The sequence below is a fragment of the Protomyctophum bolini genome (assembly GCF_963924005.1).
Source record: "Protomyctophum bolini genome assembly, chromosome: 12".
Lineage (NCBI taxonomy): Eukaryota > Metazoa > Chordata > Actinopteri > Myctophiformes > Myctophidae > Protomyctophum > Protomyctophum bolini.
This window is the reverse complement of record NC_137873.1, coordinates 32,508,990-32,636,752: the sequence shown is the minus strand read 5'-3', so window position 1 is coordinate 32,636,752 and position 127,763 is coordinate 32,508,990. Positions and strand designations below refer to the sequence as shown.

General features: G+C 40.7%; 1 protein-coding gene across 4 annotated transcripts; it reads right to left on the bottom strand.

Moving 5' to 3' along the window:
* Positions 1–55,925: 55,925 nt before the first annotated feature.
* On the bottom strand, positions 55,926–126,847 carry col15a1b (collagen, type XV, alpha 1b). 4 transcript variants are annotated; one of them, XM_080777457.1, is made up of 45 exons: positions 126,703–126,847; positions 126,537–126,610; positions 100,391–100,578; positions 99,453–99,662; positions 98,171–98,323; positions 93,335–93,409; positions 92,245–92,337; positions 90,047–90,158; positions 88,386–88,426; positions 88,052–88,252; positions 87,598–87,624; positions 86,802–86,864; positions 86,201–86,278; positions 85,299–85,361; positions 84,892–85,032; positions 83,702–84,040; positions 81,945–81,998; positions 80,828–80,863; positions 78,851–78,979; positions 78,582–78,641; positions 78,316–78,351; positions 77,999–78,040; positions 77,706–77,768; positions 77,009–77,044; positions 75,765–75,848; positions 75,134–75,199; positions 74,070–74,105; positions 73,079–73,141; positions 72,903–72,992; positions 72,318–72,353; positions 71,958–72,011; positions 71,751–71,807; positions 71,517–71,576; positions 71,272–71,316; positions 67,856–67,940; positions 67,136–67,161; positions 66,604–66,702; positions 64,153–64,297; positions 63,965–64,029; positions 63,027–63,158; positions 62,775–62,882; positions 62,037–62,114; positions 61,135–61,332; positions 60,217–60,332; positions 55,926–59,096 (listed from the first exon to the last, which is right to left on the bottom strand). In XM_080777457.1, exons 1-45 carry the CDS (start codon positions 126,711–126,713, stop codon positions 58,874–58,876), a joined length of 4,191 nt encoding a protein of 1,396 aa, XP_080633583.1. In that variant the 5' UTR covers positions 126,714–126,847; the 3' UTR covers positions 55,926–58,873. The 4 variants fall into 4 exon arrangements, with proteins under 4 accessions (XP_080633583.1, XP_080633584.1, XP_080633585.1 ...); XM_080777458.1 differs by having other exon boundaries at positions 88,386–88,423; XM_080777459.1 differs by lacking the exon at positions 71,272–71,316.
* Between the last annotated feature and the right edge of the window lie 916 nt (positions 126,848–127,763).

The following is a 127,763-nucleotide window of genomic DNA, read 5'->3' as shown; positions in this document are numbered from 1 at the left end:
AAATTTCTTTCTAGAAGGCTCTGCAGCGACGCTTCCAGGAACTGGGAGAGGAGGGGGGCCTGTGAGGAAGAGAAAGCTGCTTGTTTTCAGCTCCAGGGACAGGGCTGATGTTAAAGCACTTAAACCCTATATACTTAGTTGACCAGGGTCCCCAAGGGCAGGACTCGCTCTGCTCCTTTTTGCCTCGACACCAACTCTCTTCTGAAAATAGCTGATCTACAAGTTCACAACACATCGCCAACTGCTATTTTCGCAGAATAGTTTGCCCCGGAATAGGCTATGGGGATCATGTGGTTGTTAAAGTAGTCGACTCTGTGTTGTTTCAATTTGACCTATAATGTAAAATTCATCAAAGTAATTGTTATTAAAGTAGACCACCAGATCTAAAATAGCCAAACTCATTGTTGCCAGATAGAAAAAACACACAAAACGTCATGGACGGATGGCATTTTTAAAACACTGCAGAGGGACTGCTGACTAGTGTTTTTGAGCAACCAAATGCATTTTAATATGAACAACTGGCTCTTTTGTGCCATACAGAGAAGAGAGCATCTTACATCTTGCCTCTCATAGCAGCAAGAATGCTGACTCAAGGTTATATTTTGCATCATTACATGTTAGGAATGTAGCACAACCTTCGGTCAGAAATGCAAAGGGCTGCTTGCAAGGGCATGATAGTTTTCATTTAGTGTATCACAGTCACAGTCATGTCTGTTTTTTTGATTGATTGAATACTTTATAAAGGTAGTACATTCAAAAGGATAACACAAGGAACAAGACTTCCATTTCCATTGTGGATTATGTTTTCCACACTAATTAAAACATGCATACATGCACAGATAAAGAAACCATTTCAAACTTTCAAAAGAATGGGATAATGTGACTTGCAAGGATTGCAAAGGTTTTGACCTCAGTCCTGACTGTATATCACACAAAGGAACTATGAACCAAGGGCTCAGGTGCTAAATGGGTTTGTGCCAAGGTTGCTTGGAGCGAAGAGGCATGCATCGTAACTCTGTCAGAATTCACAGGCTTGTGTTGCAGAGGCATCCATTGGCACAGGACTTCAGTGTGCTGCTAAAGTCAAGCAGTCAGAAAGTCAGCAGCCAGCCAGTCACCTAGAAAGACATGTGTGTCTTTAAATCACTTTTAAACCGTATATACTGGACTTTGTTGACCGGTGTCCCCCAGGGGTCTGTACTTGGCCCGCTCCTTTTTTCCTCGACAGAGATAAAATCTCTTCACCAACTTGTGAGCGGCTACTGTATTTTTCCTGCCTGTTTTAACATGCCCAGAACAGGGATGGTGTACTGTAGACCAGGGATACTCAAATAGATTTACCTGTGGGCCACATTATAAAAATGGCAAGGGGCCAGGGGCCAGTAGATAAAATTACGACATTAATGATACTTGATAACTTCTCTCTTTCAATTGCTTTATTTTCGCAAAATGTATCAAAGTACAATGTGCATGCAATATGTAAATAAATAAATGTGTTACATTTTCTTGCATAAACACAGAGCTGTTTCCATAACTGCACAAATTATTGCACATAACATGAGTAGCTGTTATAATAACATAATAACATAACATGAGTAGCTCTTTGCCTGCCTGCCTGCCTGTCTGTCTGTCTGTCTGTCCATGAGTAGTTATTTGTCTGTCTGTCAATGAGTAGCTGTCTTACTGTCTGCCTGTCTATGAGTAGCTGTCTGCCTGCCTGTCTATGAGTAGCTGTCTGTCTGCCTGCCTGTCCAATTGTCCATGAGTAGCTGTCTGTCTGCCTGTCTGAGTAGCTGTTTGCCTGCCTGCCTAATTGTCCATGAGTAGCTGTCTGTCTGCCTGTCTATGAGTAGCTGTCTGCCTGCCTGCCTAATTGTCCATGAGTAGCTGTCTGTCTGCCTGTCTATGAGTAGCTGTCTGCCTTCCTGCCTGTCCAATTGTCCATGAGTAGCTGTCTGTCTGTCTATGAGTAGCTGTCTGCCTTCCTGCCTGTCCAATTGTCCATGAGTAGCTGTCTGCCTGCCTGTCCAATTCTCCATGAGTAGCTGTCTGTCTGCCTGTCTATGAGTAGCTGTCTGACTGCCTGCCTGTCCAATTCTCCATGAGTAGCTGTCTGTCTGTCTGCCTGTCTATGAGTAGCTGTCTGCCTGCCTGCCAGCCAGCAAGTTGGTTAACAGAAAAAAAATTGTTATGGCTGAGTAAAATAAAATACAATAAACACAATTTGCCTGAAAATAGATTACCCAGCTATGACCTTTTTCATGAAAAAAATGAGTAGTGATATGGCTGACTGAGTAAAATAAAACAATCTACCTGAAAATAGATAGCTATAAGTGAAGAGCAATTTCCGCAATTACCATTTCCGCAATTTCCTCAATTTCCATTTCCGCAATTTCCTCAATTTCCATTTCCACCATTTCCGCAATTACGGAAATTGCGGAAATTGCTGAAATTGCGGAAATTGCGGATTTTTTTTCTTCGTTTTTTCATTTTTTTCAAATCCTCAAAAATGATGAAAAACGGCGCGCTATAGTATGCCGTACGATATGGGCTATAGCCCACGGTCCAAAATGATGAGAAACGAGGCTAACTTTTTTTTCCAAAATTTCAAAAAACATGGGCTATAACCCATCGTTTTTGTCATTTCGTAATTTTTTTCAAATCTTCAAAAATGATGAAAAACTGCGCGCTATAGTATGCCGTACGATATGGGCTATAGCCCACGGTCCAAAATGATGAGAAACGAGGCTAACTTTTTTTTTCAAAATTTCAAAAAACATGGGCTGTAACCCATCGTTTTTGTCATTTCGTAATTTTTTTCAAATCCTCAAAAATGATGAAAAACGGCGCGCTATAGTATGCCGTACGATATGGGCAATAGCCCACGGTCCAAAATGATGAGAAACGAGGCTAACTTTTTTTTTCACAATTTCAAAAAACATGGGCTATAACCCATCGTTTTTGTCATTTCGTCATTTTTTTCAAATCTTCAAAAATGATGAAAAACTGCGCGCTATAGTATGCCGTACGATATGGGCTATAGCCCACGGTCCAAAATGATGAGAAACGAGGCTAACTTTTTTTTTCAAAATTTCAAAAAACATGGGCTATAACCCATCGTTTTTGTCATTTCGTCATTTTTTTCAAATCCTCAAAAATGATGAAAAACGGCGCGCTATAGTATGCCGTACGATATGGGCTATAGCCCATGGTCCAAAATGATGAGAAACGAGGATAACTTTTTTTTTCAAAATTTCTAAAAACATGGGCTATAACCCATCGTTTTTGTCATTTCGTCATTTTTTTCAAATCTTCAAAAATGATGAAAAACTGCGCGCTATAGTATGCCGTACGATATGGGCTATAGCCCACGGTCCAAAATGATGAGAAACGAGGCTAACTTTTTTTTTCAAAATTTCAAAAAACATGGGCTATAACCCATCGTTTTTGTAATTTCGTAATTTTTTTCAAATCCTCAAAAATGATGAAAAACGGCGCGCTATAGTATGCCGTACGATATGGGCAATAGCCCACGGTCCAAAATGATGAGAAACGAGGCTAACTTTTTTTTTCACAATTTCAAAAAACATGGGCTATAACCCATCGTTTTTGTCATTTCGTCATTTTTTTCAAATCTTCAAAAATGATGAAAAACTGCGCGCTATAGTATGCCGTACGATATGGGCTATAGCCCACGGTCCAAAATGATGAGAAACGAGGCTAACTTTTTTTTTCAAAATTTCAAAAAACATGGGCTATAACCCATCGTTTTTGTCATTTCGTCATTTTTTTCAAATCCTCAAAAATGATGAAAAACGGCGCGCTATAGTATGCCGTACGATATGGGCTATAGCCCATGGTCCAAAATGATGAGAAACGAGGATAACTTTTTTTTTCAAAATTTCTAAAAACATGGGCTATAACCCATCGTTTTTGTCATTTCGTCATTTTTTTCAAATCTTCAAAAATGATGAAAAACTGCGCGCTATAGTATGCCGTACGATATGGGCTATAGCCCACGGTCCAAAATGATGAGAAACGAGGCTAACTTTTTTTTTCAAAATTTCAAAAAACATGGGCTATAACCCATCGTTTTTGTCATTTCGTCATTTTTTTCAAATCCTCAAAAATGATGAAAAACGGCGCGCTATAGTATGCCGTACGATATGGGCTATAGCCTATGGTCCAAAATGATGAGAAACGAGGCTAACTTTTTTTTTCAAAATTTCAAAAAACATGGGCTATAACCCATCGTTTTTGTCATTTCGTCATTTTTTTCAAATCTTCAAAAATGATGAAAATCTGCGCGCTATAGTATGCCGTACGATATGGGCTATAGCCCACGGTCCAAAATGATGAGAAAAGAGGCTAACTTTTTTTTTCAAAATTTCAAAAAACATGGGCTATAACCCATCGTTTTTGTCATTTCGTCATTTTTTTCAAATCCTCAAAAATGATGAAAAACGGCGCGCTATAGTATGCCGTACGATATGGGCTATAGCCCATGGTCCAAAATGATGAGAAACGAGGCTAACTTTTTTTTTCAAAATTTCAAAAAACATGGGCTATAACCCATCGTTTTTTTCATTTTTTAATTTTTTTCAAATCCTCAAAAATGATGAAAAACGGCGCGCTATAGTATGCCGTACGATATGGGCTATAGCCCACGGTCCAAAATGATGAGAAACGAGGCTAACTTTTATTTTCACAATTTCAAAAAACATGGGCTATAACCCATCGTTTTTGTCATTTCGTCATTTTTTTCAAATCTTCAAAAATGATGAAAAACTGCGCGCTATAGTATGCCGTACGATATGGGCTATAGCCCACGGTCCAAAATGATGAGAAACGAGGCTAACTTTTTTTTTCACAATTTCAAAAAACATGGGCTATAACCCATCGTTTTTGTCATTTCGTCATTTTTTTCAAATCCTCAAAAATGATGAAAAACGGCGCGCTATAGTATGCCGTACGATATGGGCTATAGCCCACGGTCCAAAATGATGAGAAACGAGGCTAACTTTTTTTTCCAAAATTTCAAAAAACATGGGCTATAACCCATCGTTTTTGTCATTTCGTCATTTTTTTCAAATCCTCAAAAATGATGAAAAACGGCGCGCTATAGTATGCCGTACGATATGGGCTATAGCCCATGGTCCAAAATGATGAGAAACGAGGCTAACTCTTTTTTTCAAAATTTCAAAAAACATGGGCTATAACCCATCGTTTTTGTCATTTCGTCATTTTTTTCAAATCTTCAAAAATGATGAAAAACTGCGCGCTATAGTATGCCGTACGATATGGGCTATAGCCCACGGTCCAAAATGATGAGAAACGAGGCTAACTTTTTTTTTCAAAATTTCAAAAAACATGGGCTATAACCCATCGTTTTTGTCATTTCGTCATTTTTTTCAAATCCTCAAAAATGATGAAAAACGGCGCGCTATAGTATGCCGTACGATATGGGCTATAGCCCATGGTCCAAAATGATGAGAAATGAGGATAACTTTTTTTTTCAAAATTTCTAAAAACATGGGCTATAACCCATCGTTTTTGTCATTTCGTCATTTTTTTCAAATCTTCAAAAATGATGAAAAACTGCACGCTATAGTATGCCGTACGATATGGGCTATAGCCCACGGTCCAAAATGATGAGAAACGAGGCTAACTTTTTTTTTCAAAATTTCAAAAAACATGGGCTATAACCCATCGTTTTTGTCATTTCGTCATTTTTTTCAAATCCTCAAAAATGATGAAAAACGGCGCGCTATAGTATGCCGTACGATATGGGCTATAGCCCATGGTCCAAAATGATGAGAAACGAGGCTAACTTTTTTTTTCTAAATTTCAAAAAACATGGGCTATAACCCATCGTTTTTTTAATTTTTTAATTTTTTTCAAATCCTCAAAAATGATGAAAAACGGCGCGCTATAGTATGCCGTACGATATGGGCTATAGCCCACGGTCCAAAATGATGAGAAACGAGGCTAACTTTTTTTTTTAAATTTTCAAAAAACATGGGCTATAACCCATCGTTTTTGTCATTTCGTCATTTTTTTCAAATCTTCAAAAATGATGAAAAACTGCGCGCTATAGTATGCCGTACGATATGGGCTATAGCCCACGGTCCAAAATGATGAGAAACGAGGCTAACTTTTTTTTTCAAAATTTCAAAAAACATGGGCTATAACCCATCGTTTTTGTCATTTCGTCATTTTTTTCAAATCCTCAAAAATGATGAAAAACGGCGCGCTATAGTATGCCGTACGATATGGGCTATAGCCCATGGTCCAAAATGATGAGAAACGAGGCTAACTTTTTTTTCCAAAATTTCAAAAAACATGGGCTATAACCCATCGTTTTTGTCATTTCGTCATTTTTTTCAAATCTTCAAAAATGATGAAAAACTGCGCGCTATAGTATGCCGTACGATATGGGCTATAGCCCACGGTCCAAAATGATGAGAAACGAGGCTAACTTTTTTTTTCAAAATTTCAAAAAACATGGGCTATAACCCATCGTTTTTGTCATTTCGTCATTTTTTTCAAATCCTCAAAAATGATGAAAAACGGCGCGCTATAGTATGCCGTACGATATGGGCTATAGCCCACGGTCCAAAATGATGAGAAACGAGGCTAACTTTTTTTTTTCAAAATTTCAAAAAACATGGGCTATAACCCATCGTTTTTGTCATTTCGTCATTTTTTTCAAATCCTCAAAAATGATGAAAAACGGCGCGCTATAGTATGCCGTACGATATGGGCTATAGCCCATGGTCCAAAATGATGAGAAACGAGGCTAACTTTTTTTTTGAAAATTTCAAAAAACATGGGCTATAACCCATCGTTTTTTTCATTTTTTCATTTTTTTCAAATCCTCAAAAATGATGAAAAACGGCGCGCTATAGTATGCCGTACGATATGGGCTATAGCCCACGGTCCAAAATGATGAGAAACGAGGCTAACTTTTTTTTCAAAATTTCAAAAAACATGGGCTATAACCCATCGTTTTTGTCATTTCGTCATTTTTTTCAAATCCTCAAAAATGATGAAAAACGGCGCGCTATAGTATGCCGTACAATATGGGCTATAGCCCATGGTCCAAAATGATGAGAAACGAGGCTAACTTTTTTTTTCAAAATTTCAAAAAACATGGGCTATAACCCATCGTTTTTTTTCATTTTTTCATTTTTTTCAAATCCTCAAAAATGATGAAAAACGGCGCGCTATAGTATGCCGTACGATATGGGCTATAGCCCACGGTCCAAAATGATGAGAAACGAGGCTAACTTTTTTTTTCAAACTTTCAAAAAACATGGGCTATAACCCATCGTTTTTGTCATTTTTTTCAAATCTTCAAAAATGATGAAAAACTGCGCGCTATAGTATGCCGTACGATATGGGCTATAGCCCACGGTCCAAAATGATGAGAAACGAGGCTAACTTTTTTTTTCAAAATTTCAAAAAACATGGGCTATAACCCATCGTTTTTGTCATTTCGTCATTTTTTCAAATCCTCAAAAATGATGAAAAAACGGCGCGCTATAGTATGCCGTACGATATGGGCTATAGCCCACGGTCCAAAATGATGAGAAACGAGGCTAACTTTTTTTTCAAAATTTCAAAAAACATGGGCTATAACCCATCGTTTTTGTCATTTCGTCATTTTTTTCAAATCCTCAAAAATGATGAAAAACGGCGCGCTATAGTATGCCGTACGATATGGGCTATAGCCCACGGTCCAAAATGATGAGAAACGAGGCTAACTTTTTTTTTCAAAATTTCAAAAAACATGGGCTATAACCCATCGTTTTTGTCATTTCGTCATTTTTTTCAAATCCTCAAAAATGATGAAAAACGGCGCGCTATAGTATGCCGTACGATATGGGCTATAGCCCATGGTCCAAAATGATGAGAAACGAGGCTAACTTTTTTTTCCAAAATTTCAAAAAACATGGGCTATAACCCATCGTTTTTGTCATTTCGTCATTTTTTTCAAATCTTCAAAAGTGATGAAAAACTGTGCGCTATAATATGCCGTACGATATGGGCTATAGCCCACGGTCCAAAATGATGAGAAACGAGGCTAACTTTTTTTTTCAAAATTTCAAAAAACATGGGCTATAACCCATCGTTTTTGTCATTTTGTCATTTTTTTCAAATCTTCAAAAATTATGAAAAACTGCGCGCTATAGTATGCCGTACGATATGGGCTATAGCCCACGGTCCAAAATGATGAGAAACGAGGCTAACTTTTTTTTTCAAAATTTCAAAAAACATGGGCTATAACCCATCGTTTTTGTCATTTCGTCATTTTTTTCAAATCCTCAAAAATGATGAAAAACGGCGCGCTATAGTATGCCGTACGATATGGGCTATAGCCCACGGTCCAAAATGATGAGAAACGAGGCTAACTTTTTTTTCAAAATTTCAAAAAACATGGGCTATAACCCATCGTTTTTGTCATTTCGTCATTTTTTTCAAATCCTCAAAAATGATGAAAAACGGCGCGCTATAGTATGCCGTACGATATGGGCTATAGCCCACGGTCCAAAATGATGAGAAACGAGGCTAACTTTTTTTTCCAAAATTTCAAAAAACATGGGCTATAACCCATCGTTTTTGTCATTTCGTCATTTTTTTCAAATCCTCAAAAATGATGAAAAACGGCGCGCTATAGTATGCCGTACGATATGGGCTATAGCCCATGGTCCAAAATGATGAGAAACGAGGCTAACTTTTTTTTCCAAAATTTCAAAAAACATGGGCTATAACCCATCGTTTTTGTCATTTCGTCATTTTTTTCAAATCTTCAAAAATGATGAAAAACTGTGCGCTATAATATGCCGTACGATATGGGCTATAGCCCACGGTCCAAAATGATGAGAAACGAGGCTAACTTTTTTTTTCAAAATTTCAAAAAACATGGGCTATAACCCATCGTTTTTGTCATTTCGTCATTTTTTTCAAATCCTCAAAAATGATGAAAAACGGCACGCTATAGTATGCCGTACGATATGGGCTATAGCCCATGGTCCAAAATGATGAGAAACGAGGCTAACTTTTTTTTTCAAAATTTATAAAAACATGGGCTATAACCCATCGTTTTTGTCATTTCGTCATTTTTTTCAAATCCTCAAAAATGATGAAAAACGGCGCGCTATAGTATGCCGTACGATATGGGCTATAGCCCATGTAATGGTCCAAAATGATGAGAAACGAGGCTAACTTTTTTTTTCAAAATTTAAAAAAACATGGGCTATAACCCATCGTTTTTGTCATTTCGTCATTTTTTTCAAATCCTCAAAAATGATGAAAAACGGCGCGCTATAGTATGCCGTACGATATGGGCTATAGCCCATGGTCCAAAATGATGAGAAACGAGGCTAACTTTTTTTTTCAAAATTTCAAAAAACATGGGCTATAACCCATCGTTTTTTTTCATTTTTTCATTTTTTTCAAATCCTCAAAAATGATGAAAAACGGCGCGCTATAGTATGCCGTACGATATGGGCTATAGCCCACGGTCCAAAATGATGAGAAACGAGGCTAACTTTTTTTTTCAAACTTTCAAAAAACATGGGCTATAACCCATCGTTTTTGTCATTTTGTCATTTTTTTCAAATCTTCAAAAATGATGAAAAACTGTGCGCTATAGTATGCCGTACGATATGGGCTATAGCCCACGGTCCAAAATGATGAGAAACGAGGCTAACTTTTTTTTTCAAAATTTCAAAAAACATGGGCTATAACCCATCGTTTTTGTCATTTCGTCATTTTTTTCAAATCCTCAAAAATGATGAAAAACGGCGCGCTATAGTATGCCGTACGATATGGGCTATAGCCCATGGTCCAAAATGATGAGAAACGAGGCTAACTTTTTTTTTCAAAATTTCAAAAAACATGGGCTATAACCCATCGTTTTTGTCATTTCGTCATTTTTTTCAAATCTTCAAAAATGATGAAAAACTGCGCGCTATAGTATGCCGTACGATATGGGCTATAGCCCACGGTCCAAAATGATGAGAAACGAGGCTAACTTTTTTTTTCAAAATTTCAAAAAACATGGGCTATAACCCATCGTTTTTGTCATTTCGTCATTTTTTTCAAATCCTCAAAAATGATGAAAAACGGCGCGCTATAGTATGCCGTACGATATGGGCTATAGCCCATGGTCCAAAATGATGAGAAACGAGGCTAACTTTTTTTTTCAAAATTTCAAAAAACATGGGCTATAACCCATCGTTTTTTTTCATTTTTTCATTTTTTTCAAATCCTCAAAAATGATGAAAAACGGCGCGCTATAGTATGCCGTACGATATGGGCTATAGCCCACGGTCCAAAATGATGAGAAACGAGGCTAACTTTTTTTTTCAAACTTTCAAAAAACATGGGCTATAACCCATCGTTTTTGTCATTTTGTCATTTTTTTCAAATCTTCAAAAATGATGAAAAACTGTGCGCTATAGTATGCCGTACGATATGGGCTATAGCCCACGGTCCAAAATGATGAGAAACGAGGCTAACTTTTTTTTTCAAAATTTCAAAAAACATGGGCTATAACCCATCGTTTTTGTCATTTCGTCATTTTTTTCAAATCCTCAAAAATGATGAAAAACGGCGCGCTATAGTATGCCGTACGATATGGGCTATAGCCCATGGTCCAAAATGATGAGAAACGAGGCTAACTTTTTTTTTCAAAATTTCAAAAAACATGGGCTATAACCCATCGTTTTTGTCATTTCGTCATTTTTTTCAAATCTTCAAAAATGATGAAAAACTGCGCGCTATAGTATGCCGTACGATATGGGCTATAGCCCACGGTCCAAAATGATGAGAAACGAGGCTAACTTTTTTTTTCAAAATTTCAAAAAACATGGGCTATAACCCATCGTTTTTGTCATTTCGTCATTTTTTTCAAATCCTCAAAAATGATGAAAAACGGCGCGCTATAGTATGCCGTACGATATGGGCTATAGCCCACGGTCCAAAATGATGAGAAACGAGGCTAACTTTTTTTTTTCAAAATTTCAAAAAACATGGGCTATAACCCATCGTTTTTGTCATTTCGTCATTTTTTTCAAATCCTCAAAAATGATGAAAAACGGCGCGCTATAGTATGCCGTACGATATGGGCTATAGCCCATGGTCCAAAATGATGAGAAACGAGGCTAACTTTTTTTTTCAAAATTTCAAAAAACATGGGCTATAACCCATCGTTTTTTTCATTTTTTCATTTTTTTCAAATCCTCAAAAATGATGAAAAACGGCGCGCTATAGTATGCCGTACGATATGGGCTATAGCCCACGGTCCAAAATGATGAGAAACGAGGCTAACTTTTTTTTTCAAACTTTCAAAAAACATGGGCTATAACCCATCGTTTTTGTCATTTTGTCATTTTTTTCAAATCTTCAAAAATGATGAAAAACTGCGCGCTATAGTATGCCGTACGATATGGGCTATAGCCCACGGTCCAAAATGATGAGAAACGAGGCTAACTTTTTTTTTCAAAATTTCAAAAAACATGGGCTATAACCCATCGTTTTTGTCATTTCGTCATTTTTTTCAAATCCTCAAAAATGATGAAAAACGGCGCGCTATAGTATGCCGTATGATATGGGCTATAGCCCACGGTCCAAAATGATGAGAAACGAGGCTAACTTTTTTTTCAAAATTTCAAAAAACATGGGCTATAACCAATCGTTTTTGTCATTTCGTCATTTTTTTCAAATCCTCAAAAATGATGAAAAACGGCGCGCTATAGTATGCCGTACGATATGGGCTATAGCCCATGGTCCAAAATGATGAGAAACGAGGCTAACTTTTTTTTTCAAAATTTCAAAAAACATGGGCTATAACCCATCGTTTTTTTTCATTTTTCATTTTTTTCAAATCCTCAAAAATGATGAAAAACGGCGCGCTATAGTATGCCGTACGATATGGGCTATAGCCCACGGTCCAAAATGATGAGAAACGAGGCTAACTTTTTTTTTCAAACTTTCAAAAAACATGGGCTATAACCCATCGTTTTTGTCATTTCGTCATTTTTTTCAAATCTTCAAAAATGATGAAAAACTGCGCGCTATAGTATGCCGTACGATATGGGCTATAGCCCACGGTCCAAAATGATGAGAAACGAGGCTAACTTTTTTTTTCAAAATTTCAAAAAACATGGGCTATAACCCATCGTTTTTGTCATTTCGTCATTTTTTCAAATCCTCAAAAATGATGAAAAAACGGCGCGCTATAGTATGCCGTACGATATGGGCTATAGCCCACGGTCCAAAATGATGAGAAACGAGGCTAACTTTTTTTTCAAAATTTCAAAAAACATGGGCTATAACCCATCGTTTTTGTCATTTCGTCATTTTTTTCAAATCCTCAAAAATGATGAAAAACGGCGCGCTATAGTATGCCGTACGATATGGGCTATAGCCCACGGTCCAAAATGATGAGAAACGAGGCTAACTTTTTTTTTCAAAATTTCAAAAAACATGGGCTATAACCCATCGTTTTTGTCATTTCGTCATTTTTTTCAAATCCTCAAAAATGATGAAAAACGGCGCGCTATAGTATGCCGTACGATATGGGCTATAGCCCATGGTCCAAAATGATGAGAAACGAGGCTAACTTTTTTTTCCAAAATTTCAAAAAACATGGGCTATAACCCATCGTTTTTGTCATTTTGTCATTTTTTTCAAATCTTCAAAAATGATGAAAAACTGCGCGCTATAGTATGCCGTACGATATGGGCTATAGCCCACGGTCCAAAATGATGAGAAACGAGGCTAACTTTTTTTTTCAAAATTTCAAAAAACATGGGCTATAAGCCATCGTTTTTGTCATTTCGTCATTTTTTTCAAATCCTCAAAAATGATGAAAAACGGCGCGCTATAGTATGCCGTACGATATGGGCTATAGCCCACGGTCCAAAATGATGAGAAACGAGGCTAACTTTATTTTCAAAATTTCAAAAAACATGGGCTATAACCCATCGTTTTTGTCATTTCGTCATTTTTTTCAAATCCTCAAAAATGATGAAAAACGGCGCGCTATAGTATGCCGTACGATATGGGCTATAGCCCACGGTCCAAAATGATGAGAAACGAGGCTAACTTTTTTTTTCAAAATTTCAAAAAACATGGGCTATAACCCATCGTTTTTGTCATTTCGTCATTTTTTTCAAATCCTCAAAAATGATGAAAAACGGCGCGCTATAGTATGCCGTACGATATGGGCTATAGCCCATGGTCCAAAATGATGAGAAACGAGGCTAACTTTTTTTTTCAAAATTTAAAAAAACATGGGCTATAACCCATCGTTTTTTTCATTTTTTCATTTTTTTCAAATCCTCAAAAATGATGAAAAACGGCGCGCTATAGTATGCCGTACGATATGGGCTATACCCCACGGTCCAAAATGATGAGAAACGAGGCTAACTTTTTTTTTCACAATTTCAAAAAACATGGGCTATAACCCATCGTTTTTGTCATTTCGTCATTTTTTTCAAATCCTCAAAAATGATGAAAAACGGCGCGCTATAGTATGCCGTACGATATGGGCTATAGCCCATGGTCCAAAATGATGAGAAACGAGGATAACTTTTTTTTTCAAAATTTCAAAAAACATGGGCTATAACCCATCGTTTTTGTCATTTCGTCATTTTTTTCAAATCTTCAAAAATGATGGAAAACTGCGCGCTATAGTATGCCGTACGATATGGGCTATAGCCCACAGTCCAAAATGATGAGAAACGAGGCTAACTTTTTTTTTCAAAATTTCAAAAAACATGGGCTATAACCCATCGTTTTTGTCATTTCGTCATTTTTTTCAAATCCTCAAAAATGATGAAAAACGGCGCGCTATAGTATGCCGTACGATATGGGCTATAGCCCATGGTCCAAAATGATGAGAAACGAGGCTAACTTTTTTTTTCAAAATTTCAAAAAACATGGGCTATAACCCATCGTTTTTTTCATTTTTTCATTTTTTTCAAATCCTCAAAAATGATGAAAAACGGCGCGCTATAGTATGCCGTACGATATGGGCTATAGCCCACGGTCCAAAATGATGAGAAACGAGGCTAACTTTTATTTTCACAATTTCAAAAAACATGGGCTATAACCCATCGTTTTTGTCATTTCGTCATTTTTTTCAAATCCTCAAAAATGATGAAAAACGGCGCGCTATAGTATGCCGTACGATATGGGCTATAGCCCATGGTCCAAAATGATGAGAAACGAGGATAACTTTTTTTTTCAAAATTTCAAAAAACATGGGCTATAACCCATCGTTTTTGTCATTTCGTCATTTTTTTCAAATCTTCAAAAATGATGAAAAACTGCGCGCTATAGTATGCCGTACGATATGGGCTATAGCCCACGGTCCAAAATGATGAGAAACGAGGCTAACTTTTTTTTTCAAAATTTCAAAAAACATGGGCTATAACCCATCGTTTTTGCCATTTCGTCATTTTTTTCAAATCCTCAAAAATGATGAAAAACGGCACGCTATAGTATGGCGTACGATATGGGCTATAGCCCATGGTCCAAAATGATGAGAAACGAGGCTAACTTTTTTTTTCAAAATTTCAAAAAACATGGGCTATAACCCATCGTTTTTTTCATTTTTTCATTTTTTTCAAATCCTCAAAAATGATGAAAAACGGCGCGCTATAGTATGCCGTACGATATGGGCTATAGCCCACGGTCCAAAATGATGAGAAACGAGGCTAACGTTTTTTTTCAAATTTTCAAAAAACATGGGCTATAACCCATCGTTTTTGTCATTTTTTCATTTTTTTCAAATCCTCAAAAATGATGAAAAACGGCGCGCTATAGTATGCCGTACGATATGGGCTATAGCCCACGGTCCAAAATGATGAGAAACGAGGCTAACGTTTTTTTTCAAATTTTCAAAAAACATGGGCTATAACCCATCGTTTTTGTCATTTCGTCATTTTTTTCAAATCTTCAAAAATGATGAAAAACTGCGCGCTATAGTATGCCGTACGATATGGGCTATAGCCCACGGTCCAAAATGATGAGAAACGAGGCTAACTTTTTTTTTCAAAATTTCAAAAAACATGGGCTATAACCCATCGTTTTTGTCATTTCGTCATTTTTTTCAAATCCTCAAAAATGATGAAAAACGGCGCGCTATAGTATGCCGTACGATATGGGCTATAGCCCATGGTCCAAAATGATGAGAAACGAGGCTAACTTTTTTTTTCAAAATTTCAAAAAACATGGGCTATAACCCATCGTTTTTGTCATTTCGTCATTTTTTTCAAATCTTCAAAAATGATGAAAAACTGCGCGCTATAGTATGCCGTACGATATGGGCTATAGCCCACGGTCCAAAATGATGAGAAACGAGGCTAACTTTTTTTTTCAAAATTTCAAAAAACATGGGCTATAACCCATCGTTTTTGTCATTTCGTCATTTTTTTCAAATCCTCAAAAATGATGAAAAACGGCGCGCTATAGTATGCCGTACGATATGGGCTATAGCCCACGGTCCAAAATGATGAGAAACGAGGCTAACTTTTTTTTTCAAAATTTCAAAAAACATGGGCTATAACCCATCGTTTTTTTCATTTTTTCATTTTTTTCAAATCCTCAAAAATGATGAAAAACGGCGCGCTATAGTATGCCGTACGATATGGGCTATAGCCCACGGTCCAAAATGATGAGAAACGAGGCTAACTTTTTTTTTCAAACTTTCAAAAAACATGGGCTATAACCCATCGTTTTTGTCATTTTGTCATTTTTTTCAAATCTTCAAAAATTATGAAAAACTGCGCGCTATAGTATGCCGTACGATATGGGCTATAGCCCACGGTCCAAAATGATGAGAAACGAGGCTAACTTTTTTTTCCAAAATTTCAAAAAACATGGGCTATAACCCATCGTTTTTGTCATTTCGTCATTTTTTTTAAATCCTCAAAAATGATGAAAAACGGCGCGCTATAGTATGCCGTACGATATGGGCTATAGCTCACGGTCCAAAATGATGAGAAACGAGGCTAACTTTTTATTTCAAAATTTCAAAAAACATGGGCTATAACCCATCGTTTTTTCATTTTTTTATTTTTTTCAAATCCTCAAAAATGATGAAAAACGGCGCGCTATAGTATGCCGTACGATATGGGCTATAGCCCACGGTCCAAAATGATGAGAAACGAGGCTAACTTTTTTTTTCAAACTTTCAAAAAACATGGGCTATAACCCATCGTTTTTGTCATTTTGTCATTTTTTTCAAATCTTCAAAAATGATGAAAAACTGCGCGCTATATTATGCCGTACGATATGGGCTATAGCCCACGGTCCAAAATGATGAGAAACGAGGCTAACTTTTTTTTTCAAAATTTCAAAAAACATGGGCTATAACCCATCGTTTTTGTCATTTCTTCATTTTTTTCAAATCCTCAAAAATGATGAAAAACGGCGCGCTATAGTATGCCGTACGATATGGGCTATAGCCCACGGTCCAAAATGATGAGAAACGAGGCTAACTTTTTTTTCAAAATTTCAAAAAACATGGGCTATAACCCATCGTTTTTGTCATTTTGTCATTTTTTTCAAATCCTCAAAAATGATGAAAAACGGCGCGCTATAGTATGCCGTACGATATGGGCTATAGCCCATGGTCCAAAATGATGAGAAACGAGGCTAACTTTTTTTTTCAAAATTTCAAAAAACATGGGCTAAAACCCATCGTTTTTTTCATTTTTTCATTTTTTTCAAATCCTCAAAAATGATGAAAAACGGCGCGCTATAGTATGCTGTACGATATGGGCTATAGCCCACGGTCCAAAATGATGAGAAACGAGGCTAACTTTTTTTTTCAAAATTTCAAAAAACATGGGCTATAACCCATCGTTTTTGTCATTTCGTCATTTTTTTCAAATCTTCAAAAATGATGAAAAACTGCGCGCTATAGTATGCCGTACGATATGGGCTATAGCCCACGGTCCAAAATGATGAGAAACGAGGCTAACTTTTTTTTTCAAAATTTCAAAAAACATGGGCTATAACCCATCGTTTTTGTCATTTCGTCATTTTTTTCAAATCCTCAAAAATGATGAAAAACGGCGCGCTATAGTATGCCGTACGATATGGGCTATAGCCCATGGTCCAAAATGATGAGAAACGAGGCTAACTTTTTTTTTCAAAATTTCAAAAAACATGGGCTATAACCCATCGTTTTTGTCATTTCGTCATTTTTTTCAAATCCTCAAAAATGATGAAAAACGGCGCGCTATAGTATGCCGTACGATATGGGCTATAGCCCATGTAATGGTCCAAAATGATGAGAAACGAGGATAACTTTTTTTTTCAAAATTTCAAAAAACATGGGCTATAACCCATCGTTTTTGTCATTTCGTCATTTTTTTCAAATCCTCAAAAATGGCACGCTATAGTATGCCGTACGATATGGGCTATAGCCCATGGTCCAAAATGATGAGAAACGAGGCTAACTTTTTTTTTCAAAATTTCAAAAAACATGGGCTATAACCCATCGTTTTTTTCATTTTTTCATTTTTTTCAAATCCTCAAAAATGATGAAAAACGGCGCGCTATAGTATGCCGTACGATATGGGCTATAGCCCACGGTCCAAAATGATGAGAAACGAGGCTAACTTTTTTTTTCAAAATTTCAAAAAACATGGGCTATAACCCATCGTTTTTGTCATTTCGTCATTTTTTTTAAATCCTCAAAAATGATGAAAAACGGCGCGCTATAGTATGCCGTACGATATGGGCTATAGCCCATGGTCCAAAATGATGAGAAACGAGGCTAACTTTTTTTTTCAAAATTTCAAAAAACATGGGCTATAACCCATCGTTTTTGTCATTTCGTCATTTTTTTCAAATCCTCAAAAATGATGAAAAACAGCGCGCTATAGTATGCCGTACGATATGGGCTATAGCCCATGGTCCAAAATGATGAGAAACGAGGCTAACTTTTTTTTCAAAATTTCAAAAAACATGGGCTATAACCCATCATTTTTTTCATTTTTTCATTTTTTTCAAATCCTCAAAAATGATGAAAAACGGCGCGCTATAGTATGCCGTACGATATGGGCTATAGCCCACGGTCCAAAATGATGAGAAACGAGGCTAACTTTTTTTTTCAAACTTTCAAAAAACATGGGCTATAACCCATCGTTTTTGTCATTTCGTCATTTTTTTCAAATCTTCAAAAATGATGAAAAACTGCGCGCTATAGTATGCCGTACGATATGGGCTATAGCCCACGGTCCAAAATGATGAGAAACGAGGCTAACTTTTTTTTTCAAAATTTCAAAAAACATGGGCTATAACCCATCGTTTTTGTCATTTCGTCATTTTTTTCAAATCCTCAAAAATGATGAAAAACGGCGCGCTATAGTATGCCGTACGATATGGGCTATAGCCCACGGTCCAAAATGATGAGAAACGAGGCTAACTTTTTTTTCAAAATTTCAAAAAACATGGGCTATAACCCATCGTTTTTGTCATTTCGTCATTTTTTTCAAATCCTCAAAAATGATGAAAAACGGCGCGCTATAGTATGCCGTACGATATGGGCTATAGCCCATGGTCCAAAATGATGAGAAACGAGGCTAACTTTTTTTTTCAAAATTTCAAAAAACATGGGCTATAACCCATCGTTTTTTTCATTTTTTCATTTTTTTCAAATCCTCAAAAATGATGAAAAACGGCGCGCTATAGTATGTCGTACGATATGCGCTATAGCCCACGGTCCAAAATGATGAGAAACGAGGCTAACTTTTTTTTTCAAAATTTCAAAAAACATGGGCTATAACCCATCGTTTTTGTCATTTCGTCATTTTTTTCAAATCTTCAAAAATGATGAAAAACTGCGCGCTATAGTATGCCGTACGATATGGGCTATAGCCCACGGTCCAAAATGATGAGAAACGAGGCTAACTTTTTTTTTCACAATTTCAAAAAACATGGGCTATAACCCATCGTTTTTGTCATTTCGTCATTTTTTTCAAATCCTCAAAAATGATGAAAACGGCGCGCTATAGTATGCCGTACGATATGGGCTATAGCCCATGGTCCAAAATGATGAGAAACGAGGCTAACTTTTTTTTTCAAAATTTCAAAAAACATGGGCTAAAACCCATCGTTTTTTTCATTTTTTCATTTTTTTCAAATCCTCAAAAATGATGAAAAACGGCGCGCTATAGTATGCCGTACGATATGGGCTATAGCCCACGGTCCAAAATGATGAGAAACGAGGCTAACTTTTTTTTTCAAAATTTCAAAAAACATGGGCTATAACCCATCGTTTTTCTCATTTCGTCATTTTTTTCAAATCTTCAAAAATGATGAAAAACTGCGCGCTATAGTATGCCGTACGATATGGGCTATAGCCCACGGTCCAAAATGATGAGAAACGAGGCTAACTTTTTTTTTCAAAACATGGGCTATAACCCATCGTTTTTGTCATTTCGTCATTTTTTTCAAATCCTCAAAAATGATGAAAAACGGCGCGCTATAGTATGCCGTACGATATGGGCTATAGCCCATGGTCCAAAATGATGAGAAACGAGGCTAACTTTTTTTTTCAAAATTTCAAAAAACATGGGCTATAACCCATCGTTTTTGTCATTTCGTCATTTTTTTCAAATCTTCAATAATGATGAAAAACTGCGCGCTATAGTATGCCGTACGATATGGGCTATAGCCCACGGTCCAAAATGATGAGAAACGAGGCTAACTTTTTTTTTCAAAATTTCAAAAAACATGGGCTATAACCCATCGTTTTTGTCATTTCGTCATTTTTTTCAAATCCTCAAAAATGATGAAAAACGGCGTGCTATAGTATGCCGTACGATATGGGCTATAGCCCATGTAATGGTCCAAAATGATGAGAAACGAGGATAACTTTTTTTTTCAAAATTTCAAAAAACATGGGCTATAACCCATCGTTTTTGTCATTTTGTCATTTTTTTCAAATCCTCAAAAATGATGAAAAACGGCACGCTATAGTATGCCGTACGATATGGGCTATAGCCCATGGTTCAAAATGATGAGAAACGAGGCTAACTTTTTTTTTCAAAATTTCAAAAAACATGGGCTATAACCCATCGTTTTTTAAATTTTTTCTTTTTTTTCAAATCCTCAAAAATGATGAAAAACGGCGCGCTATAGTATGCCGTACGATATGGGCTATAGCCCACGGTCCAAAATGATGAGAAACGAGGCTAACTTTTTTTTTCAAAATTTCAAAAAACATGGGCTCTAACCCATCGTTTTTGTCATTTTGTCATTTTTTTCAAATCCTCAAAAATGATGAAAAACGGCGCGCTATAGTATGCCGTACGATATGGGCTATAGCCCATGGTCCAAAATGATGAGAAACGAGGCTAACTTTTTTTTTCAAAATTTCAAAAAACATGGGCTATAACCCATCGTTTTTGTCATTTCGTCATTTTTTTCAAATCCTCAAAAATGATGAAAAACGGCACGCTATAGTATGCCGTACGATATGGGCTATAGCCCACGGTCCAAAATGATGAGAAACGAGGCTAACTTTTTTTTCAAAATTTCAAAAAACATGGGCTATAACCCATCGTTTTTGTCATTTCGTCATTTTTTTCAAATCCTCAAAAATGATGAAAAACGGCGCGCTATAGTATGCCGTACGATATGGGCTATAGCCCACGGTCCAAAATGATGAGAAACGAGGCTAACTTTTTTTTTCAAAATTTCAAAAAACATGGGCTATAACCCATCGTTTTTGTCATTTCGTCATTTTTTTCAAATCCTCAAAAATGATGAAAAACGGCGCGCTATAGTTTGCCGTACTATATGGGCTATAGCCCACGGTCCAAAATGATGAGAAACGAGGCTAACTTTTTTTTCAAAATTTCAAAAAACATGGGCTATAACCCATCGTTTTTGTCATTTCGTCATTTTTTTCAAATCCTCAAAAATGATGAAAAACGGCGCGCTATAGTATGCCGTACGATATGGGCTATAGCCCACGGTCCAAAATGATGAGAAACGAGGCTAACTTTTTTTTTCAAAATTTCCAAAAACATGGGCTATAACCCATCGTTTTTGTCATTTCGTCATTTTTTTCAAATCCTCAAAAATGATGAAAAACGGCGCGCTATAGTATGCCGTACGATATGGGCTATAGCCCATGGTCCAAAATGATGAGAAACGAGGCTAACTTTTTTTTCCAAAATTTCAAAAAACATGGGCTATAACCCATCGTTTTTGTCATTTCGTCATTTTTTTCAAATCTTCAAAAATGATGAAAAACTGTGCGCTATAATATGCCGTACGATATGGGCTATAGCCCATGGTCCAAAATGATGAGAAACGAGGCTAACTTTTTTTTTCAAAATTTCAAAAAACATGGGCTATAACCCATCGTTTTTTTCATTTTTTCATTTTTTTCAAATCCTCAAAAATGATGAAAAACGGCGCGCTATAGTATGCCGTACGATATGGGCTATACCCCACGGCCCAAAATGATGAGAAACGAGGCTAACTTTTTTTTTCACAATTTCAAAAAACATGGGCTATAACCCATCGTTTTTGTCATTTCGTCATTTTTTTCAAATCCTCAAAAATGATGAAAAACGGCGCGCTATAGTATGCCGTACGATATGGGCTATAGCCCATGGTCCAAAATGATGAGAAACGAGGATAACTTTTTTTTTCAAAATTTCAAAAAACATGGGCTATAACCCATCGTTTTTGTCATTTCGTCATTTTTTTCAAATCTTCAAAAATGATGAAAAACTGCGCGCTATAGTATGCCGTACGATATGGGCTATAGCCCATGGTCCAAAATGATGAGAAACGAGGCTAACTTTTTTTTTCAAAATTTCAAAAAACATGGGCTATAACCCATCGTTTTTTCATTTTTTCATTTTTTTCAAATCCTCAAAAATGATGAAAAACGGCGCGCTATAGTATGCCGTACGATATGGGCTATAGCCCACGGTCCAAAATGATGAGAAACGAGGCTAACTTTTTTTTTCAAACTTTCAAAAAACATGGGCTATAACCCATCGTTTTTGTCATTTTGTCATTTTTTTCAAATCTTCAAAAATGATGAAAAACTGCGCGCTATAGTATGCCGTACGATATGGGATATAGCCCACGGTCCAAAATGATGAGAAACGAGGCTAACTTTTTTTTTCAAAATTTCAAAAAACATGGGCTATAACCCATCGTTTTTGTCATTTCGTCATTTTTTTCAAATCCTCAAAAATGATGAAAAACGGCGCGCTATAGTATGCCGTACGATATGGGCTATAGCCCACGGTCCAAAATGATGAGAAACGAGGCTAACTTTTTTTTCAAAATTTCAAAAAACATGGGCTATAACCCATCGTTTTTGTCATTTCGTCATTTTTTTCAAATCCTCAAAAATGATGAAAAACGGCGCGCTATAGTATGCCGTACGATATGGGCTATAGCCCACGGTCCAAAATGATGAGAAACGAGGCTAACTTTTTTTTTCAAAATTTCAAAAAACATGGGCTATAACCCATCGTTTTTGTCATTTCGTCATTTTTTTCAAATCCTCAAAAATGATGAAAAACGGCGCGCTATAGTATGCCGTACGATATGGGCTATAGCCCATGGTCCAAAATGATGAGAAACGAGGCTAACTTTTTTTTCCAAAATTTCAAAAAACATGGGCTATAACCCATCGTTTTTGTCATTTCGTCATTTTTTTCAAATCTTCAAAAATGATGAAAAACTGTGCGCTATAATATGCCGTACGATATGGGCTATAGCCCACGGTCCAAAATGATGAGAAACGAGGCTAACTTTTTTTTTCAAAATTTCAAAAAACATGGGCTATAACCCATCGTTTTTGTCATTTCGTCATTTTTTTCAAATCCTCAAAAATGATGAAAAACGGCGCGCTATAGTATGCCGTACGATATGGGCTATAGCCCATGGTCCAAAATGATGAGAAACGAGGCTAACTTTTTTTTTCAAAATTTAAAAAAACATGGGCTATAACCCATCGTTTTTTTCATTTTTTCATTTTTTTCAAATCCTCAAAAATGATGAAAAACGGCGCGCTATAGTATGCCGTACGATATGGGCTATACCCCACGGTCCAAAATGATGAGAAACGAGGCTAACTTTTTTTTTCACAATTTCAAAAAACATGGGCTATAACCCATCGTTTTTGTCATTTCGTCATTTTTTTCAAATCCTCAAAAATGATGAAAAACGGCGCGCTATAGTATGCCGTACGATATGGGCTATAGCCCATGGTCCAAAATGATGAGAAACGAGGATAACTTTTTTTTTCAAAATTTCAAAAAACATGGGCTATAACCCATCGTTTTTGTCATTTCGTCATTTTTTTCAAATCTTCAAAAATGATGGAAAACTGCGCGCTATAGTATGCCGTACGATATGGGCTATAGCCCACAGTCCAAAATGATGAGAAACGAGGCTAACTTTTTTTTTCAAAATTTCAAAAAACATGGGCTATAACCCATCGTTTTTGTCATTTCGTCATTTTTTTCAAATCCTCAAAAATGATGAAAAACGGCGCGCTATAGTATGCCGTACGATATGGGCTATAGCCCATGGTCCAAAATGATGAGAAACGAGGCTAACTTTTTTTTTCAAAATTTCAAAAAACATGGGCTATAACCCATCGTTTTTTTCATTTTTTCATTTTTTTCAAATCCTCAAAAATGATGAAAAACGGCGCGCTATAGTATGCCGTACGATATGGGCTATAGCCCACGGTCCAAAATGATGAGAAACGAGGCTAACTTTTATTTTCACAATTTCAAAAAACATGGGCTATAACCCATCGTTTTTGTCATTTCGTCATTTTTTTCAAATCCTCAAAAATGATGAAAAACGGCGCGCTATAGTATGCCGTACGATATGGGCTATAGCCCATGGTCCAAAATGATGAGAAACGAGGATAACTTTTTTTTTCAAAATTTCAAAAAACATGGGCTATAACCCATCGTTTTTGTCATTTCGTCATTTTTTTCAAATCTTCAAAAATGATGAAAAACTGCGCGCTATAGTATGCCGTACAATATGGGCTATAGCCCACGGTCCAAAATGATGAGAAACGAGGCTAACTTTTTTTTTCAAAATTTCAAAAAACATGGGCTATAACCCATCGTTTTTGCCATTTCGTCATTTTTTTCAAATCCTCAAAAATGATGAAAAACGGCACGCTATAGTATGGCGTACGATATGGGCTATAGCCCATGGTCCAAAATGATGAGAAACGAGGCTAACTTTTTTTTTCAAAATTTCAAAAAACATGGGCTATAACCCATCGTTTTTTTCATTTTTTCATTTTTTTCAAATCCTCAAAAATGATGAAAAACGGCGCGCTATAGTATGCCGTACGATATGGGCTATAGCCCACGGTCCAAAATGATGAGAAACGAGGCTAACGTTTTTTTTCAAATTTTCAAAAAACATGGGCTATAACCCATCGTTTTTGTCATTTTTTCATTTTTTTCAAATCCTCAAAAATGATGAAAAACGGCGCGCTATAGTATGCCGTACGATATGGGCTATAGCCCACGGTCCAAAATGATGAGAAACGAGGCTAACGTTTTTTTTCAAATTTTCAAAAAACATGGGCTATAACCCATCGTTTTTGTCATTTCGTCATTTTTTTCAAATCTTCAAAAATGATGAAAAACTGCGCGCTATAGTATGCCGTACGATATGGGCTATAGCCCACGGTCCAAAATGATGAGAAACGAGGCTAACTTTTTTTTTCAAAATTTCAAAAAACATGGGCTATAACCCATCGTTTTTGTCATTTCGTCATTTTTTTCAAATCCTCAAAAATGATGAAAAACGGCGCGCTATAGTATGCCGTACGATATGGGCTATAGCCCATGGTCCAAAATGATGAGAAACGAGGCTAACTTTTTTTTTCAAAATTTCAAAAAACATGGGCTATAACCCATCGTTTTTGTCATTTCGTCTTTTTTTTCAAATCTTCAAAAATGATGAAAAACTGCGCGCTATAGTATGCCGTACGATATGGGCTATAGCCCACGGTCCAAAATGATGAGAAACGAGGCTAACTTTTTTTTTCAAAATTTCAAAAAACATGGGCTATAACCCATCGTTTTTGTCATTTCGTCATTTTTTTCAAATCCTCAAAAATGATGAAAAACGGCGCGCTATAGTATGCCGTACGATATGGGCTATAGCCCATGTAATGGTCCAAAATGATGAGAAACGAGGATAACTTTTTTTTTCAAAATTTCAAAAAACATGGGCTATAACCCATCGTTTTTGTCATTTCGTCATTTTTTTCAAATCCTCAAAAATGGCACGCTATAGTATGCCGTACGATATGGGCTATAGCCCATGGTCCAAAATGATGAGAAACGAGGCTAACTTTTTTTTTCAAAATTTCAAAAAACATGGGCTATAACCCATCGTTTTTTTCATTTTTTCATTTTTTTCAAATCCTCAAAAATGATGAAAAACGGCGCGCTATAGTATGCCGTACGATATGGGCTATAGCCCACGGTCCAAAATGATGAGAAACGAGGCTAACTTTTTTTTTCAAAATTTCAAAAAACATGGGCTATAACCCATCGTTTTTGTCATTTCGTCATTTTTTTTAAATCCTCAAAAATGATGAAAAACGGCGCGCTATAGTATGCCGTACGATATGGGCTATAGCCCATGGTCCAAAATGATGAGAAACGAGGCTAACTTTTTTTTTCAAAATTTCAAAAAACATGGGCTATAACCCATCGTTTTTGTCATTTCGTCATTTTTTTCAAATCCTCAAAAATGATGAAAAACAGCGCGCTATAGTATGCCGTACGATATGGGCTATAGCCCATGGTCCAAAATGATGAGAAACGAGGCTAACTTTTTTTTCAAAATTTCAAAAAACATGGGCTATAACCCATCATTTTTTTCATTTTTTCATTTTTTTCAAATCCTCAAAAATGATGAAAAACGGCGCGCTATAGTATGCCGTACGATATGGGCTATAGCCCACGGTCCAAAATGATGAGAAACGAGGCTAACTTTTTTTTTCAAACTTTCAAAAAACATGGGCTATAACCCATCGTTTTTGTCATTTCGTCATTTTTTTCAAATCTTCAAAAATGATGAAAAACTGCGCGCTATAGTATGCCGTACGATATGGGCTATAGCCCACGGTCCAAAATGATGAGAAACGAGGCTAACTTTTTTTTTCAAAATTTCAAAAAACATGGGCTATAACCCATCGTTTTTGTCATTTCGTCATTTTTTTCAAATCCTCAAAAATGATGAAAAACGGCGCGCTATAGTATGCCGTACGATATGGGCTATAGCCCACGGTCCAAAATGATGAGAAACGAGGCTAACTTTTTTTTCAAAATTTCAAAAAACATGGGCTATAACCCATCGTTTTTGTCATTTCGTCATTTTTTTCAAATCCTCAAAAATGATGAAAAACGGCGCGCTATAGTATGCCGTACGATATGGGCTATAGCCCATGGTCCAAAATGATGAGAAACGAGGCTAACTTTTTTTTTCAAAATTTCAAAAAACATGGGCTATAACCCATCGTTTTTTTCATTTTTTCATTTTTTTCAAATCCTCAAAAATGATGAAAAACGGCGCGCTATAGTATGTCGTACGATATGCGCTATAGCCCACGGTCCAAAATGATGAGAAACGAGGCTAACTTTTTTTTTCAAAATTTCAAAAAACATGGGCTATAACCCATCGTTTTTGTCATTTCGTCATTTTTTTCAAATCTTCAAAAATGATGAAAAACTGCGCGCTATAGTATGCCGTACGATATGGGCTATAGCCCACGGTCCAAAATGATGAGAAACGAGGCTAACTTTTTTTTTCACAATTTCAAAAAACATGGGCTATAACCCATCGTTTTTGTCATTTCGTCATTTTTTTCAAATCCTCAAAAATGATGAAAACGGCGCGCTATAGTATGCCGTACGATATGGGCTATAGCCCATGGTCCAAAATGATGAGAAACGAGGCTAACTTTTTTTTTCAAAATTTCAAAAAACATGGGCTAAAACCCATCGTTTTTTTCATTTTTTCATTTTTTTCAAATCCTCAAAAATGATGAAAAACGGCGCGCTATAGTATGCCGTACGATATGGGCTATAGCCCACGGTCCAAAATGATGAGAAACGAGGCTAACTTTTTTTTTCAAAATTTCAAAAAACATGGGCTATAACCCATCGTTTTTCTCATTTCGTCATTTTTTTCAAATCTTCAAAAATGATGAAAAACTGCGCGCTATAGTATGCCGTACGATATGGGCTATAGCCCACGGTCCAAAATGATGAGAAACGAGGCTAACTTTTTTTTTCAAAACATGGGCTATAACCCATCGTTTTTGTCATTTCGTCATTTTTTTCAAATCCTCAAAAATGATGAAAAACGGCGCGCTATAGTATGCCGTACGATATGGGCTATAGCCCATGGTCCAAAATGATGAGAAACGAGGCTAACTTTTTTTTTCAAAATTTCAAAAAACATGGGCTATAACCCATCGTTTTTGTCATTTCGTCATTTTTTTCAAATCTTCAATAATGATGAAAAACTGCGCGCTATAGTATGCCGTACGATATGGGCTATAGCCCACGGTCCAAAATGATGAGAAACGAGGCTAACTTTTTTTTTCAAAATTTCAAAAAACATGGGCTATAACCCATCGTTTTTGTCATTTCGTCATTTTTTTCAAATCCTCAAAAATGATGAAAAACGGCGTGCTATAGTATGCCGTACGATATGGGCTATAGCCCATGTAATGGTCCAAAATGATGAGAAACGAGGATAACTTTTTTTTTCAAAATTTCAAAAAACATGGGCTATAACCCATCGTTTTTGTCATTTTGTCATTTTTTTCAAATCCTCAAAAATGATGAAAAACGGCACGCTATAGTATGCCGTACGATATGGGCTATAGCCCATGGTTCAAAATGATGAGAAACGAGGCTAACTTTTTTTTTCAAAATTTCAAAAAACATGGGCTATAACCCATCGTTTTTTAAATTTTTTCTTTTTTTTCAAATCCTCAAAAATGATGAAAAACGGCGCGCTATAGTATGCCGTACGATATGGGCTATAGCCCACGGTCCAAAATGATGAGAAACGAGGCTAACTTTTTTTTTCAAAATTTCAAAAAACATGGGCTCTAACCCATCGTTTTTGTCATTTTGTCATTTTTTTCAAATCCTCAAAAATGATGAAAAACGGCGCGCTATAGTATGCCGTACGATATGGGCTATAGCCCATGGTCCAAAATGATGAGAAACGAGGCTAACTTTTTTTTTCAAAAATTCAAAAAACATGGGCTATAACCCATCGTTTTTGTCATTTTGTCATTTTTTTCAAATCTTCAAAAATGATGAAAAACTGCGCGCTATAGTATGCCGTACGATATGGGCTATAGCCCACGGTCCAAAATGATGAGAAACGAGGCTAACTTTTTTTTTCAAAATTTCAAAAAACATGGGCTATAACCCATCGTTTTTGTCATTTCGTCATTTTTTTCAAATCCTCAAAAATGATGAAAAACGGCGCGCTATAGTATGCCGTACGATATGGGCTATAGCCCACGGTCCAAAATGATGAGAAACGAGGCTAACTTTTTTTTTCAAAATTTCAAAAAACATGGGCTATAACCCATCGTTTTTGTCATTTCGTCATTTTTTTCAAATCCTCAAAAATGATGAAAAACAGCGCGCTATAGTATGCCGTACGATATGGGCTATAGCCCATGGTCCAAAATGATGAGAAACGAGGCTAACTTTTTTTTCAAAATTTCAAAAAACATGGGCTATAACCCATCATTTTTTTCATTTTTTCATTTTTTTCAAATCCTCAAAAATGATGAAAAACGGCGCGCTATAGTATGCCGTACGATATGGGCTATAGCCCACGGTCCAAAATGATGAGAAACGAGGCTAACTTTTTTTTTCAAAATTTCAAAAAACATGGGCTATAACCCATCGTTTTTGTCATTTCGTCATTTTTTTCAAATCTTCAATAATGATGAAAAACTGCGCGCTATAGTATGCCGTACGATATGGGCTATAGCCCACGGTCCAAAATGATGAGAAACGAGGCTAACTTTTTTTTTCAAAATTTCAAAAAACATGGGCTATAACCCATCGTTTTTGTCATTTCGTCATTTTTTTCAAATCCTCAAAAATGATGAAAAACGGCGTGCTATAGTATGCCGTACGATATGGGCTATAGCCCATGTAATGGTCCAAAATGATGAGAAACGAGGATAACTTTTTTTTTTCAAAATTTCAAAAAACATGGGCTATAACCCATCGTTTTTGTCATTTCGTCTTTTTTTTCAAATCCTCAAAAATGATGAAAAACGGCACGCTATAGTATGCCGTACGATATGGGCTATAGCCCATGGTCCAAAATGATGAGAAACGAGGCTAACTTTTTTTTTCAAAATTTCAAAAAACATGGGCTATAACCCATCGTTTTTTTCATTTTTTCTTTTTTTTCAAATCCTCAAAAATGATGAAAAACGGCGCGCTATAGTATGCCGTACGATATGGGCTATAGCCCACGGTCCAAAATGATGAGAAACGAGGCTAACTTTTTTTTTCAAAATTTCAAAAAACATGGGCTATAACCCATCGTTTTTGTCATTTCGTCATTTTTTTCAAATCCTCAAAAATGATGAAAAACGGCGCGCTATAGTATGCCGTACGATATGGGCTATAGCCCATGGTCCAAAATGATGAGAAACGAGGCTAACTTTTTTTTTCAAAAATTCAAAAAACATGGGCTATAACCCATCGTTTTTGTCATTTTGTCATTTTTTTCAAATCTTCAAAAATGATGAAAAACTGCGCGCTATAGTATGCCGTACGATATGGGCTATAGCCCACGGTCCAAAATGATGAGAAACGAGGCTAACTTTTTTTTTCAAAATTTCAAAAAACATGGGCTATAACCCATCGTTTTTGTCATTTCGTCATTTTTTTCAAATCCTCAAAAATGATGAAAAACGGCGCGCTATAGTATGCCGTACGATATGGGCTATAGCCCACGGTCCAAAATGATGAGAAACGAGGCTAACTTTTTTTTTCAAAATTTCAAAAAACATGGGCTATAACCCATCGTTTTTGTCATTTCGTCATTTTTTTCAAATCCTCAAAAATGATGAAAAACAGTGCGCTATAGTATGCCGTACGATATGGGCTATAGCCCATGGTCCAAAATGATGAGAAACGAGGCTAACTTTTTTTTCAAAATTTCAAAAAACATGGGCTATAACCCATCATTTTTTTCATTTTTTCATTTTTTTCAAATCCTCAAAAATGATGAAAAACGGCGCGCTATAGTATGCCGTACGATATGGGCTATAGCCCACGGTCCAAAATGATGAGAAACGAGGCTAACTTTTTTTTTCAAAATTTCAAAAAACATGGGCTATAACCCATCGTTTTTGTCATTTCGTCATTTTTTTCAAATCTTCAAAAATGATGAAAAACTGCGCGCTATAGTATGCCGTACGATATGGGCTATAGCCCACGGTCCAAAATGATGAGAAACGAGGCTAACTTTTTTTTTCACAATTTCAAAAAACATGGGCTATAACCCATCGTTTTTGTCATTTCGTCATTTTTTTCAAATCCTCAAAAATGATGAAAAACGGCGCGCTATAGTATGCCGTACGATATGGGCTATAGCCCATGGTCCAAAATGATGAGAAACGAGGATAACTTCTTTTTTCAAAATTTCAAAAAACATGGGCTATAACCCATCGTTTTTGTCATTTCGTCATTTTTTTCAAATCCTCAAAAATGATGAAAAACGGCGCGCTATAGTATGCCGTACGATATGGGCTATAGCACACGGTCCAAAATGATGAGAAACGAGGCTAACTTTTTTTTTCACAATTTCAAAAAACATGGGCTATAACCCATCGTTTTTGTCATTTCGTCATTTTTTTCAAATCCTCAAAAATGATGAAAAACGGCGCGCTATAGTATGCCGTACGATATGGGCTATAGCCCATGGTCCAAAATGATGAGAAACGAGGATAACTTTTTTTTTCAAAATTTCAAAAAACATGGGCTATAACCCATCGTTTTTGTCATTTCGTCATTTTTTTCAAATCTTCAAAAATGATGAAAAACTGCGCGCTATAGTATGCCGTACGATATGGGCTATAGCCCACGGTCCAAAATGATGAGAAACGAGGCTAACTTTTTTTTTCAAAATTTCAAAAAACATGGGCTATAACCCATCGTTTTTGTCATTTCGTCATTTTTTTCAAATCCTCAAAAATGATGAAAAACGGCGCGCTATAGTATGCCGTACGATATGGGCTATAGCCCACGGTCCAAAATGATGAGAAACGAGGCTAACTTTTTTTTTCAAAATTTCTAAAAACATGGGCTATAACCCATCGTTTTTGTCATTTCGTCATTTTTTTCAAATCTTCAAAAATGATGAAAAACTGCGCGCTATAGTATGCCGTACGATATGGGCTATAGCCCACGGTCCAAAATGATGAGAAACGAGGCTAACTTTTTTTTTTTTAATTTCAAAAAACATGGGCTATAACCCATCGTTTTTGTCATTTCGTCATTTTTTTCAAATCCTCAAAAATAATGAAAAACGGCGCGCTATAGTATGCCGTACGATATGGGCTATAGCCCATGGTCCAAAATGATGAGAAACGAGGCTAACTTTTTTTTTCAAAATTTCAAAAAACATGGGCTATAACCCATCGTTTTTTTCATTTTTTCATTTTTTTCAAATCCTCAAAAATGATGAAAAACGGCGCGCTATAGTATGCCGTACGATATGGGCTATAGCCCACGGTCCAAAATGATGAGAAACGAGGCTAACTTTTTTTTTCAAATTTTCAAAAAACATGGGCTATAACCCATCGTTTTTGTCATTTCGTCATTTTTTTCAAATCTTCAAAAATGATGAAAAACTGCGCGCTATAGTATGCCGTACGATATGGGCTATAGCCCACGGTCCAAAATGATGATAAACGAGGCTAACTTTTTTTTTCAAAATTTCAAAAAACATGGGCTATAACCCATCGTTTTTGTCATTTCGTCATTTTTTTCAAATCCTCAAAAATGATGAAAAACGGCGCGCTATAGTATGCCGTACGATATGGGCTATACCCCACGGTCCAAAATGATGAGAAACGAGGCTAACTTTTTTTTTCAAATTTTCAAAAAACATGGGCTATAACCCATCGTTTTTGTCATTTCGTCATTTTTTTCAAATCTTCAAAAATGATGAAAAACTGCGCGCTATAGTATGCCGTACGATATGGGCTATAGCCCACGGTCCAAAATGATGAGAAACGAGGCTAACTTTTTTTTTCAAAATTTCAAAAAACATGGGCTATAACCCATCGTTTTTGTCATTTCGTCATTTTTTTCAAATCCTCAAAAATGATGAAAAACGGCGCGCTATAGTATGCCGTACGATATGGGCTATAGCCCACGGTCCAAAATGATGAGAAACGAGGCTAACTTTTTTTTTCAAAATTTCTAAAAACATGGGCTATAACCCATCGTTTTTGTCATTTCGTCATTTTTTTCAAATCTTCAAAAATGATGAAAAACTGCGCGCTATAGTATGCCGTACGATATGGGCTATAGCCCACGGTCCAAAATGATGAGAAACGAGGCTAACTTTTTTTTTCAAAATTTCAAAAAACATGGGCTATAACCCATCGTTTTTGTCATTTCGTCATTTTTTTCAAATCCTCAAAAATGATGAAAAACGGCGCGCTATAGTATGCCGTATGATATGGGCTATAGCCCATGGTCCAAAATGATGAGAAACGAGGCTAACTTTTTTTTTCTAAATTTCAAAAAACATGGGCTATAAGTAACCCATCGTTTTTGTCATTTCGTCATTTTTTTCAAATCTTCAAAAATGATGAAAAACTGCGCGCTATAGTATGCCGTACGATATGGGCTATAGCCCACGGTCCAAAATGATGAGAAACGAGGCTAACTTTTTTTTTCACAATTTCAAAAAACATGGGCTATAACCCATCGTTTTTGTCATTTCGTCATTTTTTTCAAATCCTCAAAAATGATGAAAAACGGCGCGCTATAGTATGCCGTACGATATGGGCTATAGCCCACGGTCCAAAATGATGAGAAACGAGGCTAACTTTTTTTTTCAAAATTTCAAAAAACATGGGCTATAACCCATCGTTTTTGTCATTTCGTCATTTTTTTCAAATCCTCAAAAATGATGAAAAACGGCGCGCTATAGTATGCCGTACGATATGGGCTATAGCCCATGGTCCAAAATGATGAGAAACGAGGATAACTTTTTTTTTCAAAATTTCAAAAAACATGGGCTATAACCCATCGTTTTTGTCATTTCGTCATTTTTTTCAAATCTTCAAAAATGATGAAAAACTGCGCGCTATAGTATGCCGTACGATATGGGCTATAGCCCACGGTCCAAAATGATGAGAAACAAGGCTAACTTTTTTTTTTTTAATTTAAAAAAACATGGGCTATAACCCATCGTTTTTGTCATTTCGTCATTTTTTTCAAATCCTCAAAAATAATGAAAAACGGCGCGCTATAGTATGCCGTACGATATGGGCTATAGCCCATGGTCCAAAATGATGAGAAACGAGGCTAACTTTTTTTTTCAAAATTTCAAAAAACATGGGCTATAACCCATCGTTTTTTTCATTTTTTCATTTTTTTCAAATCCTCAAAAATGATGAAAAACGGCGCGCTATAGTATGCCGTACGATATGGGCTATAGCCCACGGTCCAAAATGATGAGAAACGAGGCTAACTTTTTTTTTCAAATTTTCAAAAAACATGGGCTATAACCCATCGTTTTTGTCATTTCGTCATTTTTTTCAAATCTTCAAAAATGATGAAAAACTGCGCGCTATAGTATGCCGTACGATATGGGCTATAGCCCACGGTCCAAAATGATGATAAACGAGGCTAACTTTTTTTTTCAAAATTTCAAAAAACATGGGCTATAACCCATCGTTTTTGTCATTTCGTCATTTTTTTCAAATCCTCAAAAATGATGAAAAACGGCGCGCTATAGTATGCCGTACGATATGGGCTATAGCCCATGGTCCAAAATGATGAGAAACGAGGCTAACTTTTTTTTTCAAAATTAAAAAAAACATGGGCTATAACCCATCGTTTTTGTCATTTCGTCATTTTTTTCAAATCTTCAAAAATGATGAAAAACTGCGCGCTATAGTATGCCGTACGATATGGGCTATAGCCCACGGTCCAAAATGATGAGAAACAAGGCTAACTTTTTTTTTTTTAATTTCAAAAAACATGGGCTATAACCCATCGTTTTTGTCATTTTGTCATTTTTTTCAAATCCTCAAAAATAATGAAAAACGGCGCGCTATAGTATGCCGTACGATATGGGCTATAGCCCATGGTCCAAAATGATGAGAAACGAGGCTAACTTTTTTTTTCAAAATTTCAAAAAACATGGGCTATAACCCATCGTTTTTTTCATTTTTTCATTTTTTTCAAATCCTCAAAAATGATGAAAAACGGCGCGCTATAGTATGCCGTACGATATGGGCTATAGCCCACGGTCCAAAATGATGAGAAACGAGGCTAACTTTTTTTTTCAAATTTTCAAAAAACATGGGCTATAACCCATCGTTTTTGTCATTTCGTCATTTTTTTCAAATCTTCAAAAATGATGAAAAACTGCGCGCTATAGTATGCCGTACGATATGGGCTATAGCCCACGGTCCAAAATGATGATAAACGAGGCTAACTTTTTTTTTCAAAATTTCAAAAAACATGGGCTATAACCCATCGTTTTTGTCATTTCGTCATTTTTTTCAAATCCTCAAAAATGATGAAAAACGGCGCGCTATAGTATGCCGTACGATATGGGCTATAGCCCATGGTCCAAAATGATGAGAAACGAGGCTAACTTTTTTTTTCAAAATTAAAAAAAACATGGGCTATAACCCATCGTTTTTGTCATTTCGTCATTTTTTTCAAATCTTCAAAAATGATGAAAAACTGCGCGCTATAGTATGCCGTACGATATGGGCTATAGCCCACGGTCCAAAATGATGAGAAACGAGGCTAACTTTTTTTTCACAATTTCAAAAAACATGGGCTATAACCCATCGTTTTTGTCATTTCGTCATTTTTTTCAAATCCTCAAAAATGATGAAAAACGGCGCGCTATAGTATGCCGTACGATATGGGCTATAGCCCATGGTCCAAAATGATGAGAAACGAGGATAACTTTTTTTTTCAAAATTTCAAAAAACATGGGCTATAACCCATCGTTTTTGTCATTTCGTCATTTTTTTCAAATCTTCAAAAATGATGAAAAACTGCGCGCTATAGTATGCCGTACGATATGGGCTATAGCCCACGGTCCAAAGTGATGAGAAACGAGGCTAACTTTTTTTTTCAAAATTTCAAAAAACATGGGCTATAACCCATCGTTTTTGTCATTTCGTCATTTTTTTCAAATCCTCAAAAATGATGAAAAACGGCGCGCTATAGTATGCCGTACGATATGGGCTATAGCCCATGGTCCAAAATGATGAGAAACGAGGCTAACTTTTTTTTTCAAAATTTCAAAAAACATGGGCTATAACCCATCGTTTTTTTTTCATTTTTTCATTTTTTTCAAATCCTCAAAAATGATGAAAAACGGCGCGCTATAGTATGCCGTACGATATGGGCTATAGCCCACGGTCCAAAATGATGAGAAACGAGGCTAACTTTTTTTTTCACAATTTCAAAAAACATGGACCCATCGTTTTTGTCATTTCGTCATTTTTTTCAAATCTTCAAAAATGATGAAAAACTGCGCGCTATAGTATGCCGTACGATATGGGCAATAGCCCACGGTCCAAAATGATGAGAAACGAGGCTAACTTTTATTTTCACAATTTCAAAAAACATGGGCTATAACCCATCGTTTTTGTCATTTCGTCATTTTTTTCAAATCCTCAAAAATGATGAAAAACTGCGCGCTATAGTATGCCGTACGATATGGGCTATAGCCCACGGTCCAAAATGATGATAAACGAGGCTAACTTTTTTTTTCAAAATTTCAAAAAACATGGGCTATAACCCATCGTTTTTGTCATTTCGTCATTTTTTTCAAATCCTCAAAAATGATGAAAAACGGCGCGCTATAGTATGCCGTACGATATGGGCTATAGCCCATGGTCCAAAATGATGAGAAACGAGGCTAACTTTTTTTTTCAAAATTAAAAAAAACATGGGCTATAACCCATCGTTTTTGTCATTTCGTCATTTTTTTCAAATCTTCAAAAATGATGAAAAACTGCGCGCTATAGTATGCCGTACGATATGGGCTATAGCCCACGGTCCAAAATGATGAGAAACGAGGCTAACTTTTTTTTCACAATTTCAAAAAACATGGGCTATAACCCATCGTTTTTGTCATTTCGTCATTTTTTTCAAATCCTCAAAAATGATGAAAAACGGCGCGCTATAGTATGCCGTACGATATGGGCTATAGCCCATGGTCCAAAATGATGAGAAACGAGGATAACTTTTTTTTTCAAAATTTCAAAAAACATGGGCTATAACCCATCGTTTTTGTCATTTCGTCATTTTTTTCAAATCTTCAAAAATGATGAAAAACTGCGCGCTATAGTATGCCGTACGATATGGGCTATAGCCCACGGTCCAAAATGATGAGAAACGAGGCTAACTTTTTTTTTCAAAATTTCAAAAAACATGGGCTATAACCCATCGTTTTTGTCATTTCGTCATTTTTTTCAAATCCTCAAAAATGATGAAAAACGGCGCGCTATAGTATGCCGTACGATATGGGCTATAGCCCATGGTCCAAAATGATGAGAAACGAGGCTAACTTTTTTTTTCAAAATTTCAAAAAACATGGGCTATAACCCATCGTTTTTTTTCATTTTTTCATTTTTTTCAAATCCTCAAAAATGATGAAAAACGGCGCGCTATAGTATGCCGTACGATATGGGCTATAGCCCACGGTCCAAAATGATGAGAAACGAGGCTAACTTTTTTTTCACAATTTCAAAAAACATGGGCTATAACCCATCGTTTTTGTCATTTCGTCATTTTTTTCAAATCCTCAAAAATGATGAAAAACGGCGCGCTATAGTATGCCGTACGATATGGGCTATAGCCCATGGTCCAAAATGATGAGAAACGAGGATAACTTTTTTTTTCAAAATTTCAAAAAACATGGGCTATAACCCATCGTTTTTGTCATTTCGTCATTTTTTTCAAATCTTCAAAAATGATGAAAAACTGCGCGCTATAGTATGCCGTACGATATGGGCTATAGCCCACGGTCCAAAATGATGAGAAACGAGGCTAACTTTTTTTTTCAAAATTTCAAAAAACATGGGCTATAACCCATCGTTTTTGTCATTTCGTCATTTTTTTCAAATCCTCAAAAATGATGAAAAACGGCGCGCTATAGTATGCCGTACGATATGGGCTATAGCCCATGGTCCAAAATGATGAGAAACGAGGCTAACTTTTTTTTTCAAAATTTCAAAAAACATGGGCTATAACCCATCGTTTTTTTTCATTTTTTCATTTTTTTCAAATCCTCAAAAATGATGAAAAACGGCGCGCTATAGTATGCCGTACGATATGGGCTATAGCCCACGGTCCAAAATGATGAGAAACGAGGCTAACTTTTTTTTTCACAATTTCAAAAAACATGGACCCATCGTTTTTGTCATTTCGTCATTTTTTTCAAATCTTCAAAAATGATGAAAAACTGCGCGCTATAGTATGCCGTACGATATGGGCAATAGCCCACGGTCCAAAATGATGAGAAACGAGGCTAACTTTTTTTTTCACAATTTCAAAAAACATGGGCTATAACCCATCGTTTTTGTCATTTCGTCATTTTTTTCAAATCCTCAAAAATGATGAAAAACGGCGCGCTATAGTATGCCGTACGATATGGGCTATAGCCCATGGTCCAAAATGATGAGAAACGAGGATAACTTTTTTTTTCAAAATTTCAAAAAACATGGGCTATAACCCATCGTTTTTGTCATTTCGTCATTTTTTTCAAATCTTCAAAAATGATGAAAAACTGCGCGCTATAGTATGCCGTACGATATGGGCTATAGCCCACGGTCCAAAATGATGAGAAACGAGGCTAACTTTTTTTTTCAAAATTTCAAAAAACATGGGCTATAACCCATCGTTTTTGTCATTTCGTCATTTTTTTCAAATCCTCAAAAATGATGAAAAACGGCGCGCTATAGTATGCCGTACGATATGGGCTATAGCCCATGGTCCAAAATGTTGAGAAACGAGGCTAACTTTTTTTTTCAAAATTTCAAAAAACATGGGCTATAACCCATCGTTTTTGTCATTTCGTCATTTTTTTCAAATCTTCAAAAATGATGAAAAACTGCGCGCTATAGTATGCCGTACGATATGGGCTATAGCCCACGGTCCAAAATGATGAGAAACGAGGCTAACTTTTTTTTTCAAAATTTCAAAAAACATGGGCTATAACCCATCGTTTTTGTCATTTCGTCATTTTTTTCAAATCCTCAAAAATGATGAAAAACGGCGCGCTATAGTATGCCGTACGATATGGGCAATAGCCCACGGTCCAAAATGATGAGAAACGAGGCTAACTTTTTTTTTCACAATTTCAAAAAACATGGGCTATAACCCATCGTTTTTGTCATTTCGTCATTTTTTTCAAATCCTCAAAAATGATGAAAAACGGCGCGCTATAGTATGCCGTACGATATGGGCTATAGCCCATGGTCCAAAATGATGAGAAACGAGGCTAACTTTTTTTTTCAAAATTTCAAAAAACATGGGCTATAACCCATCGTTTTTGTCATTTCGTCATTTTTTTCATATCCTCAAAAATGATGAAAAATTGCGCGCTATAGTATGCCGTACGATATGGGCTATAGCCCACGGTCCAAAATGATGAGAAACGAGGCTAACTTTTTTTTTCAAAATTTCTAAAAACATGAGCTATAACCCATCGTTTTTGTCATTTCGTCATTTTTTTCAAATCCTCAAAAATGATGAAAAACGGCGCGCTATAGTATGCCGTACGATATGGGCTATAGCCCATGGTCCAAAATGATGAGAAACGAGGATAACTTTTTTTTTCAAAATTTCAAAAAACATGGGCTATAACCCATCGTTTTTGTCATTTCGTCATTTTTTTCAAATCTTCAAAAATGATGAAAAACTGCGCGCTATAGTATGCCGTACGATATGGGCTATAGCCCACGGTCCAAAATGATGAGAAACGAGGCTAACTTTTTTTTTCAAAATTTCAAAAAACATGGGCTATAACCCATCGTTTTTGTCATTTCGTCATTTTTTTCAAATCCTCAAAAATGATGAAAAACGGTGCGCTATAGTATGCCGTACGATATGGGCTATAGCCCATGGTCCAAAATGTTGAGAAACGAGGCTAACTTTTTTTTTCAAAATTTCAAAAAACATGGGCTATAACCCATCGTTTTTGTCATTTCGTCATTTTTTTCAAATCTTCAAAAATGATGAAAAACTGCGCGCTATAGTATGCCGTACGATATGGGCTATAGCCCACGGTCCAAAATGATGAGAAACGAGGCTAACTTTTTTTTTCAAAATTTCAAAAAACATGGGCTATAACCCATCGTTTTTGTCATTTCGTCATTTTTTTCAAATCCTCAAAAATGATGAAAAACGGCGCGCTATAGTATGCCGTACGATATGGGCTATAGCCCATGGTCCAAAATGATGAGAAACGAGGCTAACTTTTTTTTTCAAAATTTCAAAAAACATGGGCTATAACCCATCGTTTTTGTCATTTCGTCATTTTTTTCAAATCCTCAAAAATGATGAAAAACGGCGCGCTATAGTATGCCGTACGATATGGGCTATAGCCCATGGTCCAAAATGATGAGAAACGAGGATAACTTTTTTTTTCAAAATTTCAAAAAACATGGGCTATAACCCATCGTTTTTGTCATTTTGTCATTTTTTTCAAATCTTCAAAAATGATGAAAAACTGCGCGCTATAGTATGCCGTACGATATGGGCTATAGCCCATGGTCCAAAATGATGAGAAACGAGGCTAACTTTTTTTTTCAAAATTTCAAAAAACATGGGCTATAACCCATCGTTTTTGTCATTTCGTCATTTTTTTCATATCCTCAAAAATGATGAAAAATTGCGCGCTATAGTATGCCGTACGATATGGGCTATAGCCCACGGTCCAAAATGATGAGAAACGAGGCTAACTTTTTTTTTCAAAATTTCTAAAAACATGGGCTATAACCCATCGTTTTTGTCATTTCGTCATTTTTTTCAAATCCTCAAAAATGATGAAAAACGGCGCGCTATAGTATGCCGTACGATATGGGCTATAGCCCATGGTCCAAAATGATGAGAAACGAGGCTAACTTTTTTTTTCAAATTTTCAAAAAACATGGGCTATAACCCATCGTTTTTTTTCATTTTTTCATTTTTTTCAAATCCTCAAAAATGATGAAAAACGGCGCGCTATAGTATGCCGTACGATATGGGCTATAGCCCACGGTCCAAAATGATGAGAAACGAGGCTAACTTTTTTTTCACAATTTCAAAAAACATGGGCTATAACCCATCGTTTTTGTCATTTCGTCATTTTTTTCAAATCCTCAAAAATGATGAAAAACGGCGCGCTATAGTATGCCGTACGATATGGGCTATAGCCCATGGTCCAAAATGATGAGAAACGAGGATAACTTTTTTTTTCAAAATTTCAAAAAACATGGGCTATAACCCATCGTTTTTGTCATTTCGTCATTTTTTTCAAATCTTCAAAAATGATGAAAAACTGCGCGCTATAGTATGCCGTACGATATGGGCTATAGCCCACGGTCCAAAATGATGAGAAACGAGGCTAACTTTTTTTTTCAAAATTTCAAAAAACATGGGCTATAACCCATCGTTTTTGTCATTTCGTCATTTTTTTCAAATCCTCAAAAATGATGAAAAACGGCGCGCTATAGTATGCCGTACGATATGGGCTATAGCCCATGGTCCAAAATGATGAGAAACGAGGCTAACTTTTTTTTTCAAAATTTCAAAAAACATGGGCTATATCCCATCGTTTTTTTTCATTTTTTCATTTTTTTCAAATCCTCAAAAATGATGAAAAACGGCGCGCTATAGTATGCCGTACGATATGGGCTATAGCCCACGGTCCAAAATGATGAGAAACGAGGCTAACTTTTTTTTTCACAATTTCAAAAAACATGGACCCATCGTTTTTGTCATTTCGTCATTTTTTTCAAATCTTCAAAAATGATGAAAAACTGCGCGCTATAGTATGCCGTACGATATGGGCAATAGCCCACGGTCCAAAATGATGAGAAACGAGGCTAACTTTTTTTTTCACAATTTCAAAAAACATGGGCTATAACCCATCGTTTTTGTCATTTCGTCATTTTTTTCAAATCCTCAAAAATGATGAAAAACGGCGCGCTATAGTATGCCGTACGATATGGGCTATAGCCCATGGTCCAAAATGATGAGAAACGAGGATAACTTTTTTTTTCAAAATTTCAAAAAACATGGGCTATAACCCATCGTTTTTGTCATTTCGTCATTTTTTTCAAATCTTCAAAAATGATGAAAAACTGCGCGCTATAGTATGCCGTACGATATGGGCTATAGCCCACGGTCCAAAATGATGAGAAACGAGGCTAACTTTTTTTTTCAAAATTTCAAAAAACATGGGCTATAACCCATCGTTTTTGTCATTTCGTAATTTTTTTCAAATCCTCAAAAATGATGAAAAACGGCGCGCTATAGTATGCCGTACGATATGGGCTATAGCCCACGGTCCAAAATGATGAGAAACGAGGCTAACTTTTTTTTTCAAAATTTCAAAAAACATGGGCTATAACCCATCGTTTTTGTCATTTCGTCATTTTTTTCAAATCCTCAAAAATGATGAAAAACGGCGCGCTATAGTATGCCGTACGATATGGGCTATAGCCCATGGTCCAAAATGTTGAGAAACGAGGCTAACTTTTTTTTTCAAAATTTCAAAAAACATGGGCTATAACCCATCGTTTTTGTCATTTCGTCATTTTTTTCAAATCTTCAAAAATGATGAAAAACTGCGCGCTATAGTATGCCGTACGATATGGGCTATAGCCCACGGTCCAAAATGATGAGAAACGAGGCTAACTTTTTTTTTCAAAATTTCAAAAAACATGGGCTATAACCCATCGTTTTTGTCATTTCGTCATTTTTTTCAAATCCTCAAAAATGATGAAAAACGGCGCGCTATAGTATGCCGTACGATATGGGCAATAGCCCACGGTCCAAAATGATGAGAAACGAGGCTAACTTTTTTTTTCACAATTTCAAAAAACATGGGCTATAACCCATCGTTTTTGTCATTTCGTCATTTTTTTCAAATCCTCAAAAATGATGAAAAACGGCGCGCTATAGTATGCCGTACGATATGGGCTATAGCCCATGGTCCAAAATGATGAGAAACGAGGATAACTTTTTTTTTCAAAATTTCAAAAAACATGGGCTATAACCCATCGTTTTTGTCATTTTGTCATTTTTTTCAAATCTTCAAAAATGATGAAAAACTGCGCGCTATAGTATGCCGTACGATATGGGCTATAGCCCATGGTCCAAAATGATGAGAAACGAGGCTAACTTTTTTTTTCAAAATTTCAAAAAACATGGGCTATAACCCATCGTTTTTGTCATTTCGTCATTTTTTTCATATCCTCAAAAATGATGAAAAATTGCGCGCTATAGTATGCCGTACGATATGGGCTATAGCCCACGGTCCAAAATGATGAGAAACGAGGCTAACTTTTTTTTTCAAAATTTCTAAAAACATGGGCTATAACCCATCGTTTTTGTCATTTCGTCATTTTTTTTCAAATCCTCAAAAATGATGAAAAACGGCGCGCTATAGTATGCCGTACGATATGGGCTATAGCCCATGGTCCAAAATGATGAGAAACGAGGCTAACTTTTTTTTTCAAATTTTCAAAAAACATGGGCTATAACCCATCGTTTTTTTTCATTTTTTCATTTTTTTCAAATCCTCAAAAATGATGAAAAACGGCGCGCTATAGTATGCCGTACGATATGGGCTATAGCCCACGGTCCAAAATGATGAGAAACGAGGCTAACTTTTTTTTCACAATTTCAAAAAACATGGGCTATAACCCATCGTTTTTGTCATTTCGTCATTTTTTTCAAATCCTCAAAAATGATGAAAAACGGCGCGCTATAGTATGCCGTACGATATGGGCTATAGCCCATGGTCCAAAATGATGAGAAACGAGGATAACTTTTTTTTTCAAAATTTCAAAAAACATGGGCTATAACCCATCGTTTTTGTCATTTCGTCATTTTTTTCAAATCTTCAAAAATGATGAAAAACTGCGCGCTATAGTATGCCGTACGATATGGGCTATAGCCCACGGTCCAAAATGATGAGAAACGAGGCTAACTTTTTTTTTCAAAATTTCAAAAAACATGGGCTATAACCCATCGTTTTTGTCATTTCGTCATTTTTTTCAAATCCTCAAAAATGATGAAAAACGGCGCGCTATAGTATGCCGTACGATATGGGCTATAGCCCATGGTCCAAAATGATGAGAAACGAGGCTAACTTTTTTTTTCAAAATTTCAAAAAACATGGTATAACCCATCGTTTTTTTCCATTTTTTCATTTTTTTCAAATCCTCAAAAATGATGAAAAACGGCGCGCTATAGTATGCCGTACGATATGGGCTATAGCCCACGGTCCAAAATGATGAGAAACGAGGCTAACTTTTTTTTTCACAATTTCAAAAAACATGGACCCATCGTTTTTGTCATTTCGTCATTTTTTTCAAATCTTCAAAAATGATGAAAAACTGCGCGCTATAGTATGCCGTACGATATGGGCAATAGCCCACGGTCCAAAATGATGAGAAACGAGGCTAACTTTTTTTTTCACAATTTCAAAAAACATGGGCTATAACCCATCGTTTTTGTCATTTCGTCATTTTTTTCAAATCCTCAAAAATGATGAAAAACGGCGCGCTATAGTATGCCGTACGATATGGGCTATAGCCCATGGTCCAAAATGATGAGAAACGAGGCTAACTTTTTTTTTCAAAATTTCAAAAAACATGGTATAACCCATCAATTTTTTTCATTTTTTCATTTTTTTTCAAATCCTCAAAAATGATGAAAAACGGCGCGCTATAGTATGCCGTACGATATGGGCTATAGCCCACATCGTTTTTGTCATTTCGTCATTTTTTTCAAATCTTCAAAAATGATGAAAAACTGCGCGCTATAGTATGCCGTACGATATGGGCAATAGCCCACGGTCCAAAATGATGAGAAACGAGGCTAACTTTTTTTTTCACAATTTCAAAAAACATGGGCTATAACCCATCGTTTTTGTCATTTCGTCATTTTTTTCAAATCCTCAAAAATGATGAAAAACGGCGCGCTATAGTATGCCGTACGATATGGGCTATAGCCCATGGTCCAAAATGATGAGAAACGAGGATAACTTTTTTTTTCAAAATTTCAAAAAACATGGGCTATAACCCATCGTTTTTGTCATTTCGTCATTTTTTTCAAATCTTCAAAAATGATGAAAAACTGCGCGCTATAGTATGCCGTACGATATGGGCTATAGCCCACGGTCCAAAATGATGAGAAACGAGGCTAACTTTTATTTTCAAAATTTCAAAAAACATGGGCTACAACCCATCGTTTTTGTCATTTTGTCATTTTTTTCAAATCCTCAAAAATGATGAAAAACGGCGCGCTATAGTATGCCGTACGATATGGGCTATAGCCCATGGTCCAAAATGTTGAGAAACGAGGCTAACTTTTTTTTTCAAAATTTCAAAAAACATGGGCTATAACCCATCGTTTTTGTCATTTCGTCATTTTTTTCAAATCTTCAAAAATGATGAAAAACTGCGCGCTATAGTATGCCGTACGATATGGGCTATAGCCCACGGTCCAAAATGATGAGAAACGAGGCTAACTTTTTTTTTCAAAATTTCAAAAAACATGGGCTATAACCCATCGTTTTTGTCATTTCGTCATTTTTTTCAAATCCTCAAAAATGATGAAAAACGGCGCGCTATAGTATGCCGTACGATATGGGCAATAGCCCACGGTCCAAAATGATGAGAAACGAGGCTAACTTTTTTTTTCACAATTTCAAAAAACATGGGCTATAACCCATCGTTTTTGTCATTTCGTCATTTTTTTCAAATCCTCAAAAATGATGAAAAACGGCGCGCTATAGTATGCCGTACGATATGGGCTATAGCCCATGGTCCAAAATGATGAGAAACGAGGATAACTTTTTTTTTCAAAATTTCAAAAAACATGGGCTATAACCCATCGTTTTTGTCATTTCGTCATTTTTTTCAAATCTTCAAAAATGATGAAAAACTGCGCGCTATAGTATGCCGTACGATATGGGCTATAGCCCACGGTCCAAAATGATGAGAAACGAGGCTAACTTTTTTTTTCAAAATTTCAAAAAACATGGGCTATAACCCATCGTTTTTGTCATTTCGTCATTTTTTTCATATCCTCAAAAATGATGAAAAACGGCGCGCTATAGTATGCCGTACGATATGGGCTATAGCCCATGGTCCAAAATGATGAGAAACGAGGCTAACTTTTTTTTTCAAAATTTCTAAAAACATGGGCTATAACCCATCGTTTTTGTCATTTCGTCATTTTTTTCAAATCTTCAAAAATGATGAAAAACTGCGCGCTATAGTATGCCGTACGATATGGGCTATAGCCCACGGTCCAAAATGATGAGAAACGAGGCTAACTTTTTTTTTCAAAATTTCAAAAAACATGGGCTATAACCCATCGTTTTTGTCATTTCGTCATTTTTTTCAAATCCTCAAAAATGATGAAAAACGGCGCGCTATAGTATGCCGTACGATATGGGCTATAGCCCACGGTCCAAAATGATGAGAAACGAGGCTAACTTTTTTTTTCAAATTTTCAAAAAACATGGGCTATAACCCATCGTTTTTGTCATTTCGTCATTTTTTTCAAATCTTCAAAAATGATGAAAATCTGCGCGCTATAGTATGCCGTACGATAGCCCACGGTCCAAAATGATGAGAAACGAGGCTCGATTGACTCAAAGTAAGAAAAATAATACACACTTTATTTACACTATACAATAATAATAAAATGAATATAGGCTATTATAAAGACACTATTTACAATGATAATTGATCGAGTGGGAATTTTGGGAAAACAGCACTTCCAGATGCTCCATGTCCAGCTCCAACCCAGGTCTGCTGACTGCACAGCTCTCACCTCCTAGTTCTGGAAGGAAGGGAAAACATGTCAGCTAAAAACAAAGGACTCCACAATTGTACTTTGAAGTGCAATACTTATCGACCTACTGTAATCTTTCTATTAATTTACCAATCTGTGTGTGTGTGTGTGTGTGTGTGTGTGTGTGTGTGTGTGTGTGTGTGTGTGTGTGTGTGTGTGTGTGTGTGTGTGTGTGTGTGTGAATGAGTGTGTGAATGAGTGCGTGCGTGCGCGCACAGGCTCTAAGCCAGGGGTCTTCTAGGCAATGATACAGAAAGTAGGCAAAAGCCATACAATGGAAGAATGAGACATGGTACATGTCCTTTAATGCCAGGAACACAGGAAGACGATGGCTGCTCTAACAGAATGACACAATGTAACTTAAGTACTATTACTTGCCCTGCTCTGGAACGCTCTGGGGGCGTTGTTCCTCTGGAGTGCTCTGGGGGCGTCCATGGGCGCTTCAATCAGGATGGCAAAATGTGGTTTCCTCATGGGCTCTGGAACCTTCTGTGGGAGAAAATTGAATAGTTTGTAACTTGAACTTGGAACAAATTTTCAGAAACTGAACTGCTAGAAAATCCTTGTTCTGTTCTACAGGTGCATTTTTTATGTCTTTGCTTACAGTTTTGTTGAAAGTGAAGTATGGCCAGCAAGGTGCTAAACAAGGTCTCCGGACTGACTAAGTTTCTAGCTCGAACAGCAAGATACATGGATAGGGAGACAAAATTAGTGGTGGCCAACTCCCTTATCCTGTGCCACTTTGATTTTGCGTGTACATCGTGGTTCGAGGGCTTGATTAAGTCTTTGAAAACAAAGCTACAGTCAGCTCAAAATAGACTGATCAGGGTTATACTAGGGATGGAACCCAGAACCCATATAGGAAGGAACCAGTTCAGAGAGCTGAACTGGCTCCCAGTAGAATCAAAGGTTACAATGGCTAGACTAAACATGGTCCATAAAATTAAATATGGAGAGGTCCCAGAAGTTTTAAGAACATGTTTCAGGCAGGTAAAGGAGGCACACAAACATTTCACCAGAGCCAGTATTGCAGATGTGGTGCTCCCTGCTTTTAAAAGTAAAGTGGGCAAAGGCTCATTCATTTATATAGGAGCCACACAGTGGAATAGCCTGGAATCCAGTGTTAAACTGACCTCCAATTTGAGGACATAAAACTAAGACTAAAAAATGGCTACTGGAAAAGGTTCCCCTATAAGGGGTCATCTTAGAGGGATGGATAGGGATGTACTTGTTGTGTTGTGTATGTAATGTATATGTACTGTTATGTATTTGTGATGTATTTTAAAGTATTGTTCAGTGTGAGAGGACCCCAGTGGAAATAAGTCTTTGGACTTTACTGTGTAATCCTTGAATCGCTGATTATAATGTTGTATTATGATTGCTTTTCTAAATAAATCAAATCAAATCAAATCAAATCAAAGGCCGAATGTTTAACAAAAATGAGCATGAACGAGAGGCTGTGTCAGCGTAACTAAAACTAACATTGTTCAACCCCCTAGGCCAGTGGTTCCCAAAGTGGGGTCCGGGGACCCCCAGGGGTACCTGAGGGAGTTCCAGGGGGGACCCATCTATTTTGTTCATGTTCATAAAGTGCTAAAGTGTTTAAAGCAGTGGTTCCCAAACTTTTTCATGTCAAGGACCCCCAAATTGACACTACTTAGCCCGTGGACCCCCATTTGAAAAGATATGCCAGGGACCCCCATAAGAGAAGACGTACACATTTAGACGTCTACATTTAGACGTCTACATTTAGACGTCTGTATACATTTAGACCAGTGGTTCCCAAAGTGGGGTCCGGGGACCCCCAGGGGTACCTGAGGGAGTTCCAGGGGGGACCCATCTATTTTGTTCATGTTCATAAAGTGCTAAAGTGTTTAAAGCAGTGGTTCCCAAACTTACATTTAGACGTCTACATTTAGACGTCTGTATACATTTAGACCAGTGGTTCCCAAAGTATGATGTCCGGGGACCCCCAGGGGTACCTGAGGGAGTTCCAGGGGGGACCCATCTATTTTGTTCATGTTCATAAAGTGCTAAAGTGTTTAAAGCAGTGGTTCCCAAACTTACATTTAGACGTCTACATTTAGACGTCTACATTTAGACGTCTACATTTAGACAGTGTCCCCCTGAGTGCCTTCCCAGTGCCTCCCCAGTGCCTCCCCAGTGTCTCCCCAGTGCCTCCCCAGTGTGCCCCCCGAGTGCCTTCCCAGTGCCTCCCCAGTGTGCCCCTGAGTGCCTCCCCAGTGTCTCCCCAGTGCCTCCTCAGTGCCTGCCCAGTGTCCCCCAGTGTCCCCCCAGTGTCTCCAATAGCAATACAAGAGCAATAATACAAATTAATCTTAATGTATTAATCTTATTAATTAATGAATCAAATTAATTAATTAATTAATCAAAATTGCGGCCTGTGCCCAGCACCATGCCAAAGCTTTTTCCTGCAGGAAACACTGCTTGTGGTTGTAAATATATTGTTATCCGTGTTGCGAGGATGAGAGGGTACCTGGAAAAATATCTACCCCAAAAGGGGTACCTGGTCCAAAAAAGTTTGGGAACCCCTGCCCTAGGCTATGCATCACAAGAAAGGTGTCAGGACAAAATCACTTAAACAAATGACTAAAATGATTGATATATATGGAAACAGATTATATTAAAAGCTTTGGACAAGAGTCAAATGTATGGTGGAGGTATAGTGATCATTATACATTCATATAAAAAGGTAAAGCTTAACATAAACCAGGCTAATATACAAGAGGAAAATCGCTAGCATTATTAGCATTCGTTAGCTTCCATTTCCAACTAACGTAGACATTTTCATAACAGTAAAATGCAAAAGACCGATAACATTAGCAAGACAGGATCATCGCAAAGCCATAAATACCATTACTTTATAATGTACCGGTCGAAATTAAATATTGTAGCCGTAGATCAGAAGAGGTCCATAGAAACTCAATGGAGAATTAAATATTATCCCCTACAAAGTCTAAACCGGAAGAGTAACTGACGTCACGTGAATATGGTCTATATACTGGTATCTTGGTGTCAGTGTCGTGGTGTCAGTATCCTGGTGTCAGTATCATGGTCATGATGATAATACGGTCACTCTGGCTGGCCTGCACTCTCACACACCTAAACCTTTTGGCTGCCTGCTCCAAACACCACTCTGCTTATATATCAACTTATTCTTAGAGATTCTCGCAGTTAATTTAATATTTGGCAAGAATCAATCTATGAATTGAATAATTATTGCATCAGTTAAAAAGAGGCATTTTCATGTATTAAATTTGTATTAAATACATTTCTCAGACCAGAATTTTGTATTTGTATTGTAATAAAAAACATTACCCATCGTATTTGTCATTTAGTTTTATTTTCTCCCATTTATAGAGCAGAGTAAGACATTACTTGAACAGAATAGTATAGGAGTCTTAAGGCCTATTCATACAGGTGATGTGGTGACCACCGAAAACTGGCGTATGAATAGACCTTTACTAGCCTACTCTGACACACAGTATACAGTACGTGTATCAGAGCCATTGAGTCACCCATCTTTGGTTGTCTATATTCTTTAAATAATCTTAGTTACAGGCCTAGGACACTTAATCCACACTATTTAGCTGCACAGGGAAAGTCCTTTCATTGGAAATGAATAAATAGCCAGAGAAGTTATTCGTGTAACGCTACTGTAACAACATACTTCTGTGTTGCCAGTTTTAGCGATAAAACCCTTTTTGATTGTGTGTGTTGGTCTGTTAAATACAGAAATGTAAAACGGAGTTAGCAATTATGAGGGTTTTTGAAGTTGGTTTGAAATAAATTCTAAGCGGCCATGAGAGAATCATCATGTTTGTGTGTGTGTGTGTGTGTGTGTGTGTGTGTGTGTGTGTGTGTGTGTGTGTGTGTGTGTGTGTGTGTGTGTGTGTGTGTGTGTGTGTGTGTGTGTGTGTGTGTGTGTGTGTGTGTGCGCGCGCGCGTGTGTGCGTGTGCGTGTGTGTGTGTGTGTGTGTGTGTGTGTGTGTGTGTGTGTGTGTGTGTGTGTGTGTGTGTGCGTGTGTATGCATGTGTGCGTGCGCGTGTATGTGTGTGTGTGTATGTGCACATGTGTGTGTGTGCTCGTACGTGTCCATTAAAGTGCACTTGTGCGTGTGTGGAGCATGTATGTAGGTGAGGCAGTTTCTAAAAGTGACTCATACAATCATTCCCATGCCTTCTTCTAGACGGTCCCTGAGGTGGTTTCCTCCTGGGTGGACACACACCGTGCATGTGGGCCAACAATCACTGCGGACAGGAAGAGAAGTAGAGCGCGTGTGTATGTGTGTGAGTGTGTGGTTGGCCTTCCTCCTCTCATCCCTGCACCACTCATATAGATTTAGACATTCTTATTATTTTAACATAGTTAGCAGCTGTGTTTTGGTGGTGAAACATGCTAATCATCTGCCCATAGCTGGGTTTTTTTTATGATGGTCATGAAGTATTTATAACTATGAACTGTTTCAATCCACGTTCTCATGGCACAGAGCTTGAAGGGTTCTCTCAAAGTCCCCAATTTGTATTTTATCCTTGGTCTTTTTGCAATAATCAAGTTGCATTACTCTGCTTATTTTTGTATTAATAGCCGTTCTTCCATTTATTGCTGTGTTCTATTCATTGACCATGCTGCAGTCACTAACTGGCCAAAAGGTTTCTTACTAGACTATGCAATAGATGCTTCTCCAGTTCCCATTGACAATGAATGGATAACTTACGTCATATGTGGACGAGCAAATAGGCTATTTTTTGACCTATACAGAGATTAAATTCCCATTGACAATAAATTGAGAATGTACTTCATATGTTACGTCATGATGCACCCCTCACTTCTCACGGTTGTGATTTCTGAGTGGTGCAACCACTCCTAGTGTCAGCGGGGGCTTCACTCCCTGAGTGGTGTAGGCCAGACGGGCGGCATGCACTCTCCAGTTTGAGAAGTGACATTTGTGACAGGCCTTCCCTTGGTTCTGTTACCCCAGGATATGAACAGTTAATGACCTATCCTTGAGGGGCCTGTTCTGTCCATGTGAGTGCGGAGCGCTCTCGCTGGACAAGGACAGCTCAGCCTCCTGTCCTCTTCAGTATCGAAGGGAGGGGTGGAAGGTTTGTAGACCTACCGGTACGCAAACTGAGAGACGTTCTTTGGTGAGAAGGCCGGGTTTGCTTTAATGGTGACCTTGGTTGACTTGTCGTCGAACGTCGTCGTCGTCTAGCTACCTACCTCTGTCTGTCTGTCTGTCTGTCTGTCTGTCTGTCTGTCTGTCTGTCTGTCTGGTGTAATATAGGCTGTATCTGTTCTTTTTGGTTTCTTGAATCAAAAAAACGTTTATAATTTAATCATGCATAATTCAATTTAATATAAAACGTTGAAAAATTGCGAAATTGCGGGAAATTGCGGAAAAAACGATTCTCATAATTTTGGACCATGGGCTATAGCCTATATCGTACGGCATACTATAGCGCGCCATTTTTCATCATTTTTGATGATTTGACAAAAATGAAAAAATGGAAAAAACGATGGGTTATAGCCCATGTTTTTTGAAATTTTGAAAAAAAAAGTTAGCCTCGTTTCTCATCATTTTGGACCATGGGCTATAGCCTATATCGTACGGCATACTATAGCGCGCCATTTTTCATCATTTTTGATGATTTGACAAAAATGAAAAAATGGAAAAAACGATGGGTTATAGCCCATGTTTTTTGAAATTTTGAAAAAAAAGTTATCCTCGTTTCTCATCATTTTGGACCATGGGCTATAGCCTATAGCCTATATCGTACGGCATACTATAGTGCGCCGTTTTTCATCATTTTTGATGATTTGACAAAAATGAAAAAATGAAAAAAACAATGGGTTATAGCCCATGTTTTTTGAAAATATCCTCGTTTCTCATCATTTTGGACCATGGGCTATAGCCTATATTGTACGGCATACTATAGCGCGCCGTTTTTCATCATTTTTGATGATTTGACAAAAATGAAAAAAAAAACGATGGGTTATATTGAAGCGTGCACCTACACACGCACAGGCGCACATGCGTATGAACACCTGGACCTGTAAATGAACAACACAAAAACTAAGGCACTGGTGTCGGACTTCTGGTTTACCGGAACGGGGTTCAACTCCCTGCAGTGCCCTGCTCAATGTGTTGTATTTACCGGAAAGGATGGGAAACATTAGCAAATTGCGGAGTGTTTAAAAAAAACGATGGGTTATAGCCCATGTTTTTTCATTTTTTTGAAAAATTGCGGAAATTGCGGAATTTTGAATTTTTTAAAAAAATTGCGAAATTGCGGAAAATTGCGGAAAAACGATTTTTTATAATAAATCTTTTTTTCCGCAATTTTCCGCAATTGTTATCCGTAAAGTTATCCATTTCTCTTCTACATTTGGGGGCTTCACTCACACCACAGCCGGATGGCGACAGCTGACCAGAGAGAGCACTGACAATTGAAATTTCGCTACAGTTATCTAGATGTTTGAATGTTTATGAACCACAATGGAAACAAGCCTCCGACAGTGACCGAAACAGTGTGTCCACGCCGGCGAGCCGTCTATAGTGATAACTGGTGACGCACCAACAGCCAATAGAATCAGGTTTTCCCCATGCAAGGCCCTGCAGTGTCAATATCCAGTCAAGTGGAGGCACCATAGCTTCATAGGGCCACTTTGAGGGCACACACACACACACACACACACACACACACACCACCAAATTGTGGTTTTGGCATCACTCTCGCTCCTCCTGTTTTGTTGGTTACCCACACACAGACCTCCAGTGCCAACCAAGTGTGGCAAAGGGTCAGGATTTCCCACAGTCCCTCTCTCTCTTTCTGTCTCGTTCTCTCTCACACATCAAGATTTTTTTTCTCACACGTATGGTTCTTAACACCCCCTTCTTTCACTGTTTGTGCCTCCCCAAAAAACCCCATGGAAATGTTCTGCCTCTCCCAAGAATAGTTTGTCTGACGCCCCGGCATTTTCCTCTGGTGCCCCCCTGACGCTTTGGGTTGGCCAAGTACACATTGATGGCAAGACTATTTTCATCTTGATATTTATGAAATTCATTAGTTCCATTTTCTTCTTTGCTGTGCAGATGCAGCATAATATTCAGTTTGCTTAGGTGTGTGTGTGTGTGTGTGTGTGTGTGTGTGTGTGTGTGTGTGTGTGTGTGTGTGTGTGTGTGTGTGTGTGTGTGTGTGTGTGTGTGTGTGTGTGTGTGCGTGTATAAGAGAGAGAAGAAGTAGAGACAGAGAGAGGGAGAGGAGAGAGAGATTAATTAAATACATAATAGTGACCCAGCAAGCACAGTCAGGACCTGGACAAATTAGTGACGTCTCTATTGCAAATGACTGTGTGTATAACATTCAGTCCAGCGTACATATAGTCAAAAAGCGATTGTTACAATATGTTGTACACACTATGTGTAGTGTATCACAGTGCAGTGGTTTTCAAGATCTTTCAAGATTTTGAAAATAGATCCACAATCTAAAAACACGTCACATAGTGAGCTATATATTTTCTGATGTTTACCTGATGTTTTAAATAGGGTTAAATTGATGTTGATGCTAACTGTAGTGCATGTATATCTCTGCTGTCTGGACTGGAAGAAACTCCAAAATGTTCATTTTTCAGAAAAAAAACAAACTTCCAGCTGATGTGGAGTTAGGAGGTTTTTGTCGAAGCGCTTTTTAATACTTTGCATTGGTTCAATATTATTTTAATCAACACACAGACGGGTGTTCAATAGCACTGATTTATTTAATAATATACATTAAAAAAAGATGGCTAAATGGGTGGACTCATCCTCCTAACTCCAATGGAGTTAGGAGGTTTTCGCAGAGGCACTTTTTAATACTTTCATTGGTTCAATATTTTTAAACCAACACACAGACGTAAAGGGTGTTATAGCATTGATTTATGCTAAAACAAATAAAATACAAATGAAAAACGGAGTTAGCTGGTTTCTTCCAGGCCCAACGATTATTCATTAATTTAGCAGCTAGGGGACCCCATGGAACTCCTTCGAGCCAGTGCCATAATGTATGCCTTATGCGAACTTTGTCTGTATGACATTTGACTGAAAACAGTGGATAAATAATTGATTTACATGAATTGTCACACTGCATTTTTATATAGTAATAAAAGTCATTAAATCCTCATTGAGCATGTCTCTTTTACGATTTTATTGTGTACACAATAGCTGTACTCTTGTTTTTGCCTAAAGTGTTAATGCATTTGGGTTTTAAAGCAGGCCTTCCTGTATTGACAGATTTTAAAGTAAATTGACCCCAACCTGGTAAACCATTAATATCCATGCACTCATAATGCATCTTGCTGTCTGACAGAACAGTAAAAGCCCTTGAAATATGTGATGACACAAGAGGTCGCCCAAACCCCCCCCAGTATGTTTGTCCACCTACCTGCATGGATTTGGAGCGGGGGAGTTGGTAAACAGGTAGAAATGCTACAAATAGAAACTAGCCACTTAAGAATATAGTCTTGAGGGAGAGCTGGTTTTGCTCGGACCTACGTCAGCACTGACCTTTTTGCTGTTTGCTAAAGGGATTTGATTTCAGCTCTCTACCTCTCTCTCTCTTTCACTTTTTTTCAACAGTCACACTTAAGCCATGTGAGGCGTATAAAATAGTAGTTTTGTTCAGGAAGGAGAAACTGGTGGTGGCTCAATCATGGACCAGGTAACGTTGCACCGATGCCAAGCTGTGGGAGAACGTTACAGAACAGAACACATACTTCATTACAGATCTTTTTTTCTTTTTGTCTTCTCCAAAGAGAGTGGAGTTTTGCATATCTCACTTTCTCAGTCATGCACACGAAGCAGTGCAGAGGAGAAAGTAGGGGTGCAATGGCATGTTTATGATTTATGTATGATCGGATTATTGCTATAATCTCTATTATGTTCAGTAAATACTGATAATTGACCGTGTGCTTATGGGAAAAGTTTAGTGTGGAGGGACTCAAATTGAGGACTTCACTACAGTATCTGCAATGCAGGGTGGCATCACTGGCATGTGGGTGCAACTTCATGGAGTGTCTTCATGGGGACCCGCAGTAGCCTAAGATTTAGACTCTCGTATATGTATTTAATCGATATAATACATCTATAAAATACATCTACGAGAGTCTAAATCTTAGGTACCCAGAACGTGTACATTATTTGTGTCCTCCACGCCTTCAAGTATAAATGTAATGTTCCTGTTGACCTCCAGTGTATGAAGACCTGACATATAGTACATCACTGCCCTCTGGTGGACTATCCATTCTATGACAACAGGCTATGTGGATTGGTTCCTTTCTTGATGTTCAATATGGATTATTTAAAAATGACAATATGAATGTGTTATGTGTGAGATTGTGGATGATCAATTCACATGCTCACACACCGGGTAGGATTAATTAGCTGTCATGTCAGGATCATGACATTTAGGTCTACAAACATGAAAATAAACATGCAGAGGAGACGATACTTTAAAAAAAAAAGATATTTATTCGCTGAGCATCAGTCAATGAGTACAAACAAAAACGTTTTTTTTCTCAGGTCTACCGAATTTTCTTTTTGTAAAAAAAAAAAAAGAAAAGAAAAAAGAATTAGAAATAACAGAATCAGACACAATAAAAAAACTAGCAGTTCTTTGAGGTTAAAAATACAAATATTTTAAACACATATGTGCCTCGTAAACAGATTGAGGCCTATCATTTTCACATAGGCAGAATAATACTGTCACTACATCTCAATCATCGCTTGGTGAAAGAACAACTTTAATCATTTAGTGAGTGCCATACAAAAAACCTACCTCTACAGAGTAAAAAAGGGCTTGGACAACACCTATATACATTTTCATGGTAATGGTGAAATGTGAACTTCCTGATTATGTGTTGTTAAGAAAGATAAAACAAAATACAACAAAAAACAACAACTAACTTTAATACTACTGCTCGAAATACAGATTTTGTTGTTGAGACCAAATTCTAATCCTGGATGCTATTTTAGGAAGCAGTATCACAATTATAACCCTATAATGGTGAAAACACTAGTCTGTATTTAGATTATTATTTGGAATCTGTCAAATTACAATATTTTATATATTTGGTTATTGAGTGCCAATCAGTCCTTCTGAAACTATTTCACAATTTGAGCTGGATGAATTGATTTGACCATTTACAATTTGGTTACATGAATGCTCTTGAAGAGTTTAAATATGACTGAAAAATATATGCCTTTGAGCTTTGCAAACATGGCAAAGTAAAAGAAAGAAAATAAAGAAAGTTTTCTCAAATCCCATTTTGTGCTGTCATATTGCTGAATGCCATCAGTTATTGTACCCCGAAGAAAACGTACCTTCAAACATAGAAGGTAGAACAATAGATGGGTTCATACCAGTGAGTTAAAAACGTGCCCATTCAATGCTCAGCACCTGAACCCAAAAATGAGCACCATACTGCCACATGTGGAGGATAAAGGAGGCCTACCTGGTTGAACCTGCCAGTAGCATACAGTAAGCATATGCTGTGACACCGACAAACTGCTACAGTGTCCGTACAATCCTAACCAACAGATGTCGCTTCTCGTACTCTCCTGTAATGTCTACAGGAGAGAGAGAGAGAGAGAGTAGTGTGAGAGTAATGATAATGGTTAGTACTATCATAACCTTTCAGTCATGTCATGTCATGTTATGTAAAGCATTGGACACTAAAATAATAATGAGAGAACCACTGGTATAGAAACATAGGTTTTTCAGAAAACTGTCATGATTTGTAGAATGGGTTAATCAAAAATCTATTTCACAAGGTGTTCAGGTGGTGTATAGGGGTAAAGTATACTCACACACACAAAAAAATAAAAAGGAATTACAAAATTGTTTTAAATCAAGTTAATATATTTTATATATCTACTTGTTATTTTGTTTCTACACCACTAAGATGGGAGGGGGGGGCTGCGCTTTCCTCAAATCCAATCATCTTGAGGAAAAGAAATAGCAAATGGCAGCACATATCACACAGCATGCACTCTGCAATGCTGTGTGTGTGTGTGTGGTGTTACGTTGCATGTCGGATTAACCCACATATCTTTCTACCATAACAATCTAAAATGAATTCAGGTGTGATTGGACTGTGATGCCATGAGGTAATTTACAAATATTTACATCTTCCTTCAAGGCACATACACGTTGGAGCACTGGAACGAGGCCTGGAATGATGACACCAGTTATGATGGGAAGCAGTGATGGGAAAGTAACAGCTACTCAAAACAAGTAACAATTACTCAAGTTTACAGTACAAGTACAAGTACAATGTTGAGGAATACTTTTACATTGCTGGAGTATTTCCAAATACCAATACTTTGAAGATTTGGATTATTATTACAAAACACACATTACCCACTTAAGTAGAAATACCCTGAAAAAAGCCCAGAATTCAAAATTGGGCTGAAGTGGGTAATATATGTTTTGTAATATTAACAAACAAAGTAACTAAAGTTTTCAAATAATTGTAGAGGAGTAAAAGTACAATATTTTCTTCTGGGATGTACTGGAGCAGAAGTAAAAGTACTGAACATTGGAAATACTCCAATAAACAAAAACAACGAAATACCTCAAACTTGTACTTACCGGTAAGTACAGTAATTGACCGTGTGCATGTACTTTACACCACTGCAACTGTAAATAGCTACTGTTACAGTACACAGTACTAGGTCCATGGTAACAATACTGTCATGGTAACAAAGTGGATATTAAAACAAAGATCCTAAATGTGATACACGTTTAGCCCTGGCTGTTCGTTTTGTTCTTCAAAAAAAAAAAGAACAGATCAAATAATTATCTTTGCCAAGGATTTTCTGATGATGGGGACTTTTTTGAAGTTTGTTGCAGTTTAGTCCACGGAGATTGTCGAGAACTGATATCACAATGCATGTTTCCATTCCCCCAGCAGACTGTATAGACTAGAGTGACTGATTTTGAATTGTAAGGTCTTGTGTGATTGTTATACTATTAGGTGCTTAGTGAAAGGCATAAATAAATCTAATTGTGATTTGGATTCTTTACCCCATCGACTGGGGTCGCATTTGTTCGGAAGTGGAGGTTCACTGAGCACGTGAGTGTGAGTGAGTGAGTGAGTGAGTGAGTGAGTGAGTGTGTGTGTGTGTGTGTGTGTGTGTGTGTGTGTGTATGTGTATCAGCGTGTATCAGCGTGCACGCGCACGTGTGCACGGTGCTAAACTACTGTACTCGTGAACACTACAGTACTATCTTAGACCGTTAATTTGTGTTTCATACTATACGACGTGCTGCACACCTACTGGAATGTAGGTGCCTGCATGTGCGTGCGTGCGTGCGTGCGTGCGTGCGTGCGCGCGCCGTGTGCGCTCGCGCATTGCCTACAAAAAAAATGTGCTCTCTCTCCCCTCTCTCTCCCCTCCTCAGTTCCTGCCGTGGTGCGTGTTGTCCACGTAGGTGTTCTCTATGCACAGCACCGTGTAGTGGTCGGAGCAGGAGCGGGCGTGCTGGCCGAGCAGCCGGCCCGTCTGCAGCATGGAGGCCTGGCCCGTCACCGCCAGGTCGGCCGCCCGCCACGCCTCGCAGTAGTTAGTGGTCACGCGGATGCCCGCCGTGCTGGAGCCGTGCCAGATCAGCTTCTCTGGCCTAGCGGGGGGAGAGAGAGAGAGAGAGAGAGAGAGAGAAAGAGAGAGAGAATTTACAATTTAGGCATTTAGCAGACGCTCTTAATCCTCTTAAGCTCTTAAATTGCACCACTCAGTTCACACGGGTGTGATTTATTTCCTCTCATCTGACTTATGTATCAACGGCATCATCAGTCTGCTTTGGCATTTGCTGCTTTGAGATAAATACGTGACTTCACTATTGACTCACGGCGTTCATTTTCATCTTTCTCTTTGGCGATTTTAGCTTTTCAATACGTTTTTATCAATACGTGCAGTTTGAAGATCATCTAGAATGTGTGCCGAAGCGTATGTCAATGACAGGCCAGCCCCGAGGAAGGTGGCCAGATATGGTCAAAGAGATGGAGTATTTAATAGAGCATGTCTATACCATTCCAGATGACACTGACCCACTGACCCCGGCACGCAGCAGGCTGGTTACGTCCTGCATGGGTTCCCAAACCCCAAACTACCGTAATGCTGCCATTGACTACCCAACGTACTCCCGGTGGTACAACAGCAGCATGGAGGTAAAGCAAATGCTACAATGATGAACTGACACATCTATGGATGTTATGTTACACAAGGACAGTGTAAATGTACAGTAAATAGGTGTTACTTGTTTAAAATGTCTTGTTTTAGAACCTCTTTAAACCCACTGAAGTAAACTCATACTGTAGGTTTGTGTTAATATGTTTTTCAGGCTCTGAAGTGTCAAAGTAGAAATGTGTGGTGAAAACCTGGTGGTGAAAAAACGCTACTTCCGTGCTCGGACGGACCCAGCCAGGAAGCTAGGGACACACATTGCTGGGCAATGGAGTGGTTGCACCACTCATACTGTGTAGATTGTTCAAACTGTTAAATTCCACACAGCACGGTGCACACAGATAAGTGCGCACACACACACACACACACACACACAGTCTCACACGCGCGCACACACACACACACACACACACACACACACACACACACACACACACACACACACACACACACACACACACACACACACACACACACACACACACACACACACACACACACACACACACACACACACACACACACACACACACACACACACACACACACACACTTACCAGGCCGAGTCAGTCATGATGTTACGTCCATCAAAGGAGTAGATGGGCGTGACTGGGTTGAACACGCCTCCATTCCCAGAGAAGATGGACATCCAGCTCGGGAACAACACCTCGCCCTGAGAGGAGAGGACAGCAACGTCAGTGCGTTTTAAGCAGGGGGTCATCACCATGCTGCCTCGTGGTGGACATTTTTGTCAAAATAGATTATTTTTGCCACGGACATACAAACCGAAACAAAACAATATTACCAGAAACACATAAAGAGCTAGGCCAGGTCTGTAACTATTCAAAACATTTTTTTAATAGTTAAAATGGCCAGTCTACAAGCTCACAGTGTGTCAATGTAGATTGCCGTTGAACTATTCAAAAATGCTTTTCAAAATAGTAAAAACAAAAAAAGGCAAAGCAGTTTAGGGATAAGGGGTTTAGCGGTGACGAAAATGGAGCACTGAGTGCTTAAATGGAACCAGAGAGTTCCTCAGAGTTTTGGGGGTCCTTGCAAATAAAACATTTGAGAACTACTAGTACTACTATAGTTGGACACCGATGTGTCATACAAATAGTGTCGTAAATCTGAAGGAAATCTGGAGACTGACATTCAGTAATTGGGTCTCATGATCAAAATAAGAACATTATAATGGTGTGTAAAACAGAAAATCTAATATTTGCCACATACAAGACCGAGTCTTTGTCTTTGACACATTTGTCCGTGTACAGACATGTTGATGGCCTCTGGTTTTAAGACAGTCATACGATTTATCAGGACGTGCATAGATGACGTTCCAACGAAGTCCGTTTGAATATTTCAAAACGAAAAACGTGCATCACTGTGTAGACGGCCGACCTTGATGCAGACACATTCCGTGTGTGCGTGCGTGCATTTTGTGTGTGTGCCTCCTCCTCCTCCTCAGGCCTCACCCTGAGATTCACCACAGGCATATGGTGACGGTCGGCCTTCCGCACGATGGTGGCCAGGTCCTGGAGGTGCGAGGACAGGAAGGCTCGGTAGGTGGCCGTCAGACCCATGTTGCGCGCCTGCTGGTAGCACTGGAAGTCTGCCCCCCGGATGCCACGCATGTCACCTCTCAGCGGGGCGTTCAGCGCCACCAGATGGAGCTAGAGGAGGAGGAGGAGGGACGGACAGACAGAGGGTGAGCCACAGACGCACAGAGGGCAGATAGAAGCAGTGGTTCCCAAACGTAATAACCCGTGATTCGTGAGTCGTGACCCAGAAACAGAACATAGCTGTTCCCCCCGGGGACCCAAACTAGTGAAATTAGGTGATCTACAAGTTCACAATGTGTCGCTCCGCGAGCTTGTAGATCGGCTATTTTCACTACTCCTAGAATTTTTCTTTTATTACTTTGTTACGTTGTCCACCGGCCAATAAGGGACCACCATTCTTGATGACGTAACTAAGGTACGTAACTAAGGTACAAGGTATGTGTGTATGTATGTATGTATGTATGTATGTCGGGGTAAGAATGGTGGTCCTTTATTGGCTGTTGATGGTGACATAACTAAGGTACGTTGGTATAAGGTCAATAACGGGTCTAAAGGACAGCCGTTGTAATAGACATTAGTTAGTAGCAGTACTTGCGTGCTCTGTTTGCACACAACTACTTGTGTGCAAGGCGCAAGTTGGCACCTCGACAGAGTGCATTTCTAGTGTGTCTATGTGTGTGTGTGTGTGTGTGTGTGTGTGTGTGTGTGTGTGTGTGTGTGTGTGTGTGTGTGTGTGTGTGTGTGTGCGCATGTGCGTGTGTGTACTGTGTGTGTGTGTGTGTGTGTGTGTGTGTGTGTGTGTTGTTTCTACCCACCCCAGGTACAGAGTTGAAGGCCTCTGGCAGCTTATAGCTGGGTTGGTATCCTCTACTGCTACTCCGCTCCTGTAGCTCCTACACACACAGCAAATATGCAAAAGAAAAAACTAAATACCTTTCACACTGAAAGTAAAATCTTACAGAAATACAGCTGCTTCCATAAACAAACAAATGCCTGTTTTAGGCTTCCTGTCTTTTTCTATTTATTTTGATAGGAGAGCAGAAACTGAGGGGGAGAGAGAGGGGGTGGTGAGGACATCGAACTCAGGTCTCCATAGCCGGAATCGAACAGAAGGGTGCACTGCTGACATGTTGCGGTCGACCAGCATGCCCCAGGAAATGTTATTTCAGATTTTTATAAATATAAATAAATACATAAATATCTTCCGCACGCTGCCAGTAAGCCATGGAAGTACCTCCATGCATTTCTTTTCACATACAGAACATTTTTGTTTACATATTTTATAATAGAAGTCAATGGCAATCAGACTGAAACCTTGTCCTAAACATCATAGACAAGTCATATAATTGGTCACGGACTATGAAGGTCAATTTCCACATGAAGCCATGACCCTTAACTTGTTGGGTTTTTAAGCCAGAGTTGTGTATGCGTGTCGGCGTGAATGTATGGGGGTCGGCGTGAATGTATGTGTGTGTGTGTGTGTGTGTGTGTGTGTGTGTGTGTGTGTGTGTGTGTGTGAGAGAGAGAGAGAGGTAGAGAGAGCATGCATGTACCTGGCTGTGGATTCTGAAAGGTCTGCCACTTTGTCCTGGTCTGCTGAGCGCCTGAGACACTGCTTCCGAGGAGGGTCCTTCCGATGGCAACGGGACCAACTCTCCTAACTGGGGACAGACAGGACACAGTGAACACACGAGCATGCACGCGCTGCACGCACACGCACCCGCATACACATACACACACACACACACACACACACACACACACACACACACACACACACGCCCACACACGCAGGTCGTACATACCTGGACCTTCTGCCAGCCGTTGCGCGTTCTGAGGTACAGCTCTCCTCCCCGGTCGGCCACATAGGCCATGGTGCCTTCAGCCGCCCGGTGGCTCTCTCTGGCCAGGGCATGCACCGTCTTATAGGTCGTCACCTGAAATCACAACGCACGTACGTTTTTAGTTCAACATTTTTAACTAATATATTTGCTTCTGGGGGTCCCTGCACAACATTATTCTCCGATGGGGGTCGGCAGCCAATTACATATAATCTTTGGAGTACTTGACATGAAATAGTTTGAATGAGCACCACTGACATAGAAACATTAGGTTTCTCAGAAAACTGTCATGATTTAGAAGACGTAGAATCTGGTCTCAGGTCTTAATGGGTTTAAGCTTAATTTATTCTTAATTGTCGGTGTCGCAGACCAAAAACAGTATCTCTATAAACACGGCCCGGGCGGCTGGCGTTGCTGTCTGGGCACCTTGGCTGCTAACCCAGTCTGGCAGTGTGCCGCGGGTTCCACTCCCAATCCCGACGGCCTTTACTGCGTGTCACCCCCCCCCCCATCTCTCTCTTCATGTCAGCCTACCGCACTTTCATCTATCAATCAAAAAAAAGGGCGAAATCCAAAAAGAAAATCTTATAAAAACAAAAACACACACACAGTGCAGTGCCGCCTTGCCAGTCCACTGCACTGTTAATTTGTTCAGCAGATTTTGATTTAGTCTTAGTCTTTTGAATAACACATCATTTAGTCTTAGTCCTATTTTGTCTTCTGAAATTGTTTAGTCTTAGTCTAGTCTTAGTCGACTAAATATCAAAACCTTAGGTCGTTCATTCGTAGTCTTTATGCAATGTAAATTTAGCAAGAAAATATTTCTCAGTCTTTTGAATAATATAAATAGTTTAGTCTTACTCTTAGTGTCTTCTATTCAGAGATCTTTAAAAGTGACTTACTGGGTTAGCGTATCCTGGGGTTCCTTGTGGTCCGGGGGGCCCAGGGGGGCCGGGGATGTTGACGGCTAGAAGTTGTCAGCAAATTCAATACATTGAGTTTTGTTTTCACGGCAGATAAATAAATGCACAGCAAAATATGATTGTGTTTTGTGCATTGTGGGGCCTAGAAGGGCAAGAAAAAGACATACATGCTCCATAAACAGGAGGGGGTCCGGGGGCACCAGCCGGACCAGGCGGGCCGCGGGCACCAGGTCTTCCAAACCCAGGAGACCCAGGCTGGCCAGGTTCACCAGCAGGACCCAGGGGTCCCATGATAGACTCGCCCTTAGGACCCTGCAGAAAAACAATTATGCATTATTCATGAGAAACAGAGTATTTCAAAATAATAGTGCTCGCCCTTGAAATCCACATTGAGACTATTGTGACCCACCTTGACTAAGTCATTGGATTTTTGTTTTCATGACATAGAATCATAGCATTGCAGAGAAACAGCAGGCCTGAAAGGTTCACTTCTGTGGACTCTAACATTACACCTAGCTACATGTTTAAGCATTTATTTCATATTTAAAACAAAAATACATCGCATTGATGCACCTGGGACGTATCCTCAGTGATGTATCCCAAGGTCATCTGGGTTTCGGGTCTCCCAACATCATACCCCTCACTCAGGTGACCCAGCCGGGGTGATCAAGTCCCGACTTACGTCCCAGTAGCTACCCTCGATCAGTCCCATTAGGGAAAAACCAGGGCCACACAATCCGTTCCTCCTGAACTACTCTGCCGGGACTGGGAGGTACCATTCTGGCGCGTGGAAGGACTAGGCTCTGTGGGTTGACTCCTGTCCAGGCCCCTCCTACGTCTCACCAGGTCCACTCCTGCTCTCACCAGGTCCAGCCCCTGTGCGTTGCACCAGACTCCCAGCACCAGGCATTTAATTCAAGAATGGTGGATTCTCGAGCCGCAACGGTTCCGCAGGCTCCACCTTGCCCTTGGTAGTGCCGCAGGCTCCGCTTGAGGCTTGAATGGCCCTCCTAAAGGTGGGTTTGTTGGGCTTCTTCCTCACGGAAGACACAGGCTGGGGCGCCAACCCATACTGCTCCCGGGTGCCGTCTACATTCCGGCTGTCTCTCCAGTGGTCACGTGTCATTTCATTTATTTCAGACATGCTCTACTCTAGTATGTGAAGAGTCTGCCTATGCTCATTTTGGATTAAAAATAAATACAAATAAATGCTTCTCCTCTGGTGAAAAAACGTAGGCTGCACAATGGCAGTCCCTCAGTCAAATCACATGTTTTCAATATTGAGCCACATGTTTTGTTGTTTTTACTAACAGTAAGCTGGCTTTCAGAATGACACTGCAGATTACACCCGTTTGGTTGGTTTAGGTCCTGACAGTGGTAACCAACCTTTTCAAGCCCAAGAGCCCATTTTATTCCCAATTGTAAGCCAAGATCTACCACTAAAACGTGTTAGAAAAAACACTTGTTTTTTTGCTATTTCTGACAGGCTCAATGCATGTGCACACATCCACACAAAGACTAAAGCTTAAATTACTTACTAATCCAATAATCTCCATTTAAATATCTGAAGTTAATGCAAACACATCCTGCATTTTATCGGACAGCAGTTCAATGACAGTAGGCTCAGTAAAGAGGAAAGGGTTTGATACAAAAGCAGCTACTTGACTCATGCGTTGTACTTCAACAAGTTTTCATATTTATCATATTTTTTGCTCTATGTGTGCATGTGTACAGAATTCAAACTGTAGCATTGATTATTGTCACGGACAGAAGTCATTCTTTCCCTTTGCATATGCCCTGGAGTGCACTCGCCTATTAGTTTGCATTGCAGACTGGTATATTCAGTATATTTTTCTCATTTATATTTTTGTTGTTGCTACGCACAGTGCGCAGCAGTTGAGGAGAACGCAACTATGCATTCCTTTAAGCAACACAACTTCTGCAGCTGCATCCATATGTTTAGAATTTGCATCAATGATCAAATCCCAATAATAAAAAATATTATAACAACGAACAACGAAAACTGAAGGAGCAGCGGCGCTATCTATCTATCTGTGTCTGCAGCCTGTCACGAGCCCCGTAATGAACGCACGTTGTTCCGTATTTTAATGTCGGGTCGGAGAATAAATACAGTATGAATGACGGCGGGATTTATTTGACAACTCTGTCCTGCTTTCTTCACGAGAAGAGAAGAGCGCTCACAGCTGCTAATATGGTAGCAGCCCTGTGGCTGACCTGTCAGTTCTCTTTAGGCTTGTGTAGTGTAGTATGTGAACCTGGGTCTGGGAAGCTCAGAGCTGCAGCCATTGGCTCATGATACGAGCACACGACCAATGGGACAGGTCATTCAGTGTTGCTAAGACACCCTTGGACGATGGGGTCTATTCTCAAACTCAGAGCCACAGCGCTCTGCTCAAAATTAATTTGCATGTGACGAGCGGCACTGACATTATTCCAATGGGTCTAACACTTCGCGATCGACTGGAAACGTTCCCGCGATCGACAGGTAGATCGCGAACTCCTGGTTGGTTACCCCTGGTTTAGGAGCTGTTCACCCTCACAGGGGGGGGAGGTGTGCACTTCAACCACTCAGACGACTCAATAATAAAGAAACTCACCACGGGTCCTGACCTCCCAGGCACGCCTGGAGGACCGGGCAGGCCTTCGTCCCCCTTGTCACCCTTCTCACCTTGGTAGCCATCCTCGCCTTTGTCTCCCTGAGGAAGGCACACATGCTCAGTCAGTCAGTCAGTCAGTCAGTCAGTCAGTCAGTCAGACAGACAGACAGACAGACAGACAGACAGACAGACAGACAGACAGACAGACAGACAGACAGACAGACAGACAGACAGACAGACAGACAGACAGACAGACAGACAGACAGACAGACAGACAGACAGACAGACAGACAGACAGACAGACAGACAGACAGACAGACAGACAGACAGACAGACAGACAGACAGACAGACAGACAGACAGACAGACAGACAGACAGACAGACAGACAGACAGACAGACAGACAGACAGACAGACAGACAGACAGACAGACAGACAGGTAGGTGTGTCTATAGATGGGATTTAAAAGTGTGAATGGAAGGGGAAGAGATAATAGAATGATTCAAAAGCAGTATTAAGACAGTAGGACTCACCATAGTTCCATCAGGAAACATGGGTTCTGAGAAGATGACAAATTAAGAAGACAATGAACCACACAGAGCTGTCATTTGTCAACACAAAGTTTAATTTACTGTTACTGCTTCATAGGAAGTAGGGTTGTCCCGATCCGAGATCACGTGATCGGAAATCAGGGATCGGATCAGAATCGGATCGGGAGCAAAGAAATGTGATCGGGACATCCCTAGTATCAATATCCATATCATGATATTTGACTGGATATTGTCTGTGATTTGGGATATTGTATACTATTGTGATATGGCATAACTGTTCTATAAAAATATAAATATCCGATCGAGAACAATGTGTTTCGGCAGATACTCAAAATCAAATGATCGGAAATCGGATCGGCAGCGAAGAAACGTGAACCGGACATCCCTAGTAGGAAAGTTAGGCGTTTCTTTCACTTGACCCATTTTTGGGCGGGAACCCCTTTTGGTGTTAGCATTATGTTATGCTTTAGCTATTGAAAAATAGCAGATCTACAAGCTCGTATTTTTGAAAAATCGAAGAACGACTGACACAGAAACATAGCTTTTTCAGAAAACTGTCAGGATGTAGAAGACATTTGTAGAATCTGATCTCAGGTCAGAATGGGTTACATTTGAGTGCCTATTTCTAAGGCATCTCCAAGACACGGTATCTGTGATGGGCTGCTGTGAGGTAAAGCCACTTTCATTTTCACGTTGCTATACCTGGTGTGCCGGGCTCTCCAGGTGTTCCCATGTCTCCTTTGTCTCCCTTTACTCCAGATGATAAGCCTCTGCCAACCGCAGACTCCTACACGCATGCACACACACACACACACACACACACACACACACACACACACACACACACACACACACACACACACACACACACACACACACACACACACACACACACACACACATTACATGTCATTAAAGGGACAGACTGTTAAGAAACACTGAATACTGTACACACACACACACAATGTAAACACAATGTAAAATGACAGTGAACAACACAGAACCGGACAGGCATTAAGGGATGTCGATTGGTTAAGTTAAAACATCGCCACCAGCAGTGAAAACACCTGTTAAAAGAGAGGACACAAGCTGGGGGACAGCAGCACATTAAGGTTTTCCCTCCACCATTCCACATCCCTTGGAGACTGCAGGAAAAACGCTTCCGGATTGCAGTAGGCGGTCTCATACATTAGCCCAGTGGTTTTCAACCAGTGGTCCAGGGACCAGCAGTGGTCCTTGAAGGGGTTCAAGGTGGTCCCCCAGCTAAATGATGGAGCCTTATTATAGATCTTTAACTCTTGAGAGCGTAAAACGAAACCAAACGGAACCATTTAACTAAATTAACAAATTAACAAATTAATAAACAAATTAACATTAACAAAATGATTGTTAAACATCTGCATTACTTAATTTACAAGACGTCTACACAATTAGAGAATGTATAATAATTGCGTTTGCATGTTATCTCTCCTATCCACATCAATAGACCATTGAATTGTGGACAAAATCCTAAACTTTTGGGTCTGCAAAGCTACATCTCATCAAATGGTGGTCTGTGGCTCAAATGGGCCTTGATATGAAAAGGGTTGAAAACCACTGCATTCGTCTATATTTCCACAGCAAGCAGACCCCCCAAGAACAACCACCGAGGATGAGAGGGTGATAAGTCGTATCCATTATGAGTCCTAGGGCTGATCTGGCAGTCGGTTATTAAATACTTGTCATGCTCATACCAGTATGTGCAGTGAAAGTACTCATTTTACCGCATTGATCAAATTATATCTTTCCATTTGTCTTTGTGTCTAAATAAGGTGTATGTGATAAATTAACCAACCGAATATTGAATTCCCAGGTGATAATCTATCTTGAGACTTGAGACAACTTGGCACTATAATAAATGTAATTCAGTCCCCTAATATGCCAACCTCTACTCTGGTTAATACAATAACTGTTTTACTGTTACTAGGGATTATTTAAGGCACCGTCAAGTATTCCACTTTGAGAACCGGCCTAGATTGTGGCTCTTTACCTTATTATCAAGTCCATGTTCAGACACATTTATGGCATCAACCTTCACCACACTGTTCAGTTGGTGGTCCTTAATTGGTACTATAGGAACACCAGTGTCTACCAACTACTGTATATTGAACTTTACAACAGCTGGAATCGCTTTCTATTTAACTCTCCATTCAAGTCTCTGAGGGTTGATTGGCATTTAGCCAGATACTGGTAGTCACCACCACCACCACCACCACCACCACTACCACAAGAAACACTTCGGTGTGTGTCAAGGAAGCTTCTATAGTGCAAGTAATTTATCTACAATAAAATCACGAGTGTTAGTGTACAAATGGACCCACTCTCAGAGATAAACTAATACTCAGAGATGTTGCTTTGTGGATCCAACCCAAGGACACCAGGACTTTATTAAAGTGGTTTATCTTCCTTAATTCTTTGAAGAAGCTTAACTCAGTCGTCCTTTTTAAAGTCTCTTATTTATTTGGGCATTCCTGATTAGGCCACCTGTTCTCTCGTTGTTGCCAACATATCCACTTGACCCGTGTGTCTTTCTTCGACCATTTCGTTGTTTTCGCTCACGTTTTCTTGTATATTTTTCACTGATTGACTCCTTGATTGTCTCCTCTCATTCATTACAAAAATATATTTTGCAATAAAAACATTTATCTCGAGTTTAGAGAGGTTTATTGTATTTACCGGAGAGAGCTGAAATCTCAAGCAGCCATATGCTTAGCCACTCCTACCGGAAGTCAGGAAGTGGATTATCTTCTAAATCGAAGCAATAAAATAAAATAAAATAAACGTTTAACTACATGAACCCTAGCACCCCTATTCTGGCGGCAGACATTCGGCCATAATAGCAGATCTACATGCATTACACAGTGACACGTTGTGAGCTTGTAGATGGGCTAGCTATTGCAAAGACATTTGGGACCCTATTTTCGTCAGTGCTAAACCCCTTATCCCTATTTCTTTTTACTATTTTGAAAAACACATTATTACATATTCAACTAGCTGATCTACATCAACATGTTGATGTAGATCAACACGTGAGCTTGTTGATCTGCTATTTGAACTGGACAGACTCGGTCCACAGTCAACAAAGTATATAGGCTTTAAGCGGTTAAAATAAGACGTTTGCCAGATCCTATACCAATTGGTAAGAAGGTTGAATTGAACCCAGCTCTGGTCACAGAGTCTGAATATCAACAGTGTTCACACTCTCCTCGGCTCTCTTTGAGATGCGCAGGGGAGGAGGCGAGCAGAGAAGAAGCACTTTCACATTCAGCCTAAAATCATAGCTGAATAAGACCTCGTCCAAAAGACTGATACTGGAGAGAGGGAGAGAGCACCATGGGATTAGAACAGCGCGCACACGGTTAACGGGTGGGAGCTGGGAGGGAGGCGAAGGGACTTTTCCTACCTGATATCACACAGGAAGTGGTTCGCTCCGCCCTACTACTAGTTGGAAGAAGTAGGGGCCCCGCGGGGAGGGGCATTCTTACATTCTAATACAGCCTGAAAACCCTTTTCTGACAGCCAACTTGATAGCGTGCTTCACTAAGCATTAGACTCCCAATCTACACCTCCTGTGTTCAAATCCAACTGCTGACACTATTTTTCCAACAACCCACGATTTCTTTTTAGGCCGATAAAGTATAGTTTTAGACCACGACGGAGGGCAGCCGTCTCTAGTGAACTTGAGCCACGAGACAGCCGACTCAGCCCTGTTCGAGTTGGGACAGAATAGTAAATAATTACCCCCCCCCCCCCGCAAGGCAATGCCAACCGAGCAATATTTCCCACCACGGAGCAAAGCCGGGCAGTGCTGCATGTCCTGCAATGTGACACATGACTAGAGGCACAGAAGAAGGCGTCGCCAATATTGTGTGTGATATCGGATAGGAAAAGTCACTTTGCGGGAGGGAGAGAGGGAGGTACTGTAAGAGGAGGTAAGTGGGAGGAGGAGGTGCTTGTTGTAGCACAGACAAGAGAGTCGCCATGCCACCAAAACCCATACACCAATTAACAGACGGTACAGACCGACCAGATGGCCAGGTTCAGACCGAAACGGACCAATCAGGTTTAGTCACACTTACTCTTCCCATTTTGCAGTGAGGCCGGGGGCGGACCGGGAACACTGTCTTTGAGATTCAGAGGAGAACACACCCACGTCAGACTGTACACGATCGACATCAACTGTATTTCACATTTAACATGATCTGTTTCACATCGCGAGACAATGCTAAATTAATTCACATCCGAGAAGCAAGTCCTGGAAAAGGTTTGCTTGTCCAGACCAACACAGTGACACAGTCTTCCATTTGTCACAACTCATACTTACTCCGTTGAGACCGATAACTTTTCCTGGAAGTCCAGGTTGGCCAGGTTGACCGGGAGGTCCCTGGAGAGGAGAATACAAAGGTTAGTGAAGAAACAGCTAAATTCTCTCTGGTATTATTATTTCTTATTATTACCTCCTGCCTGATAGTTTCCCAATTATTTCTAAAGGTCCACTGAAAGCAGTGACGCTCTCAGTGTATCAGGGACCTTAATGAATGAAATACTAGTCTCTTACCGGTGGACCAGTGGTGTCTCCCTTTTCTCCCCTTCTCCCAGGCATACCAGGCCGGCCCTATAGAGACAGAGACATGACACAGGGAAAGAGACATGACACAGGAACAGAGAGAGAGAAGGAGAAGAGAAGAGAAGAGAAGAGAGCGAGGGTTGACACATGGTCACACAATAAAGTGACCCTATCTCAAATCCAAGTATCTTTACTCACCGCTCGACCTGGGAAGCCATATTCTCCTTTAGATCCAGTTGGGCCCATTGGTCCCTGAAACAAGTAATCACACACACACACACACACACACACACACACACACACACACACACACACACACACACACACACACACACACACACACACACACACACACACACACACACACACACACACACACACACACACACACACACACACACACACACACACACACACACACACACACACACACACACACACACACACACACACACACACACACACACACACACACACACACATATATTTCGTTATACAAATTCTATGCAAACATTTCTTTCATCAATTCATATAGTCTTTCATTTAAAAATAACTCACCATAAGTCCTGAAGATCCAGGAAAACCACGGTCACCCTGTGGATGCACACACAAACTAAATTGAGCTAAATGAAGAACATAATGGGATAGGAAGGGGTTAATGGCATAATGAGCTAGCTATAGGATAAGGACAGTGTTTCACAAACTGCCACATATTTTGAACCACCAATCCGTTTATATTTTTTTACTGAAATAAGAGATAATCACGAAAGGGTTTTGTTGCACCGCCCATGACCAGATATGGGCATAGTGGTCGGATCTGTGGCTCTGATCACCATATGCCTATTGGTGTTTGTCTGACTCATAGTGACATGCCTATAGGGGCCTATCAGGCCACCTCACTGAGTCATAGTGAGGTGGCCGCAGTCAGCCCGCCCCCAGTATGGGTCCTGAGGAGACACCGGATTTATCTTTTGGGTCTCAAGCCGTGTGGAAACCCCTGCGCTGGGTTGATCAAATTCAAGTGTGAAAGGCAAAAGGCTAGAGAGACAAGCACAGGAAAAAGGAAGGCAGTCAACAGCAGGCTGTAAACCGTTCCACCAAAGTCAACATTTCCAAAAAGATTTGTTTTCCATTAACAGACACCTTGGGGCCTTTGGGTCCGTGGGGGCCTCTCAACCCTGTTAGGATAGATCCATCAGCAGCAATGGTCACTCCTGGCTCTCCCTTTGCTCCCTGTGAATGAAGTTATTTACAATTGAGAGCATTATAGCCGTCTGGTCTGTTTTCATGAATCTGCTCAAACAGAAAACATTTCTTACCTTGTGTCCTAGTGGCCCCTGAATACCTGCAGGGCCATAGTCTCCTTTTGGTCCTCGAGGGCCCTGGGGGGACAATTAAAAACAGGACTGAAGAGAATGGCAGGAGACAATAAATATTCCTTTTTTTGGGTCAGTGGACAAGAATGACAAATATGAAAAAATATCACTTGTACCAGTCAGTAGAGGACATACCGTTGGTGCCTTGGGGGTCAATATTTCCGAGTTATATATTGTACATACTGTAGTGTAGTGTACACAGTATTAAATAAGTGTATTATAAGCCCACAAGAACTGGGCTGCTGAGGATGGTCACTTAACCAATTTTATAGTCTCCATTTGGTTGAAAACATTGACATATTTACTGTATTTCCATTGTGTACTGCATTACATTTCAGACATAATGATTGCATATCGTTGCTGTCGTGAGGAAACCACCTATCTCCAGGTTTTAGATTCAGTGCTATTGAACACACTTTATGTCTGTGTGTTGGTTAAAAAATATATTGAACCAATGAAAAGTAGTAAAAGGCGCTTCGGACAAAACCTCTTAACTCCATTGGACCCTCAAACTATCTGCTAAAGCAACTAACTCCACCACCTCTCCCACTCTCATGCAAGTAATTGACAATATATAAAGTCACAACACCAACATTGAAGAGGCAGTATTGCTTTGTTTTCATTTAATTTAAGGTTTTCTTAATTTCCTAAAAGAAAAAATATATATATTTTTCATTTTCTGAAAAAGTTACATTTTGGAGTTGGTGGTTTCTTGGTGGTTTCTTGGTGGTTTCTTCCCGACAGCAGAGATGTCCAATATAATTATCGATTGAATTGCACCATATACTGTATTGAATCACATGATTTCCACTGAATCGTATTATTCATAGTGAACCATGTGATTAATATTGAATCAAATCATTCATATTGAATAACGTGATTCAATGTCATACACATGCTAGGCATGAGGATGTGTAATAAAAAGGGTTCTTACAGGGAATCCTGCTCTGCCAGGCAAGCCTTCAGGGCCCTGCAACACGCACAGTCGCACGCACACACACGCACACACACACACACACACACACACACACACACACACACACACACACACACACACACACACACACACACACACACACACACACACACACACACACACACACACACACACACACACACACACACACACACAAAAACACAGCAAAGCTGAGTTAAAGGTGAAGCTTGCAAATACAGCATTATCAAACAGCCACATCGCAGCCAGAGTTATATGGAAATGCAGTTATAGGAACTACTGTTATGTATGGAGGATACACTGGATAAAAGGGGCACTTAAAACCCCCACATCCATAACCTATGGTATACAGTATGTTAAGCCCAACACACACCGGCTCCGTCCGACGCGGCGCGACTGGAAAATATAACTGGTTCTATCGGCGCGTCAGGCGAGGCGCAAGCGAGCGGGGGACACCGCCGGTGTGCGATAGGTTAATTGAAAATAACGGAGGCGGCTGTTTTGACGCGCGGCGTTCGCAGACGGTGTGGGAGGCCCTTCACTCAGTCCTCAGCCAAACATTTTCATCAGTGCAGTGGTTCCCTGCAACTTATTTAGCCGTGACCCAAACGAGAAATTATTGTATATTGATTACGTATATTGATTACGCCCACACGCTCGTGCATGGAAATTATTTTTTTAGAATCCATTTATCTCTAATCCTTTTTCCAGGCTGAATAACAAGCGGCACATAATTACAGCGTTCGTGATCGCGGTTACAAAAATGGGTGTTTTTTGGGAGAATTCAATAACATTTGCGGGACACGTTACATAAGCAAAGTCTTCACTTCCGGTCGTCTGTTTCCGAGCGAACAGCTTTCAAAATAAAGACGGTCTACCATTCACTTTACACAGCGGGCGTGTGAGGGAACGTTTCCAGCCACTAGATGGCACTGTTGACGGCGAGTGAGTTAAAACCCTAATGCGGAATTGAGCGCAGAAATCGCTCCTCTTCTAAATCGTGGGGTCATGTTGGGAGTGTGTTCTGTGTTACTGCTGCTCACCAGTAGCCCTGGCGGTCCTCTGATCTCAGTGAAGTTGAAGACGCCCTCTGTGTCGTTCAGCAGCAGCTGGAGACAGAACATGTGACAGCCACATCATGTTAATGTAGCCAATAATAGAGCCACTCACAGCACGCCAGGTTAGCGTGCTGTGAGTGACTGCAGATTTGTAGTCTTTTGAGTAAAATTCCACTTAGTTTTAGTCATCTGAAATGCTTTAGTGTTTTTTAGTGCTTTAGTGTAGTCCAGTTTTAGTCGACTAAATATCGTAAGATTTTAGTTGGCTAAATGTCGCCAAATTTTACACTTGGTTGCATGCTGAAAATAGCCAATTGACAAGCAAAGATCTTGTACAGTAGATCGGTTATTTTCAGAGCACATACAATGACTTGTCTTTTAGTTCTAGTGGATCTCTTCTCCACTAGTCCCTCCCTAACATTTTAGTCATGTTGATGATATCGGGAAATAGTCATAGTTTTAGTCATCATAGTCAGTTTTTATTTAGTTTAGATTTAGTTTTCGTTAGTGACAAAAACAAATTAGTCATAGTTTCAGTCGACGAAATCAACACATGTGTGTGTGCGTGCGTGTATGTGTGTGTGTGTATGCACAACGTCCATGCTCGTGCACATACATCCTGCAGGTTGATGGCAGGTCCAGGTGGTCCGGGGGGCCCAGGTGCTCCTGGGATATTGAGTCCATCGGTGCCACACTCGCCCTGTGGAGCACAAACACTTCCTTATGCTGTATACCAATCATGACCACACTAGCCATGGTTCACATGATACTCGTACTTCACGAGCATCATGGCTTAACTTCAGCCTGTTATTTGGGACCTTTACATTTACAGAGCAAAGCGTGTACATAAACGTTCAGATTTCAAATATATAGTGCTCATCCCGGGGCCACCACGGATGTTAGAAATGTCCTGGATCGGCTATTAGCACCCGTGCATTCCGCATTGTTTAATAAAAATATTTTTTATCCGAGCCATTTTTCGCCATTATGCTTTCAATTACGAGCCCCTATCGGTTGGGAGGTGTGTTGCACTCTGATATGATACACTCGGTGTGTTCGATATATGCACACTGACCGCACTGCCAATACAAACTAATAGGCGAGTTTGAGGAAAAATAGCCGGCGGGGTCGGACTAAAGTTTTTTATTAAACAACGCGGTTGCTCATAGCCGTAGCAGGACATTTCGAACACCTGTGGCACCTTGGGTGATCACTTTATATTTTAAATCTGAACATTTACACATTATGTAGTGTAGTAAATGCAGCAGTCCCAAAAACAGGCTGAAGTTGCAACTTGACTGTCCTGATTAGACAGACATGAGGGTATTGAGGGCACTGTCTTAAATATCAATCACATTGATATTTGCTTAAGCCTGACTTCTACCCTGAGCCATCCAAAACTATTATGATCACACAGATCTCCTGGTAAAATCTAAATTCAATGAATGGGATTTGACGCTGGAGAAAGCAACCGGTAACAAATCTACACGCACTTGCTTTGTAAACCACTCATGATACCATCCCACGTCAAGGTAAATATTTGAATTGGTCTGTTACCTTTTTTTATTTCCAATTTGTTCCCATACAGTTTTAGTCCATTCATTGAATTTAGATGTCACTAGACATCTAACCGCTTTTATTTCAAATGCCTGCTTATTTTGTATGTTTTCAGTTTGTTTTCTTTTAAACCTGTACAGCACTTTGGTTGACCTGGCCATGATAAATGTGCTATATAAATATAGTTGAGTTGAGTGAAGAGTAGACAGACATTATGAGTAGGCTGAGTGTCTGGCTAGTGGCTACACAAGACCACATTACAACTGTTCCTCTGAAACAATACTGACTTATCAATTACTGTACCTTAGGTCCTGAACTTCCTTTGTCTCCCTTGAGTCCCTATGAGGAGAGAGAGAGAGAGAGAGAGAGAGTAAGCTATATCTACAGTATCAGCCATTGATCAGCAGCCACAGCAGCCATCTAATGTCTACTGTAACACTGGTGTCAATTAAGTCCACGGTGCTTTTTTATTTGTATTAAAATCCCCGATTTTAGATCGCCTCTGTGTTTGAAAAATAACAAATCATCCCGGCAGTTTCAATCATATATATATGAAGAATCAAATGCTAATGTTACTGCTGCCAAATTAGTTAAACTTTCGCTAGAAACAGACTGTATCAAATATGACTTACTGACTGTCGTACACGATACAGATACAGAGACACCTCCCCGGCAATATTGCAGAGATTTTTTTCTTTTCTTTTACCCCAATGCTTATATGAGATGATTTTAAGATGACCCCATGTTATTCTCCATAGAGAAAGACCTTCGCGAACCCGTTGGAACCAGGGGCCTGTTACGGAAAAGTTACCACACTACGGTGGAAGTGGCGGCACTCCAAAATGCAAGAGGAAATTAATAATTATATACAATATAATACAATATTAGTGCCGCCAATTCCACCCGTGCACATGCCGACCTTTCAGCTTGATATACTTTGTTGCCTGCAACTACAGTAAGTATAAATCTGGGTTAAACGTTGATACAATATACTACTAACCCTCGCCCCTGGTAGTCCAGCCAGGCCTGGCAGTCCCTCTGGCCCAGACTCTCCTCTCTCACCCTGGAAGTACAGAACACAACCATGGCATCTGTACATAACTGCAGGAGTCCAAAAGCAAAAGCAGCATGTTGAAAGATTTAAAATAGATAGATAGAATGGATGACAGAGAGAGAGAGAGAGAGAGAGAGAGAGAGAGAGATTGATTATGTGAGAAATCTTTGGGTGACTATCTAGTTATTCTAGTACATCTTGTATAGAATTTGAACGTGAGAAGTTGCCAGTCAGCCTACCTTGACAGACAACCCTGGAGCTCCCATAAGCCCGTCGTCACCCTGCAGGAGACATGAGTGACAATCCACCCACCCAACCAATCAGCAACAATGCAATGCATGAGTGACAATCCACCCAACCAATCAGCAACAATGCAATGCATGAGTGACAATCCACCCAACCAATCAGCAACAATGCAATGCATGAGTGACAATCCACCCAACCAATCAGCAACAATGCAATGCATGAGTGACAATCCACCCAACCAATCAGCAACAATGCAAGACAATGCACATACAATGCGTACATGACATCCAGTATGCATGAGGTTTTTTACCTTAGGTCCTCGTGGGCCGGACAGACCAGGGGGTCCCTGGGGAAAAAATAAGCAAACAACCAAGAAGATAGCATGTTGAGCAGATACGTCAAATAAAACCACAACTTATATACAGTAGGTACATGCATGTGCATTGTGCAGACATTGTGCACGCACGCACGCGCACGCACGCACACGCACACGCGCACACACACACACACACACACACACACACACACACACACACGCACACACACACACACACACACACACACACACACACTGACCTGTGGGCCTCTGACTCCAGACCCAATTAGCATATCACTCTTCCCAGATCCTTCCAAGTCCTGAAAGTGCGCACACACACACACACACACACACACACACACACACACACTAGCAATCAAATAATTGTAGTGGAGTAAAAGTATATTTGCCTCTGAGATGTATAATGGAGTCTAAGTAAAAAGTACAAACAATTGGAAATATTCAGATTATTCCGATTAAGTACAGCACCAGAGTAAATGTACTTAGTTACTTTTACACCACTGATTACCTCTACAAAGAATCTGGTTCCTGGAGGTCCCGGGGGCCCTGGTGTTCCCGGGGTCCCGTTGGGGCCCCTCTTCCCTGTGGGTCCTTTGGCGCCTGGGGTCCCGGCCACGCCTTCGGGTCCACATTCACCCTGGAGACACAACCAAGGACCAGTGGTGGAAAAAGGTACAAGTGACAATACTGCAACACTAGGTTACAAGTAAAAAATAATAATAAGTCCAGAATTCAAAATGTGCTTGAGTAAAAGTACAAAAGCATTGGCATGAAAATGTACTTAACCCATTCTGACCTGAGATCAGATTAAAAAAATGTCTGTTTGAAAATGACAGTTTTCTGAAAAAGCTATGTTTCTATGTCAGTCGTTATTAGATTTTTCAAAAATAGCAGACCTACAAGCTCGTAGCGCGCCTCTCGGTGGCGCGCTATGAGCTTGTAGATCTGCTATTTTTCAATAGCTAAAGCATAACATAATGCTAACACCAAAATGGGTCCCCGCCTAAAATGGGTTAAAGTATTTTCGAATGGCCGAAATGTATATAGTGTTTACTGTTTTGTAATAATTAATCAAAGTAACTAGTAACTAGAGTTTTCAAATAAATATAGTGTAGTAAAAGTACAATATTTGCCTCTGAGATGTAGTGGAGTAGAAGTAAAAGTATTGGAAATTGGAAATACTTGAGTAAAGTACAAATACCTCAAAATTGCACTTAAGTACAGTGCTTGAGTAAATACTTAGTTACTAACATGTATAACTCTCCGGAGTAATCCTTTATTTTAGTCCGTATTGTAGAACCGGTGATTTAATAAACAAAAATAATTCAAAATAACAAACGTGATCAGCCAGGGTTCTAATTCTGTATGAACGGTCTGTAGTAAACAACTAACATAACATAACTCTTCCTCTGATTAGAGCAACCACTTCCCTCTACATCAGAACAGAAAGTAAACACAAGTAATCCCATAATACTTAGCCTGATTATCAGACTGTAGCTTTGACTTGAAGCTGACATTCTGACATTTTGTCTCCTGTCTGAGCGATTTCAAGGGGGAGGGGATTAGAATTTCCCTCAACCAATAGCCATTGTTGTTGTTTTCCCCCTCCTTCCTCATGTGTGTTGCGCTGTGTGATGACGCTGTGTGATGACGCTGGCCTCAGCGCTGATTGGTTGTTCGTTAGACCCACCCCCACCACCGATTGTCATTGGATAAAAAAAAATTGTACCGAAGAAATTATTGCGAACGCAGTGATCATGTCTGTCTGTCTGTCTGTGTGTGTGTGTGTGTGTGTGTCTGTCTGTCTGTCTGTCTGTCTGTCTGTCTGTCCCGCTATACGTCCAAATATGGAGTGAGTTGCATCAATACGTCCAAATATGGAGTGTGTTGTATCAATTACAAACAAATCACTCAGCTCCATATATGGGCACAAAAGGGGCCAGGTCCACATATACAGTAACAGCGGGACAGACACACAGACACACAGACAGACAGACAGACAGACAGACAGACAGACAGACAGACAGACAGACAGACAGACAGACAGACAGACAGACAGACAGACAGACAGACATGATCTGCAGGGTCTCAGCTGCGTTCGCTTCCCGCGTTTGCGCGTCTTACTGGTAGGTTCACAGTGCAACACCAGACCAAGAGATGCAGTCCACTCAGAGAGTGGGCGGGTCTTTGGGCTGGATCCAGGCTACATAATACTCCTCGCCGGCGCGCTCAGCCCGCCAAACCCAGTTAAAGGAACAATCCCCCTGTATATACCATAGGGTTACACACGGAGAGTATTCATGTTGACAAAAATACTGTTTTCAGGAGGCCAATGCTTGTCTTGCCTTTGTTAAGTCATTTAAATGGAACGAAGAGATGTAGCAGAAACTCAATAAACCCTACACCCTGATCAATCAATCAATAAACCCCACACGCTGATCAATCAATCAATCAATTAAACCCCACACCCTGATCAATGAGTTACCTTTTGTCCAGTTGGTCCATGTAGGCCGGATTCACCCTAAGAAAAAGATGGACGGTATAGAAAGAAAGAAAGAAAGAAAGAAATAAAGGGTATTTGTTTGGAGTTGTTAACAATGGTCATGGATAATACATACAGCTCCTGTTACATATCTGGACACTATTTTTCCCGGGGCATATTGGTTAACACCCTGAGCAGCATGAACGGAGGGAGGTCTCCGTCCTATGAAATAGTTACACTCAGCGCTCAAGACAGAGATTAATCACAGGACGGAACATTAATGCTATCCTGTCGCTAGTCGCGTTAGAAGTAAATCATACCTCCCGTTGTTGTCGATCGCCTCACGAGTGTTTTGGCTACATCTAGCTACATTCAAGATGGCGCCCGTGCACCTTGAAATGCACACCGTAGCTGCAAATCGCTGGGCGCCCTGATTCAATGGTCCTAAATACCCCCGGGCGTTCGGGGTGTAGGACATTTTGATTGCATTTGGTATGTAACTACTTAATTTAAGACCAGAAGTATGGTGAGAAGACAATTAATCTGTGATGGTGACAGATGACCATCCAACATTCTTATACATAACACATGTGGATGTGATAGACAGCATCTGTTCTAGGGGTCATGAAAAACTGAGAAAAGGTTTGTCACGAAACCAAGGCAAGGAAGAACTGAGTAACTTTGTATGGCAGGTCGCAGTCAACTTAGAAATATGACTTTCCCATAATAATGCAACATGCCTGCGTTCATGGCACCACAACACTTAATACGTTGGCTGATGTATAAATCAACGGCCCGGTTGCTAGGCAATGCCTTGCTCACCATTCACTTCCTTGTTTAAGGCTTAAGTCTAAAAACCCTTTTTTCTCTGAATCTACACTGCATCCATGCAGTGGATCAAAGCGTGGATGTTCCGGGATAATTTCTGACTTTATGCACCATCACGGGTTACAATATTAACGCTTCTGAAGAGAAATAACTTCATCAGCGCGATAAAATGTAGAAATGGACATAATAAAAGCTGACTGGCACTCTAGCGGCATGATTCTGAAGGATTCAGTGGCACCAGAAGTGTTTTAATGCACAGGCCAGACATTTTCCAGTTCTTCAATGGTTTTACCTTCACTCCTACAGCTCCTGGGAGACCTGGAACTCCATCTCTTCCTGCTGCTCCCTGGATAGACAGACGGACACATTGACAGAGAGACAGATACACACAGACAAAAACATAGAAGTAATGAGTAAGTAATGGTATGTCCGTTCGCAGGTTAGGCCTATGTCCCTTCAGCCATTCCAGTAGGGACAACAATGATAAACGCCATTCCAACAAGGACAGCCAGCATGGTTTAACTTGACTGCACCAGAGCAAAAGGACGGTCAGGTTTCTTCACTGTACAGTTAGTAGAAGATTACGTGAGTTGTACGTGAGTATGTGAGACGTTCAATAGATGAGAAAGTCCCATGGCACAGTGGGGTAGTGACTGCATATTTTTGACTGCTTGAAAAGCTCATCAAATGTTTGACTTTTTGTTTAATTTTTTAATCCGACAATTTTGCAACCCATTTTTTCACCCGGTGTCAATTATCTAATGTAATCCTGGGCGCTACTCTCCTCCCTCTACTAACCTGGCGAGAGCTACGGACTGACACAACGGACACATGCTTCCTTCTATGCATGTGGAGTCCAAGCTGCTTCTATTCACCTGACAGGGAGGAGTTTCCCTGGTTGGACATAGCACGTGGAAGGAACACGTTATTCCAACCAGTTCCTTTCCCCCATCACACGTCTCGGCTGGACAGGGGGAGGCAATGATTGACTTCTTGAATACGGTTACAAGTTACAAAAGTAAAAAATCTTACGGGATATTATTAACTATTAAATTGGAAAGCAAAGTGATCACAAGCTTTTTACAATATTGCAAACTAATTTGAGTGTTTCACATTTGATTTTCTTTTCAACAAATTCTCAGTCACATCAATATGCGTTATATGCCTTGAAACACTGTCTCTAAGAGCCCTTGGAATATGGTCAAAGAATACAAAGAGAATACAACAGACTATAGTGTAAAAGGCAGATTCTCTCCATGAACCATGTTGGATGAAGGAAGCAAAAAATGGCTCAGAACAGTCAATTCCATTTCAGCTCAAAATTCACTGTAATTCCTTCATTGAAATGAAATTGAATTGACCTAAGTTCTTGGTTGAAAACAGATCAGATGCCTTGTTACTTGTTAGCAAAAGTCGGCTGCTACGAGTTTGCAGAAGGGCAAAGAAATGGCACACACGTATGCACGCACGCAGTCGCACACGCACACACTCACACTCACGCACACGCACATGCACACGCACACGCACGCACGCACACTGCATTGGATTGAATTGAACCTGCAGCCATTGAAACCAATCAGCCGTTAGTGAAGACAATATGGTTGGAGATCATATACAGTCAGTCTGTCAGCTTGAATACTTAAACAGTGAGCTAATAGTTGGGTGTCATTTGATGTGCCATGCTACTAGTACGTATAGGTACAACGGTTCTGGTTAATAACTCAAATGAGTGCATTTAATTTCTTATGGTTTACTAGACAAGAATGAGAAAGAAGTTAATTTGTGCATCCCCATTTTGGGCATGTCAAAACCTTTAACAAAATAGCAAACAGCCGATTCACAAGCTTGCAACACCTCCTATTCTTCCTATCGTATTGTGAGCTTGCAAATCAGCTATTTTAGCTACATTTTAAAAGGGGCTTAAGTGGTTACAAATACATTTGCTTTGCTAAAGTGTTAGCTCACTCACTGTGCCAATACTTAAGCTTGTTGACTGTATTTCTGCCTTTTAGCGCCTGCTGGTTCACAGAGGAAACCAGAGCAGTATACCTCGCCTGAACCCCATCCGGAACCAGATTCAAACCCGGAACCATCAGAACCAGAACCAGAGCCAGAGCCAGAGCCAGAACTAGAACCAGAACCAAAACTAGAACCAGAACCAGAACCAGAACCAGAACTAGAACCAGAACTAGAACCAGAACCAGAACTAGAACCAGAACCAGAACCAGAACCAGAACCAGAACCAGAACCAGAACCAGAACTAGAACCAGAGCCAGAGCCAGAACTGAAATCAGTACCGAATCCAGAGCCGAGCTCTGAGACAGCCTTAAAGGTGACCTCTGAGCTGGAATCTGAACCATCAGTACCACTAAACCAATCATCTAAAATCTGGAACAGAAATGCAGTACGAGAGAGAGAGAGAGAGAGAGAGAGAGAGAGAGAGAGAGAGAGAGAGAGAGAGAGAGAGAGAGAGAGAGAGAGAGAGAGAGAGATGGATGGATGGATGGATGGGAGTGATGGAGTAGAGAGAAATAGAGAGAGAGAGAGAGAGAGAGAGAGGGGGGAGTATAGATTAAGAAAAAGAGAGGATAAAAGATGAAAAAGAAAGAAAAAGAAGAGAAGAAGAAAGGCGACATGAAAGAATGACAAGTGTAAAAGAAGAGAGATAGTGGACGTGAAAAAAATGACCAAGCAAAGAGAGACAGAGTGGAGACAAGACAGACAGACAGACAGACAGTTAATGACAAAACTACACAAAAACAGGACAAACTCAATGTTGCTGAAACTCAGTGAAAAACAAGAAAACAGTAAAACACTTTCAATTCAAATTAGAAACAAAATATTAGGAACAGAGATGGAAATGTGGGAGAGAAAAGAGACAGACACAACAGACTAGTAATCCTTATCGAAGCCTAAACAGGACATGGATAGTTTGGATACATGTTAATTTGCATTGACACTACCTCAGTCCAGTGTAAAATAAGGACAGGTCCAGTTTTCCAATAGTGTATGTTAGCACTAAAACCAACCAGGCTTTTGTTTGGTTTGATGGCGAGGGGGGAAAGAATATAGAGTATAGACCCTGGTGGACTTCCAAGTGTTCCTTGTAAGGGAAGTTTAAGTGGTTTTAATTAAAGGCTCTTGTTGAAAAGACAAAACCATCCCTCTGGTGCCTTAAAAAGTTATTGAGTTTTAATAGTTGAAATGTTGTTCTAACATTATTTTCCGACGTAACTTACAGGTATCCCAGGCTTGCCTGGGGGCCCGTTCAGGCCGTCTTTTCCACCGGCACCGGGCGGTCCGCCATGGCCAGAAGACAGGCCATCTCCTGAGCCCAAAGGTCCAGGGGGCCCCGGGGGCCCGGGGGGGCCGGGAGGACCCTAGTTACGAGAAATAAAGAGTTGTTGTCAGTGTTGATTTCGTCAACTAAAACTATGACGAAAAATGTTCGTCGACTATACCCTTTTCGACTGACGAAACTATCTAAAAATCTAAATTTGCTGCAAAAATCAACACTGGTTGTTAACTTGTTGTTGCTGTTGCACATCGCTGGGCTTTAGACAAGAAGTGTATGCATGGTTGTCTTTGCATTGTCTGTAGCTAGAACACACTGCCATCTAGTGGTTAGAACAGGACCATTCCGTACCCGGAGCAGTTCTGTGTCACTGTCCAAGTCTTCAAACCCAGAGCCCAGGGCATCGGCTCCATACTGAAAAACACACACACAAGTTTAGGCATTTAGCAGACGATTTACAGTAAGCAAGGATAACACGAGGTAATACATGGGGGGGGGTCCAAGTCAAGACCGAGTGTTGGAGGGGGTCGAGACTCGAGACCGACGGGAGGCGAGACCGAGTCGAGACTGTGAGAGCAGGCAGGAGAGTCAGCTATACTCTTTAAGCGCCAGACAGCTCTCTTATAATGTTAATGTGAATGAGCTCCTCATAATTTGGGTATACCGGTAATACATTTCTGCATTGTAGTGCATTGTGACTCGAGTGGACTCGGTGCAGAGAAGAGTCCCGAGTCCCGAGTCTGAGATCGAGTCAAGTCCAAGTCAAATTATGTGCGAGACCGAGACGAGACAGAGTAAATGAAAATGTGTACTCGAGATTGGACTCGAGACGAGTCAGTGACTTGAGTCCTATAACACTAGGTAATCAGATGTATAGAAATAGTCATCTAGGATCATAAGTAGACTAATATCATCAGTCTAACAGTAGAATATACAAAGAAGATCAATAATCTGTACATTGAAACTATACACACTGACTAGGCTATAGTATAGAGCGTCGCAGTCCCGCCCCCGACAAAAAATTGTTGTCATGATCCCAGTTGGCTTTGACCGAGGCTTACAGGTCTTTAAATAAATACTTTATGAAACGTCTGTGGGAAAAAACTAATTGGAAATTGTCGCCCGGGGCACTCGTTGTCAAGAAAGGGGGCGGGACTGCGACGCTCTATAGGATGTATAGCAGAGAGATGAAATAACTTTGCAGATATTGTGATGTTTTTGGGGGTATTGTCTTGTCTCTGAATTCTACTCACAGGTACACTGCGGGATCTTGGGGGTCCAGGGGGGCCGGGCAGGCCTGGGGGCCCAGGTGAGCCAACTCCTTGGTCTCCCTGAATGACAGGATGCAGGTGGGAGGTTGTTGTTGTTTAGTAGGGAAACAGAAGAGGAAAAAGAGTACAATTAGAAAGTGAATGGAACTACAGTATAGACTCAGGGTATGCGCATGCATAAAGTGAATGGCAAAGTGAGAGGAAAAGTGAGTTTAGCATTGTTTAACGTTGTTTAATGCAATCATATAGGACTTTTCTGTTTAGATGTATGGGCTGTCAAAGCCAGAAAGTATTTTTTTTAACACTCAGTAGGCGTTCCTGCATAATGTCCGGGTTTGATGATGATGTCACGCGCACACCCTCTATAGTAAGCAGATGAATACCCTGCTGAGAGACGACTCTAATGGGCTATAAGCACACAGAATAACCCTTCTTACTTCCGGAGAATTGGCCCATAGTCATCAAAATGTATTAAGACAACCGCTATATGAAGATCTCAGAAGGACGGGCAGGCAGAGTCGCAAAGGTAACACAAGCAAGGTGGAATAGAAAGTGAGTAAAAGTTTATTTAATATTACAGTACCTTCTCCCCTTTGGCCCCAGCCTCTCCAGCCAGACCTGGAAACCCGCGCGGTCCTTTGTCTCCCTAGATGAGAACAACACACAATTAGCCCTCCGCTAAACCCCACCACAAAAAGCGACTGTCCAATGCTAATCCAAATAGTTTAGCAACCGTTGCGAAGGCTGGCAACCTTTCGTCACCTCATAGCTGTGACTGTCAGTGTTTTTTACATGGCTGTGTTGTTGAACACATACACGACTTAACGTCAAGTAAGTTACACGACTGAGCCACCCCCAGGTGATGGCGATAATACTAATCAATCACCGTAGTTCCGTATTTCTAGTTTATTGAAATAATGTCATGCACATTTGTCCAGTGCATAGCCTACTGCAGGCCTGGTTGACTAGATTTTGAAACTCTTGCCACTGAAATGATCGATTATTATTGATGGAGAAATCCCATCGTTTAATGTGCATCTCAATGGGTAAGAAGGAAAGCTTGCCATGTCTCCTCTAATAGTAACCGTTGCTAACACGGGTTGGAGAAGGACTTAGCTAAGGGGCTAATTCAGAGCATCTGATGTGAAGCATCATGAACAGTGAAGAAATTACCGGTAAATCATTTTTCTGTGTGTGCGGTACCCAGTAGAACGGTGTGACAGCGGGTTGCAGAGGGAAGGGGGAGACTAAAACTATGACGAAAAATGCCCGTCGACTACCGTTTTTCACTGACGAAAACTATATAAAAACAAAACAAGAGCCAAGCTAGGACAGTCACAAGGACAGGACATGGATTGCAAAACGGGTTAAGAACATACCGGGACTCCTGCGTCACCCTTGGTTCCCTAAAGGAGAGAGAGGAACGAGAGAAAGAGCCAATGTTAATGTTTTTTTTTTTTATATAATATTTGTTTTATTTGGAAAGTGCAGTATAATAGTACATATAGCATTTCTACAAACGATATAAGAGCAGTTCCCAAGATTTTCTTCTTTTCTTTTTTTTCCCACCCCTCTTCCCTCCCTCATCCCCCCTCCATGTGGCAACATCTCCAATGTCTCTGTATAGTATAGTCCAATGTTAATGTTAATAGCAGATAGATAGACCCCTGGGGGACCCCGGTTAACAAAGTATACAGTATATATATACACACTTACACAGGGTTTAATAGCACTCTCTAGTCTACAATGACACGGAAGGTGTCAACTTAACCTATGTTATGCGGAAAAAGAGAGAATGTTGATTCTCTCTTTTTAGACAGTAGTAATAATTACCAGTTGTCCGTCTTTCCCTGGCTGTCCAGTAGGTCCAGGTTGTCCTTCTGGTCCTTGTGTCCCCCGGGGGCCCGGCTGCACCTGGGGCTCATCCAACGTCCCGTGTCCAGAAGGAGAAGAAGAGGTACCCGATGGGCCAGGGGGACCCGGGGGTCCTTGGTCCCCTCTTGCGCCTTTTGGGCCCCTATAGATTCTTTGACCCTGGAGAACCGAGTGGAAACAGAATATGATATTAACTTTTTTATCCCTCCGGAACACGCACGTGCACATACTGTACACGCGCACGTACACAACACGCACGCACGCACAACAATATGTTGACCTTTGAACTTACATCTCCTCTCTCGCCTGGTTCCTCCGTTTGGTGTGAACCTGCTGTGCACAGGATATGATGTCATTAACAACAGCCAGAAATTGAAGCCTTATACTACATAATAAGATTAGAGCACTCGCCTTTCGCACCACAAGATTCTGGGTTCGATCATGCGCACCGTCAACTCAGCGTATGGCGGCTTTTGGTGCTGGTGACCACCGCTATCCCCGAAAACTTCCAACATGACGTCACTGAGCTGCGGTGAAGAGAAAACCACCGCTCTCCCCAGAGTCCTTCTCTCTGTTTTTACCAAGGACCGGAACGGTGCTCACCCAGACTCGCTCGGCGCCATGCACCGACTACTACATGACCCAAGGGACTAGTATCCGAAACCATGTACTTTTAGAGACAATCGGGGAACCTTTCCATTTTGTATAAGTCTGTCAATATTATAACCGTATTTTCACATATCGAACTTTTCTTCCCTAAAATAACACCCAAGATATTCATTATGAAATCTAACAATTTCATTGCGTTATAAACCCCCAGCAGAAATACAGAACACATTAACTGTGATTGAGAGAGGACAAATAATGTGGTGGAGTTTGCATGTGTTCCCTGTGTTTATGTGGGTTTCCTCCTGGTACTGTGGTTTCCTCCTACACACATGCAGTCTAGTAACATACTAGACTGCATGTGCTCCTAACCAAGGTACTGGCATTACAACTGGAATGGGCTCCATGCACACACACGGAACTTGGCCCCGTTCCCTACTTCCTTCACAGGTGTTACCGCTGACACTAATGGAGGCTCTGTTCCGTTCTGGTCAAACTGCTATTGCTGTGCACATCGGCTCACTGGAAAGCGTACAAATGGAAACCAAATGGACCATTGGGTCCATTTGGTTCCATTTGTACACTCTCAGAGTTATGGGTGTCCTTGAAATTAAGAGGCTTAATTAGTATCATCGGTAACACCTGTGAAGGAAGTAGTAAGAGTAATTCTGTGTGCATCTAGCCAATAGGTCCCCGATGGTCACTGTACTGGTGCTGTACACTAATATATTACTTAGGATGGCTCCAGTGTAGATGATACATTTCAGGAAACCACCTAAGTCCTTTTTTGAGGTTTTGATTTATTTGCTTTTGCATAAATAAGTGCTATAGAGCGTCGCAGTCCCTCCCCCTTTCAGAAAAACGAGTGGCCCAGGAAATGAAAACCCACTTTTTTTGTTGTTTTTCTTCTTTGTAATTATTTGTTTGGCCCGAAAAATTGTGTGTGTTGTCATGATTTGTCACGACAAGAGTTGGCTTTGTACGGCACTTAAAAGGTCTTTAAATAAATTAAATAAGAAGGAGAATGCATTGGGTTTTCATTTCCTGGGCCACTCTCTTTTCTGAAAGGGGGAGGGACTGCGACGCTCTATAAAGCACCCTTTACGTGTGTGTATTGGTTAGTAGTAAAAAGCGCTTCAGAAAGAAACTCTTAACTCCAGTGGACCCTCAAACTGTCTGCTAAAGTAACTAACTCCACCACCTCTCCCCCTCTCATGCAAGTAATTGACAGTATATAAAGTCACAACACCAACTTTGATGAGGCAGTATTGCTATGTTTCCACAATATATATGTAAGTACATACGTAAATATATAATATTCTTTTTTAGTTGTAATGTCCCACATACCTGTAAGCAGCAGCTCTTCATTGGCCACTGTTGGGGTCAGGTGACCAGAATACTCATCTATCTCCACCTCTGGCGCCTCGGTGGGAGGGGCTAACACTGGAACACTGTCCTCCTGACAGACAGACAGACAGACAGACAGACAGACATCATATAAAAGGAAAGAGATACTGTATTTAGACTGATTGAAAAAGAGATATGAAAGTTGCCCATTTTTAGCCCTCACTGTTGCTGTGTGTCTGGTGTTGTACTCCTACAATTATGTGAAAACTTTAGTTACTAGTTACTTTGTAGATTTTGATTATTATTACAAAACATACACTAACCCCTTCAGCGCTACATTTCGGCCATTTGAAAATAGCCGATCTACAAGCATGCAATGCGCTGCGATGCGATACGCATTGTGAGCTTTGTAGATCTGCTATTTTCAAAGGATTTGCATACAATTTGTTATCTTGAAACGGGACATTCTGCAAAATGAGTCTATTGGCACTTTAAAGTACATTTGGATGCCAATACTTTTGTAAGTACATTCTGAATTCGGGACTTTTAATTGTAGCGGAGTATATTGCAGTATTGATACTTAAGTAAACAATGTGAGTACTTTTTCCACCACTGAAGCTTGGCAACTGTGTACATGGCTGTCTGTCCGCCATGCAAGGCTTCAGTTACTAACTAACACTGTGTTTACATTATGGCGGCTGCATTTCCTTCTGAAGCTTCAAAGTCAGCGTTCATTATGGGATGTTTGGGGTCAGGCTGACTTCCTGGTTGTGGGAGGATAAAACAGACAAACGGAACACCGAACGCACGCATGCACGCACGGACGCACGCAGCTGTTGTATACGTTTCCTGCTGATTAGGAGTACCGTAGGTGAACACGCGATTCATAATTTTAAAGAAAAGTCACTAGACGTCTCAGTTTGGTGTGTCAGGAAGGATGCATGTGTGACATCAATCACGTCCATTCATCTGTTCTGTTGATCTATCAATCACCTGTCCATTCAGAAATAAATACATCCCTCCCATATGCATCCCACAATACACACTCACTCACCCACCCCCCTGTCGCAAACGCACTCACACCCGTCACGAGCGACATGTGTGAGTACGTGTGGGGCATATTTGATCATCCGTCGACGTTAGATGGGACCGCCTGCGATGTCACATGTTGGTGTGTGTGTGTGTGTGTGTGTGTGTGTGTGTGTGTGTGTGTGTGACCCTTCCCCCACCCCTAACCGTTAACCGTAACCATTCACCCTCTATGCCTAACCTTAACTTCGTCCCAAACTTTAACCTCTGTGTCTATTAACCTTTTTTCTTTTTCATATTTTTTTCCCCACGATTTTTGTAACCCAATATTTTTCACCCGGTGTCAATTGTCTATGTAATCCCACCCCGCTTCGAATGCTATCAGCCTATAAATCAAGAATATGTCGCTGATCAGAAGCTTGGAATAGAGCCAATATGTGATAATAATCAGACATACTAGGAAACGCGTAAGTGAAACTACTGACACGTTAGGGAGTGCTTGCTTTTTGTGACCATGACCAACCATGACCGTGACCATGGCGCCGTCTCTGGTGGCCTTGAGCCGAGCATTGCGACGGGCACCAGGGCCGACTCAGCGCTGTTCGAGTTGCGTACCGAATACCGATAGGCACAGAATAGTAAATATTAGTTCCCCCTACTTTCCATCCATGCCCCCGTCTACACTGTCCTGGGAGCGCTCCAAGTGAACACAGCTGAGCACCATCGCTGAAAACAATGTCAGTATGGCCAATATGGCCATATTCCAACGTCTTGATAACGGATGTTAGCGTGAATTTAATGCAGTGATAACATATGAATCCGTTGGAAATCCTGCGCGCTACACTCCCTCTGCCAACCTGGGGAGAGGAACGGACTGACCTCATGAGGAGTCCAAGCCACTTCTTTTCGCCTGACACACGCCTAACATGTTTTTTACTGGTGTTTTAAGTGTTTAGGGGTGAGAACGGTGTGACGACCAGGAGGACCATTGTAAAACGACAGGGAATCCCGTCGTGTCAAAGGTTGACGAGTGGTCAGATGTTGGCCCAATCCGGCACTATGGTGCAGAGAGAGAATGTGTGGCCATCACTTCTCCCACTCATCTCCATCCATCCATCCATCCCATCCATCCATCCAGCCAACATCAGTCTTTCATCCATCCATCTTACCCAGGGTCTGTTGTGCTTTCTGTCTTTCTTCATCATCTCTTCTTCCGTCTCCCTGTCGTCCAGATCACCGTCTCCGCTGACATCACCCGAGGCCTTTAGCAAACATTGCATCACAAATTCATTTCAAGGCAAAAACTAGATCTAGCAGGAAACATGTACTGTACATATATGGACGCAAAAGGCTTTGTTTATAATGACAGAAAAGCCTTTAGAAAAGAAACAAAGCCCTGAAACATGACTGTCATGATCATGACAGTCACGCTTCCACTTCAGACTGTTTTTTTTTTTTGGACCGCTACATTTACAGAGCAAACATGTACAACACACAATGTAAACGTACATACTGTACATGTAAACGTTCAGATTTCAAATGTAAAGTGCTCACCACGGGTGTTAGGACGTTATAATTGTCCTGGGTCAGCTATTAGCACCCGTGCGTTCCACGTTGTTCCGCATTGACGCTCGTGTACGAGCGTCATGTGAAACACGGCTAGAAACAAACTAGTGATTTAACAGGCACCAAATGTCATGATGATGATGATGATTATGGTGCTTCCTGTCATAACTTAAGCACCTGAAAGGTCAACCGCCAGTATACTGTACGCTGGCCACATGAGGAGTGATGACACTTAACATGTTTCCATCACATTCATCATGAGACTCAATTCTGATTAATTGAATACACAGGACCACATTGGAAACAAGCCCTTCTTTGTGTTGTGCTTTTAGCATCATTGCATAATTGTACCACTGTACGTTTTTTTGCAAACTGTTAGTTTGCCACCAACTCCAGCCAAGGTTGACTGTGCAATACACCCCCATGACCACTAGAGGGAACTGTTGATTCATACCATCATCACCAAACACAATCTGTCCATAAATGGTAAATGGTGCATTTATATAGCGCCTTTATCCAAGGCGCTTTACATAGATTGTGCATTACATTCACACATTCACTCATTCACACACACATTCACACACCGACGGCAGCGGAAACCATGCAAGGCACCAACCAGCACATCGGGACGCACACGTGTGTGTGTGTGTGTGTGTGTGTGTGTGTGTGTGTGTGCGCGTGCGAAAGACTCACATAGGGGTCATCCTCCTCACACTGCTCCTCAGCTGCTCTTGGATCGTCTTTTATCACCAGCTGCTGGATCGAACCCTGATATGAGAGAGAGAGAGAGAGAGAGAGAGAGAGAGAGAGAGAGAGAGAGAGCAAATACTGTCAAATATATGTATTCATATTATTCCATAATGAAGTCAATAACACAACATTAAAGTGACTTGCTCTTGAATGGAGCTGGATACAAAAAAAAAGAAACATGAGAAAGGGTCGGTATCTCCTTTTTCAAAGTGTTAGCTTAGCCATTAATGGTACTGAGAGCTGGAGAGAAGCCTGATGCACATCAACGATGGCTATGGCTTAGGAGGTAGAGCAGGTTGTCCAATGATCCGTGGGTCGGCAGTTCGAATCCCAGCTTCCCCTGTCTACATGTTGAAGTGTCCTTCTCCTGTCCTTTCCCCTGTCTACATGTTGAAGTGTCCTTCTCCTGTCCTTTCCCCTGTCTACATGTTGAAGTGTCCTTCTCCTGTCTACATGTTGAAGTGTCCTTCTCCTGTCCTTTCCCCTGTCTACATGTTGAAGTGTCCTTTCTCCTGTCTACATGTTGAAGTGTCCTTCTCCTGTCCTTTCTCCTGTCTACATATTGAAGTGTCCTTCTCCTGTCTACATGTTGAAGTGTCCTTCTCCTGTCCTTTCTCCTGTCTACATATTGAAGTGTCCTTTCTCCTGTCTACATGTTGAAGTGTCCTTCTCCTGTCCTTTCTCCTGTATACATATTGAAGTGTCCTTCTCCTGTCCTTTCTCCTGTCTACATATTGAAGTGTCCTTCTCCTGTCTACATGTTGAAGTGTCCTTGGGCGCTTTGAGTAGGCAACTACTTTATGGAGGTTAAACTCACTTTGCCACACACTTTGCCATGACTCACATTATGCATGCGCATACCCTCTATAGAGTCTACACTTTTACAAGCCTCATCCCTTCTTCGGACACTATTAAGCCCGATTATACTTCATCGTACCTCGTTGTCACATGCTGAACACAGCATGTGTTCAGAGAATCCTGCGTCTGGACAGACGCAGGGATCTCTTCTCCATGGTCACAGCTGGACGCAAATTGTGATTGGCCGGAATGAGATGATGTATGATGATAAGAGCGCCCCTCGGTTTGGAAAAATACAATGTAAATGTAAATGCCTCTCATTTGTGGTTCAATTTGAGTGTAAGCCAATCAGAAGGCGGAATAGAAGTGACATCACACATTGTGTTGTGTTGTGTTGTGTATGGGTGCGTGTGTTTTGCCCCTACAGTTTAGACCTGAGGCTGTGTAAATGTTCTCATTTCTTCCATCCCAGCAAAATACAAAAGTATTTCAAATACAGCCCATCTCTCACTTGACACTTCACTCTTTCCATGGGGCCTTATGTTATTTTATTCATTGCTGTTGGCAGTTCCCACCTGACGTTGTGTGGTAGTCCAGACTGTTCCAGACCGTACTGATTAACAGCTAGCTTACATAACGTCTTCAGACTAGGACTTAAATCTAAGATGTACAGGTCATCAGGTTTGCTGTCTGCTCCAAAGAGAATGATACGGTCTCCCACCACCATGCAGCAGCACATCCTAAATGTGGCAGTCGGGCCTTCCCCCTTGGGCTCAACATTCGTACAGGAGTTGAATTCTGGGTTGAATTTCCAAATGTCGCCGACACCAGATATGTACAGCTCTCCATTGTAGAAAATAGTTGAATTACCATAGTGTATTTTAAGAAGCTGTGCTGAAGGAATTATCAGCCAGTGGTTGTTCTCTGTGTCGAACACTCTGATGTTGCATCGTGCTTCCGCCAACTATAAACATCTTTGTCCCGATGATGGTGGAAGAGTGCCTTGTTGAACTAGGCGGTGGTGTGCCACTGGTGTTAATTAAAGTCCAGACCATTGTGACTGTGTCCATCTTGTAGATATCAGAGGTTAATCTGTATCTTAACTTTGGTGGGAACTGCCCCCCGTGGATGTACACGACCTTCCCCAGGACACATGCTGAGTGGTCGCGCCCCGCCGCTGGAACAGTACCAGAAACCCTGGGCTTGAACCATCTGTGGGTGTCGACATCAAAGGCATAAAGTATGTTGCAGCATGTACTTGTTTCGACAGAACCTCCCCAGATGTAGACGGTATATTCTATCAGCACAGCTGTGTACCTCTGGCGTCTGGAGGGACGTTCTCCTTTCGGGGACAATTTTGTCCAGCGCAAAGACACCGTGTTGAAGACGAGGACCTCAGTGTCCTCACTGTCGCTGTCCTCTCCTCCAAAGGAGTACACCTCGTGCTCCACTGTGACAGCAGCTTGGTATGGTCCCCATTTTGGACCTCCGCTCCAACGAAACACCGTCCAATGAAACATCTCACACGCACGTTCAATCAATGTTTCTTAATAATCATGCAAGGATGCTTGTTGCTAAATTGCATTTTAAAGGACATGGTTGCGATGACATTGTGCGATGATGTAAGTGGTTATGTGTTTCTTTTACATTTGTTCATCAGCACTATGACGTCACTATCATGATGTCATCTCCATATTTGGACATAGGCCTCATTCACATAGCTGTTTGTACATTTCATAGTGTAGAGTTTAGTGTATATGTCCTTACATACACTGTGTATATAAGTCTGACGTGCGATTCATGAACACTCTACTGCAGATTCGTGAAAACTTCTTAAGTTCTTATACAGTAGCCGACACCAAATCTCTTCACCGAAAATAGCTGCTGTGACGCGTTGTGAGAAAGTAGATCTGCTATTTTCAGATAGTCTTCCCTCCAGAATAGGGTTGCTAAGGTTCAAGTGATTAATTAAAAAATAAAGTAATTATAAAAAATGTAATAAAAATTGTATATATCAGCACATTATTCACTAATTTAGACTTTGTTGTGTGGCAGTGTCTTTTTTGTTGTTGAAAATATGCCTTTTTCTTTTTTTTTTACTATAGGCCTATGTCTATGTCAACATTTTAATGATTATTTTTCTTTTTTTTTGTATTCAGACAGTCAGCAATGTGTAAAACGCTCCCCCTCAGTGACACATCTAGGGGCCACATTCTGAATTCAAAGATGTTCCTAGAAGCTTTGTCATTGGTTAAAAAAACCCGGTCAAAATGAGAAATGACAAAGCTTCTAGGAAAATCTTTGAATGCAGATTGTGGCCCGTCACTTGGGAGCGTTTAACCCATTGCTGGTCATTAAAAAGGTAATTCAAATGTTTGACATATTGTTGCTTATAGCGGCTTTAAGTGAATTGGTTGTTTTGGGGCATAAAGCTAAACCTAAACCTTCACTGAGTTACACACTTCCTTTGTGTCATAAATATTTTGCCGCTAAGGTGACATCCTGGCAAAAACATTTTCTCTCATGTCTCTTGTTGTCTGTATATATATCTATATATATATATCTTTATATACTGTACATTTGTATATATTTTTACAGCTAGTGACAGTACACTCCATCAATGCAATGTTAGCTGTCGAAAATGCTCATAAACAAACCTCAAGGTAAGGGTTTTTGGAAGCGTCTTTCACTGGAAGAAGTAGAAGCCTCTTTTGACCGATGGATTTCTTAAACATTTTTGGTAGGCATTTCAACACCTGTGGTATTTCAACCACATGTGTTCTTGGGTGCGTTTCCGGCATGCACAGCTTCACAAATAATTCTTATGAAAGAGCTTGCTGATACTAGGTACGCAGCCGCAACATGCTCAGTGTTAATTTAACCCATTTAGACCTGAGGACGCATCTGTGTCGCCTTATAGCTTTTAACCACTTTTAACCACCAATCATTATTGGTTGGTGTTACTTTAGCTATTGAAAAATAGCAGATCTACAAGCTCTACAAGCAGATCTTCTATTTTTGAAAAAACGTGAAAACGTGCGCAAATCTTTGAATATATATTCGTCCACAGTGAACAGTGAATATTTGCTTCTGGGGGTCACTGGAACAACATATTTTTATATATTTTCTACATAGTTCCAACTTCCAACACTATTATTGGTCCGACAGTCATTAGATCGACAACCTACCTCAAACCCTAACCTAACCATAACCGCAAGCACGGGAGCAGCGCATGCTCGAGTGCTAGTCCGACCGCTGTTCCCGCATGTCGGACTAATGCTCTGTCGGAATTACATATCCTTTTTGGTTGTACTTGACATGAAACAGTTTGAGAACCACTGCTATAGAAACATAGGTTTTTCAGGAAGCCGTCATGATTTAGAAGACATTTTTAGAACGAGGTCCTCCTCGGGTCTTAATGCATTAACTCTTTGACAGTGTGGAAATAGACCTGTGCGTGGGTACAGTCTTCCGGAAACAGAGAAGTATACACACTGCTGGGAAGCAGTTTCCAGAGGAGACAGCCCACCTTTCAGCTCTTTATCATGGTAATGAGACTGTGTTGGTTCTGAGGTCAAAACACGCACACACGCACGCACACACGCACACACACACGCACGCAAGGCAGATGTGTGGACAAAATATGCACTGTGTCAGGGTCTAAATGCTGAAGACACACAACATCTGTTGCTTTTCTTTTGGAATTCTCACCCTCAGCAGAAAACACATCCTCCTCCAGTCCTCCACCAGGCGCCCACCTGCATGTGCATGCGCGTGTGCACACACACACACACACACACACACACACACACACACACACACACACACACACACACACACACACACACACACACACACACACACACACACACACACACACACACACACACACACACACACACACACACACACACACACACACGCACACACACACACACACACACACACACACACACACACACACACACTTTCTTTACTTACCAAAAACCTGTGGAGTCCCGTGCTTCCGCCGTTGGCGACGAAGATGCCAGAGTTGTGCGAGAAGCTGAGCTTCTCGGTCGTGCGCTGAAACGTGGTCCTCTCGGCCTCGCCACAGTCCATGTAGAGACGCACCTCGTCATACTCCACGGCCACCTGGCGGGAACGCGTTGGTTCGTTACAAAAAAACACTGCCGTGGGTCTCACAGTTCTTTTGATGTCAATGACCCCCAAGTCAACATTATGTGGCCACATTTCAAGATAATGTCCACAGTGTGCATGTGTGTAAAAATCAAAATCAAGGTACTTTATTTAGTTCGTTTACTTTATTTAGAAAAGTTAAAATAAGCAAACAAGTTGACTCCAAAAGAGTCTTCATCAGGACAAGTATAAGCATAATTGCCCTGATGAAGAGTAAGACCTGATTTTTATCCACCCTCTCCTCATTTTTTAACCATTCTTGAGTGCTCAGATCGCCCCCTTTTTCTTTAATATTCCAGTCCCACTGATCTTTGAAGCACCAATCTACTTTACTTCTAAACTTGTTGCACCTCCATCGAGCACCTGGCTGATTTATTGATGATTTATCTTCTGTTTGTTTTTTCAGATCTACTGTAGTGGCGACCCACTTTGTGAACCACTGCACTACACTAGGCACCGTCTGCTATATATACTTAACATCTACTGTCCTCCAACCCACCTATCAAACTGTACAAAGTGATGCTACCTGGCAGCCCACAGCGTATGTCCGACCAGTGAACCATGAAACAAAACCTTACGTTTCAGTTGAATGCAAAAACACAATATAATTAATGTCTTGCCTGAGACCACCAACAAGCCTTGCCTCAAAATACAGACACACACACGCGCGCTAGTGTTGTTGTCATTTTTGTCACCCGGAATGTTTTAGTCGACTAAATACCCTAAGATTTTAGTCAACTAAAATGTATTTGATGGCGTCGAAATGGCAGATTTTACACTTGCTGAAAATAGCCGATCTATAAGCTCACAGATCGGCTATTTTCAGCGTGCAACCAAGCATAAAAAAAGACTTGTGTTTTAGTTCTACTGGATCTAACATTTCCCTAACATTTTAGTCTATAGTTTTTATTTGTTTGATGAAATTGGCAATATACTGTATTTAGTCGTAGATTTAATCAGCATGGCTTCGTTTTTATTCTGTTTTCCTCTGTGACAAAAGGTAGTCGACGAACATGTTTCGTCGACAAGCTAGCGTGCGCACACCACACACACACACACGCGCGCGCGCACACATCCTGCTTACTGTGAAGCGCGTCCACTGGTCAGTCATGTCCGGGACGGTGAAGGCAGCGGCCTTGTGGCTGTGTGAGCTCTGCTGGCGGTCTGTGTAGTAGAGCAGGATGCTCTGCAGACCCCCCTGGACGGGCGTCAGAGCCAAGCCCAGCTCCACCACCTTCTGACGGGCATCCGTGATGGCAAAGAGCACCCCTCCTCTCGGGGTGCTGGGACGAACCTATATGGGCAGAGACACAAACAGGCAAGTTCAAGTTCATTGAAACACTTTGTGCGATTGTAGATGTGCTATTTTTCGGAGTGCAACCAAAAATATAAAATGACTTCTCTTTTAGTTCTCTTGTCCACTAGTCCCTCCCCAACATTTTAGTCTAGTTTTTAACTTTGTTGTCACGTTATATCTGCTATTTTTGACTGATAGACTATCATTACTAAGGATGGAGCTCGATAACCGATACCCGAAAAAATCTGATAACAAACTTATTGAGTAATGAGTACCCGTTATCAATAAGCTTTGGGCTCATCGAGCCTGTTATCGAGCATAGTGGCCCATGACGCCATGTCTAAACAATCAAGACAAGAGGCGATCAAGATATTAATGTAATCATCCATGGTGGCACAAACATGTCGGTCTAAAGGTGCATTGATACCTGCCAACCAGCGCTGCACGGGTAAGCAAAATTACGCTTTTAAAGTAACGGTACGCTTATTAACCAGTTAACAGTTTCTTGAATATTATTTTATTGGTAAAAAAAGGTCAATTGCCTTCCGTCTAGTAAAAGATACTGGTTCAGTATTTATTTTCCCCCGTCATTCCACAAAATAATAGAAAATGCTCGATAGTGGGCTCAAACCTGGCTCCAAAAGCTTGATGGATAAGGTGCTCGTCATTACAACATTATCTAATATCTCTCTCACCTAATACTATCTCATCTCGTTCTATCTTACCGTGACGATGATGGCAAAGTCTCGATAGAAGGGGTCCGGCACGAAGGTCCTGGTGAGGCGGCCGATGTTCGTTTCGGGTCCAAAGCTGTAGGCCGGGAAGCCCTCGTAGCCGGGGGTGAAGGAGACGGAGGGGGGGAGGGGCACGCCGATCAGCTCCGTGAGGTCCAAATGACCACCTGAAGCCCGTTCTGTGGACACACACACGCAGTGTTCATTTTGTTGACCAAGACTAAGACTATAAATACTAAGTCGACTAAGTTTTACGTCTCCACAGCACCAAAGCATTATGGTCATTGTAGTAATCCAGCAATCAAGTCAAACCCTATAGTCAAACGCACAGACTACATAGAGCGTCGCAGTCATGCACGACACCAGGCCCAGGAAATAATTCCCAATGCAGACATTTCAAAAAGTATTTATTTATGGGCCTTTTAGGCGTGGTACGAAGCCAACTCGAGTCGTGACAAATCATGATAACAAACACAATATTTTGGACCAAACAAACAATTACAAATAAGAAAAACAGTGTTGTAACCTGCTGTATTTTTCTTCTTTCGAATTCTTTGTTTGGCCCAAAACATTGTGTTTATTGTCATGTTTTGTCACGACAAGAGTTGGCTCTGTCCACGGCGTAAACATCTTTAAATAAATACTTTTTGAAAAGTCTATGAGGAAAATGAACGGGGAATTATTTTCCGGGTCTCTCGAGGGGTCTGGACTGCGACGCTTTATAGGGTGCACATTTCTAATTGTGCTACTTTGATCTACTACAAGTACTATTAACATTGAGTGACTGGAGTTTCTTCCAGCAGTGAAATGTCCCTTTAACATTCAGACAGTGGCAGGATGCACTGACAGACAGGCTCCATTCGTACACACCGAAGAGTCCAAATAACACTTGGGGATGTTGCTGTGTAGTATACCATTATGTTACAGATGGGAACCTCAATGGTGAATTTAATTTGACTTGATTTAAGCCAGACTGGCTACGCCCCGTTGCCCCTGGCCTCGAACAGACATAATCCTCAATGAACAAGACACTGCTCTGCAATTAGTGTGGGTGATTAGGATGAGTGTGTCTGTGTGTGTGTGTGTGTGTGTGTGTGTGTGTGTCTTACAGTGTGTGTGTGTGTGTGTGTGTGTGTGTGTGTGTGTGTGTGTGTGTGTGTGTGTGTGTGTGTGTGTTCGTGACGTGTGTACATGGACACACATACGGCGGTGTGTGTGTGTGTGTGCGTGCGTTCGTGCGTGCGTGTTGGGGGGGGTTTAGGGGTGTAAAGATGGCTCCACATTCACTCCGTTCCCCCCACCATGGAGCCTGTCTCCCGTAGCGACACACTCTCACCTCGACATTCCTCCTAGGCTTACCGCTAGGATGTATGTCTCAACGCAAAGACACACACACACACACACACACACACACACACACACACACACACACACACACACACACACACACACACACACACACACACACACACACACACACACACACACACACACACACACACACACACACACACACACACACACACACACGAACACAAAGACATTGCTGTATGCATTCATATACTGGCCAGTGGAAGCACAGATGCCACAGCAATAAATAACATCACACACATCAATTACTACTGTCAAGACTTCAAATCAATACCACCATGATTTAAAACCTTGGTCTCGATTACGATTAATGAGCGATTTCTTTTTCTTTTTTTAATAGCCGACCTACAAGCTCACAATATGTCACGAAGCCTCATGATGTCACGCATTGCGAGCTTGTAGATCTGCCTGTCTTCATTAATGTTGCATGCCCAAATATTTTAGCCTGTGACCCAAAAGAGAAATTTGCCTCCAAATGACCCAAACTAGTGAAAATAGCAGATCTACAGGCTCCCAAAGCGACGCGATCGGCTACTTTCAATACTACTTAGACGTTTCTTTTCTAATGTATGGAATTTCTTCGATTTTTCTTTTGTTTCTTCATGAAATCACTGAAAACAAATAATCATTCAATCTGTTTTTAATTCATGAACATTTTAGCTTTTATGAAAATGTTTTGAAATTTGAAACCGTAAATGTAAGAAACTAAAAATAAAAACGACACACAAATGGGTTCCGAGTCCCGACCCACTGTTTGAGAACCAGTGGGATAAAGGACTATACTTGGCTGTTGTGAATGATTATAACCATGCATAACAACTTATAACAAATACACTTTATAACTAAACTAACTGAGTTAAGTTATAATGTGTTGTTCCACTGAGCTTATAATGCATTATGATCAGAGTTTATAATGTCATGAACGTTGTTATAAGTTGCCATACATGACACACACACACACACACACACACACACACACACACACACTCAAAAATGTGGGGGTCTCTAATTCAACAGCCTGACCAACTGGAAACATAACAGATTAAAGACTTGCATGTGTGTGTGTGTGTGTGTGTGTGTGTGTGTGTGTGTGTGTGTGTGTGTGTGTGTGTGTGTGTGTGTGGGCGTGCGACTGTGCACGTGATTCTGTTATGTGTGTATCGTCTGCCTTTTCATACATCACGGATGGAGTTCTGCGTCCAAACATTTGAGGCTGTGAGCACAGCTGGCGAGGTGGATATTCAACACGTACCGCACAGAACGCACACAGCGCGCACAACGCACGCACACACACAATGGACGCACTCAACGCAGCGCACACAATGCGCACACTCAATGCACACAACGCACGCACGCAACGCACACAATGCAGGCACTGAACGCACGCAACGCAATGCAATGCAATGCAATGCATGCACGCACGGACGCACGCACGGACGCACGCACTCAACACACACTTGCAACGCACACAATGAACGCACTCAGCGCATGCACGGAACTCACATAATGCATGCACTCAACGCAACAACTTCACTGCTCTGGGAACGCTTGACTTACATGTTTACATGTGTAAACATGTACCTATTGTTGGTAACCTAAGTTGCTTATTTTTTTCGAAAGCACCTGAAGGCACACAGAGAACTGAGTGAACTGAGTGTTGCAAGCAACTCCCCTCTCTCCCCCCTCCTCTCCTCTCTCTCTCTCATTAGCAGGCAACAGTGCAGCACTAATACCTCTCTCTCTGTTTCTGGCACAACAGCGCCCCTACTGGTCATACTGGTGGTCATGAACACATACATAGGCACATACATAGGTGAACACATAGGTGAACATGGACATTGCTGTTCCTTGGAGTGGTTGCACCACTCAAAAACTGTGTGAGACCAAGGAGACAATTGATCATTACATGCACGCACGCACATGCACACGCACACACACACACACACACACACACACACACACACACACACACAACTTATTTTACAGAGTTTACTGTCTCTATTGGTTTGTCTATTTGATTGATTGATAAATTGATTGATTGATTGATTGATTGATTGATTGACTGATTGGTTTGTCTATTTGATGTCCAGCCAGTGCCGTATCCAGGGAATAATCAGCAGGGGGGCATTCATATTTCCAAGGGGGGCACTTGATTTTTCAAGTTCACATCCATATATAGCAATTAAGCTCTCACATTGGCCTATACAATAAAACAACACAAAAGGCTTGGAGAAGGGCTACAAGTATAGGTTCCAATTATTCACCAAAACAAATAATATAGCCTAATTATTGTAGCCAACAGAACAAACAAACAAACATAGCCTATATACTGTCATGTGGAAACACGATCGCATCGCACCAACAACACAATGAACACAATGAGCATCTCCACGGCGGGAGGAAAGTAGAAAAAAAGACTATAGCCTATGCACCAACCATTAATCACCAACAAATAGTTGAGCATTTAGGCTTATAGTGTCTTTTATATGTGGCCATCTCCACGGTAGGGGAATATGAGTAAAAGTTTATGCACCAACCAAAAACAACAAGTCTATATAGTGTATTTATGTCGGGAGGCAAAGGGGGGGGGGGGGGGATCTGCGCGTCTGCAGATTGCACGTTTGCCATTATGAAGGCTACTTGGGTATTTGTCCCGTTTTACCTGATTCAGTGACGGTGTGCCAGAACCAAGAACCTCTGGTGGAGAAGCATGCGGTGGTGGTGGAGGTCCGAAAGTTGAGCTGCTGCTGTGGAAGTTGCTACAGCAGCCCTCTGCCTCACTGGAATAATGCTATCCGACACTCGCGAACCCCATCCGACGACCGAATTTCGTTGTGCATTTAGTAGTGCTCGGTGCTCGAACGACTCCCCGCAATATTAACAACAACAGGCGACATGGTGTTGGTTTCAGTATCGTCATCAGTCTGCCTTTCTGAAGGTGCTGGTGGGTTTATAGAGTTTGGTGTTTTGGCTTTGAGCCAGTTCCTAATATCCATGATTCAATTTTACCGGTTTGGGTTTGTTTTCACTGTGACTGAAGCATGGACTGAAGTCACACAGGTAATGACGTAGCTTTTGGTGCGCTGCATCAAAACGAATCCGACTAGGTGCACCGACTATAGGTGCCAGTGTACTTGTTATTATTGCATTTTTATTACTATGAATTAATTAGAAAATGTAAATTTATTATAAACACAAAGAACATGAAAATAACACATTATATATATTTTAAACCTGTAAAACATTAAAAATAATGGTGGGGTAGGGTTCTGGACTGGGGGGGCACAAAGTCTATCTGGGGGGGCAGCGCCCCCTAGTGCCCCCCCGTAGAAACGGCACTGTGTCCAGCTTGAGCAATGTAAATAGATGAATAACTAGATAAAGTGCCCCTCGGGGCACAGGTCTCCACCAGGCCAGGTCAGTTGTGGCCTCCTGGTGGCGCTATAATATGCCAAGAGCTGAACTGGCTCCCAGTAGAATCAAAGGTTACAATGGCTAGACTTAACATGGTCCATAAAATTAAATACGGAGAGGTCCCAGAAGTTTTAAGAACATGTTTCAGGCAGGTAAACGAGGTACACAACCATTTCACCAGAGCCAGTATTGCAGATGTGGTGCTCCCTGCTTTTAAAAGTAAAGTGGGCAAAGGCTCATTCATTTATATAGGAGCCACACAGTGGAATAGCCTGGAATCCAGTGTTAAACTGACCTACAATTTGAGGACATTTAAACAGAAGACTAAAAAATGGCTACTGGAAAAGGTTCCCCTATAAAGGGTCATCTTAGAGGGATGGATAGGGATGTAATTGTTGTGTTGTGTATGTAATGTATATGTACTGTTATGTATTTGTGATGTATTTTAAAGTATTGTTCAGTGTGAGAGGACCCCAGTGGAAATAAGTCTTTGGACTTTACTGTGTAATCCTTGAATCGCTGATTATAATGTTGTATTATGATTGCTTTTCTAAATAAATCAAAATCAAAATCAAAAAAGGGTGCCATTTCTTCTTACGCAATTAGGCATTTTGTTCCAAAAATGTGTTTTGCAAAAATCCACCTGTTGGTGGCGCTATAATAGGCCAATGTGAAAAGGGTGGGATATATTCCTCAGCCTAGTAGGAAAGTCCGTGAAAGATTTCATGTAAATTGCACGCTGCTTTCATAATTTGAGGCTTTTTGTTCAAAACGGGCCAATTCTGCAAACTTTGAAAGCCAATGTTAGCCAATTAGGATGGAATATGAAATATTCTGTCTTGAACACATGGCAATAGAGATACTGTGTAACGATTTGCGGTATTTTTGGACAGAATCTGGAGGAGTAATATAAAAAAATATAAGTTTTACAAAAGTCGGCCTCCTGGTGGCGCTAAAAGGCCGTTCTGGAAAATTTGGGGCAGAGGTTCATCGTTGGCATCCAGGGAGTGTGTGTGCAAAATGTGGCATTGACCGGGTTTAACGGTGCCGGAGATTAGCTGGTAACAGACGGACGGACTGCTAGCGCCCCTGAAAAATGTGTTTACATCATTTATTTAGATGTCCATCAGTAGGACTTTCATGTATTTTTTCAATTACAGTCAAACAGCTAATCAACAAAATAATTCGGGCAGCCAGTCAATCAGCTAAAACTATTTCTTTATACTTTTATTATCAATTCATATTGTAGTCAGCTAACCAAGTTAAATGTTTGGTAAATCAACCAAGCACAAGCCAGTTAGTCATCCAGCCAGTCAAATAATCCCTCATTCATTTTGGTCAATTGTAAAGGATTTATTCTCTATACTCCAAGCCCCTCCCCTTGGACATAATCCCAGTCATGGTGGCTACAAAGAACCTTGATCAGCTTGCGGTGACTTCTAAACCATTATACTACACTAATACTATCAACCCTGTTGCAAAGCTTTTTAAACCACCTCAACCCTGCAAAAGCCTCGTCTTGCTATACGCTCACATACTCTCTGGAGTTCTCAAAGAAGAACAGCGCAGCAAGGTATATAATATGGCTGTGTGGCACACATCAGTGCATGACCCCAAAGTTGCAGAGCTACAGTATTTCTTGACCAAGACAAGCAATAATATATGCTGCAAATGATACCTGGAGGATGACAATGCATATTTGAGCCATGATCACTGAACTTCAGGAGCTTGAGCGACTGGGAGGACCAATAACCAATATGGAATGACCCCCCCCCCCCCAAGAAAAAAGACCCCACATTATGTAAATATAATGTTAGGACGGGAAATGCAACCCACTCTGAACTAAATATAATGTCAGGGACCAGTTTGGAACGGGACACTGAGAACGGAAAGTATATTCTTGCATCCTCCCATGATTGAAAAAATACTCCTCTCCCCCTCCTCTCTCCTCTCCCTCTCCTCTCTCCTCTCTCCTCTCTCCTTCCTCTCTAACAGTGGTTCCCAAACTTTTCAGCCTGTGACCCAAGAGAGAGATTAGATGTTTGCCCGGGACCCAAACTAGTGAAAATATCAGATCTACAAGCTCACAAACTCTAAGGACCCATAAAAATTGGTCCGCGACCCAACCTTGGGGTCCCGACCCACTGTTTTGGGGGGGGGGGGGTGAAACTCACCATTCTTCCAGCGTTTCAGAGGTTTGTTCCTGGCCTTGCCGTGGTCCTGCAGGGAGGTCGTTGCAGGGCCGGCATAATAACCCCCAGGGGGGAGAGGCTCTGACCCGGCATGAGGCTCTGGCTGGAGGGTGCTCTGACCCGGGTAGGGTGCATCGAGGCTGGGGGTGGTGGTGGTGGTAGTAGTAGGGGCCGCCGGAACAGAGCCGGCACCGGCACTCGTCCGAGTGCCATTCCGAGTACCGTTGTTTCCACCGGCCTCCTCCTCCTCCTCCTCTGCCGCCACTGTCCCCTCCGCCACTGTCCCCGCGAGGGGACCCGGGGAGGAGGAGGTGAAGAAGGGGGAGGTGGAGGAGGAGGACGACGGAGGAGCAATGGAGGTGGTCCGGGGTTTGGGACCCCCCAGGATGGTCCACCACCACTGGGCCACGGCCCCGGGGGAAAGCAACAAGAGGAGGAGGACGAGGAGGGACGTGCGAAAGGCCTCCATCCTCCTGTCTTCTGACGCGGATGTGTGTGTGTGTGTGTGTGTGTGTGCGTATGTACTAACTGTATGTACACACACGCTCACGCATACACACAGAGACTGACACGCTATGTACTAACCACCGTGGCAGACACGCGCAAATATCCACACGCAAAATTCGACACACGTACAGTATAGAAGAATATTCCACCTCTGTTCAGTGCACAGTCTGCACACAGCTCACAGGCATGAGATGCACGCGCATGCGTGCACATATGCACACAAATACACACAAATGCTCTTACACACATACACACACACACACACACACACACGTGCAAAAGTCCCACAGAGTGCCGTAAGAGGATATTCCAGTAATCCAAGGATTCCAATATAGAAGAGAAAATAAGTGAACCACAAACCCCTTCCTCTCTCTCTCTCTCTCTGTGTCTCTGTGTGATTGTCCTGACAGCAACCCTAAATATCAATATGTGCTTTTGTTCTGTCCTCTTGCACTTGTCCTGTTATTCTCCTCTCCTTGTCATCTCTCTCTCCCCTTGTTTGTAACTCCCTCATGTGTCTCTCTCTCTCTCTCCCCTTGTTTGTAACTCCCTCATGTCTCTCTCTCTCTCTGTCGTCACCCCAGCCTACACTATGTAATTATTGACTTGCCCTCCTCCAGCATTCTACAACACAGCAGACTTGACTTGAGTCTCTCTTGAGTCTCTCTCTCTCTCTCTCTCTCTCTCTCTCTCTCTCTCTCTCTCTCCCCCAACCTTGCTCAGACAGGCAGATTAGAGAGTTCTCTCCTCCCTCTCTTCTGTGATGGGCCGCGAGTCATTGTGGCCAATTGAGTCCCCCTCAGCCCCTCTCTGCAGCTCCCAAAAGCCGACAAGTGGGCAACGAGTGGCCCCTCAGCTCTCAAGCCCACCAACACACACTATAGTTCATGCACAGACATACTGTGCTGAGGCCCTCCTCAGTCAGCCAGGCAGTGTGAAAACCAACCCCATGCATGTACAGCAATGGTTTTCAACCCTTTTCGTATCCATTATTTCTTCTGCAATTGAGCCACGGACCACCATTTGATGACATTTGACCTCTCAGACGCAAAACTTGCTGTATTGTGGTACCATTAATTAGGAGAGATAACGGGCAAATGTTGAGCAAAATACTAATCTTTCTATATTTCTGGAATTGTGTAGAATGTTTAACAATAATGTAAAATTAAACCAAATGGACCCGTTAAAGATCTCCAACTCTCCAACTCCAACTCTCCCTCATTTAGCTGGGGACCACCTTGAACCCCCTCAAGGACCACTGGTGGTCCCCGGACTACCGGTTGAAAGCCACTTATGTACAGTATACAGTCTCGTTTGGCTGCTTTAAATCTGTTTCACAGGTTTTGCCGTGTCATTTTCTCCCTCGTGTCATGTATCATTCTCCATTATGTATAATCTTGTGGCATTTTTCTTTCAAGAAACACCACAAAACCAGCCTAAAAAAGACAAAACCGGCTATCACCTCTGTTCCAAATGCAGCCTCCATTCTGAAGCTCATACTATCTATACTTGAACTAAGAAAAGCAGTGGTGGAAAGTAACTAAGTACATTTACTTAAGTACTGTACTGAAGTACAATTTTGAGTATTTCCAATTTCCTTTATTCATTCTACTCCACTACATTTCAGATCCAAATATTGTACTTTTACCCCACTACATTTATGTGAAAATTTTAGTTTTTTATTATTGTTGCAAAACATACTTCAGCCCTATATATATTTTGCCCATTTGAAAATAGCAGAACTACACACTCACAATGCGTTGCATGGGACATTCTGCATTGTGAGTACTTTTTACTTTGGTAAATTTCCTCAAGTACATTTCGAATTACGTACATAACTTTTACTTGTAACAGAGTCGTTCTACATTGCAGTAATGACACTTTTACTTAAGTAAAACATGTGACCACTGGCACTGCTAAAAAAGAGACAGGACAAGGGAGAAGTCCTGGCCACCCTTTGGGTGTAGTAGTAGGTTTTCTTAATTGAGAGTGACAGCAGGAAAGCTACGATGCTGATCCTACACTACTGTGTGGAGTGGATAATGTTATGCCGCACTCCGTGAATGGAAACAAATGTACAGCTTTGCCAGACCTGCACGTGCAGCACAAATAGAAAACAATCAGACCCGTCTGAACTGAGTGGTACTGTACTGTAGCCTACTCTTACTACTGTACTGTACTCGTACTGTATTAAAAAAACTCAGTTTCCCATCATGCACCTGTGCACAGTGTGAAGCTCAACAGTGCCACTGTCACCTGCTGGTACCCTAAACAGACAGACATATAGGGACACACATTGCTGTTCCTCGGAGTGCCTGGACCACTCAAAAACTAAGCGTGTATGAAGCAAGAAGCAACACAGTGAACCTCTCAGTTTGAGTTTCAGTGAACCTCTCAGTTCTTGAATGCCACATGACGCCACGGAGGGGACATACACACAAGGCTACGCGCAGTGGTGTAAAGTAACTAAGTACATTTACTTAAGTACTGTACTTAAGTACAATTGAGGTAATTGTACTTTACTGGAGCATTTTCAATTTCCAATACCGTTACTTCTACTTCACTACATCTCAGAGGTAAATGCATTCATTCATTTTCAACCCGAAACAAAAGGCCGGACAGGATGGGACAGACACAGCTACAGTCCACTGGGCACAGAAATAGAGCGAGATGGAGCGACAGACAGACAGACAGACAGACAGACAGACAGACAGACAGACAGACAGACAGACAGACAGACAGAAAGACAGAAAGAAAGAAAGAAAGAAAGAAAGAAAGAAAGAAAGAAAGAAAGAAAGAAAGAAAGAAAGAAAGAAAGAAAGAAAGAAAGAAAGAGAAAGGGGAGGAAAGGAGACATGAGAAAGGCTGAGAAAGAGACTGAAACGGAACGAAAACAGAAGGGGAGACAAATGCAGTGACGGATATGAGAAGAAGAGTGAGAATGGAGAGAACAGACACAGAGAGAGAGAGCAGAGAGATAGAGACACACAGAGAGAGAAAGCGAGAGAGAGAGAGGCCCATGGTGACAAAGGAATGACTGTTCTGCTGTGTTGTGTTTGTCTCTTTACAGTAAATATTTTTGCTGAGGTCCAGGATGGGGTTCTTATGTGATGATGAGCAGCAGCTGCTGCTCTGCTCAGAGCTGAGGGGATCGTTAACAGCATGTCACTCACCGTCAATTAAGTCTGAATGTTCATTTAGCCCATTTAGACCTGAGGACCTGATTCTACAGTACAAATGTCTTCTAAATCCTGACGGTTTTCTGGAAAACCTATGTTTCTATATGTCAGTGGACCCACAGAATTATATGCAATTGGCCACCGACCCTCATCTGAAAATATGTTGTTCCAAGCACCCCCCCCCCCCCCCCCCCCAGAAGCAAAGATATGAGTTAAAAACATTCACTGGGAAAGAATATATATTCAAAGATTTGCACATGTTTTCATGATATTTCAAAAATAGCATGATCTACAAGCTCGTAGATCTGCTATTATTCATCACCTAAAAGTGGTTAAAAGCTAAGGCGAGGTCTAAATGTCTTAACTCAGACATATCAACCACGAGTTGTCACGGAAGGAAGTCGCAGACGAACTATGTCAGGAGGAGGTAAAACTAGGTACGACAGACGTCAGCCTCAGCGACAGTGAGTTGTGAACGACACATAATAGCTGGCATTAATGGGACATTTCACCGCTGGAAGAAACCGCAGTCACTCAATGTTAATAACATTCGTGGTACATAACAGCTAGATTGCTGAATTCCTACAATGACCACAATGCCTTGGCGCTCTGCCCCTCCTTGTGGAGAGGGGAGAGGCTTCGTGGAGGTGGACTTGTAGTCCAGGAAGGAAGTGAGACCACATTTTCATGAAACATTTTGGTCATGAACATGAGCTTCATGACTAAAATATCTAAAAACACCATATTACACACAAAAAAACAAAAAACAGGAAAACATCAAGGGGTGAATTACTGCTACATAGCTGACATCGCCTCCAAAAAATATATATTTGGGGAGAAATAGCCTTTAGAAGGTCCATGGAATTGTCTGGGCGTTCTGGGCTATAGAGACTCAGCACTATCTGTATAATATTCAACCTGTCAGTGTTTGTCTATTTCCCCCGGGAGTGTACAAACGTAACCAAAAGTGAACTCTTCTTCTTTTGGTACAACATTTTGTACACTCTCAGAGTTATATCTACACTCAGGACTTTACAGTGCACTCATTAAGACATAACTTGAAACATTTGGTGGGACGTGCACCATAAAAGGACCAGTGGAGGTGGGGTGGGAGGTCCTCAAATGGAGCAGATGATGGGTTTAGGGGACTAAGTGGAAGATGGGGGTGGAGAGAGAGAGACCCCGAGGGCAGGGGAGGCCTGAGTGATTAGTCATGGATTAAGCAGGGATGGGCATTGGGGCTTTGCATGTCGGAGGGGAAAGTAACAGGGGCAAGAGGGGGAACCCTGATGCTCCAATCCACTGCAGGGCCCGCTGCTAATATGCCACACAGCACGCATGTACTGTATGTATATTGTATACACACACTCAGAAATGCATGCACGCGCACACGCACGGTCACACATATGTGCGTCCGTACAGCATCTCAGTCATACTGAGCCTACAGTATAACAGGGCACTCAATCTCCCTCTGGCTTATTAACACACACACACACAGACACATACACACTAGGTGCTAGACCCCTGGGAAATGGAGTGCTGAGGTGGAGCGCCACACCTACGTACCATCAGCTCCCGAGCCGCACCCGAGCCGCGCTACTCACATGCCGAGTTGGCGGTGCCCGCGAGATCAAACCCATGAACCTGTGATCCAAAGGCGAGAGCTCTAACTGACTGCAGCTACCCGGATACAAATCACTCTAACCATGTATAATTATGACCTCTCAATCTCCTACTCACTGAAGAACCATTGGTAGCCATTAAAGTGAGTCCTCATCACAACATGATTGCTGTTAATGCAAAAGTATCCCAAATGCTGCGTTCAAACTGGCAGCTACAAAAAGCTACCATTCAATTTCAGTGTAAGCAAGCCATTTAAGCAAGTGTACAAAGACATTTGTACACCAGCTGCTACAAAAGCTAAAACAGCAACAAAGCTACACAAAGAGTTCAGTTGGTTTCAACTTCAGCTACAAAGACACAACTATGCTGTGTAGCTTTTATATATCTGCCAGTGTGAACACAACATTCGCCTTTTTGAATAGTAATAAAGGTGTAAATTAGGGCCAGTTTGTGTAGTTTGAAATGACAAACGGATTATGGATTCTCAGTCTGTACTTGTTTTGTAATGTAATATAGCTATTAGCTAACTTGTTTGTCATCTTGGATGTAATGTATATTTCAAGGCAATAGCCAAAGTTATACAAGTGAGAGTTGTGCTTGTTATGTACCAACTTTAGCAGCATTGTGTAGGCGAAGAAAAATAATCCTAGATGCCTTCAAATATATTTATAATAGGCTATATCGGCTCAAATAGGCAGGACCATTAATGAGAATAGATCTACGCGTCACCTACCAAAATATGAGCAGTGGGCATGCCAGGAAATATAAATTAAATGGGGGTGAGGCAAGGGAACGACAAGAAACTTTGAAACAACAATTATGGTTCCAACATCAATAACAAAGTGGACTGGTTCATTCATGTAAGTCAAGATATCTACATGCTAATCCAAATTCTCATGACACCTTTTCAAAAAACATTTTTTCTTTTACATGGGGGGGTGGGGGGGGGGACACCCCATTGTGGCGCCTGGAGTTGTGGAAGAGACAGGGGGAGAGGTGAAGGGGTTACTGGCCTTCACCCTTCCCTTCTCTCTCACTTCCCACTCTACCTAGTAACCGTCCCTACAATAAACCCTAATTGGTTTACTGTCAGGACCAATCGCACGATGAATGCTATCAATACATACGAACAAACGACAGGCAGGAATTTTACAAGACCTGTAAACACCAAGTGGTGGAACAAGTACTCATATGTTTTCCTTAAGTAAATGTATCAATACTGCAATGTAGAACAGTTACAGTAAAAGTCCGGAATTCAAAATGTACTTGAGTGAAAGATACAAAAGGATTGGCATCAAAATATTTTCAAATGGCCAAAATGTATATAGGGCTGAAGCGTATGTAAGTTTTGTAATAATAATCAACATCTACAAAGTAACTAAAGTTTTCAAATAAATGTAGTGGAGTAAAAGTACAATATTTGCCTCTGCAAGTAGTAGTAAAAGTAAAAGTACTGGAAATCGGAAATACTCCAGTATTAAGTAGGCCTACTTGAGTAAATTCACTTAGTTACTTTCCACCACTGGTAAACACACATTTCTGGTAAACACAGAATCACATTCAAGCAGTTTCATGTTTTCATCTTAGTGTTTTTATATATTTATCGCATGTACTCTACAGCCGGTGTGCATAAGCTTGATGTAATAATTTATATTTCAAGGGAATGTAATGCCGGGAAATGACAATGTAAAACATCCCAGACAAGGCTTCGTCAAACCTATCCAGCCAGTTACAATAGATTATTTAAAAGTAAATAAATACGGTGGGTAATACTGCCTATTAAAAAAAACATCTTGCAGGTGTACTTAAAACCAAATACAGCCCAGCTGTATACACAAAATGTGAAAATATCACACGTTAGAAAGGATTTCTATTTGTAACAGCCTCAGTAATGTATTTTATCTGTTTGGAAACAATTTTATTATTTAGCATGCATTAATCTATCTATCTATTTTCCATGTTTCCAAGGTCCAAGGTCCAACCTCTAAGGAGTTGAGAGTGTTGTCAGAGAAAAGCTTAGTTCATGTTTTATTATAGAAAAGAAACACACTAACAGGGAAGCTTCCACCAGCACACATACTGGTCCTCTGGCTCCCCCACATGGCCATAGACAGTATATCATTCAGAGGGCTTCCAATTTAAAGGACTACTTTGTTGTTGTTGTTTTTTAAACCAAAGTTTTAGGTTGATAGTTGTGAGAAAGTAAAAGATGAGTGTTATTTTTTTCATTTTCTGCTTTCTTTCATTCTTTCGGCATTTGATGTGTGGCTAAATATATTTTTTTTTACAAGATTTCACAGCGATGGCTTCATAATTACTTACTAGTCCTATTAGACCCCAGGAAATTACACCTGGCCACAAAAGATCACAGGATCTATTGAATGTGAAGGGGGACGTGACAAACTGACTGACTGAAATATTGACACTCATCTTTTACTTCCTGACCTCTAATAACAAACATTGGGAAAAAAATTACACCTGTGTGAACTGAGTGGTGCAACTCCCCTCTCCCCCTGCTTCTCTCTCTCTCTGTGTAATTATCACTAGGCAACAGTCCAACACTATCTCTCTCTCTCTCTGTTTCTGGCACAACAGCGCCACTTTTGCCCCTACTGGTACTCATAGTCACATTGTCACACACATAGTCACATAGGTTAACACGGACATAGCTGTTCCTTGGAGTGGTACTTTCTTCACTACTGCTACAAACACAGCATGCATGCCAGAGAACTCCTAACCTCAATGACCCTGCACTTGACCAATCACGTTATCCGCTGACGGCGCTGACCTACAGCACACAGCCTTTGACACGCAAGCTCGTAAAAATCTCAACGGCATAAAATACCTCGATAGCCACATAACATTCTCTAACTACTCTAAAGAGTGTGGATTTGTCAAATAAACATCAGTTAAAAATTGAGTGCCAGCCAATGGGGTTTTGTGAATTAGGTTAGTGTGTGTGTGTGTGTGTGTGTGTGTGTGTGTGTGTGTGTGTGTGTGTGTGTGTGTGTGTGTGTGTGTGTGTGTGCGTGCGTGCTGTGTGTGCGTGCGCAAATGTTTGTGTTGGGGCGGGCGGGACTTTACTGCGACTGTATATTTGGCTATGTCAGAGCACATTTGATTGACGGAGCCAGTCGACCAATCCCGAAGCAAGAAGAAGCAAAGTGGGAGGGTGTATGGCGAGGTAAACAGAGAAGAACTGTTCTCAGGTAATTATATAATATGCATACACATCCTCTCTCTCACTCACACACACACACCCACACCCACACACACACACACACACACACACACACACACACACACACACACACACACACTGACAGCCAGCCAAGTAATCAATGAAGCCTGTGTTGCAAGGCTGTTTTTCTCATGCCACCTCCCCTCCCCTCACTCCTCTCTCCTCTCCATCTCCCCTCTGCCTCTGCCCATTTTCGATGTGTTTTCATTTCATATATCTGGGTCATGTTCGAAACAGGAAATGTTGGACTTCATTTATGAGCTCTTGCAAGGAAAAAGGGCGAGCTAAGAAAGGCGGCTAATAGGCAATACGCAGTCAAACAGAAATGTAACCTGCGGGTTGTAGTTGGGCCTGAGCTAATGTGTTAGGTTCCTGGTCTAGAGGGGCGGGTCGCGGACTCGCGGCAGAGATTTGCGCACGCCCTGATTGGATCTCACCGATCTGTCCGTCACCCTCGGACCCTCCTCTCCCCCCCCACCGCAGCGCTACGTCACATAATGTGGAGCGACGCCCGCCCGGAAGGGTTGACTCCCACTTCTAGACCAGAGCGGCCAATGCGTTCCTCCAGGCTTTCATTTTTTGCGCCGACGAAAATGAAAGCCTGGTACCGAGGCTAAGTAGTTAGTAATGGGCAGAGATAGTTTGTTTTGAGCCCATGGTCCCACATTTCATAATTGTAGAGTGCTCTCTTATCACGCATCATGTATTCTGAACACACCACGCACACATCAATACGTGTAGCTAGCTAGCAGCCCCGGCACATAATTATACTGTACACCAGATTAGACAAGAATAGGCATTTTGATAACACTAATTGCCTGGCCCTCTATTGAGACAGACTGTTGGCTCACACTAGTTTCAAAAGCTTCCGCCGAACAGCAGTGGTGGAAATAAAGTACTCAAAAATGTTTTACTTAAGTAAATGCATGAATACTGCAATGTGGAAATACTCTGTTACAAGTAAAAGTACGAAAGTACTGGCATACACAAATGTACTTATAGTACCAAGAGTAAAAGTACTGATTATGCGGAATGTCCCATTTCAAGTTTTTGAAATGTATAAAAAAATCATTTGAAAATAGCAGATCTACAAGCTCACAATGCGTCGCATCGCGATGCATGGTGAGCATATATCTGCTATTTTCAAATGGCCAAAAATGTATATAGGGCTGAAGTGGTTAATGTATGTTTTGTAATAATACAAATCTATGTTTTCAAATGATTGTAGTGGCGTAAAAGTACAATATTTGTCTCTGAGATCATGTAGTGGAGTAGAAGTAAAAGTACAGAAATTTGGAAATACTCCAGTAAAGTAAAATAAAATACCTCAAAACTGTACTTAAGTGTGCAGTACTTAAGTACATGTACTTAGTTACTTTGCACCACTGCCGAACAGTCTGTAGCTAGCTATGCCGGAAGCGCTGAAAATGAGAAGAAAATAAAGCAGATGTCCCGCCTCGCCCATTGCATCAGTGTAATTAACAGACATTTAGTCGAAGCCTAGTATCTATTGCTGCTTAGCAGAAATGCAAAGACATATTATCGTTTGTTCCTATAAGTATATAACAAGGCCCCATCTCATGGTTCCGTGCATAAAGTGTGATTTGATGCCTCTTGGAAGTTGGAACTATGACTGGTGGCTTTCTGTTGGCATTGTTTCTTTATTGTCAATGTACGGTACTACGGTGTGATCTGTTTGTTTGTATATGTTTTCTGTATCCTGATGATTGCTGTGCACAAGACAAATTTCCGAAAGGACAAATAAAGTATCTATCTATCTATCTATCTATCTATCTATATTTAAAGATGTCTTTTCGTGACGTGACGTGAACGCAACTGATAAACAGACGACAGGTGCCCAGCTGTAACAACCTTTTTTAGAGCATACAAAGGTTGTGGAAGAGTTGTCTGGCATGAAACAAACTAACCCTGAGCCTGACCGAAGAAAAGACAAAAAATATGAATGAGTCTGAACCGAAAGATCAACAGAAAAGAACATATTATTTATTGAGATGCATGACAGAGAGGATTTGAAAAGACTTCTGTTTTGGATTGTGAGACAGATCTTATAATATTTGAATGAGATTCTAACATTGCACCAACATTGCCACCTGGCTCACAGATCAGTCCAATCAATTTATATTCCATTGCACAATGGACAAGCGACTCCATTGTGTGCACAAAGTACAAAAAAAATGAGTAATCCCATACTAATTTGAGGAGGGCGGCATTGTATCAGTCTATCTACCTGGCTGTCTGTTGACAGTTTGTGTCCATCTACATATATGGTATGTGAATATCTGCCTCCCCATCTGTCCATCTGACTGATCAAATCTCCTCTCAAAGCCCTCGGGGAAGGTTCGAGACACAGAATGACAGGAATGCCATAGCTAATGCCACGCATGCATGCACGCACGCGCACACACACACACACACACACACACACACACACACACACACGCACACGCACACACACGCTTCCCACCTATCCTCGTAGTCCACTGAAGACAAAGGAAGCACCTGGCAGTAAGTCCGTTTATGTTGCACTTAAATTTAATCTGTTGATCTACATAGAGCTAAAGTAGGCTACAAATTACACAGTGCAGGAAACACAATGTCTGAATTCTGCTCGTTTTTCCGCCTTCTACTTCTTCTACTTCTTTTTTTTTAACCACTTGAAACCTATGACCCTATCTTGTACCTCATGAAGACCCGGTTAATTATTACACCAGTGGTTCTCAAAGTCGGGGTCCTTGAGGGAGTTCCAGGGGGTCCCCAGCTAAATGAACCAAATGGACTCTTATGGGTCTGTAACTCTGAGTGTACAAATGGAACCAAATGGACATTTGTACACTTTCAGAGTTAAATTAACATTGATTTTACAATATAAATTGGGGTCCAGAGATAGAAATGCCATTAAATGGGGGTCTGCCGTAGCCTATTGCATGTCAAAGGGGGTCATTGAAATTAAACTGGTAGAGAATCACTGCAGGAGCCGTAAAGATCTTCTCTTATGGGGGTCCCTGGCATATCCTTTCGAATGGGGTTCCGCGGGCTAATTAGTGTCAATTTGAGGGTCCTTGACATGAAAAAGGTTTGAGAACCACTGCATTACAATTACACAATGTTGAAAAAGCCAAAGTGAACATGGGAAAGGAGGAGGAGGAGGATAGAGACAGAGAAAGAAAAGAAAAATAAGTAGACACAAAGGTTATCATTAGGAGCATTTAACCCCAGGCTAGGATTAACACCAACTTGACCCTCACCCACACACGCATGCACACCCACACACACGCATGCACACCCACAGACACCCACACACGCGTGTGTGTCGTGGGAATAATCTAGATTGCAATGTGTCGAATGACAGCCGATGTAGTGCACTGGTCTGCCTGATACCATCAAATAACTGTTACACAATGAAGTACACAACATAGGCTTACTGATGTTACTACTAGATAATATACTGGAGAGGGGAGAGAGGAGAAAAGAGGAGAGATGACAGGGGAAAGGGACAAGAGGAGAGAAGAGAAAGCAGAGGAGGTGTGAAGAGAGGGGGAGAGGAGAGAGTGGAAAAATACACACGCACAACAACAAACAAACAAATACACAGGCCACACACGTGTAAAAAAAAATATATATATATATATATATTTTTTTTTAATGAAAATGGCATGTCCCAATGTAACATTCTCTGAGCTTGTAGATCAATTGTTGTTGGTTTTTTGACATACTGTGACGTCAACGCTCGACTAAGCATACAACAGGGCTTAAGTGGTTTGGAACTATGCAGAGCCTGGGTTAACAACCTCCGCTCATGGACCGCAAGACACTCTCAGACGCAACTGTTCATTTCAAGGAATGAGCTAAGACCAGTGTTGTTTTTGGCAGCAAATTTCTATTTTAGTTTAGTCATAGTTCTTTTGAATTTTCATTTAGTTTTAGTCAGTCGACTAAATCAACTGTAGATTTAGTCAACTTAAATGTATTTTGGCAGGTCTTAATGCTGTCGTAATGGCTGATTTTACACTTGCTGAGAATAGCCGAAGAATCTAAGCTCACGTGTCAGCTTGTAGATTTTCGGTTTTCGTAAGTGAAAAAGGGTAGTCGACGAACATGTTTTGTCATAGTATTAGTCGACAAAATCAACACTGGCTAACACATGTTGTACACATCACGCACCCACGCAAAATATAGCACTGTGCATGTGTGCATGCATAGATACTGTATGTGGTTGTTGGAAAACGTACACTGTACTGTACAGGCCTACACATTCACATGTGTGCTGCACTACATGTGTATCATAGGCAACGCATTAATAATACTCAGAGTTGCATATTTGGCCAAATCGCCAAACAAATACACATGCACGCACGCATGTGCGCGCGCACACACACACACACACACACACACACACACACACACACACACACACACACACACACACACACACACACACACACACACACACACACACACAGCCAGCTGTGGTCAGTGCCAGTGTTAAGGCCTACACAGTTGTGAAGATAGAGCGTGGTATTGTTTGAGGTATGATGTCACGTCATCGGCTGAGGGACAGTTTCCATTCCATCAAGTGTTCCTGGCCTTCACCCTACCCTGCTAAACTTCTCACCCCCACCACCATGCAGCCCCCCCCAGAGAAAAACACGGAGAAAAAGAGGAGAGAGGGAGACAGAGAGGAGAGGAGAGGAGAGGAGAGGAGAGGAGAGGAGAGGAGAGGAGAAATATTTTTGACGGGCTCTAGCCCCTCCAGTGCATGGCTTTTGAAGATTACATCAGCATTACTGCCAGCCAAGTCTATCGACTTTAATGTTTGTTTAGGGCATTTAAGGACCCTGCACACACGGCGCGATTTTCAAATTTTGAGCAGCGTTTCTCCATCGCTTTTCCGCAAAAACGTGTCCAGTGTGCAACCACCTTAAGTGAGTGACAAGGTGCTCTGATCGATCGGTGATCGGCTGATATTCACTCCAAATTATTCAATTGGTGATCTGTAATTTACCTGGGGAAACAAACTCCATATAAAAGTCAATCAGACAGAAATCTCTCTCTCTCTCTCTCTCTCCCTGTGGGGCTGTTTGCTCAGCTGTATACCTGTCATTGTCAACAAACAACTTCTGGCAGGCAGCCAATCTACATCTCCTCCTCCTCCAATTTGAATGGCAATGAATCACAATGGGAGCACATTAACCATGAACGAACCCATTCCCTATTCTCGGGCAAACATTCAGTGAAAACAGCGGCCGGTGGGGGGGGGGGGTTACATTTAGTTGCCACTGGGCCCATACTGTAGGTTATCATTAAACTGTATACACTACTGGCTACTGACTGACTGACTGACTGACTGACTGACTGACTGACTGACTGACCGACTGAACGGAAGTCAATACGAAAACTGCTACTTTGAGGACGAAACCACAAAAGGCACTTGTTTACATCAGGGTCCTTCATTTTCAATTAATCGGAACAAATACACTTCTATAAAGAAAGTAAAAAAGGGGGAAACATGTACAGTAAGGGGGGGGGGGGGGGATCGCGTGTTAGCTGCAGACTGACAAGCCTGTCTTATTGATTACCGTGGAGAAACTCTTAATTCATGAATCAAATTTAGAAGAACCAACTCCCAGGCCATCATCCCACATATAGAAAGTGTACAGCCATTCCTCAAGAAGGAATCTGAGGAATTCAAAATTTGATTGACACGATTGATAAGAGTTCAGAGCACTGGCCTTCACGTGATGTCAGACAACAGAAAGAGGAGCGAGCGAGAGAGAGAGAGAGAGAGAGAGAGATGCTGATGGACAGATACACTAGACTACTAGATAGTCAAAAGTTTACAATTTAGGCATTTAGGCAGATGCTCTAATCCAGAGCGATTTACAGTAAGCAAGAACAACAACACATGGTATCAAATACGTAGAAATACACACACACACACACACACACACACACACACAGTCACACACACACACACACACACACACACACACACACACACACACCTATAAAAGTGTCACCATTACTAGAAAACCTGTATACTGCACCATAACATCCTGTAATACACTGATAGTACACACAGGACATTTAGCCATGTAAACACCTCAGTACTTTTACTGCTGATTTAAGGGATCCATGCAACGTTACGCTGGACATTGTTGTAAAGCAACTAAGTACATTTAATTAAGTACTGTACTTAAGTAGAATCTTCAGGTATTTGTACTTTACTCAAGTGTTTCCACTTTCTAATACTTTTACCTCTATTCCACTACATCTAGGATCCAAATATTGTACTTTTACTCCACTACGTTTATTTGAAAACTTTAGTTACTAGTTACACATTCTAGATTTTGATTAATATTAAAAAACATACAGTAACCACTTCAGCCCTAAATACATTTCGGCCATTTGAAAATAGCAGATCTACAAGCTCACAATGCGTCGCGGTGTGACAAAACTTGAAATGGGACATTCTGCACAGTGAGTGTATTTTCTACTTTTGGACCGGTACTTCAAGTACATTTTGACGCCAATACTTTTGTACTTTTACTCAAGTACATTTTGAATTCTGGACTTCAACTTGTAACATAGGTATTTCCTACATCGCAGTATTGATACTTTTACTTAAGTAAAAACTACTTTTTCCACCACTGACGCTGGATAATATTCATATCCGTGCACCGTCCGCTGTTCAATAGATGAACACTGGACGAGACGACTATCTTAGATACATAATATTGGAATTATCTGGAATACACGATAAGTTTACCGATGCTGCCGCCTTTTGAGACAAGACTTTCTTTGTACACAATCCTGCCCCAAAAGAATAGACAGGGCCGCGACATAGATGCACAACGATAACCATTCATAACCGACGTTTTCAACACATTAGTAACCATGGGAACGAGGAGCACAACAAGCAACACGTCCCCGCATTTTTTCCAGTTTTCACACTATTGAATCATCAAATCAAAAGTCTATTTATTATAAAAAAGTAAAAACCTTCTGAGCGTTACGTTAGTTCCTGCTCTGCGGTGTTTCTCAATGTACAATAAAACTTCCCACAGTAGTTACTGTATGCTATAACAACACCGGTTCTATGACCATTACATCATGGAAAAACGCAATATCATTTTCAATGCAACTGAAAATGGTAAAAAGACCGTTGGGTTAAAGCCTCTTTCGAGGGTTTCCAGTGACTACATTTTTTCCATAGAAATATCAAAAACCTAACTGTTGTACACATACGGCATAATTCACGGACACCTTTTACAGTTAGTCCATTGTGCCCGACTGGAATCAAAGTCACCTTAGATTAATGGAGCATACACACGCGCGCACACACACACACACACACACACACCGGGACACACACCAGAGAGGGTGCCCGAGTGTCTTGTAATGTACTCAAGACCTTCACACAGTGGCTGTTTCCTCACCGGGCCGTTGCGACGGGTCTGAACTCATAAAACACCATCTCGACGGTGTGGGAGTTTTCATTCAGCAGCATCAAATACGGCAAGCAATTCAAAGATCTCGTTGGAAGTTCAGTGTTCGCGACAAGACCACTAAAAAAAAAGGGCTTTCATTTTTATAGGATGTAATAGTATGCGAAACTGACTGCAAAGTGCAAAGGGTATGTAATAAAAAAGAAAGAAAAGCAGTTGCTCTGTAAAATCTGAAAATATGTCTGACATATTTACGGACAGGACATGTCGGAATCAATGACAGTTTGTTCTCGGGTATGGGGTCAATGGGGTCGGTCTCGACAACAGTTAAACAACGTGAACAGGCTGCCTGGGAAGTGGGTACTGTACACTACACTCCCACTGAGCTCACCTCCTAGCTCTTTATATTGGCTAAACATGGAATCCATTCAGAGCCACTCAACCAGGGGGAAATCTAAGGTGATGGCTTCTGCAGGCAAGATATCATATCAATCAGGCTTTTTTGGGGGGGTGCAGGGCGGAATTTTTTTGTGACATGTGAAAACTGACGAGGAACTCCACTTCAGAGGACATAAAAACACGCATGCACACACGACACTTACACACGCACGCCCGCAGGGACCTTAGTTGGAATCCAAGATGGGACACCGGAACAAGTGCTTTCGACATTCACATCAAAGCTTTTTATGCCCTCCTGCCTACACTGTCGCCTTGCACGCGTGCGCGCACGGAACACACGCACGCACGGCACACACACACACGTGGACACACGCATACAGTCACCCACACACACACACGTGGACACATGTCACAGGAGGATGCCCCTCTGAGCATTTCCATATGAACCAAACACTTGTTGTCTGACTCTCCACATTTCACACCCTGGTGCAGCGTTTGACCTGCCCGCCCCTATGAGTCTGTGTGCATGCCGCACACACACACACACACACACACACACACACACACACACACACACACACACACACACACACACACACACACACACACACACACACACACACACACACACACACACACACACACACACACACACACACACACACACACACACACACACACACACACACACACACACACACACACACACAATTCAGGAAGCCAAGTGTATGGCCAAACAAACAAACAGTCTCCATTTGTATAGGACAGAACTCTGTGGGAGGTAAGTAAGTAAATAACAACCACAACAACAGAGGTGTGAGAACTGGGGGAGGAGAGAGGATGAGGCATTCTATTATTATTGCTAAATGGGTCTGAGGAGTCTCAAGTGAGTTCATTGTTATCCGTTTTGCAGGCAACATATTGAAGTTAAGGGTCATCGACGACCCTCGAGGTATAACATCTGTTCTGCAGGGTCATCTGACTGTGGTCATCATCCCATTGTAAAATGCATGGTCCAACACGGTTTCCTAAATCACCGTTCTAAAATATCAATGTCGCCTAAGTTTACTATGAAAAACCTGCATCTCGCGCCGTCCGTCACACCTTGTGACACGCTCCATATATGGCTCCCCCCATTTACACGATGATCAATTATCTCAATCAATCAATCAGTTGACCTTTCCCGTCAAGTGAAGTGTTTTTAAAATTTTCCATTTCACATGCATGATCCTATAAATCACGTGCCTTTTCTGTCCATCCAAGACAAATTGAAAAAGCACTAAATCTAATCACACCCATGTAGCAGTCTAGCAGACAGAGCCTGTCTAATGTAGGTGACCCAGTCACATGCCAGACGGCCAGGTCCTTATCTTTACCCACAAAGTGAATGATATGAATTACGATACTATAGAATTAACCATGGCCTGATGTGCGTATACATCTTGGTCGTATGAACTATGTGTCTAGAAGTTCCCATTCATGAAAACAGTGGTGTAAAGTAACTAAGCAGGCTAACATGTACTCAAGGCTACTGTACTTAAGTAAAACTTTGAGGTACTTTGTATTTTACTGGAGTATTTCCAATTCTCTGTACTTTTACTTCTACTCCACTACATTTCAGAGGCCAATATTGGCCTATTACTCCACTATAATAATTTGAAAACTTCAGTTACTAATTACTTTGATGTTCATTATTATTACAAAACATACATTTCGGAGAGAGTATTTTGTAACAGAGTATTTATACTTTTACTTGAGTAGCCTAACAAATTTGTGTACTTTTTTCCAACACTGCATGAAAAAAGAAAGATGAATGGGACAAAATCATGGATAGGATCTGAAAGGTATGGAAATGCCACTGGTTGCCAGCCGGGACAAATGATTCACCAAATGACATTGGCCCCAAATGAAGACCCACTATGGGCCCTGTAAAAGCCTTCATGTTTTTGCGGCCATAATATAATTATTGTGATGGTTCATATGCTTTATAAAACCTGACATATCCATCATCAGTGTGTTTCCGCTTATTGTACAGTTTGCCAAAGTGCAGTCTGGGGATCATGGGGAGTCTTTCAAAAGACACAGCGGGGTGTCCCCATCTAAATTAAGTAGGCTGGAATTTCTCTTTCATGTGAAGACACAGTGTCACACAGACGCATTATCTAAAGGATCAGTAGATAATTATAGCTTTCAAATGAGTCCCCCCCAGTCTACACACAACTTACAACTATAACAAAGACAGGTAGAAGAGGTAGCCTATTGAAATATTTCCCAAATACACAGGACACATACAGGACCACAATGTTAACAGGCCATAGGCCTATAGGTTTTCTTGGGTTATCCTTTTCAAGCATCCTTTTGTATGAATCTGTACCCCTGTGCTTTTTTCTTTTCTTCCCCCTTTTTTGCAATCAATCACAGACAGGTAGCATATTGAAATATCTATCAAATACACAGGACAAATACAGGACCCTGTACCCAGGTTATCATTTTTAAGCATCCTTTTGTATGAATCTGTACCTCTGTGCTTTGTTTTTTGTAAACTGCTAATAAAGTATGAATTCAATCAAAGAGAGGTAGCCTATATTGAAATATTTCCCCAAATTGTTGCCTAAAAATACCCCCCTTCCCCCCCAAGTCCCCAACTTCTTATAAACGGCATGACACAATCTGTTTAACGTTAATGCTATGTCATTCCAATCCAAGGCATAAATGTTCTAATCTAAAACAGATTAAAAATCGTACCTTCAATGAGCAGATCTGCAGCGGCCAACCAGCACAACAGGACGAGATGCAAGACCACCGACCACCTGGAGCGCCTGTAGGTGTAGTATTGAGAATGATGTTAAAAGAATGAATTAATGTGGTTTGTTTTCAAGTAACAGAGTGGAAAGAAATTAAACTCTCCTACCGTGTAATCATTCTGCGTGCAAAGAAAGAAATAGGGCTACAAATCCAAAGTTTTTTTTAAATTATCCCCCCGCGCGTTGAAATCCTTGAACTGAAACTTTCCTCTTCTTTCACGTCGTGGTCGTGACTCTGCTGCTCAACTCTCCTCCTCCTGAGCTAGCTCTCTCTCTCTCTCTCTCTCTCTCTGTGAGTACACAGTACAAAGGCGGCCTCAGTTAGCCTAGTCGCTGACTCTCACTCTCACAGACTCACGAGCCCACGGACTCGGAAATTTGACTCCCTAAAAATCCCCTCAGTCAGTGGACCGACGCCTCCTTCACCTCACAGCCCTTTAACCTTACCTTACCTCCTACACTGTCCAGTGTCCATCCTCTAGCTAGCCTAGCCTCCTGATGCCTGTGAGATAAGTTGATAACCTGGGCGAAAGCTATATTGGGTTATCGACTGGGCAGCAATTAAGGCAGATAGGTCACAGGTGGTTGTATATCTGCTATTTTCACTAGTTTTGAGTCAAGGGCTAAAAAGTTTGGGAACCACTCTCCATCACAGCACAGGTGATGGAATGTTTGATTTGTTGTCAAAACAATGATTGTCTTTTTGTTTTCTGTAATCACTTAAATTGTCACTCACACTTTTCTTTTCAATTTAGCCTAATTCGAGTCTGCAGTCAACACAGCCCCAGGCCCTTACCTTTGAGTGACAGTTTGTAGGCTATACTGTAGCCTGTTTTATTGCAGTTCTATCCATGTTGAGTGCCTTCTATATGAGTTATTAGATGTGGACTTTCAGTGCAGTAGTCTACACCTGCACCTAACCAAAGAAAACGTTACTTTAGTGCCCTGTGTCAAATAATTCCAATTACATCTGATTTACTAAAACCCTGGCCTCGCATTTAATTGGTGGTAAATGTTTGCAACTATTTGCAAAGCAGTTGTTCATTTTGCTGCATGGGCTGCATTCAAGCGGTATTTCACTTTCAAACACTTATGGGGCCATTTTAACGTCCAGTAGACGTTAAAATGACCCCATAAGCGTTATAAAGTGAAACTAACCACTTAAACC

Excerpts from the sequence above, each read along its gene's own strand:
- col15a1b (XM_080777457.1), bottom strand. Across the intron at positions 81,999-83,701 it reads CCGGATGGGGTTCAGGCGAG|GGAGCAGCAGGAAGAGATGG; the intron begins GTATACTGCTCT and ends CTGTCTATCCAG. Across the intron at positions 78,041-78,315 it reads CCGGCCCACGAGGACCTAAG|GGTGACGACGGGCTTATGGG; the intron begins GTAAAAAACCTC and ends TGTCTCCTGCAG.